Raw genomic sequence first — 140,953 nt, forward strand, 5'->3', positions numbered from 1 at the left:
TCCCCACGCTTTATGATCAGCCCCTTCAAACTTCCAGGTGGTTTGGGAAGAATCTATTATAGTGCCAGGTCTATTGCTCCTTTATAATTAAAGAGATTTCTCCTCCAAGCATTCAAGGGCTCATAACATATATAAAACGGAGCGATAGTGATCTCAGAATGTACAGGAATGGAAATCTCCAACCATTTAAGTTTGTGGATACTGTTAACAGCTCTGGAAACTTTAGCTATCAATAGTGTATCTATCTTAAACTGGCTCTTATGTACTATAGTCACACACACACACATACCATTGGAGCCTGTATTCATAAATACTTCTCACTGACTGATCATCCACATTACACAAAGTCCATAGGCCAAATTCAGTCAGTATATGGTGGCGTTGATTTCACCTGACACGCACGTGCTTGTACCAGTGGTGAATTTGGTCAAAGGGCTTTTCTAAGAACAGTTGAATCTATAAACGAGCCATAAGGCTCAAGAACACCAAAGCCATTACATTTTGTAAAATGCTCATTCTACAGCCTTTCCTAGTGCAAAATGATATGCAGGTTCAGATCCTGCTCCATGTGGGCAGTTACTTGTGTCTGTCCAGAGTGCCCCCGTCTTTTACAGAACGCTATATTGGTGTATGAGTATGCCTGCCTGGGTTCGATAGAAGAATCCGGATCAAGTGTTTGAAAGAAACAAAAGTGAAAATTCTCAGAGTCACAGACATTGTAAGACTCAACCAAAAACTCCCTTTAGCTGAATGTAAGGACCTGATCCTGCAGCCATTCTGCATGCAGGACTCCCCAGGATCACTCCCCAAAATGTGGGTGGGAATGTACGCCAACATTCAGTGGTGTCTCTGGTTCTCCCAGGAAGTCAGCTCTCTTGCTTTCAGAGAAAGCAAAAAGATTCATTATTTTAAATGAAATTAAAGATGAAAGTATTGCCCATAAGGTTCTGTGGAACAGCCTTTGTTCCATTACATTTACATGGCAAGTGTAAAAGCTTATTTTTCCATTTCATTTTTAGTAAAGGCAAAAAGGCCACACTAAGTAAAACTGTTAAAATGATCATTTATTTCATGCATTGCTTAAAAAAGTACATTCTACCTCACTTCAGTGGGCATAACTTTCTGACAAAAAACAGGGTTCTATACCAGCTTTGAGACCAATCATGTCAATTACATTTTATATTAATTTCATTATTGCAAAGTCAAATATACATAATTTAATTAAAATTAACTTATTTAAGCTTTTAACTGAATGCTAGAGTTCCAGTTACTTCAGCAGCAGATTATTTCAAACTATTTAAGTGAAGTCACTGTGTGTTTAAGGTAGTGGCTTCTAAGGGGTTTACACAAGAGAGTGGAGGAAGGCAAGTACAAGCCATGTATATCAATATATATTGTACAGTATTTGTAATTAATCTACATTCAAGTTCAATGTTAACATAAGTATGCAAACATTGTACCTATCTTGCGTAATAACTCTTTCCTACTTACCCTCCATATTTATTAAGTCCCCAACTCAGCAAAAGCAATTAAGTTCGTGCTTAAATTCTTTATTGAATAGGGATGAATTTAAGCAAGTGCTTAAAAGTTAAGCAAATGCTTAGGTGCTTTGCTCACGAACGGCTCAAGGCACCAGCAAAGCAAGCACATGCTTGGGGTGGCACAATTCCAGGGGTGGCATTTCGGCCATTCTTTCAAATTACCAGTATTTAATGCATTGATGTATTAAATGCTAGAAAATAAATGTAAAGTAATGCACTTGTTCAAAGACCATAGCGAGTCAGTGGAAAAGGTAGGAAGAAACAAAACTCAGGAGTCCTGCCTTTCGGCTCCTGCTCTAAAACTGCCTCCCTTCTCAGCAGAAATGTATAATTAGCTTCTAGGTGAGAGATACCTAAATATTTTTTTAAATGCTAAATCTCTGGTTACTAAGTTTAAAATGGGTTAAACAATGCATCTGATGAAGTGAGCTGTAGCTCACGAAAGCTTATGCTCAAATAAATTGGTTAGTCGCTAAGGTGCCACAAGTACTCCTTTTCTTTTTGCAAATACAGACTAGCACGGCTGCTACTCTGAAACCTGAATAATATTTGTGTGTACCGGGACACAGAGTGGCCACCAGGAAACTGTGAAAATGGTAAGGTCTGCAGTTTTTAGAGCTATGGGAACACACACAATTAATTGCTTATATCACCAAGAATGTTTAATCATAACATACTTCTGCCATGCCTCAAAATAACTAAATATTTAATTCAAATATCTACTTGATGTGTTTGACGTTTATAACTACAGGTTTATGTTTTACAATTACACTTTTTTATGCAAGTCCCCATCCTATGTTTGAAAAGTGGTTGGTTGACTTTTAAAATAAAGTTAGTCTGCTAGGATTCTATTATTTAGAACAACTAGAATTATGATTCAAACAACTGATCAGTTCTAAGGATCATTTAATTCACACTTCCAGTTACTTTGCCACAACCTAAAGATGAAGTGAATTTTTTAAAAGCATAATTTGAAACAAGTTAAGTGCACATGTAACACCCTCCTGCACCCAAAAGGAAAAGAACCTCTGAGAATTAAATTTTTTTAGGTATCTTCTTGATCAGAGGAAAATTCTTTTCCCTAAAGAAATGTATGCACCTGTCTCCCCCTGCTGGAGTCAGATCTGGAACTACATTAAGTAGCTTTTAAAAAGAGGAAAAGGTATTGTTTAATTTAGGATTTTGTTTTTCTGTTTTAATGAATTTGTACATTTGAAAGTTTCATCATTTTTATTATAATGTAGATTTTTAATTGCCATGCAACAGGTTCAGCCCTGTCGCAGGGAGACACTAAGGAAATACCAGTTATTATAGTGTTTCCATCATTCAGATTTTTAAATCTGTTTAGCACTGAAGACATTTCAATCTCCCTATTCCTATACATACTTTACCACTATTACATTGGGATTCATGTGTACATTGAGGGCAAGACTCAATGCTGTACTCCAATTGGCAATTTAGTCCTAATCAGGGGAAAAACGGTTACCCATCTTTCTCGTAACTGTTGTTCTTCAAGATGTGTTGCTCATGTCCATTCCATTCTAGGTGTACACATGCCCACGTGCAGGGTCAGAGATTTTTGCCTTAGCAGTACCCATAGGGCAAGCTGTGGTGCCCCCTTGAGTGCTGCGCTCATGTGTCGAGATATCAGCCACTGCCGGCTCACGCCCTCTCAGTTCCTTCTTGCCAACAACTCCAATAGAGGGCAAGAGGGTGGGTGACGGAATGGACATTTTTTTCTTCTTCGAGTGCTTGCTTATATCGATTCCATTCTAGGTGACTCACAAGCAGTATCAATGGAGGTGGGCTCGGAGTTCAGTCTTGCAGCACTGCTCTGCCAAAGCCAGCATAGTCTCGAGCTTGCTGGGTCAGGGCATAATGAGATGTGAACATGTGGACGGATGACCAGGTAGTGGCCCTACAGAGCTCTTGGATCGGTACCTGTGCCAGGAAGGCCACTGACTACGCTTGTGCCCTAGTCAAGTGTGCCATCATGATAGCCGGCAGAGTCCATTTCGCCAGCTCATAGCAGTAGCAGATGCAGGGTGTAATCCAGGACGAAATCCTCTGAGCAGACACTGGGCGACCTTTCATCCTATCTGCGATCGCAGTGAACAACTGCATTGACTTACGGAACGGCTTTGTTCTATCTGTGTAGCCTGCACTCCTCATTTGACACGAGGCTTTGGAAAGATGGGCAAGTATATGTCCTGGCCAGTATGAAACGATTAAATGGCAGAAATGCTGGGTGCGTTTGCAGCTGGACCTTATTCTTGTAGAAGACCATATAGGACAGCTCCAAAGTAAGCTCCCTGATCTCAGACACCCTGTGGGCTGATGTTATCACGATCAGGAATGAGACATTCCAGGAGAGAGGCAGGAGAGAGCAGGAAGCCAGGGGCTCGAAGGGAGGCCCCATGAGCCTCGACAGCATGAGATTCAGGTCCCGGTGGGTGTGGGGAGAGAAGATCCCACATGTGCAGGTACAGATGCTCCAGACCTTTCAAAAACCTTGTCGTCACGTCCTGAGCGAAGATTGACCTGCCTTGGAATGGAGGATGGAAAGCCGAGATAGCAGCCAGGTGGACCTTGATCGATGACAGGGACAAACCTTGGCATTTGAGGTGCAGCAGATAATCCAGGATCTCCTGCAGTGGGGCCTGCTAAGCCCGAATATGCCGTTCCAAGACCCAGCTCATGAACCTTTTCCATTTGGCCAGGGAAGTCGCTCTGGTGGTGGGTTTCCTGCTACCCAGCAAGACCTGCTGGACACGGGCAGAGCATTCCCGTTCGTCCGTGCTTAACCATGCAGTAGCCAAACCGTCAACTGCGGTGCCGGCAGATTCGGGTGCAAAAGGCTGCCATGGTTCTATGAGGGTCTATGACAGCAGATCCGGCCACAGGGGCAGCTGCAGCTGGGCTACCGAAAGGCTCAGTAACGTGCCGAACCAGTGCTGGCGAGGCCACGCAGGAGCTATTGTGATAACTCTTGCCCTGTCTTGCTTGATCTTCACAAGGACCCTGTGACTCAACAGCACTGGTGGGAAGGCACACATCAGTGCCCCAACCATGGAATGAGAAAGGTGTCCAACAGGGAGCCCCTGTCCATCCCCCGGATTGAACAGAACACGTGGCATTTTCTGGTCTGCCTGGACACGAAAAGGTCCACCTGGGGAGTGCCCCACCTCTGTAAGATTATACTGACCACCTCTGGATGAAGCAACCACTTGTGGCGAGAGGAGAAAGTCCTGCTGAGGTGATCTGGAAGGACATTCCTGGTTCCAGGCAGGTGCGTGGCTCTCAGATGAATGGCATACCGCACACAAAAATCCCAAAGGCAGAGAGCTTCTTGACAAAGGGCCAAAGATCTGGCACCACCCAGCCTGTTGTAATACATTGCAGCAGTATTGTCTGTCAGGATCTGCACCACCTTGCCCTTCAGGTGGGGCAAGAATGCCTGGTAGGCCAGGTGAACCGCTCTGAGCTACCTGACATTGATATGGAGGGCCAGATCGTCTTGCAACCAGCAGCCCTGGGTGCTCAGCTCGCCCAGGTGGTCTCCGCAGCCTAGGTCTGAAGCATCAGAGACCAGGGTCCGTGATGGGGATGGAATCACGAAAGAGACTCCCTCCAACACTGATCTGGGGTCCAACCGCCAATCCAGGGATGACTTGATGTGGTCCCGCACCCTGACTACCTCTTAGGGATGTAGACCAATGCCAGCCATGCTCGCAGAGGCTGGAGATGAAGCCAGCCATGACAGACCATGTATGTGCATGTGGCCATGTGGCCCAACAACTGCAGGAAGGTATGAACCGTGATGAGTGCGTGGTTCTTCACATGGGAGATCAGGTCCGACATGGCCTGAAAACACGCCTCTGGAAGGAAGGCTCTGGCTTGCGTGGAGTCGAGAACCGCCCCGATAAACTCTATTCCCTGGACCAGCGTTAAGGTGGATTTTGTCTCGTTTATCAACAGGCCCAGGTCGCAGCTAGAGGAACACACCAGATCGAGGCTTCTCTGCACTTGCTCCCGAGGCCTGCCCTTGATGAGCCAGTTGTCAAGATATGGGAAGACCTGGACCCTTTGGCATCTCAGATAAGCAGCCACTGGTGCCATACATTTTGTGAACACCCTTGGGGTTGATGAGAGGCTAAAGGGCAATGCCGTGAGTTGAAAATGGCGCCCGCCCACTATGAAACAGAGGAAGCATCTGTGACCTAGGAATAAGCAACCTTTAAGTCAAGAGTGGCGTACCAGTCTCCCGGATCCAGGGAGGGGGATGATGGAGACCAGGGAGACCATGCAAAACTTCAACTTTTTGAGAGAGACTTGTTGACGCGACGCAGGTCCAGAATGGGTCTGAGGCCCCCCTTTTGCCTTTGGAATTAGGAAGTAGCAAGGATAGAACCCTTTTCCTTTCATGTCCTGAGGGACCTCCTCCACCACCTCCAGATGCAGGAGGTTCTCAACCTCTTGGACGAGGGGTTACTCATGAGAAGGGTCCCTGAAAAGGGATGGGGAAAGGGGGGGTGGCAGGGAGGGGCAGCCAAAAATTGCAGGGTATAGCCCTGAGAAACTATGTCCAGCACCCAGCGGTCTGAGGTGACCCACAACCAAGCTGAACAGAAGGGACAAAGACAGTCAAGGTGCATTTGGGAAATTGACTGGAGTGTTTGAGCACACCTTCAAAATGAGTACTTCTGGCCCCCGGGATGCTTCGCCAGGCCAGGCTGTGAGGGTAAGTGGGAGGAGAAAGGGCAGTGATGACTAACACTCGTGTCTCTACCCCTTCGCCTGGCAGACCCCTGATGAAGCTGCCAAGGCCTTGGTGATGGGGGCAGCCAGAACTGCTTCTGTGCAGACTGTGGCATAAGCATGCTCAGCAAGCGAAGGGTGGCCCAATTGTCCAACCCATGCAACCTTGTAGCCATCTGTTTGGAGAAGAGACCATTCCCATCAAATGAGAGGTCCTGGATCGAAGTCTACATCTCTTGGGAAAGCCAAGTGGTCTGAAGCCAGGAGCTGTGCCTCATAACCACTGTGATGCGACCACCCTGGCTGCAGAGTCCCACGCCATTTGGAGGGAGCATCTCGCCACCGCGTGCTTTCCTCTACTAGGGTGCCAAATTCTTGGGCCAAACCCTGAGGGAGGAACTCCTTGAACTTATGGAGGGAGTCCCATAAATTAAAATTGTATCTGCCCAAGAGGGCCTGATGGTTCACCACCCAGAATTACAGGCTGGAAGTGGAATAATTTTTTCTCCCCAAATGGTCCAATCTTTTTGAGTTGAGCTGGTATGCCCCTACTTGTGTTTTTTGTTGGCCACAGAAACAACCATCAAGCCTGGAGGTGCCTAGGTATAAAGGTACTTGAACCCTTTGGCAGGGACAAAGTACTTTTTTCAGCCCTTTTGGAGGTGGGAGGGATGGAGGACAGCATTTGCCAGAGAGCCTTGGCAATTTTCAGGACCCCGTCATGCACTGTTAGTGCAACAAATGCTGGGGTAGAGGCTGAGAGGACACTGAACAAAGTGTCTGCCTGCTCAGCCATCTCCTCCACCTCTAGGCCCAAGTTCTCTGCCACCCGTCAAAGCAGGGCCTGGTGTTCTTTAAAATCTTCTGGCGGGCTGACTCTTGAGGGTCCCGCAACTGCCTTCTCTGGGGATGAAGACGAAGACTGTACCACCTGGGGAGGCCCCAGGGCATCGTCTCCCATGGGAGAGGGAGGTTTAGGGGTGGGTACCCCGACCTCTGAGTGCAACTCGTGCACTGAGCCCAGTGCTGCCAACTGTGGCTCCGAGGCGGCAGCAGATGAGCGGTGCAAATGGCGAATTGTCATGACCGGCACACCCCACACGTTCCAATAAGGCTACTGCGCTGGCCATCGACCATGCGGCCAAGGCGGCACGATTGATGTCGACGCAGCCTTGGGACCCCAATTGCGCCAGTGGAGTCTGGGCGAGGGGCTGAACTGCCCTTCCATGCTGAAGGAATCCCCTTCCGGTGACCACAGTGGGGCTGTTAATGCCTGCGTCTGCCTGCTGACCATCGCTGCCAGAGACCGGTGCCTGGAGTGAGATCGGTGCCGGTATCGAGGGGACTAGTGCCTAGGCCGGGGGGGACTGGAGTCGTGACAGGGAGTGAACCCATGGCGACTGAGATCTGCGCTGAGAGGACGACTGGTGGGAGGGAGAATGGTTCTGATAGTACAGAGACCGGCGCCTCCCCTTAGGCAATCCGCCTCAAGACGATGGGGACTGTGATTGCAGTGCTGGTGACCGAGGGCAAGACCCAGAGGAGCTGGGCTGCAACTCCAGAGATCTGTGGTGCAGAGATGGAGAATTCTGCCTTGTCTCAAGGGTTCGGTGGCACTCCACTGGCCCGAGAGGTCTTAGTGGCTGACTTGCCCTCGTTCCTGCAGTGCCGGCAGAGGCCTCTGCTCTCTTGGCACAGAGGGAGATTGGGAAGGGGTTGATGCAGTCAGGAGTTTGGGTCTCCTACTGCTCCCGGGAGTCAGTGATGAATCCTTTAAGGGGCTATGGGCGCTGACAGGGGAGGCACATATACGTGGCTCTGGAGTGACCACGCGGCCCAAATGAGTCCTTTGCTTGAAGTCCCATGGCCCTGCTTGCTCGGTGCCGGGGAGCCGTGCTTCTTTGTTTTCTTTTTGGGCACCAGTGACGGGGAACGGTGCAAGGCAGAGCCCAGTGCCAGGGGTGCGCTGCACACCAAGGCTGAGGTACTAGGCAAGTCTTGGTGGGACGGCTCGGAAGCTGGACAAAGGGCAGCCTCCATAAGGAGGGCACACAAATGAATATCTCGCTCTGAGTCCTGGGTTGAAAATTTTTACGAATATGACACTTGCCCTTCACATGCGATTCCCCCAAGCACTTGAGGCAGCTGCCGTGGGGGTCACTTACAGGCATAGGCCTGTTACAGTCCATGCAGGGCTTAAATCCTGGAGACCAGCAAAGTCCCTGCTGGGACTCTAACTTGTACTTACACTTAACTACTTTACACTAAGGACCATAAACAAACTATTTCCAAGGCCCTAAGGCTCAAAGTCAGAGACAAAACTGCTAGCCCTTGCTATGCAAGGAAAGGCACTACGACTAACCACCACGGGGTAAAAAGGAACCGAGAGCATGTAGGGGGGCGGCACCTGATAGGCTGACGCATGAGCGTGGCACTTAAGGGGGGACACCGCTGGCCCTAAAGATACCGCTAAGGCAAAGGTCTCCAACGACCGCGCACAAGGGCTCGGTCACACCTAGAATGGAACGTACATAAGCAAGCACTCGAATAACTCATTTTGATTGTATTTGGTCACCGCATGCTGTGATATCCCAGGGTGAAATACACCCTCGTGCAAAGTACCAGTGCAAGTTCTTCACCACTTAATCCTCCCGTGGCGACGTCCAGGAAAGCTGCCACTGGAACAGCCCTACACGGCGGGAGGAGATCGGCAATTCCCGTGTGCAGGAGGGAGATAAAGGTGTGTCTGTGCCAGCCCACTGTAGTCGGTGCAGGCCATGGGAGGGGCCAGAAGATCCGTTTCCTTCTATGCAGTAGCCCTAAGTAACTGCACAAGTGACACAGAAATAACCAAAAGCTTCCTATCCCCAGGCTGGGTGTAGCATCAGGGGGATTCCACTTCTCCAGCCCCTTGTTCTTCAACTGCGGAAAGTCCATTAAGTCACAGTTTATGAGGATGAAATTAATTTCATGCCTACTGCCTCTAAGGCACTAGCAAGGTGCATGTTACAATGAACAAACAATTCCCCCCACTTCTCACTCCTGTACAACTGTATAAAGCATGGCCCTCGTTACCATGTTTAGACAAAAGGTTATTTATTGCCCGTATCTCCTTTGGGTGTAGCTTTTGTGCCTTTTTTGGCATTTCACTACAAGTCCTGCTGGCTTTACCTGGGTTATCTTCCAATATGCACACATGGCTTGATTCAAAACCAATTGAAAATGATAGAGGTGTGTTTCTACTTCAGCGAGTATGAGATCAGACCCACATTGCTCCACATGGATCAACTGGTGACAATGTAACGGATACAATAGTGTGGGGGTTTTTGACCTGTGGATTAGTGACCGGGGGTTTTAACTGCTCAACTGCTATTTTATTCTTCTTCCCCGTCTCATTTTTCTGCAGTTCCCTGAAAAACTTCTTGAGTCTAGATAAACTATTTGGCAACATATTCCAAATCTATCATCTCCCAAAATATCTGCATTTCTGCTTCACGCTGTGAAGTGACCATTTTGACCAGTGCTTGTTATTAGTTATCAAGTTATCTTCGTGGGCCGTAGATACATTTAGACCAATATTTTACTCAAAGTCAGTTTTAGGTATTTGACTTTTCTTTTATAAATACAAAATTCAACCTGGTTTGTCGATTCTAACTTTCCAAGTACTCCCAATGCTTCCATATTATCAACTTTAAGTAAATATGCTCTGTGGTTGGATCAGTTTAATGATTTATTTTCTCTTAATACAATCTTTTCTTCTCTGTGTGTTAGGCCTTGGAAGATATTCAACTCAAGATTTCTAAAAGTAAGGGAAGTGACTTTCAGAAGTGCTAAGCACCTAGTAGTTGCTACTTTCAGGAAAATAAGTGCCTAAATATTAGCATAAAAGAATATATCACCCATCTCAGATTCTCCAAACCACCTCCCGCATTTTAAGCGCAATTAAAAGTTACAGTAAATTGTTTTTCCAGGTGCAGTTAACATAACTAAATTAAAGTTTAACATTTTTCTTTTGCTTATTTCATAGAATCATAGAATCTCAGGGTTGGAAGGGACCTCCGGAGGTCATCTAGTCCAAGCCCTGCTCTAAGCAGAACCAATCCCCAACTAAATCATCTGAATTATTTGATACAGTAGGTCTGATTCCTCTTCTCCCATTTCTTTCAACAGTGAAATGTCTTTTGCAGAGTTCAAATTACTGGAATTCTCTGGGAAAGAATTATTGCATCACCTATTTGCATAATGCAGGAGACAAAAAATTAATCCCAAACCATACAAAGTAAAAAGGAATGCTCATCACTGGTGTTAAAAGGCGACAAACCATCTAAACTGAATCAGGCTTTCAGGCAGGAGTCCCATCTTCATACTTATCTTCTAAGTAGCTACCACACTGCTGCTGCTACATAAGCATGAAGTGCTATACCCCAGAAGAGATACTATATTCACATTTAGGACATTTTTAAATTTTATTTGCAACTATTGCAATTACAAAGAATATATCAATGTAAATTTGCATTGAAAATGACAACCCTTTTTAATAAGCAAAGTCACAAATTAGTGAGCAGCTATTTTGGCATTTGAGTGGCTTCCATAGGGTGGAAATTTCCCTGTAGGACAAACTTATATTTGTCACACAATATGTATTATGGTATTGCAGCCTTGTAGCTCTTCAGCACTTAGTAATGGACATACATCTCTCTTTACATGATTGACATTTGTAATCACATTTATACAGCGTACCTTTACTGGTTATATTGGGGTGGGAAACCTATAAGCACTTTGCTTGAGCTGTGCCGAAATACCTGCTACCTTAGCAGCCACGTAGGGTGCCCCACCCCTTAAGTAATCATTTGCTTGGAAAATAAAGTGTGTTCCCATGTTACTGACCCTGTTTAGTCCTGTGACAAGGATAAAAAAGAAAGGGATGCACACAATTACAAATGCAAAGAGTCATCAAATTTTGTCCAGTTTATTGTTAGGAATTCAAAACTGATACAAAACATGCCTCCTTTGCACACTATTTTTCCCTTAAAAGTTTTCTGACAGTGTCAGGTAGATAAGAATTAAGAATGTATTTCAACTTTCAGAGTGAACCTTTTACAAAAGGTATTACATATAAGCTACCAACTTTGTGTAACGTATGGTTCCACACTCATTTTTAGACAGATAGTTTATCAAAAGAATCAGATCCTGCACTGATCTGCTGAAGTATAGGCTTAAAAATGTTTTAAGCCATTAATAACATTTTATGACCTTGTCAAGAAGTGTTTGTAATCTGCATGATAATTCTGGGCAATGAAGAAAAGGCAGTAGAGTCCCAAAAGGCAGCCCCCAAGCCTACATGGAATGTGCCCAGAGGTATGATGCCAACTTGTGATGACCAACATAAGAAAAACAGAAGATTTAAAGCTATGATTTAAGCTGTATCACTGCAAAATATCAAATGAATATCACAGAATTTACCAAGCTTGAAACTTGAGCAGATGTCGTTTCAAACAACAGAGACTTGAGATGTAAATCATACCTAAACGTGTTCCAAAATAAATTCAAGAAAAATTGATTTAAAGATTGCTCCTAGCTAAGAGTACCTTTTATTTTATTGGACCCTAAATTGATCAGACAATACATAGCCCACGCTTTTGGACATTTATAATAAAAAAGATTTTATTTTCAATTGAAATAAATTCACCATCCTGCACTTAATGGCTGTAACAAGCCATAAGCATCTTCCACGTTGTACCAATCATAACACGTTTGTTTGACCTTCACTGAGAAGTTATATAATGCACTCAACACTTGGTAAAGAGAGAAACTAAACTCAGCCTTCTCAATGCTTTTGCACGGTGTTTCTTGTTTATTGTACAGTTCCACAGTCAGACCAAAAGTTTGCAGTGTGTGCAAATGTTGTAGTTAATTAATAGTACTGTTTAATCATCATCTTCTTCCTCCTCCTCTTCTTCCTCAAAGCTATCTTCAAAGCCCTCGCTGTCTTCCTGGTCCTCATCACCCTCTATTGCTGTATCCCATTGTGGGTGATTTTCTGGCACTGGTTTAGCTTCATGAACTTCCAGCTGCACAGAGCGGTTGGGCAGAGAGAGAGAACAAAAAAGGTGATTGAATGAAACAACAAATATAAGAAAAGCATGAAAAATGATCTGCTTCTTATACCACATAAAATTGTAAACAAGTTTGTCTTGAGGAGTCAGTGTGTTAGAATTTCTCATTGACTGTGTGTCTACATTTTGAAAAAGAATATTCTTTACTATCTGATTTATGGGGCAAACCCCCAACGACAAAAGCACACCTGTATATTTAAATACATATACAAACTTATCTGAGACTGGGTGACTTAATAAAACGAAATTGCTGTTTTTGACCACATGCCTGGCATTTCCTGAAAAAAACTGACTGATTCATTATGTTTTTTTTATGTGAAAGAGTCTATATTAGCATTCTATATCAGGCAAGTAATTTACAGTTAAGGATTGTTCAGATTTGAAATCTTAAATCTTAGAACTGTTGAATCTAAAGCTGAAAAACTGTGCTTTCATGCTGCCTCACTTCTGCCTAGCTATGTGCACATTAACGTCTGTTCTAAGTGATTTTCAGCAAGAAATCTACTAGGGTTAAAATATCACCTTCAATGGTTTAACCTGGTCCAAACCCATAAACGAATCCGATCTTAAATAAACCATGTACTGGTAGTTTCCAGGTTTGCCTGGTGCAGGAAACTTCAGTTCTACCTAGAAAACACAATTAATTCCAAATGTTTTTTATTCTGAGCAGACCTTCAAAGGACGTGTGTGAACAACATATAATTGACTTCTACAGTTTAATATACAGTACATATCACAAAATAATAGTGATTGCTTTTTAGTTACTGAAGGGTGCTACTTTGTCCATAAGCCACAACATAGTAAAATACATGCATGAGATACATGCTAATAGCCACAAATGGGTACCGAAGAGAGGGGATATCTAAACACAATAGCTAGAGCAAAGGATTAATTTTATCACTACATCACATTTCTACTATATGTAGTCCTGGAAAAATGACCCTAATTTTTTTTTTTTTTTAAGTTTCATAAAAAAAGTTATTTTGTACTTTTGAAGGTAAAAAAGGATAGTAAAATTAGAGATTAATAGCTAGTCTGTGGAAAGTATTTCATGTACCTTATCACCACTTCTATATCATACTGAAGTTTAATTAGCAATATAGTTAAGTAAAAATGCAGCACTTATTTCTTGTATGCAGAGTGAAAGGATTAAACATTCAAATAGGATATTAATAGGGAGGAATTAATGCAATTTTAAGTGATGAAAGAAATTTTACAATTCTACTTTTAAGAACTTAAAAGCCACTGTCAATAATTGCGACATGACAAGTAAATATTTCTGTGGCAGTGGGAATTTGCTCAGAAGTCCAAGAAAAACAGAAAAGGTAAAGTGCTAAGAGTAAACACAGAGGGAGCTGAACTGCATATAACTGCTTAATAATTTGGATGATTTTTACGCTTATTGCCCATACTGCCAAAGGCAAAACTAGGTAAACAAACTTGAAAAATTTCATCTGCGTAGAAATAGAACGTTTTATTTCCAATAATAAAATAGAATCTAGTTGAAAGAACAAAGTTCTGTGAAATCTGTAGGATGAACTGATGTAAGCAATAAAAAAAGCAAAATACATCATTTTCAGAAATACTTTATAATGACTTAAATCATTATTAAATTAACCCATGTAGTATAACAAAGTAACAGAACACTTACATGCCCTTTTCTGACCTCAGAAATCAGGTCAGCCCTAACACAGTAAACCTCCCACCTTGCTGACTGATATCAAAAACCACCCATATGAAATTAAGTAGTATGTCTTACACTGATTCTTTTCATGTAACAGTTTTATTTTATAACACTATAGCCTATAACAAGAAGAATGTTCCAACTTTTAATTTCTCTACATAAATATAACATTAATAATATTACACTGTGGAATATCAACATCCAAAACCAGCTGCTGAGATTACTAATTCACCAAATCTCTGTTTTACAGAGAAGTTAACAATATTAGCTGTCCTACATTTAAACAGTTTTATTTAAAAGCTATCTATGCACATGAATCCTGCTGGCCATCAGCTTTTCATGCCAGAATCAATCACAGTTCCTCCTTGTCAACCTCACCATTTTCAACCTCAATTCTGAAAGAGAAGAAGCCAGAATAAAACTGCTCAAAGTTATTCCCCTCCACGAAGTTCTTCAGTAATATAAGATCCTGGCCTATCAGTCAGATGAAGACAAACTATATCTAGTCTATCTCTACCTAAGAAAAACAGATTATGGAAACACAGCATTACAGTTCAGAATATGCTATGTAATTATACTATTTTCTGTAAACCACTTCAATGTATTTTAGAAATATTTAAAATTAAGTGTTTGATACTCAAATCTACAAATACTTTACCTCTTCTCTATCTTTGAGCGTACACACATGATATGGCATAGATACTAATGTCTGATCCTTCCGATCGGCAATATACAGCCACCACCATTCTTGTTTTTCCTGTTAAAAAAAATAATAATATGAAAGACTAGAAAGTAGAGGTAACATTTTAAAAGGCCTGGTATACCATAATAATTTATTACAGTGCAGATATATAATATAAGAATAAACTACGTTGTAAGAGTTAAAAACTTACAGTACATACTGCACATTGAAGAGGAAGAGGTTACTTATGCCTGGTCTACACTTAAAAATTACACTGACCTAGTTACATCGCTCAGAACTATTAAAAATTTCAGACCCTGAATACCACAGTCAGGTTGACTTAACCTCTAGGGTAGATAAGAATTCTTCTGTCAACCTAGCCACTGCCACTTGGAGAGGTGGACTAACTACATCGATGGAAAAACCCCTTCCATTGAGGCAGGAAGCAGCTACTCTTTGGTGCTACAGAGGCACAGCTGTGACGCTCTAGTGTAAACATGGAGCATACCCAGCCCACTCAAGAGGCACTATACTGGAAAAAACAGAGGGTAAGATGTATAGTCTTTGTTTAGGTTATAAAACAAAATGGTTAGGAGAAACTAGAATGCCAGTTTCTGTAAGCAACTTCTCTCCTCATTCAACTCATCTTGGTGGTCTGGTAAACAGTCGCAATACAATATCAACAAATTGAAATATCTCTCTCTAGAGGGAGACAGACATATTGTTGCCTTATGGTTAATTAATGTGTTACATGAACGTTGTTTCAATGCTAATAAATGGTTGCTGGAGTGTTTCTACAGCTTTGAAGGAACTTTTCTGGTGGTCCATGCTGAAGGGCAGGGCTTAGAACCTCTAGCAACACTGGACCACCTTCAAATTCCAAAGGTGGGAGATATTTTTTATTAAAAGATGTATAGAATGTGAAATGATGTCCGGACTTCACTGAAATACACTTTCAACCTCAACTAGTATTTTAACTACATTTTTTGCTTGCAAATATTTCAGAAGCCTTTCAGAAGGATTGCACACTAATCAATGAATTAAATTGAAATTTAAGTTACAAAATAACAGTACATTACAAGTTCTTTTACTTTTTAAAGTGACTAATTATAAGACTAGTAAATCACAGAAATCCCACTAAAATACACACATGGGACATATAGCAGGATCTATTTTTTACTACCACCAATAGAAATCTTGGATTCCTATCACACTAGTGAACACTAAGGCTGATTAGCACAAAATCTATTTTGCATTGATCAGCTCAAGGTGAGGAGAACGTGAAATTAACTTGACATATTAATTTTCCATTTTTATGGGATATCAATCTATGGGAAAGCACCTGCATCTCCATTCGGTAGTAGCACAGCTTTGTGTGTTTAATGGGCCAGTCACTGAAGACAGGATATGCAAGAACTTATCCATAAACTGATTTTTAAAGGTTTAGATTTTTTTAAACTTACAGCAACATACTACATTTTTTATTAAGTTTCCTATGTGCATGTTATCACATGTGGATATTGAGCACAGATTGATTTTTCATTTTAATAATTAAAATTCAGTATCAGATTACTATTTTTAAATAATTTTCAATAGTGAAGAAGGATCCTATGCAGAGGAAATTTGCATTTAAGTGTATGAGAGTCAGTGGCAGCTATTCAGCAATGGATAACTAAAGCGTGAGCCAAGTACACACTATGAATTAGCACAGCAGAGATGGGCAAAAATTTTCAGTTAAAATTATTCATTGACAAATGCAGATTTGGGGTCAACCAAAATATTTTGAGAATGTATGCCAATTCTGATTAACTGTTTTCAGTCGAGAAAAAAATCAGGAAATGTCAAAATGGTTCATTTTGACATTTATTAAATGAATGTTTTGATTTTTCACGCTAGATTAATAAGGGCCTTCAGCACCATTCACAAACCTAGGAGAAGGGGGTGAACTGAATAGCCCCGTGGCTAGAGAGCTCTTCTGGGATGTGGAACTCCCAGGTTCAAATCCCCACTCTATTTGATGCAGAACAAGGACTTGAACTTGGATCTCTCACCTGCCAGGAGAGTGCCCTAACCATTGAGCTATGGGGTATTCTAGGATGTCTCATTCTCAATAACTCCTGTTGAAGCTGTCCTACCTTGTAGGAAATACTTTATATACAATGGGCCAGCAAGAGAGAGAATGACTCTATAGGCTTAGGGCACTCACCTGTGAGCAGCGAGAGTTGCATTCCAATCTCTGCTCCAATGAATATTTTAGGTATTACATTGTAATACTGTGTTCAAATATTTATGGAGGTGGCCAATTACCATCCTGACCGTTTACATGTTGTACCTCTTTCCCTTACATTCTAACATACAGTTAAGCAATAGATATAGTTGTTAGGGCATGGATCATGCCTCAAAGTTGGTGTTAAACAATTTTCGACAGTAATGGTAACAGGAAAACAAAAAATCAGGATTCAGAGTAACAGCCGTGTTAGTCTGTATTTGCAAAAAGAAAAGGAGTACTTGTGGCACCTTAGAGACTAACCAATTTATCTGAGCATGAGCTTTCGTGAGCTACAGCTCACTTCATCGATGTAGCTGTAGCTCACGAAAGCTCATGCTCAAATAAATTGGTTAGTCTCTAAGGTGCCACAAGTCCTCCTTTTCTTTTTGTGAAAAAATCAGGAGACATTGATAGTTATAACTTTCACAGAGGTCAACAGATACAACTTGTAATTAAACGTGCAATCCTAATTTAGTATGGTTTGTCACAGAGGGATAATCTTGCAAGAGAGGTGCCACCTTCCCATTCTTTCTAAACCGATTAGTGGTTGGATTCAACAGTGTATGCCTATTTGAACCTGGCAGGCTACTATGCCGTGGGCAAAATGCCTTTTAACAGATGGGTACAAGTGCAGGCATGCCAGGGAACCAGTATGTTCATGGAGCTGGAATATCAGGGCATAATTCTACCTAAAAATGTCAAAGCCACAATCTGTGCAGTTTCTGGATCTATGACTGAGGGAACAGAAGAGATTTATTTATTTAGGAATATGTATCAAGTGAAGATACAGCCCTGGCAAACAAAATTAATTAGCTGCCCAAGAAGTTTGTTAAAGCAGAGTTAAGTTTGCTCAGTGCTGACTCATGGCCTTTTAGAACGTTGCGTTCAATCATGCTCAAACCTCTGAAAACCAGGAAATATAGAATTAAAATATATGCCACTCCCACAATGTCACCTTAACTCTTCCCCTTGAGCTGGCAATAACAACTAGGAATTGTTCAGTAAAGGTAGTGCATAAGTAGCACATGAAGAACTAGGAGGTGTCATTGTTTGCACTAAGCTTCAGATTTGATTTGCAGCATTTATCTGCACCCACTCCAGCTGCATTCACTGTGTCAGATGTAGCTGCACTGAATGGTGGAGGGATTAGTGGGAGTTGGAAGACTTGTAACTGTGATATGAGGAGAAGCATAGCCGCTGACTTCCAGATTTCCTGGGGGTGCTCGACCCCCTGCTCTGTCCGCTCCCCGGAGGATGCCCCATATATAACTGGTGCCTCCCCATGGGGGAGTGGGGAGGAGGAGGAGGCACAAGCAAAAGGGCAGGTCACATGTATGTCCCCCCATGCCCAGTGCCACCAGTCTCCCTGCCCCATGTTACCTTCAGAGTGGGAGGCGCTTTGTCCTCCCACTGCGCCTGCCCTCCCGGCACATTCTGCTGCTCTCCCTGCTCCCCAGGAGCCCAGGCGGGGAGCAGAAGGGAGACCCTTTTAACGCCGGCCCCTCCCGGGCGCTGCTTTGCAGCCCTGCCCAGCAGCTGCTTGAGAGAGTCTGGCTGGGGAGGAGGTTTCTTTCGCTCCCTGCTTGGCTCAGCTACTGGGGACTCCAGCACCCGAGCCCAAGCAGGCAGCAGGAGGCACCTCCCCAGCCATGGTCTCTCAGGCAACGGCCACGCAGGGCTGCAGAGCAGCGTCTCAGTGGCTGGAAGCAGCTGGTTCCACCCCTTCCACTCCCTGCATCTGGGCCATGCGTTGCCCAGGCCTGCCCCCGTTCCTCTCCCAGCATGCCACCAAACAGCTGATGGCGGCACTGCGGGGGACAGGGATGAGCTGATCGGTGGGGCCTGGTGCTGGGGAGGAGGGAGGAGAAGGGGAGGGGCCTGCTGGTGGCTGCTCAGCACCCACTATTTTTCCCCCCCGAGGTGTATGTGTACCTCGAGGGATCAAGTATGCCAATGTTCTGTTCTATAGGTGCATCAGTAGCAGTGCACCAGGATCTTCTCCTCATGGGGATTTTCAGCAGTCCAGTGGCATACATGACTGCGATCTCCTGTGAACAGTGAGTGGGGTAAGTGAAAGCAATGTCTCAGAAGGAATACTCCTGGCAATGGTGAATGGGTGGTAACATTTAGCAACTTTGGGGTGATCTGTGCAGGCTCATGGTTTGAGTTTAGACAGCTTCTGTTCACTACACCTTGCTCTAACCCAAGTTTTGTTTTGTGCTCAGTATCCAGTGCATTCTGTATCCACAGTATTTGTAGCAATTGTAAGAGTAGGGTACTACTATGTGCTATGAATGTGTTGGGGCATCACCTGAAGAGGGCAGAGTTAAGGTTGTGTTATGGAGGTAGTGTGTATCGTTACTCTTCATTTGCTGGTTTTCAGAGATTTGAGCATAGGTAACTTGATGTTCTGAAACGGCACTAGGCATCACTGGGCAACCTTAAGTCTGAATTAAACTTTTTGGGTAGTTAATTTCCTATTTTTATTTAAAATAACTTCTCAGGTTTACAGCTCAGTTTTCCCCATTCCACTGCTGCTGGCTCCTTGGAAATGATTATACAGGAAACAGAAGACACTGTCTGCATATTAGTGACTTCAATGCCCATGAATCATCTCACCTCCCTGCCTATCCAGACAGCCCAGTCCTCCCTCCCCAGCAATGGCGGAGTGGGCATTGACAGGGGCCCCAAAGGTTGAGGAGCTGGGCAGAAGAACAAGAAACAGTGCAGCCACTGACATGGAGTTAGTGGGGGGGTGTATTTTAAAGAGGGGACAGTAATGGTTTTGGACGTATGGGTGTGGGAGGCAGAACTGAAGCCCCCCTACATCCTACACTACACAACTCTGACCATGTTCCTTTCCTCCCTACGCTATCATGCACTGCTCTGACCTCCATTTTCCCCCTAGAAGCAGAAATACTGAGGGGGAAAGGTGACCCTGATGTTCCTTTCCCACTGATGGAGGCAGCAAGAGGATCAAGGGGAGTTCTGGGTTCCTTCCACTGATCAGGATGCAGTAGAGGGAAGGGGAGCCACTGATGGAAGGGGAATTGTTGGGTGATGTGGGGGGAGGGGTGTATCTGTAGGGGAGTATGGTAGGAGTGGAAGAAGGTGCAGATGGCTCCATTTCTTTCCCCTCCATGTATGTCACAGGAGGAGAAGGTGCTATAAAGAAATGTATAATGAACTGTGTTGGACAAATGTATATTAAACGTTAGAGAAGTAGATATATATTTAATAGTGTTATAAGAAAGCGTAAAAGGGAATTTTTCTGCTTTCTGTATGTGACTTCTTGACACAGCTTTCAAAGGTTGGAAAAAAAATCAAAAAGTTGGTTTGTGTCTTATCTACAGCAGATTCTTGATGTGTGGATAACAGGATGAAGTGAACCATACAACGTGTAATTTACTAGCAAGACAGAGTAGGGAGGATAAACACTGAGTGGGCAGAACTAACCAGCAACTCCAAGGCCATAAAAATCAAATAAGTAACAATAAGATAAATGTCATAAGAAATAATGAATACATAAAAACAATGCTTAAAAAATAGATATGAGGTATCAATTGGAGTTTTAGCAGAAGTAAAAAGGTATTAAAATTGGTTTTAAATGAAATATTCATAATTGAGATAGTTTTAATAATTTGTACCTGTGCAATGTTATGAGACAATGTATAAAGGGTGTGTGTTTAATAAATGAGGGTGGAGCAACACAGGACTTATACCAGACTGGATCAGCATAGATCTGATGATGACAGAAAGCCTACCTATGCCCCAGGACTGATCTTTATGTTATCCTGATCAAACTGCTTTATGCTTAATTAATTGTCCTAAATTTTTCTTATTAAAGCTTTAAAATCAGCTAAGCTTAGCAACTGGCGTGGAGAGTGCTTTTAACCCAACAATACCCAATTTTCCCTGATGGTTCTGCTGTGTCCGCACTTTCGAGCTCCTTAAGACCAAACGTTCCCTTTGATAATGATCCCTTATTTGTTAAGGAATCATAGAAAGTTACATTTTTGGAAACCCAGTTCTTTGTTCAAACTCTACTCACTGAAACTGGGTTTTCAAAATTAGTGTTTGGATGATCCCTTACACTAAAGGTTTTGCCTAGGGGTGTGCTGGGCCCTCAGTAGCTGTGCCAGAGCACAGCCCTAGGTGGCAGAGGGGCAGACCCCTTATACTGCACCATCTCAACCCCCTACTGTGGCCTGCACTGCTCTGATACCTCCCTTCACTGCTCCAACCCCGCCCCCGCCCCCCCCGCATATTCCCTAGCTCTTCACCAAATCAGTTGAGAATCTGAAAATGGGAGCTGTGTTACAGTTAACCCCTTGACCAGATGACTCAGTGACTTGCTTCCTTTCATCACATTCAGTCCCATTATTCAGGAAACAGGCAAGGAGCAGGAGTCATGATTACACTGCTGTAACTTCTTACTAGATTCTTTCATCTTCCCTCTAATTAATGCTGATTGCTTTCACAATACTTCTAAAGTAAAAACCAGACTCCCTGGGGATTTTAGAGCACTTGAAAATATTGGCTCTTAACCCAGAAACTTTAGTCTTCAGGCAAAACTTCCAGAAGGAGCCCCTTCAGAATGAAGACAGAGAACAACTAACGTGCACAACACAGATTCTATCAAAACTGCAAAGGGTAAGGCCTGAACTCATAGTATATGCATGTTGCTTAGGTAAATGCTCAGCATGTCATCTTGAGCTACCCAGTTAGAGTGAACAAAGGCTGATTGAAAACCCTGCAGCTTGTAACAAGCTCTAATCTTGCTACACATGCACGTTTCACTCTTTGGCTGGTCAGTATGGCTCCAGCTGACCTGTCTAAATTTAACCTTCAATAACTTCTGAACTATTGCTTCCCAAAAGAGGCAGTGGGGGCCACACACTAACGGAGTTCAATTCTGAGCAGGTGAGATCAGTTTGGGGAGGATTACAGTCAATCAGCCTCACGTGTACAGAGCAAAACCCCTTTAGAATCACCAGGAGATTTTTGTAAACATTTAACTTTAAGGGGGCTTTATCTTAGGGACCCTGTTGCTCAAATAACCCCAAATTGGACCACTAATACTACCCTATATTCCCATAATGTACACTAGATTTCTAGATAATGAGAGACATCATAGGGATTTTAGACTATTTAGGATAGTCACTTACTGTTTGAAAGATGACTATCAACCTTAACTATAGCAGAACTGCTGCTCTGCTATACCACTCTATAGAGAGAATGGGGAATGACAGAAGGGTTATAAGAAGTCACCATCCAAGAAGAGCTCTCTGCAGCAGATCTTGACAGATATGGTTTTGTGACCAAATTATACGCAATAGCTCAGCTGGAGGAGAACAAAAGTTGAATGCAGAAGTTTTATATCATTTCTGCTCAACAGGGACTTGGGAGTTCACATATCGAAGTTTGAGAATCCAGTGAAAAATTCAGTTTTCAAAAAAGCTATACTGGAAGTAACTTTTTTTTAATATATTAAAAATATATATTCTATATAATACATATATATAGAAAAACAAAGTCTCAAGCAAACCAGCAATTTTGCTCTGTATAAATTAGCAATTTTAAAAATTAGAATTTTAACTTTAAAACAATATATAAATTCTAAATTATTAAGTTGTATACTTTGGTTGCATTAATTCCCATTTGTCACAGCTCTAATAAAGTTCACTGTTGCTGACCTCGGGAAAGTAAAGACTGTAAACAGGATGTGTTATCTTTGATTTGGTTTCCAGAAGGGCCCGCTCCTTTCGCTGTATACTTTGCTGTAGTTCTTGCCACTCCTGTTGAAGACAACAAGGATTTAAAGAGTTACTTTAGTCATCTCTTCTCCTATTAAAAATGAAATCCCAGCACATCAAGAACAGCACACAGACAGCATGGTAAATGTGTGTGCTAAGCTTCGTATTGTACAAAAAACAGGCAAGTGCAGACAGGGTTCAAATTCGAAAGCCTGATGCTTAAAAATCAAATGGCAGTGAAATACATGAGACCAGCCAAATGGACACTTCTGAAAATGTGCTCGCTCCTTGTAAAAATCTGCAAAGCCACTACATTATTCTCCTTCAAATCACTCTTCAAAACTTACTTTTTCAATGTCGCCTACAAAATACTCATCAATGGCTAAGCAGTTGGTTGGCCACGACCATTGTTCACTACACTTAATTATCGCACTACTACCTTGTGCTCACCCGGTTTGTTGCATCCAACTGTTTTCTCTTATCTTATACCTAGATTGTAAGATCTCTGGAGAAGAAGCCACTATTTTGTGTGTGAGACCCTAGCACAACAAGCCTCTTGGAGCTAACACAACCCAAATTCACAATAATTCTAACTTACCAAATGTCATATACAAACATACATAAATACATACACACACACACACACACACACACACACTTCTCCCACTGCTATGTGTGTGGGATGCATTGTACAATGCATAATAGTTAGGTGTGTCAAGGATTTAAAATTTAAGGGGAGGTTTTATATTGAAATCTCACAGCATCAAAGTTGATTAACTGTCAAATTAAGTTGAAAAACTTTAGTACATTCTTCCGCTAAAATTGAAGTTTTCATTTCTCTTGTTCTGTAATTTTAACATCTCTCTTTCTTTTCTGTAAGGAAACACTGCACTAAGGGACATGCATCATGGCAACCTCACACTGGAAGAAGACGACTTAATATGACTTTCTCCTGAGAGAGTTGATGCTACTACTTCATCCTTGTGTTGTTCAGCCTGAGGTGGTTGCTAAAGAGATAACATGTTTTCCCCACAACTCCAGAGGCAAAATCACCCTTCACCACAAAGTGAGACTTACAGCTTCATCGTCTTTGTTTTGTTTCTCATCTTGTTCTCTGTCGGAGTCTCTTTCACTTCCATCATCTCTTTCACTTTGAGAGTCTTTGTTAGTTTCTTCTTCATCAGACTCACTTCCTTTATCAGAAAGTTCCTCATCTTCCTCCCTTATTACAACTTCCTAAACAAAAACAAAATGATCTATTACTCCCATGGGCAGCATTCCTGTGCTCCAAGTCTGAAGGCCATGGGCTCTTAAGTCCCACTTGAGGACTAGTGCCTAATATGTGACACTGCAATGCCATGGGGTACTGCATTGTTTCAGATAGGGTTCTTTGAATGAAATGTAAAACACATTTCAAGACCATTTCTGGTTGATATACGGGGGAAATTAACATCCTAAAGTACTAAAAGAGTTGTGATGTCAGAGACAGTGATACTAAAAGACTTAATAGCTGTTATATTTGTCCACTATTTAGGAACTACTGATTTTTAGTTCACTATTGTAAGTCCCCCATTATACACACTTTTCATTACTAAAATGTGAAGTGCTCTAAAAATCCAGTTCTGTATTCACCTTTAAGGGGAGTCAGGGCCCAGTCTACCCATGATGGGTGTAAGGGGAGAAGCCCATCTCAGCCCACCTGTAAGTAATTTATTGCTTAAGTGGCTGGTTGGCATCTAATTGGCTAACAAGCACATGGACCTGATAAAAGGCTACCAGCACTCAGGTGTTCCTAAGGGAGAGGAGCTCCCACAGAACAGAGCAAGAGAACGCCAAGATAAGGAATTTAGGGAGGAACTTCCCACATAGCTGTCGGGGGCCCAGCCTGCAAGGAGCTTTGTGCTGCCTGGAGAAAAGCGGCAGTCAGGAAGGCCATGAAGAGGCCCTGGCTCCATTTAAGGAAACAGGGTTGAAAGTGTCTTGCAGATAAAGTGCCTGAGAGTGGGATGAATTCAGGCAGGACTGAAACTCAGATGAAATGTGTCTTCCAGGTAAGAAGCCTGGGTAAAGGACTTACCTGAATTTATTACATTTTCCATTAATAAGTGATTCCCTCTAAAAAGGACATTGATAATAAAATTAGCAAGGCTTTTATGTGATAACCTAATCAGGAAAATTAAGGCAGGGCACATCCATAGCAAAGCACATGGCCACAAGGGGGCGAGCAGGGACAGCACACGCCTTTCACACAGCGATACATCATTTGAAAGAGAACCATCTCTTCTCCTCCCCCGTATCATCTACAACATTAATGTCACAATCTAATTGAATCTCTTTAAGAATTGGTGTCTCAGTTGTGTTTGTCATTCCCATAGTATTTGGGCTAATTTTTTTATTGTGTTAAACAAAAATGCCTTTTATCCATATGCTCCCAGTTAACTAACAAAGCCAGGAAGAAGCAAATCAAACCAGATCAGAGGGAGAGTTACTCCTTACACACACCTCTAACGTGTTCACAAAAAAAAAAAAAAAGAAAACTTATGAGGGACTTCAATTTGGGAAACACACGCAGGTCTCATACAGTCAGTACTAAAACACCATTAGAATTTCTAAAAGTCAGATAATTTTTTAACACAAAAATTATGGCACCCAACATGAGGTAACTATTGTGAACCTCACTGTGACAGTTAAAGATGAACTAGTCATTGAACTGAAAGTTGGTAGTTGCCTTGGGATCAGTGACTGTTTACCCATATTGAATGTAACCAGATCATGGAGAATAGTCCCAACCAGTAAAATACACACAACATAGTGCTTCAAAAAGGGCTAATTTTCCAAAGTTGAAGAAAAGTTAAGAGTAGAATTGATTGGGAGGAAAAAGGTGAATGAAAACTGGGAGTTCTTTAGTAAGACTTTGGTTAGATGGCCAAAAAGCTACCATTCTACAATCAAGAAAGACTTTGGGTAAAAGTCCATCCTGGTTCAATGAGAAAGCGAAGGCAGCAATTATATATAAAACAAATGCAAAAAAGGGATGTTGATAGCAATTGATATAAATTTAAAAAAAGTTACGGAATTGTAGACACTGATAAGGGAAACTAAAGACATCAAGGGAAAAAATCCAAGGCATGCAGGGCTAAGGACACTAAAAAAAAAATGTCCTTAAGTATATTAGGAACAAAAGAAAAGCTAACAATGGCCCATTACTCGAGAGACATGGTAAAATAGTTAATGATGCAGAAAGGTGGAAGAAATCAATAAATACTTCTGCTCTGTATTTGGAAAGAAGTGGGATGATGTACATTCCAGTCCCCTAGTAACTAAACAGGATGTTATTTAACATTTGCCAAGAATAAATATTCTAAAATCAGAAACCCTGGACAACTTACATCCAATAGTCCTAAAGAAGTTGGCTGTATAGATCTCCGGCTTGTTGACATTAATTTTTAATAAATTTTGGAATACCAGGGAAATTCCAGAAGACTTGAAGAGTGCTAATGTGACAATATTCAGAAGATGGGAAGCAGGATGACCCAGGTAATTATAGGCCAGTTAGTCTGACATCAATCCGGGCAAAATAATGGAAAAGCTGAAATGGGATTCTATTAACAAAGAATTAAAGGATGGGAATGTAATTAGTGATGGTCAACAAGGCTTTATGGAAAACAGGTCTTGTCAAACAAACCTGATTTCATTCTTTAAAATTAAAAGTTTTGTTGATAAAGATAACTGCACAGATGTAATACAGTTAGACTTTTGTAAGGGGGTTGACTTAGTACTGTATGACATGCTGATTAAAAGTGAGCACGATACACTATTAATAAAGTATGTTAAATTGATTAAAACTTGTTAACTAACAGACCTCAAATAGTAATTGCTAATGTGGAATCATCATAGAATGGAGATGCATCTAGTAGAGTTCAACAGGGATCAGTACTAGGCCCAATGCTATTCACTACTTTTATCAATGATCTGGAAGTAAATATAAATTTATAGCTGATAAAATTCAGAGATGACACACACAGTGATGGAGTGATAAATGACAACGACAGGGCAGTCAGAGCGACCTGGATCTCTTGGTAAGCTGGGCCCGTTCAAAACAAAAAGTATTCTAACACAGCCAAATGGAAGGTCGTACACCTAGGAACAAAGAATGTAGCCCAACCTACAAAATGGGGGACTGTATCCTGGAAAACAATACCTCTGAAAAAGATAAGGGTCATAATGGACAAGTGACTCAGCATGAGCTCTCAGTGTGGTGATACAGCAAAAAAGGTGAATGTGATCCTTGGATATATAAACAAGGGAATAGGAAGAGAGATGATTTTACTTCTTTTACTGATGAGAACAACATTGAAATACTGCATCCATTTTTAAAAGTATGTTGAAAAATTGGAGAGGGTGCAAAGAGCCCCAAAAATTATTTGAGAGTTGAAGAAAATACCTTACGCTGAGAAATTTAAGGAGCTCAATCTGTTTAGTTTATCAAAAGAAGATTAAGAGGTGACTTGATTACAGTGTATAAGTACCTCCCAGGGGGAAAATATCAGGTACTAAAGGGCTCTTTAACCTAGCAGAGAAAGGCCTAACAAGGATCAGTGGCTAGAAGTTGAAGCCAGACAAATTCAAAGCAGAAATTAATCAAATTTTTAATAATGAGGGTGATTAACTACTGAAACAAACTACTATGGGAAGTGGTGGGTTCTTCATCTCCTGAAGCCCTCTAATCAAGACCGGATGCCTTTTTAGAAGATATGCTTTAGTCCAGAGGTGGGAAAACTTTTTGGCCTGAGGCCCACATCTGGGCATGGAAATTGTATGGCGGGCCATGAATGATCACAGTTCCCGGCCAATGGGAGCTGCAGGAGTGGTGCTTGGGGCAGGGGCAGGGCAGCGTGCAGAGCCTTCTGGCTGCCCCTACACGTAGGAGCCAGAGTGGGGACGTGCCGCTGCATCTGGGAGCTGCATGGAGCCCCGGCACATGTGGAGCAGGGCAAGCCCCGGACCACACTCCCTGTCGGGAGCTTGAGGGCTGGATTAAACAGTCTGAAGTGCCGGATAGGACTCCCGGGCCGTAGTTTGCCCACCCCTGCTTTAGTCAAACACAAGTTCCTGGCACTCAATATAGGGATAACTGGGTGAAATTTAATGGCCTGTGATATATACAGGAGGTCAGACTAGGTGATTTAACAGTCCCTTCTGGCTTTGAAATCTTTCAATGAAATACCCCATTAGCTTGCTTTTGCTTCTGCTGCTTTGGCTGCGGCAATGGAGGAGGAGCAGGTTTCTTTTTCAAAGGTTTCTTTTTCTTTGATTTTGAAGCCTTCTTGGTTCCTTTATTCTTTTGCTGCCATCCTTTGTTCTTAACTTTGTTGGCATCTCCTTGCTGTAAGGAAACATGGTGGTTAAATAGTAGGCAGATTAAATTACACTAAATATTTTAACTTGAGGCAGCCATCTTCACATGCTTCAAATGTTTTAAGATATGATCCTACCTTAAAAGCTAAGTTCTACTGGATATTTGTATAGGTCTTTGTGAAAAAAAAAAATCTATCACAAGTACATGAAAGAGTCACTCAATCTGAATGAAGGTTCATTTTCTCAAATAGGAAGTAGAGGCACTGTAACATAGTCTAATTCTCAACTTACCCCATCCTCCGTAGGTTGCTCTTCTGCTGCGCAGGTGGACTGTTCCTTTTCAAACACTTCCTGATTAGGGAGGAAATGAAGTCTTAATCTTTGTCTGTGCCAACCGGCACTGATGCTTAGAAAATTACACTCTCACTTAGATATTAAAGTAAATTTAACTAGACTAAATCTGAGGGGTTTTGTCCATTACTGAGAATTCTCTTTTCAGTGACAAACATAAGACACTAATTGACAAGTATGAAAAAGATTAAGCAAAATTTCAATCCTTTGTACAGGATTTTACCAATACTAGCATAGTTCATCTATTAAAAAAATTCTCAGAATAATTACAGTGGTCCCTTGTGCTGAAAGATTTACAGTAAAAACTATGTTATCCAGCCCTGTACCAACAGGCAAGCTCTATAAATCAGCATTTCTGATCTTCATTGAAAGCCCAGTTTATAGTCCGATTGGCATAGGGCTGGCAGGCTCCCTACCTAGCTCTGTGTGGCTCCCCAGAAGTAGCAACATGTCCCTGCTGTTCCTAGGCGGAGGCATGGCTAGGCAGTTCTGTGCACTACCCCTGCCCTGTCCCGCGCGCTGGATCTGCAGCTCTTTGGCCAGGAACCGCAGCCAATGGGAGATGCGGGGGCAGCGCCTACAGGTAGAGGTAGCATGCAGAGTCGCCTAGCTGCACCTCCACCTAGGAGCAGCAGGGATGTCGCCACTCGTGGGGAGCCACCCGAGGTAAGCGCCGCCTGGATATGGCACCCCACACCCCAACCCTCTGCTCTGAGCCCCCCCTGCACCCAAACTCCATCTCTCTTAGTTAACCAGAATTTTTCACTTACCAGCATCCCCCACACCCCCAATATGCAAGATTACAAAGCTTTTACTGTACTTATGCTGTACAGTGTGAAAATTCTGTATCACAAAAGCAAGCAGTAGTAGTAAAATGCAAATTCTACCCCAGTTACAAGAATATTAAGAAACAGAAACTCAATATCTAGCCTGTCATTCATGGATCCAGGAGCACAAATCAAGCCAGAAATATCAATGTTTACATTAGTAAAACAATACACTTTATCTGCCTCCCTCTAGAAGCTCAGAAGTGTCTGTAGGTGGAAAAGTATTTTTCATTTTTTACTTACACAGAAAGATACTAGTTATCTGGCACAAAACAAATGCAGACATATAATTTGCAATAGCAAATTGTCCTATATTAAGAGGGCAAATGCGATTTACTGGCAATATCATGAACACACAGACTGCATGAAAAAATTGGGAGTTGCCAACAAACATTCAAATTTTGGACAAAGATATCTGTTCACTTTTTCAACCATGATAAGTTTAAACATACCATTAAACCTGCTTCAAGAGTTTTTTTGGACACAGCAGCCATGGTAAAAGTGACTGAATTTTACATTCCAGTGCATTGGTATTGCCAAGGTTATGGTGCATAGCAAATTCATTTAAGTCACTGTACTGGTACATATTGTATTTGCCTAAACATACAACTATCCAAAACACTATTCACCAGTGAGATTCAATCTCCTCAATTTTATTTCATACATATATAATACAATTACACAAAGTTATGTTAAACATTATTAAGGTTGTAAAGTCAAGCACTCAGAAGTTAGGAAATGCCAGCATTAAAACTGTCAGTACAACCTAAATTCAGCCCCCTTAAGAGCGTGTATGATACCACCTTCAGTTTCATGATCACACACCACTGGGTTTTACAGGACCCTTGCCTCGCCTCATTCAGAGCACAAAATGGACTTAAGAACATCTATTCAATATTGTGTATTATCCTCATTATTCAATGTGTGGCCCTAGGCTTTATTTACTACACACAATTTGAACCCTGTTCTAAAGACAGAATTATTAATTTCCTCAAGGGATTTTCAATGGAGCTCATCATTACAGTATGTGCGCTTCAAACATTACTTAATTTATCTTGACAAAACCCCTATGAAGTGAGAGTATGGTTTTACCCCCATTTTATAGATGAAAGGCTGAGCTACAGAGAGATTAAGGTCAAAAGCATCCACTAATTTTGGGTGCCCAGTTGAGATATGAAGGACCTGGGTTTTCAGACTACATAGCATTGTATAGCACTTAACACAGTCAAGCACAGCTCTCACTAATTTAAATTGGAGTTGAGAGTACTCAGCTCTTCTGCTAATCAGGCCCCAAGGTATCATGCTGGGTGACAGAAAATGAGGAAAGCACAATTAATGACCACCCTGTAAGAAGTATGGTTTAAGTGACATGCCCAGCATCACACAGGAACTCCATGGCACAGTCAGGGGTAGAATCCTATTCTTCAGGGCATCATTCGAGTTCCTTAACCATGAGACCCTCCCTTCCCTTTCTGCAAAGCCTTGCCTTATTCACTACACACCTTCCTGCTTCTGCTGAGGCAGGGGTCTTACAGACAGTAGCCTCCTTTACTACACAACCTTGATTCATCCCCAGAACACTGTGCACTGAATAGGGCAGGAGTCCTGTGGGAAAAAATAGTACGTGACCATGAAATGTATGACTACCATAATCCGCACAATGAAGCTGAATTAAGGTTGCACAGGTAATTACAATTAATTTATGCTGAACCATCTGTTCCACCTTGCATTTGGCTGTGGCGCTGGGAGTACCTTTCCCAGGTCTGAAGAAGAGCGCTGTGTGGCTCAAAAGCTTGACTCTCCCCAACAGAAGTTGATCTAATAAAAGATATGACCTCACCCACCTTGTCTTTCCCATACCCTGGGATCGACATGGCTACAACTACGCTGCATATAAAGTTCCACAAAGTCATAAGCAATTGAAAACAGGGTCTTATAATGGGAAGTACCAGGCAACCTTAACAAAAAGCAGTGCTGCTGCATATCATAAATAGTATATTAGGCACTACGTACTGTAGCTGCCCAGACATAGTATGTTCAAAATCCCTGCTTTAAACGCGAAAACTAAACTAAATCTTAATTATGGAGCCATGACTGGCATCTCCATGCCTTATTTTGCATTCTTGGAAGATGTCTGCCCCATACTCTATTTTTTTACTGCTTTATCAACATTTTACACATGCCTTGTAAAATTCTAGATGGGACTACTGTAATATGTGCTATACTGTACTTGTGAAAGAGCGGGATGTGTGTGCACAAAACTGTAGATTATTTTCTATCGTGCCCTGAAGACATCTAACCTTGCCCCAGGCAATACTATTGAACTGTATTGCAGATAGCCGCCCTGCCCAGGAAAGGTGCTTACTGAAAGACCATCAGGTAGAAGACATTACAGAGCAATCTGAAGGCATCAACTTTGATGGTTTCTCAACTGCTAGCCCAATTGCCCAAAACAATGCATTTTCTACACAGAAGTGCCCTTTACATCTGCAGCCTATCAGCTTGGTCACATGGCAAAAGGAGAGACTGAAGGATGGAGAAGGACAGGCCACCTTGACAGACAAGCTGGACATGCAGAGGAATGAGATGACAGGAAGTGCTCTATCTAGCATTGTCTGAAAAGCAGACAAACTTCCAACTCTCAGAATGTGAGAGATCAGACTGCAGCAGGAGCATCTCAGGATTGTTTTCTAAGATCTGTACTCTTTAAAGAATTCAGGAATTAAAGTAATTATGGTTTAAAAAAATCATTTGCTAAGCTAATGTTCCTTGCTTTTGTGTCACATTGTCTGCAATGAAGTTAAACTAGAAGTCCTGGGTGACCACACCTAAATGAAACTGAGGGAGTATGCATAAGCAACTGGGGTTTGTGGAAATCTGAGGTACTGGGATAGGAGTCTTGGGCAGCTGGACTGCATTGTCAAGGCATAGCTGGACTGCATAGTCCCACATCCCAAGGAAGGGCTCAGACAAGGGATTCAGATGCCCCAGAAACTATGGGCTAGAAACAGTGACTAGATGCTACTCAGACACAGTAGTTGGGTCCACTCATAACAGACTGATGTCCATACAGTGTAACAGGCCAGGCTGTGACAGTGCTACTCTTGAAAGCTAACTATAAATTACAGGGGATGCAGAATACAGCAGCCAGACCGCTTAGTGGCGTTAGTTGTAGACAGCACATTCAACCAATCCTTTATATATTGCTGCATCTTTTAATTCACTTCTGGGTACAGTTGAAGGTGTTGATACCAATCTTTAATATTTGACATATTCTGGGTCCTGGCTATATCAGAGACTGCTCTCTTATCATGCACTGCAGCAAACAGTTGTGATCAGATCACGTATTCCAATGGTTCAAAGATATAAACATTTAGGTGCTACCAGCAAGGCATATTCAGTGGAGGACTCTAAAGTTTGCTCCTCTGTTGGTCTGAGGATGCCAAGGTGTTTTAGGTTTGAGGCACAATGCAAAGCTCCATTTATGCTGGATTTTGACTGAAGGGCGGAGTCATGCATGTTTACACTCTGGGGCTTGTCAGGTGGACAATTCCTTTAGTTTCAGGGGGCTCGGGGTTTAAACCTGGAAACAACGTTAAGGATATTTTTAAAAAACTGAAAAAATTTCAAACATCACGCAATCCAGATGTTTAGACTTTGAAATATAGCATCAACCACTGCTACCCCTTCACCAACTACAGTTTATCTTCTTTAAGGTATTCTATAAAGGTGATAATATTTAGCTATACAAGTTATAGATTATTTCCTTTTATGTCCCTATATGTATAATTTGGCATCCTATTTGCCTCCTTCACTGCACATGTACTAGACCAAAGATCAGAGAGGTTTCTTTAAGGATTCTTAAGGCTATGTCTACACTAGAGACCTTACAGTGGCACAGCTTGTTCGTGTAGCTACTCTATGCCAATGGGAGAGAACTCTCACGTGGACATAATTAAAGCACCTCCAATGAGCAGCGGTAGCTACGTCAGAGGGAGAAGCTCTTCCGCCAACATAGCACTATGCACACTACCACTTATGACGGGGACACTTATATCACTATGGGGAGGTCTTTTCCCACATCCCTGAGTAACGCAAGTTTTGCCAACAAAAGCGATAGCATAGGCATGGCCTACAGCTATTTCTACACTACAATCTTAAGTTGACTTATGTTGGGTCGACTTACAGCCACTTCATTAACCACCATGGTGGCTGATGTCCACACTATCCTCCTTCGGTCACTGGTGCCTCACCAGGAGCACTTCCACCGACTAAAGAGGGGCAGTGTGGGGGACTAAGAGCCAGGGCTCTCAGCTCTGCGCAGCTCCCCATTGGGAGCTCGGTTGTCCTCCAGGACATCTCGCCTCTGTGCTCCCAGCCAGACATTTGGGGGGGGGGGGGCAGGGGCGCGTGGCGCAAGGTTTCTCTCCTTCCTGCTCCCAAAGAGGAGCTTGGGGGAGAGCCGCCCAGGGCTTCTTGCCTACGATGGGGAGATCTGTCTGGAAGTCTGGTCAGCTGCCGTGCTCCCAGCAGGGAGCCGGGACCCTGGAGGACAGCAGGGCTGCCAGCGGGGAGCCCAGGTGGCAGCCCAAGCCAGGAGCCTGGGTGGCAGCCCAGCTTGAAGCAGAGACCGGGCAACAGCCAGGCTGGGGGGGCTGGCTTTCATGTTAATTTCACGGCTCAGGAACCATGAAATTGACAAGAACACCACCATACACAAAGATAAACTTCAACTTATCTTTTAAAAGATGCATCTTTGCTACTTGATTTATCTATTAAAGTAACTTAAGTGTTCTAACTACTTAATTCAGATGACAGGCATTACCACTGGAATTTTTGATGAACTACTGCAAAGGCTATTTGTCAACATATCAGGAGTAAAATTATTCCATAACATTTCCGGTGCAGGCTATTTCCTTTGGGTATGGACTAGTGTAGTGAATAGAGTGACCTGTGAGATTTCAACATGAAACAAAAGTTTTGAGGGAGAGAGCGTTAACATTTTGACAATGGAAGAGCTTGATTCAAGAATGGTGTTTTTAGAATCATAGACTTTAAAGTCAGAAGGGACCATTATGATCGTCTAGTCTGACCTCCTGCACAACGCAGGCCATGGAATCTCACCCACCAACTCCTGTAACAAACCCCTAACTTATGTCTGAGCTACTGAAGTCCTCAAATCGTGGTTTAAAGACTTCAAGGTGCAGCAAATCTTCCAGCAAGTGACCCGTGCCCCATGCAGAGGAAGGCGACAAGCCCTGGGGGAAAATTCCTTCCCGACCCCAAATATGGCGATCAGCTAAACCCTGAGCATATGGGCAAGACTCACCAGCCACACACCCTGGAAAGAATTCTCTGTAGTAACTCAGATCCCACCCCATCTAACATCCCATCACAGGCCATTGGGCATATCTACTGCTAGTAGATCAATTAATTGCCCAAATTAGGCTATCCCATCATATCATCTCCTCCATAAACTTATTAAGCTTTGTCTTGAAGCCAGATAGGTCTTTTGCCCCCACTGCTTCCCTAGGAAGGCTGTTCCAGAACTTCACTCCTCTGATGGTTAGAAACCTTCATCTAATTTCAAGTCTAAACTTCCTGATGGCCAGTTTATATCCATTTGTTCTTGTGTCCACTTTGGTACTGAGCTTAAATAATTCTTCCTCCAAAGTATTTATCCCTCTCATATATTTATAGATAGCAATCATATCTCCTCTCAGCCTTCTTTTAGTTAGGTTAAACAAGCCAAGCTCATTGATTCTCCTTTTATAAGATGGGTTTTCCTCTCCTCGGATCATCCTAGTAGCCCTTCTCTGTACCTGTTCCAGTTTGAATTCATCCTCCTTAAACATGGGAGACCAGAACTACACACAATATTCCAGTTGAGGTCTCACCAGTGCCTTGTATAACGGTACTAACACCTCCTTATCTCTACTGAAAATACCACTCCTGATGCATCCTAAGACCACATTAGCTTTTTCCATGGCCACATCACATTGGCGGCTCATAGTCATCCTGTGATCAACCAATCCATTACCACAAAATTATCAAGAAACTAGCTCCTAACGAAACATTCTAGGTTATCACAATGCATTTGCAATTCATCCAAAGTTGTAAATACTTTGACTACTTACTGCCATTGTTTGCCTTGTTAATGTTACCAAAACAGTGACTAGCGATCCCACTGTAATATTGTTGCTGTCTTCATCATCCAAAACTAAGGTCAAAGAAAAGTGATACTTCCAGTTAACCTTTGTTTCTTAATCAGTTTCATATTTATTTTTTAAATTAAGCATTACTCAGTGACAAATAAAAGTGTGAGCGTAATCACAAGTCTCCCAGAGAAGATGTAACAGAAAATAATCTGAAAATATTTGCAAGAATAAAGACTTTCATCTGCATCTTTAAACAGTCTCTATTACCTAGAATACATTAACAGAATGAGGAGCAATAAACTGCATAAAACTACATGAAGTAAACATTGAGGTTGTGATTTAACTTGTAGGAAAGTTAGGGTATTCAAAGTTATGGCTGCTGTGGGAATCATAACTATGTAGCATTGTATATTAAAACATAAAACTTTCATATTATAAAATACCACATATGAGCAAGGGGACTAAGTTACAGTTGTTCTAGGAACCATAACTATAATTTTCCTGATCTTTCAATGATTAATATCTCAATTTCAAAGGTGCATTAAGAGTCATGCACTTAATTCCTTTTCAAAAAGACAGGTTTCAGAGTAGCAGGCGTGTTAGTCTGTATTCGCAAAAAGAAAAGGAGTACTAGTGGCACCTTAGAGACTAACAAATCTATTTGAGCATAAGCTTTCGTGAGCTACAGCTCACTTCATCGGATGCATTCAGTGGAAAATACAGTGGGGAGATTTATATACATAGAGAACATGAAACAATGGGTGTTACCATATACACTGTAACGAGAGTGATCACATAAGGTGAGCTACTACCAGCAGGAGAGCGGGGTGGGAGGGAACCTTTTGTAGTGATAATCAAAGTGGGCCATTTCCAGCAGTTGACAAGAACGTCTGAGGAAAAGTGGGGGTTGGGGGAGGGAGGGAACAAACATGGGGAAATAGTTTTACTTTGTGTAATGACACATCCACTCCCAGTCTTTATTCAAGCTTAAGTTAATTGTATCCAGTTTGCAAATTAATTCCAATTCAGCAGTCTCTCGTTGGAGTCTGTTTTTTGAAGTTTTTTTGTTGAAGAATTGCCACTTTTAGGTCTGTAATCGAGTGACCAAAGAGATTGAAGTGTTCTCTGACTTTCAAAATGCAAACAGATGGAGATCGTACCAAAAGGACTGAAGGTAAAAAATCCATTACAATCTACCTACCACACAGACTATGCTGACAGCTTGTGCCACACGCTCTCAAAGAAACTGCGGAACCGCCTGATCAACATCCTCTACAGCAAACAGGGAAAAATTAAGAATGAACTCTCAAAACTGGATACTCTCATAAAAAACCAACCTTCCACACAAACTTCCTCATGGCTTGACTTTACAAAAACTAGACAAGCCATTTACAACACATACTCTGCTTCTCTACAAAAGAAAAAGGACACTAAACTATCTAAACTACTACATGCCACAAGGGGCCACAACAGTGGTTCCCTCAACCCATCCAGCAATATTGTTAATCTATCCAACTATACTCTTAGCCCAGCAGAAGAATCGGTCCTATCTCGGGGCCTCTCCTTCTGCCCCTCCACCCCCACGAACATGATACAATTCTGTGGTGACCTAGAATCCTATTTTCGAGGTCTCCGACTCAAGGAATATTTCCAACACATCTCTGAACAACATACTAACCCATAGAGACGTTCCTACCAAGACTACAAAAAGAAGGATTCTGGGTGGACTCCTCCTGAAGGTCGAAACAGACTGGACTTCTACATAGAGTGCTTCCGCCGACGTGCACGGGCTGAAATTGTGGAAAAGCAGCATCACTTGCCCCACAACCTCAGCCGTGCAGAACACAATGCCATCCACAGCCTCAGAGACAAATCTGACATCATAATCAAAAAGGCTGATAAAGGAGGTGCTGTTGTCATCATGAATAGGTCAGAATATGAACAAGAGGCTGCTAGGCAGCTCTCCAACACCACTTTCTACAAGCCATTACCCTCTGACTCCACCGAGGGTTACCAAAAGAAACTACACCATTTGCTCAAGAAACTCCCTGAAAAAGCACAAGAACAAATCCGTACAGACACACTCCTGGAACCCCGACCTGGGGTATTCTATCTGCTACTCAAGATCCATAAACCTAGAAATCCTGGACGCCCCATTATCTCAGGCATTGGCACCCTGACAGCAGGATTGTCTGGCTATATAGACTCCCTCCTCAGGCCCTATGCTACCAGCACTCCCAGCTATCCTCAAGACACCACTGACTTCCTGAGGAAACTACAATCCATCGGTGATCTTCCTGAAAACACCACCCTGGCCACTCTGGATGCAGAAGCCCTCTACACTAACATTCCACACAAAGATGGACTACAAGCTGTCAGGAACACTATCCCTGATAATGTCACGGCAAACCTGGTGGCTGAACTTTGTGACTTTGTCCTCACCCATAACTATTTCACATTTGGGGACAATGTATACCTTCAAATCAGCGGCACTGCTATGGGTACCCACATGGCCCCACAGTATGCCAACATTTTTATGGCTGACTTATAACGCTTCCTCAGCTCTCATCCCCTAATGTCCCTACTCCACTTGCGCTACATTGATGACATCATCATCTGGACCCATGGAAAAGAAGCCCTTGAGGAATTCCACCATGATTTCAACAATTTCCATCCCACCATCAGCCTCAACCTGGACCAGTCCACACAAGAGATCCACTTCCTGGACACTACGTGCTAATAAGCGATGGTCACATAAACACCACCCTATACCGGAAACCTACTGACTGCTATGCCTACCTACATGGCTCCAGCTTTCATCCAGACCCCACCACACGATCCATTGTCTACAGCCAAGCTCTACGATACAACCGCATTTGCTCCAACCCCTCAGACAAACACCTATAAGATCTCTATCAAGCATTCTTACAACTACAATACCCACCTGCTGAAGAGAAGAAACAGATTGACAGAGCCAGAAGAGTACCCAGAAGTCACCTACTACAAGACAGGCCCAACAAAGAAAATAACAGAACGCCACTAGCCATCACCTTCAGCCCCCAACTAAAACCTCTCCAACGCATCATCAAGGATCTACAACCTATCCTGAAGGACGACACATAGCTCTCACAGATCTTGGGAGACAGGCCAGTCCTTGCTTACAGACAGCCCCCCAACCTGAAGCAAATACTCACCAGCAACCACACACCACACAACAGAATCACTAACCTAGGAACCTATCCTTGCAACAAAGTCCGATGCCAACTGTGTCCACATATCTATTCAGGGGACACCATCATAGGGCCTAATCTCATCAGCCACACTATCAGAGGCTCGTTCACCTGCACATCTACCAATGTGATATATGTCATCATGTGCCAGCAATGCCCCTCGGCCATGTACATTGGTCAAACTGGACAGTCTCTAAGTAAAAGAATAAATGGACACAAATCAGACGTCAAGAATTATAACATTCATAAACCAGTCGGAGAACACTTCAATCTCTCTGGTCACTCGATTACAGACCTAAAAGTGGCAATTCTTCAACAAAAAACTTCAAAAACAGACTCCAACGAGAGACTGCTGAATTGGAATTAATTTGCAAACTGGATACAATTAACTTAAGCTTGAATAAAGACTGGGAGTGGATGTGTCATTACACAAAGTAAAACTATTTCCCCATGTTTATTCCCTCCCTTCCCCACCCCCCACTCTTCCTCAGATGTTCTTGTCAACTGCTGGAAATAGCCCACCTTGATTATCACTACAAAAGGTTCCCCCCCACACCCCGCTCTCCTGCTGGTAATAGCTCACCTTACGTGATCACTCTCATTACAGTGTGTATGGTAACACCCATTGTTTCATGTTCTCTGTGTATATAAATCTCCTCACTGTATTTTCCACTGAATGCATCTGATGAAGTGAGCTGTAGCTCACGAAAGCTTATGCTCAAATAAATTTGTTAGGCTCTAAGGTGCCACTAGTACTCCTTTTCTTTTTTCAAAAAGAGGGAGAAAAAATAAAGGAACAGCAATGAATAGTTTGACTAGAATATTGATCAGAAGACCTGTAGTACGGTCAGTGGACTTATGGGTTCATATCTTAGAATGCAGTAATGTTGAATATTCAGTCTACTGACTGAAAACTACTACATTTTTATTCTGGTATGAAAAATAAAAGTATTCCTCAAAGTTCTTCACACGTCCTTCACCTATAATTAGAAGTAGAAACAGTCAATCTGGGGAGGAGCAAAAAGGTTAAATCCTCCTTGGCACAACTTCTTAAATATCTGTATTTGTCAAATGCAAAATGTGCGCAGGGGAGGGGTAGCTTGCCAGAACATGAGGGGGTACAAGTTTGTCAAGGACTCTCTGACAATTATGAACACAACTAAACAACAGCACTCTGTGTCCACTAACCATTGGTAAAAGTAAGATACTGATTTGAAAGTGCATGTCATATTGTTTTTACTTATTTTTACATTTTGAAACTTAAGGTCACCAGATACATATGCCTTACCGAGGACCATGTATATGCCAAATCCAACACTAGGCTAGCTGAACAAAACGTGTCAGATTTTGGAAAACACAAACTTTGAAAGACCATTCTATGCAACTACAAATATATGTTTGTACTACCAAATATTTCATTCAGACCTTTACTAACATTAAATCTCAGCTTATCTGTGAGGAAGGTGACCAATGATCAGTTCGCCTTCCACTGAAAGGCAGCCTAAAGGCAACCGTTTAACAGCACAACAACTTCAGAGAGCAAGCGAAGGAGAGTGACATATACAATTGAAACTGTAGTGAATTTTTGCCAAGTACTACGTGGTTATCCCAAGCAGAATACACTCATCACACAAGGTTAACATACCTTCCCTCTCACAAAAATACCCTCAACTGTTTAATGACCTGGGTCTCGATTTAATGTCTCAAATAAAAAACTGATAGTTTGATATTCGGGCTAAGCACAAGCATGAAATCTTTGGCCACCCTTTTCTTTAATGTTACAAGGCAAAGGATACAAAGGTTTAAAAATAAAGAGCCACTTTAACCATTATTATACACTGCTCTCACAATGCTAAATCAAACAATTAAATGCTACATCAGTCCCTCTAGATGAAACTGCTGATGGCCTGGAAAACGCAAGATGCTTTAATGTACTTTGTTTTCCTCAAACTATAAAACTGAAGTGCAAGACCATGTCATTCAGGAAAGTCTGCCATTTTCCAGGTTACATAAGTAATGTAAGGAATTGGTGTTCAGAGTCCTCACTGATTACTGCCAGCAGACTATCAAATTGTCAAGAGGGATGACATATACAGCAATGAAATGACCTCCCATCTTACCTTGTGGCTTTATATCTATGGTGATATGTGGAAAACTACCTAATACAGCCATAACTTCATCATATTTTTCATCTTCAAGGAAGTGCAGTAAGTTGCGGCGATCAGTTCCTTTCAAACTCACCATGTCTTGGATACTTTTGATTTTGAACTTGGTTAAAAAAAGAAAAAAGAAAAATATTACAAAAGAACATTCCACAAAACTAAACTCTAGTTAATGTAATCACTTGTGTATTCCAGCAGTACTGACACAAGCAAACTGTTTATTTGATTCATTCCCACTAAAAGGATTACAAACCTTGAAATGAAGTAGAAATTGAATTTGTGTTCCATTAACTATTACATTTTCTTATTCTGATACTCCTCCATAATCATATCTAAAATGTACCTTCTTCAGAAATAGGTTCAGGAACTAGGCAATCAACTCAACATAGGTCTGGTATTTCAGCTATACTCTCACAAAAAACTGTAGATTACACTTTAGTAAGATCAGACTGTGCCCTCCAATAAAGTAAGCAAGATGTTGTGTTTTGTCCAGTATACCTATCCCATGCTTAACCATACCACAGATCATAACTCCTATTACCTCTGGTGAATAGTCACTTCTTTTTATTTATAAAGCAAACAGTGATACCGTTTAAGGAACATAAAGCACAAGGACTCATGAGGTATTGCATTCCTGAGCAAATGCTTTTTATTCTGTGAACTATTAATAAGCTTGCTTAGTGAGAGACAGAGGTAGGTTAAAGGAGATAATGGAAAGATAAAAATGACTGAGTCTCATCTGTAGCTTTATACCTTTTTATGATTGGAAACTCGCCTAAGATTGTCCTCTTCAATGTGAGGGAGCTGCAGAAGGGGAGACTTGAACTGCTGAAGCCCTTGGACAGCCATCTGGGAAAGCTTCATACAGTTTTCCAAAGATCCCAATGATGGAGCACGGAACTCCCTTTCTTGGGGAGAATGAATTTTACAAGATGATTTTTTACGTTTTCCCAGTATACTCTGGACATGTATAATACACTACATGTTTGATCAAAATATTTTGATCAGCCTAGCAACTTCAAAAGTTCATAAGGAAAGATGTACCTTACAGTATAAAGAAAATGTCACCATTTTCACATAGTTACCATTTGAGCCTACTATTGATGGCCATCTTGCTATAAAACTTATTACAGTATAGTTTAGCAAACAATTTAGTGCCTGTTAATTTTCTTTCTTCAGGTTGTGCCAAACTAGTCAAAGGGCTGTGTGAGAGGATGATTTCTTTCCTAACCATTATAGGTTGGTCAAGACATCAAGGAGAGAGGTGGGGTAGCCTGCCTACTGATTACAATCAAACAGCTTTCAGTTTGAATATTTAATAAAAGGATTAAGCAGCAGGATTACAAATTTCTGTGATAACAGAAACTAGTTTGCTTTAGAATATTTTTGCATAATCCCTCCAGAGAGAGGGTAGCATTTTAAAAATAATTAACTGAAACATTAATTTGGGGAGGTTATTGCTATTCTTTTAAAAACAACCTGGAAAAATATGCTTATAAATATACAACAACTCTATATACACATACCTTGTGAAGCTTAATAAGGGCCCTAACCATAGTTGGGTGGAGGTGCACAAAGGAACTGGTTATGCTTTACCAGTGTTTTTTAAGCCACAAATAAAAAAAGAAAATGCTTGTAATGTTACAAATACTTATATATGATTCTTCTCTTGCAGAGTATTTTTAATACTTATATTAGAAGGAGAGGACAGAGCACTTCTAACTGAAATGCTGACTAGACCTTAGAGTCACCAAAGGGGTGAGATCAGATATTGAGGGTGCATCTCAGGACTTGTTATTTTCCGAAGATCTGTAATTCTACTATTGAATGGCAATATCACAGTGCATTGGAGATATGGGGTCATCAAGGAATAAAGTCACAAGACAGTGTAGCGGAGGGTTCTAACACAGAAAGAGAGGGTATTCAGTGCTTTGGTACACTTACACTTGGAGCTAGGTGTGATTCCCAGCTCACATAGATGTAGCTCTGCTTGAGCTAGCACACTAAAAATAGCAGTGCAGCCAGAGTAGCATGGATGGTGGCTCAAGCAAGTCGCCCAAACATAACCTACCTGGACCCCACTGGTATGTACTAAGGGTGGCTAGCCTGGGCTGCCACTCACCGCTGCCCGTATTACCACACGCTAGCTCAATAGGAGATAATGCAATTACGTCTGCTTCCTAGCTCCAACTGTAGACACACCCTTACAGTGCAAATAGGGAAGTATGGAAGGTATAACTCTTCAGAAAGAGAACATAAGGCAGAGGTCCGTCAGAGTAATCTGCTGACAGGCCAAAAGACCATTGGTCTATGCTGACCATCCACAGGCACAGCTGCCCGCAGCTCCCAGTAGCTGTGGTTCCCAGCCAATGGGAGCTGTGGGAAGCTACAGGCCGCAGGGACATGCCGGCCACCTGCTTCCTGCAGCTCCCATTGGCCGGGAACAGTGAAATATCTAACTGTACAATAGCAATGTTTTCCCATAAGCTCAGCAACTCCTTTAAGGACAGGTCCAATAAAGAGTGAGATTTTCTAGTTCAAATACAAAATATTAAGATTTCTTCCTTACCTTCACGGCTACGCGCCATTATTATTAACTGGCAGATTACGTTTATCATTTCCTGAAGTAAAGCAGGACACTTTTTCAGGATAAATTGCTGATCTGCAAGACGAATGATTTGATAAAACCCTCAGATTCTCTGCTTACTCACTGTTTTCTCTAACTGTGTGCACCCCACCTCTGTCCACTGTTATTTATAAAGTCACCTACTCAGTCACACCCCCTATTTCTTTTTCTTCTCTTCTCTCCATGCTATTGTTTAACATATATGTATTTTAAACCATAATGGGTCTGAATCTGCCAGATGCTGGTCACACTCAACTCCCATCGCCTTCCAACAATTCAGAAGTATTTACATAAGAAGTCTCACAAAGGTTACACATTTCAATAAAAGTCAGACAACAACAACATTTAGAATGTAATTTTAAAAACTTTTAAAAAAAAAATTACTCTTAAACGTTACCTACTAAGGAAAAAAAATAGGCTTATGCTCTTTTTGACTCTTTCACGTCAAGGCCTGAAAGGTTTTTAATCAAAGTTTTTTCTACTTGTACTTTACAACAGAAATTAAATCATCATCAAGTTGGAAGAAACTATTGAGAACTAGAGAAATTATGACATCACAAGAATCAGTAGACTGAAAATGGAGCAACTGAGAGGGAAAGGGATTTTTAGTCAGACTATTTAAAAAAGATGTTTAGTTACACATATAGTAACTGTCAGCATAGGCTACAGAAAGTCTAGGGGAAATCTGAGGGTACGTTTACACTGATAAAACCCCACAGAACCGAGCCTCAGAGCCTAGGTCAGTTGACTTGGGCTCACAGGGCTCCAGCTGTGGGGCTAAAAATGTGCAGCGTAGCGGTTCAGGGTTGGGCTGGAGCTGGGGCTCTAAGACCCCACAACGGAGGAAGGTCTCAGAGCCTGGGTTCCAGCCCAACCCTGAACAGCTATGCTACAACTTTATAGCCTGTCAGCCTGAGCCTTGCAAGCCCAAGTCAGCTGACCTGGGCCAGCCAGAGGTCTTTTTATCATCGTGTGGACACACACTCAAAGACTATGTGGTCCAGGTAAAAATGCCAGAAGCGTCTGAATATCCAAGGTATGAAATATTTCTTCAGCCTTGGAAGAATGAGGCTTCAGAAAGAACACTGGGAGATGAATAGTCAAGTTGAAGTAGACATGGTTTATTTTGAAACAGTTATCACATAGCATATAGATTACTGTGTGTGACACATACTGCCACCCCATAAAATACCTTTTGGGGACCATATTGTAAGTTTATATTTCTGTGGGCAGATATTGTATGCAACTCAGGGGTGGGGAGGGTTGCCACAGCTCCACCAAGAGATAAAAACAGTGAAGAGTGATTAAGGTAAAACACTTAGGTTGTAAATCTCAATAATAAGATACCACCCTATGGGGAGCGTTGCATAAACTGGTTCAAACTAGGTTTTCCAGAGACCAAAAAACTAAAAGGATTTTTGATATAAAAAAAGCTGGGTTTAAACTGACTCAGGGCCTTCTTTCTTATCCAGCAAACGGACAGGCCCTTCTGTCCAAGGCCTTCTACCCTTGTGGAAGGATTGGAAGGACTTCGGCCTAGTAGGGCCATGGTGGGTGGCCTCTGGTAAACTTTTAGCATGCATATAGGAACTTTTAGTGTTTTTTGTATGTTTTCTCTATAATGCTTTTACCTTAAGAATAAAGGTGCCTGCTTAGAAAAAGCAGTGTGGTAATGTTTAACTGCTAGCAATACAACATTGATAGCCCTCAAAGAGAAAGCAAAGCATGAGCAGACTGGCTTGCTGGGGATATCACAGTGCAAGGCAGGTGGCTGTGCAGCTCCCAGTCAGACGGGAGAGAGATGCAGCTCTCCACCTGAAGAGACGTGACAGCTGGAAAGCCTAAAACATTAAAACAGATGCCTCAAGAGGGACCAAGAAGGGGGTGGGGGTCAAAGGTGCAGTTAACCCTGAAACTGACAATGTGCAAAAACTGTCTAATTGGACTGAAACAAGTAAATTTACGAACAATGCAACATGTGATGTCTTTATTCCTAAAGAGCCTAAGAGGAGAATCATAATTACCTTCTTCAAGCGTCTCAGGAATTTTCATCCTGGCAAGATGAGCCAGTAAGAGAACTCTAGCCTTCAAGCTGTAAGGGCAGGTAAGCGGAGGCTCATTCTTCTTTAAATTAATGCTACCAAGTTCTCTGATTAGCTACAGGAAACAGAACAATTACAAATACAAATGGCTATTTTAGTACCAAAATGATAAACATAGCACAAGGAAAACAGCTTGTATCAATATACAGACCTTATATAAAAATTTAAACTTAATATTTCAAATAGGTTTCATCTTGATAAACTTAAGAAACTGTTCTATGTCAAGATGAAGATTGCAGAAGAGCAGCTATTTGATTTATAGCCCAGTTCCAAAACCGAACTATACCTTAAATGCCTCGTTTCCAAAAATGAGAATATTTGTTTTTACATTAGCAAAGAAGAAACTGGGATGACGAAACTGATCATAAGCTTGAATTTATTTTTAATTTTGTTGACTAATGTTGAGTGATAAGTTTTGTTGCTAGGGTTTATTCCAATCAGCTACTTTTATAAGGTTTTAATATTAAACTTTCTGTAAACTGGTGACAATTTCATCTTAACACCTTTCACCCAGACAAGACCATGCCGGCTTCCTCAAATTTAGATAAATCGATAGATAGATGGGAGATGGTCTCTGGGGTATGCAAAACACTTTTTTAAAATTACTGATTTAAGAGGGACTTTTCCAAATTGATGCTACTTACAGACAACCTAATTTGAACGTGACTGCACAAGCTGCATGGTTCCAAGATAATATCTTTCAGAGACCCAGAGGGGAAAGAAGGGTTAGTCACTCCACAAGATTTGAAGTCTGAGAAGGAAGCTTTATATTGGCTCTGAGATGGTGGTTCAGACATTAGATAATAATTTGATTTCAGTATTAAGATGTTTAACCAGATTTGAGTTATAGATTTGATTGTCTTTGATAAAATTCTTTAGTTGGCATTTGTAATCAAAGGGATAACCAACTTCTTAAACTATTCCTTCGAATTTATAAGGATTGATTATTTTTAGTATTAATTTGATATAACTAATTTAATGACTTAACTCCAATCCAATATGGACTAACTTGTTTGATCTGTTGATCCTGATTTGTTGTAATGCTTCATTTTCAGTTTAGTTTAATATTAATAGGAGCTTAGCTTTGGTGATATTGCTTGATTTTATTTTTCTTTAAGTGTTTTATTAAATGTACTTGTCGTTCAATAAGCAACGTGGGTCCAGAACCTTTGAGGACCTGGGTGGATACCATCCAGTCAGTCAATCTAAAAGTCTAACCAACTCCCCCTTTTAAGTCTGTGGTTCTCACAATAGTGAAGCATCTTTCAGGATTAACTAACCTGAGGTATCTGAATGTTATCTGTTGGTCTGCTTGTAGCATCTTTGTTATACTGAGGGTCAAATTCAGAGGCTCCTGCTAAAACCATTATAAGCCCTGCAAAGATAATTGGGGACAAAGTACAGCAAAGTAAACACAAAGTTCTAGAATTTCACTTCCTGAAATTAAGATCCCACTAGGCCAGATAAGTGACTTTTCAGCATCCTCACGCAGAAAACTCCCAGCTATTTCAATCCCTCCATATCAATGGCAAGTCCCTACTCTGAGTAAGATATTCAGTAGACCCAGTACTGCCTCTAATATTACAGCTGCCTCTGGCGTAACGCCTGACAAAAATCAGTCAAAGTAGCTCTGGGCCACAAGATGGGCTTTCCATGTGATACCACATCTAGCAGGATATGCTGATATTTTTAAAAGAAGTAGACTTGTCACATGGTTGTGGCCCTAAAGGCAGCAGAAGTCCCTGGTCCCATCCTCCTGACAGCAGCTGAAGCTGCTGTGCAGAGAGTCTTCTAATGTGCTTATGCACACTTCCCCTCACATTAACTGAAGTGGCTGGGGCTATCTCTTTGCACCCCCCAAAGTGGCAAAAGGGTGGTGTACAAAAGGAGGGTGGTGGGGGGGAAGATTGTTTTCGCTTGACATTTTCTGTTCAAGCTTTAGCAAGGGTTTCCGAGTTCAACTGCACACACAGAAACCAACCCGAATTGATGGCTCCAGTCTTGTGGAGGTTGGCCCGGCTCCTCAGTCTGGGCTTTGCAGCCTAGTGCAGGGATCATGCCACCACTCTGATTTGGACTGGCCAAACCTGAGAGGTGCTGTACCTCATGTTCCTGGTTGCAATGCCAGGAATGCGGATACAGGCCCAGCCATGCAAGATAAGCACCATCACAGTGTGTGAATGGGCTGGGAGGGGAGCCTCGCTCTCTAGCCCTCTTCCCCCTGGTCTCCTCTCCTCACTGGGCTGGGATTAGGGTTGCAGTGCCAGGCCAGTGGGTGCTGCTTCAGGTGGCCGGTGCCCCCCTCAACAGTTTGGTATACTGCACCCACTGAATTGGGAGGCTACATCTGCCCTTGGCTCAAGAAGTAGGTTTCAAAAATTTATAACACAGGCATGACGTTCTGTAAAGCTACACTGCCTATCCTTCAAATTGGGAGTCAGCTCTGTACTGGGATGCATCTGTTTGAAGCCAAGATAAAGTGACTAGATTAGTTTTTTTCAAGTGTCTCTGGGAACCTTTAATTCTAAAACAAATATTGTTAAGTACTAGATTTTTTAAATGATTAAATTAGATGAACCCTTTGCAGTAAAAAGTAGTTCTACAAACTAATTCCTTACACATGGAAAGCAGGAATTCCTTCAATGAAGCCACGAAGATTTAGCCATCCTTCCTTGAAAATGTCCTTTCAATCCTAATTTCCCACATTAGAGAGTTAACTATACTTTGGAGGAAAAAACAAATTTCTTCTGCTACAGGGCATGGTAAATTCCACCTAATGACCACACCTAAATAGTTGGAGGTCAATTTCCATCTCTATTCTGGATGATCCATTTGTCTTCAAGGTGGGCCAAACCTGTGGACCTTATTACTCAAAGTAAGGAAATTTTCAGGTAAACAGATACATTTTCATATTATTCTTTGCGCTAAGGTCTACAGAACTGTTAAAATGGGATTTAGATAGTGTCTCTCCAGGATGCACACAGTAGGATCAGCCTTTAAATGTGGATATCCCAAATGAGGTAGATTATATATAAATATCTTCTTCATACTTTAGTGCCCGGGGAAGACGTCTGCCAAATGAAAGGAAATGGCTTTGGCTAAAGATTGGAAGCTCAATATGCAGAATTAGATGAATTTATGTATTGATGGTCATATGGCCATCTAACTGATCTCAACATGATTAATCTCAGAGTGTTAGTGCTCCTAAGGACTGTACTTTGATGCTTAACCAAAGGAGAAATATTTCTTGAATTTACTTAGGAAATGAATGCTGACAATGGTGAGGACTACCTGTCGGAATTGAAGTACATTGGAGATATCTTCTGACTTCAAACACACACTCAGCTAACTGAAGACTGCAGCCATCAGAACGCCTACTCTACTGGATAGGAAATATGACACCTCCTGCAGTGGCTCGATCTGGGTATTGCTCTAAGGAGCAGAAGGAGGTTCTACCGTTTTCCTCTGTGATCTTGTGGAATGTGATTGATGCCTTCAGGAAGCACCTAGTGTTGGGATTTGTACATAGCTTCCTTTTTCTGAACAACATGGGAACATTACACAAGAGACTTCACCTTTTTACCCACAATAAAGCCCTCCTGGAGGGAACTTATCGGTATGTTCACGGGTTTAACATGGTAGTTAAACTATGTACCAGCTAGAAGAATAAATTCTTTTTGCTGCTTTCTCTCTGAAGTGCATGAAAGCAACAGTCACTTCATCCAAGTATTCATTTTAAACCTGTCTGGTCCCAGATGAAGGATTAGATTTGCAATTTCAGATCTCTGTGAGATAGATATCTGAAGATCCAATGCTAGGTTAAATCAGACCTGAGAACTAAAATCTCTTCAGATAGAAAGACTGAAACAGTATCACTGCTACTCTCTCATTTCTAGCTTTTGTACTGTTCTGGGGAGCAGTGGAAAAGGGGAATAGACACATAGCTGGGACCTTGTCCAACTTTATGGGAGCTCATTCACCACCTCATATCTCAGGTCCTGACACAAAGAGAGGGCACAGTGCACTTTATTAGCTGTTTCCAGATTCAAAGAGGTCTATCATCAGCTTAACTAACTGACTTACAATGAGCGAGACATTTCTGGGTGTAGGAACCATACTGCTAATCTGACGTCCACCGTGTATATCTTGGTGTTCATCTCCCCCTAGATGGGCAGTACACATAGAGATAGGAAACTTTGCTCCATTCAGGACAAGAGAATTTCTCTGAGGGGTAGGGTCCATTGTATTCTACTCATTTATGAAACCCTGTCATAACCAGAATAGATCAGTTATCCATGAAAGGAGCAGTCCTGCGAGACCTCAATAAATCACTGTGTTCCAGCTCATGGATGCTGTGCTTTCTTTCTGGTACCCATTCCCTAAACTGAATTGGAAATCTCTCTTTAAAATAAAAATCTGACTCTACATTCAACAGTTGTGGGAGTAGACAAACAACTGGAGCTAGATCTCTGCCAACAGATGATACAGGGTAAGATGTAGATGATGCCTGGAATTACTGGATAGGTAGCATATGAACTCTAGATCATTGAAGCATGCCTGTCTGAGATGAGAATTGCCAACAGGCTTCAATAAGAATTGAATTTGTGTTTATTAAACCACTTGTTAACAGAAGATGAAGATGGCCATATTGGAGAACATTCTCCTGAGATGAGGTCTTGTACCTCAGACAGTATTCTTCCTCAGCCCAAGCCTATGATTGTCTTCCCTCGCAGAGAGAGAAAGACAGACTGTCTAGATTACAAGATACCCCAGGAACTGTATTACTCAGTGTATTTACTTCAGCTTTCTCTCTGTACAGAACCCTGAGCAGAACTCTGTCCAGGAAGACTGAACTTCCATCTTCCCTAAAGCCAATATTAGTACTACCATGATGCTGCAAAGCATATTGATTCATGTAAGATCAAACGATAGCAACTGAAGTCAGGGAAATAAAAAGGCTGTCATTCATCTACAAAACATAAGAATTGTCTGACAATGGTAAAATAGAAATGCTGTGAAGACAATCTTCCTTTAGGAACTTATTTAGATGTTTCAGACAGGGCCTTGCACTGCTTGTCCGATCCTCTAAAGCTAAAAATAGGATGGGGAGCATCAGCTTCAGTCTGAAGTAGATGGAGGATTTCCATTATGAAATAGCCTTTCCAGGGTTTGAAGAGACAGCGAATGGAACAAAAGCTGTTCCTGTCATTCCAGCTCCAATGGATACTCCTCTGGACATTGGGTGCTCCCTTCCCAGGATGTGAGAGATGGGAATATAGAGCTGGATCTTGTCTAGGGCAATTGCACACCTCCTAAGTGTAGTTTCATACTACTTAATACACTCTTGCCTGAAAGAGTCTTCAATTCTTTGTTTAAAATATATTTTACTATTTGAATCTATAATTGTTCTGGATTGCTACTGTTCCTTCCTTAAGGAACAAGAATTCACTTTGTGGGGTGGGGAGGTATACAACTAGAGCAATCAGCACAAGCCTACGACCGGGTCTTTTTCTGCATTTATCCACATTTTGTATTCTGTACAGGTGAGCAGGGGAAACTGGGCACTGAGGATTGTCCACTCTGCTGCACTCCATGAAAGTGAGAAGGAAAAGGGGCTGATATTATTCATTCATTTATTTCCCCTTATTTTTCCCCATGGGGACTCTGCTCTGCTCCGTCGGGGCCACAGCCTTCCCCACACCTTGTGCATCTAGTGTCACAGGCCTGCGGCAGTGCAAAGAGCCCTCTGCAGCTTTGCTGTCACAGCACTTCTCTCTCACTCTTGTGACAGCGGGGCTGCAGAGGGCTATCTGAGTTGCCGCGAGGCCAGCGACACCCAATCCCTACAGGAACAAGGTGGGGGGGTAGGTGTCCTCCACTCAAGCCAACTGTTACCACTGGATTTTTTGTTGTTGATTTTAGTGTGTCAGCTGAAATCAATGTTTACCAATTTCTGTTAATTTAAGTCAAATCTTGCCAAGCCTAATGACATGGGATCTGCATGGGACAGATAAGTCCGTGCTTCCCGCGGAGATCTCAGATATGAGTAGGGTGAAAAAGGAGACAAAGACCCTTTTTTTCCATCTCTGGTTTGTCTTGGCCTACCTTTCTCCCTGCAGCCTACAGGAGTACGAGCTGCTACAAATACCTCTGAAGGGGAAGCAGAGCTGAGGGGACAATCCCTCAAAAGGCAAATGCAGCCATAGCACATGGCTGGACATTACACAGACATGTTACTGAGCTGAATTATTAGTCTACAACAGTGGTTTTCAACCTTTTTCCCCCAATTTGTGGACCCCTAAACATTTCAAATGAATGGTGCGGACCCCTTTGAAAACCTTAGGCAGTCTGCGGACCCCCAGGGGTCTGCAGACACTAGGTTGAAAACCACTGGTCTACAATTTTTAATACAAAATTTGGAATTTCCTTCAGAAAAGCACTGCAACAGGGAAGCCTGGCTGAGCCAGCAGCCACTGTAGAACCAGAAAAACTGGAGGGAACTTCAGGAGATGAGGCATTCCCCTTCTGCCAGTGACTGTAAAGTCTGATTCTGCCCCTAACCTGCAAGCAGCCTGAAGTACCTATTGTAGTGGATCTGTGGACCTTAGCATGAAGGAAAGCAACTCTGTTAATTTAAAACACCTAGTCATAAAGTATCCTCCTTCCCCACAGTGATGATCAACTCATCTCTTCCCTTAGTCCCTTAATCCTCAAGAAAGGGGAGAGAAAAACGTTTTAATTACTAAGAAGATGCATAGGCAGCACTGTAGGACACATGCACAAACAAACAGAGTGGGCTCACAAAATTCGGTTCAGTAGTAACAAACATTTAGTACTACATTTGCTTTATAGTTTTCAAAACACTTTACTAAAAGATGCATAAGTATCAGTATACCCTCTACAGATGGGGGGAGAGAACTCAGGCAGAGAAAAGGCTAGTTTGCCACCATAGTGAGTTCAAGTTTCTTGTCCTCAACTTCAAGGCCCTTCACAACTCTGTCTTTTCTTCTTTATTCAGTTGAGTCTATTTTGACCCACATGCCATCCTCTCCACCTATGATGCTGATTTCACCCCATTTAGGACGGTCCTCTGGGTAGAGTGCTAACACAGGACTCAAGAAAGCTAGGTTCAATTCCCTGCTCTGCCATAGACATTTTTGTGTGACCTTGGGTGAGCTGGCCTCTCTGTGCCTCAATTTCCCCTCTATAAATGAGGATAGTAGTTCCTCTCTGCTTCATGGGTATATTGTGAAATACTATTGCATTGGAGCACCTCACAATCTAATGTAATAGTAAACAGATAATGATAAACTTTAGTAGAGCCCCTGTCAGATTGATTTAGATAGAAAATTGTGCTCACCACCTCTGCCTGACAACGGTCCCTCGGCCTGTGCCGCTTCCAGCGGCTCCCGTTGTCCTGGAGCAGCAAACCGTGGCTATTGGGAGCCGCGATCGGCTGAACCTGCAGATGCAGCAGGTAAACAAACCGGCCCGCCAAGGGCTTTCCCTGCACAAGCGGCGCAACAAGTTTAGGAACCACTGGCCTAGATGATTGAGATACTGTCCCTAGTTTTGTGAGTCTGGAGGCTTGGTCCTCTCAGGGAAGGGTTCTCTGCTCTATTTTCCCAGTTAGCCTGACAGAATAAGTTTTTCCTTTCTGCCTTTGGTATATGTTGTATGGTGTATCTGTTCCTCTAGGCTTTTTTTCAGGGCATGGGTTAAGCAGGGAGAGTTTAGTTTCTCTCTATTGTATTGCTAGGACGTTTGTCTTTTGACATATCACAGAGTATAGAAAAATATATCATAACTTACTCAAAAATTTCCTTTCTTCGAGCAGGACAGACTGCAGATCCATTATAATGCATCTTACCCCAGCTTGCAGCTCCTTAGAGGCAGAACCAGACTTGTCAATTACGACAGGCAGGGAATAGCCACACCCCTGAAGACCTACCCAGTTTGAGATGCTTCCGAAGCTGCTATTTCCTTTAAAAACTTTAATTCACAGGTTATTAGGTAGAACAAGAAATTCAGATAAAAACTTCCTACTGCTGAGTATCCTCACATTTCTCCCTGACCGTACAGGGTTTCCCCCATTTCTTGTAGCACAGAGGGAGAGTGGCCTCCATGTTCTAAGATAATAGGATATCAATGAAAAGGGAATCTGAAAAGAGAACTGCTCCTGTGCTATAGAAATAAGTGTAACTCTGGAAAAGTTCACTCTTGAGATGATCTCTAATGGGTGGAGTTCACTGCAAGTTAGCTCATGTGTGCTAACTCAAGCTAACTGCACTTGAGCTAGCCTAGCTCCAGTGAAAGCAACCACACTTCAAAACAACACTCGAGTTACATCACACAGTGACTGGATTAGCAGAGTGGGTTAGATGATGAGTTGTAATTCAAGCCGTTGTACCTTCACTGTATTACTAGCTTGATCTTAAAGCACCATTTAACTCAAGCTAGAGATGTGTGTGTGTGGACAGGAGCCAAGTTAGGGGTAATACTCAAGCTAACTGTGCTGTGAAAACACACCTTTAATAGGCTCCTTAAACTTTACAGAGGTTCAGAGATGGCCAGAGGAAGCCCTCACATAGGGAAGCCCTGTTATCTAGTTAAATGCCAAAGTGAGCAAGGCAATGGCACATAAGGGCTGATTAACATCTTGCTAAAGAGTGCAGAGGAAATGGTCAGAAGAAAGCGGTCGGCCCAGAGGCCCCCTACAGCCTGCTTATTACTCCATGTCTGATATTTACAGAATTATTCTCTCTCATTCATCTACAGCTGGAGGAGAGTGAAAAAGCAGTGGGACGTGGCCAACCCATGGCGTGAGCAGGGTTCAGTTAACGAAGGCACTTTTGTGCTCTTCCTTGAAATCTTCTATTTCTCTGGTTGCCTGTGAGGTATTCCTGCCAGACAACCTTCCACAGCCGCTACCGGAGTATCAAAAGGGGTGTTTCCAGCAATCTTGTTGCAGAGCCCCCAAGGCTAAACAACACCTCAGTAAGTCTTAGAATCCAGGAAGTCAAATATTAAGAATAAAGAGGATCCCATTTTAATCATTTTCTTTTCTGGTTGCTCTAGCAGATCTGGTAAACCCTTCAGCCATTGTAGACAGGTGATTCTAGACCTAACCAGCTCTTCAAGGGCGCAGTAACTATCACCCTGCTTTGATTGACGGGTCCGATTCTGCCTCCAAGGGGTTAGACCCATTGTGAGAGTTCTGCAGACTTTACTTCTAAAGATTTTTTTTTTTTTTAAACTTAGTATGAGTAGATAGAAAATTAGGCATACGATATACATTGAATGAACAAGTCATCTGAAAAGGACATTCCATGTTTTGGCATGAAGCAAGGTGTAAGGCTTTCAGAGCAGATATTTACAATGACAGAAACTTTAGCTAGGATATTATGTCTGGTGCCTCCAATTCTACATTTAACTCTTTGGTAATGTAAATGTTTAAAAATACTCTGGGTCCCCAGAATTCTAGTATTTGGAATTTTTCCAACAGTAAGCTTATGAGTGACAGCATGTTTACAGCAGGAATAAAGAGGGCATGCAGACCTAGGTTACAATCCTGATTGGCAGTGGCTCAATGTATAACCATGGACAAGTCAGCTTCTGTGCCTCCATTTAACCAACCTTACAATGGGGTTATATTAATCACCCCATATAAGCAATGAGGTATTCAAATGAAGAATGAGTCCCCAAGGAGTTTAAAAGGCAACTTTGTACCTTTAACCAACTTCACCTAGTTTTTTCAGATACCTTTTTTACTTACGTTTCAGATCCATATTTCGCGTTTTATAAACAAAATATGTATAGATTTGAGTTGTGCGTATGAGAATCTGATCTCCACTGTAGCGTATTGATCGGTACCACCAAGAACCCTAAGAAATTCAATAAGGATATACTGTGTCAAGGATTAATCTTTTAATTATAAACTATCAAATACTAGAATACATTAAAACACAACTAAACTGCTTTTCAATTCAGGATTTATTCAGAACCAACCTCCAATATTCATATCAATACAAAAAAAAAATTAAATTCACCCTACAGAGTCTGAATTTGTCTTTTTAACATAGCTGTGATGGAACAATGCCAGTTCAATTTCAGTTTTGTAAAGATCACCTTTTACCAACTCTAAGACTAAAGGTCATTCTAACATTTTAAAAGTTACCAAAAATATCCCCCTGAAGTGTTTATAAACCAAAAGGTTAAAGGATTGTGTTAGCTCATGTCAACCAGAAGGTGAAATTGACTAGAAACTATTTTCAATTTGTTCCTCAAGAAATCTGTAACAGTATAAATTTATGTATAAAATAATTCTGAAAACTTATTTTTATCTAATGTATTAGCATCACAGCTGAGCTTTGCTAGCCTAGGAGATTGACAGCCACACCTCCCTTTCCTCCACATTTGGGGGACTTCCAAATGTAAACAGCTTCAGCTTTTATGTTTTTTTAATTTTTCTAGCTCTTTTTCTTGCAGAGACAGCCTTGAAAACAAACTGATACAAACCAATCACTAGAGTTGAAAGCTAGTCACCTAAGTTTCCTAAAGACCACAGGTTACTCTCAGTCCCTCCACACACATTTACAGTGCATGTTCTTGACTGTGTCCTTTACTTTGGCTTCTGCAGAACAGAGTTTTTAAACAAGTCAATTAAGGTCTTTGATGGGCCAAGAGAGCTTTACAATGATGTCAGTAGAATACGAATGGTCAAAATGGGTTACGCTCAACAGTCTGACGAATCTGTACACAGAGATTCATAGAATCATAGAATATCAGGGTTGGAAAGGACCTCAGGAGGTCATCTAGTCCAATCCCCTACTCAAACTTTTAGATTCATAAAGGTCCCACTGAACCTTTGAAACTGGTGCAAATGTTTACAGTACTTTTAAACAAAAATAGTTCAAATATGCAGCATGAACGCTGTTTCTAGTGTGACCAGATTCTCAAAGGGGAATAAAACAGAATATTACTTGTTCTAAGGGAGGAGTGTTTATGTGATTTTGACAGATAGGGGAAAGAGAAAATGGTGCCCAATCCTCCAGATAGGGGAAAGAGAAAATGGTGCCCAATCCTCCCTTTTATGTTTTCTATGCTTTTGCCTTCTTTTTTTTTCCCCCTACTTTCACCTATCCTCCCATCTCCTCTCTCTATACCCAAGTCTTCTCCCCTCCCTAAATCCCACCTCCCTATAACCAATATGGTCTCATTGTTTCCTTGTACACCCCATCTATCTCCAACTATTGTCTCTTGTTTTATATTTAGATTGTAAACTTTCTGGAGTGGGGACAGTCCCTTGGTCTGTGTCTGTACAGCACCTAGCACAATCAGGTCCTGGTTCTTGACTGAGGCTCCTAGGTACTACGGTAATACAAATAATAAAAATAATCACCACGTGTATTCATTCTACCACATACACTCACTTCTTTGTACTCCTCACTTGCTCACTTTCCCCTACCTCCTACATCCTGCCACAATCTATTGCTGCTCTGTTGGGCAGATAAAGGTCAGCAGAAGCATGGTCTCTCCCCAGCCCTTTCTCTGGTTCAGTAGCCACCTGCCACCAGCAGCGGTGGAGTTGAGCTGCCTGTAAGCTGGCCATGTGCAATAGTATCCAGAGTCTCAAAATTCCATATGAAACTCTATGCATGGAGAAAGGAGAACACAAAGGGAGTTTTCACAGAGAGTGTGCAAGGAAGAGAGAGACCACGCTTTCACACAAAACTGAAGGTTGAAATAAAATTGTTACTACACAAAAATGAATAAAAATTAAAAATTATAGAACAAAGTTATCAAGCGAAAACTGACCATCAACTTGTTCCATCCCTGGAGGAAGTAATTCTAGTGGCCTTAGTTCAACATTGAGGCTCAGCAACAACCCTGAATTAACTTCAAAAGCCATAGATGAAAGGTATTCCCCAATTGTGAGGAATAAGGAGAGAAGCTATGCAGCAGAATATATACACTGTTGTAAACGTTCAGGATAGTCAATGTTTTTTCTTAAAGTCCCAGCTCTTGGAGTCATGAGAATCTCTTTCATTTTAAAAGTTTTTATCCCTCAGAATTTCAGAGAAAAGCCTGACAAAATGAATCCTGAAAAGTCAAATACCAAGAGGCAGATGAAAAGAATCCAATAATTTTTTAACATTTCATGTTTCAGCTAATATTCTGAGCACCTGACTCATGACTTCTGACTGAGGCTGACAATACTGTGTATACATAAAAATGCATGACAAAGGGATGGGCAAATTCTGCAAACAATTGGTCATGAATTTCAACAGAATTAAGCACCATGGCATAGCATCTTTTTTCATGAGAGCTTTTCTGCAAGTGCACTTTAAATGGAAGCAAACACAGTTACTAGACTGTACACAAAGATGTCTTAGGAGTAAGACTTGAGCTCCTCATTCCCCCCATTCATAAAAATAAAGATTCTTTTCCCTTTAGTTTAGGTAATACTTACCACAACAACTGGAAGAATAACCATAAATGCTAGTCCATATACCAGCAAAACCTAAAAAGAAACATATTTGATGTACACAAGTCTATTACTAACTATATTTCAAACAAGAAGTTGTGTTACATACATATGCATTAATTAGCTAAATTTATCGCTCTAGGAGCCATCTTGAAATTTATGATTTTGAAGGCTACAACTAAATGGATCAGAAGCAAGATCTCATTCAGAAATTTTCACCAATTAAATATAGTAAGTGTTTTGTATGAGTAAGTTCTTTAAAATGCCCATCTGTTGTCTTGGGTGGGTTGTTTTAATTATCCAAAAGTTGTCTGCTAAGTAGTGATTTTAAGGAAAGACATCTAGTTATTCTATTCTTGAGCAAGCAAGTAAGGGTCAGCACTAACGTCTAGCAATGTAATGTAACAGAAAGGATTTTTAAACTGTGGGTGCAGAATTGCTAGGGTACAGTAAGTTGTATAGAAAGAAATTATATCTCTGTATAAAGACCAATAAGTTGAAGTCATGTGTATATTTGATTCTGTGCTTGCATAAATTGCCTAGGAAGGTTGTGGAATCCGCATCATTGGAGATTTTTAAGAATAGATTAGACAAACATCTGTCAGGCATGGTCTAGATCAGTGGTTCTCAAACTTTTGTACTGGAGACCCCTTTCACATAGCAAGCCTCTGACCCCCCCCTCTTATAAATGAAAAACACTTAATATATTTACACCATTATAAATGCTAGAGGCAAAGCAGGGTTTGGGGTGGAGGCTGGCAGCTCGCGACCCCCCATGTAATAACCGCGCGACCCCAAGGGGTCCCAACCCCCAGTTTGAGAACCCCTGGTCTAGATAATACTTAGTCCTGCCATTAGTGAAGAGGACTGGACTAGATGACCTCTCAAGGTCCCTTCCAGTCCTATGACTATGATTTAAGCTATTCTATGCAATAGCAAAGGTACACTTATAGAAGGTATAATGACTAGGCTACCACATCAACATCATTTCTGCATGTGTTAGTACCCTGCTCCCAAAAAGATTACATTTAAGCTATTTTATCACTTCTTATTCTGAAATTTTCTCCATGGAAACAGAGAACAATGATACACTCTAAATGAGTGATAGGCTTGGAAGTAGAAACATCTGATCAATCAATACCTACTCACATGCATAAAGTTAAGTATGGGCTTAACATATTTGCAGGATTAATGCCCGAGGCTGTGTCATGGAATATTACATAAAGTTACGTTAACTCACCAAGAGAGAATTTTTCTGATCCACAATCCAAGCTGGCAATGCAATACCAAAGCTTGTAGCTGGAGAGAATAAGAGAAAACAAACCTGTTACAAAATGGCAAGGGATTCTTTTAAAATCACATGGACTTTCAAGTGGGGGGGGGGGGGGGAAGAGGGGGAGCTTTTATCCATGTCAGTATTTAAACAACAAAATTCTAAAATTCAGTAAACTAAAAAAAGGTTTTGGAAATATGTCTACTCAAGGATGCAGAGAACGGATAAGAGTTTCTGAAGCTCTGAAAATTTCACCAAAACTATTTTGGCTCAATAACTATATGCAAGATGTACAAATATATCGAAAGAGAACAGGTGAATACAAAGATGTAACAATTTAATACAGTTGTCCAGATTTGCAATGCTTCCACTGGTACAAACACATACAGTACAGTAAATACCTTGATGGGGAAAAAATGGTTAGCTACCTTTCTATAATCGTTCTGCAAGATGTGCTGCACATGTCTATTCCAGTATAGGTACGTGTGCTCTGTGCACAGTTGTCAGAACATTTTCCCTCAGTGATACTTGTCGAGGCAGTTTGAGTGCCCTACGCCATCGTACACCACTGTGTGCAGGTGTAAGAGGGCAGAGTTGTCCCCAACCCCACCTCAGGTCCTTCTTACCAGATAGACTCCAGTAGAGAAGGGAAGGAGGGTGGATCATGGAATGGACATTTACAACACATTTCGAAGAATAGTTATGGAAAGGTAGGCAACCACTTCTTCAAGTGATTACACATCTACTCCACTGTAAGTGACTCACTAACAGAACAACTTGGAGGTGGGCTTGGGATCTACTTCAATAGAGATTGGAGAACAACACTTCCAAAAGTGGCGCATCTCTTGAACGGAAGTGCTATAGCATAATGAGAAGCAAACGTGTGCACTGATGACCAAGATGCCACTTTGCAAATGTCCAGAATAAGTACTTTAGTCAGAAAAACCGGTGATGCTGCATGCATTTTAGTTGAATGGGACAACACCTAGCTGGTGGAGTCACATTAGCCAACTTGTAGCATAAACGAACGCACAAAGAAGTCCAGGATGAAATCATTTGAGCAGAGACTGGCTGGTCCTTCAATGCAGTTTTGTTTATGGTCACAATTTGTTAGTGAATACCTAAACAACTTAGTACAGGTCCACGTAGAAAGCTAAAGCTCCCATCACATCTAACAAATGAATTGTCTCCTCATCTCTGTAAGAGTGAGGCTTTGGAAAGAAAGTGAGTAAATAAATTTCCTGGTTAATGTGAAAATTAGACACCATCTTTGGCAGGAACTTAGGGCAAGAGTAGAGGTAAACTTTATCCTTATGAAAAGCTGTACAGGGAGGCTCGGATACCCAGGCTCTCAACTCATCCACTCTCCTTACCGAGGTAATCACAATTAAAAATGCCACCTCTGTAGACAGGAGGAAGGAAAGCTACAAGAGGTCCAAAAGATGGCCCCCATTAATTTTGCTGACACCAAGTTCAGATCCCATGAAGGAATAGGATCACGTACTGTGAGTATAATCTGTCCAAGACCCTTTAGAAACCTAATGGTGATGGGGCTAGGGAAAACTGATCTACTGTCCGCTAAGGGGCAGAAAACTGACAGAGGTACATCTGATACAGGTAACTGCTGAAGTTTATGTTTTAGGTGTAAAAGGTAATCTAATATGTGACTGATGGGAGCGTGTTCCAGAGGGACATCCTTCTGTTGGGACCAGATGTACTACTCAGAAGTACTTCCTGAACATACATAGAGCAAGCCTTTTCTAACAATGTTAACCATAAAGCATCCACCTGTCAAGTGGAGGGCTTGCAGGCTGGGGTCGAGCAGGTGCCTATGGCCCTATGAATCATGTCTGGGTCCAACAGGAGAAAGAGTGGAGGTCTGAGTGACAAGGGTAGCAGAATCGAATACCAGTGTTGCTGAGGCCATGCAGGCGCTATGAGGTGAGCATGGTCTTGCTTGATTTTGGACAAAACTCTGGGCAGTAATTGAATCAGAGGGAAGGCATACAGGATGGAGATCTTTCAGGACAGCAGGAATGTATCTGACAATGAGTCTTGCCGAGACCTCCCTGGGAACACAACTGATGGCATTTCCTATTGGCCTTTGTTGCTAAAAGGTCCACTTGGGGAGTCCCCCATAGCTGGAAGATGGATCTGGCCATGTTGGGACTCAGCAACCATTAATGGCCAATGGAGAAGGATGTGCTCATCTTATCTGACAATGTATTCTGCACCCCCTAGAAGGTAAGCAGCTCTGAGGTGAATCCAATTAGCTATGCAAAAGTTGCACAGGAATAGCTGAGGAAAATTCACTCCTCCCTGCCTCTTTACATCAAACCAGTCGCTGTGCTGTCACATAAAACTAGCAGATTTTTTTCCCCTTGATATGTGGAAGGAAATCTGAACAGGTTAGACCAACAGCTTGCAATTCCCTGATATTTATGAGAGTCTTTAGATCTTTGAAGATTTACAGATCTCATGTGCCCCCACCCTCCCACACCCAGGGATAATGCGCCTGTGACTAAAGTGAGCGTTGCTTGTGGGGAGTGAAGGGGGCCACCATACAGACTTTCTTAGGGTCCATTCACCAATCCAGAGACAAAACTAACATTGGTAGTCAAACCACTGTGTCTAAATGATGGCAACTCGGGGCATACACTGAAGCAAGCCATCCTTGCAGCTTGCTGAGGTGCAGTCCAATGTGCTGCACTGCACAGGCACACACTGCCATGTGTCCCAGGAATCTGAGGCAGCTGCACACTATGGTCAGAGGATGTGCCTTCAATTCTAGAACTAAGCCCCATAGTGTTTTCAACCGCAATTGCGGTAAACAAGACTTGACCTTCATAGAGTGTAAGATCACCCTAATACATTCTATTCTCTGTACTGGTTTCAGGATTGATTTGTCCCAGTTTACTAGGAGCTCCAGCACACTGAATGTGCACAGGATGATGGATACACTGGACAGCATGTGAGTCTGGAACCAGCATTTGACCAGCCAATCATCCAGGTACAGGAACATGTGGACCCCTACTTTTTGATGATGAGTCACTTACTGACTCTACAGGTTTAGCTGGTGATAAAGAACATGATGCAACACCAGTGCCAGCTCTGTGTCTTTGGTGAGGGAGCTGCCCAAGCAACTTCTAGCTGCTCGGGACTGATTCTGATCCTTAACACCAGAGAACGTTGCCTGTGGTGCTGATGCTCTCAGTGCACCCTTAAGGAAACTGACTGAGGTGGGTGAAGAGACATCCTAGCAGGAGGATATGGCCCTGGGACCCACCCTTATCTATGCCATTGCCTCCTAGGAGGCAGCCACTACTGGGACTGCTGTGAGATCTGTGACCTCCAAATCTCTGACAGAGGTTATGCATCCCACCTAGACAGGGACACAAGATCACGACACAGAGTCCTCTGATAGTGGGGGAGCAGAGCCCGTTGGAACTGGAGATAGGTGGTCAGATCCCAGAGATGGTGGTATCAGGAATATCATTGCTGGCTTTTTCCTCAATTGCATTGGCTTCTGAAGTACCGAAAGCTGAATGGTAATGATACTGCATGCTGCTGACGAGGCGGTGTAAGAACCAAGGAATTGGTACTGACTGGATACCTTCCTGCACTCCTAGGGACACAGGTACCAAGAGGTTAAGCAGTTCTATTGGGGCTGCATATGCCTCTGGTGTCACTGATACCAGTACTGATCTGTGACCACAGTGCGTTTGTAAGGATACTTCAGTGCTGGGCTTCGATGGACCTGGCACAGGTTCCGGAGTCAACAATCCATTCTTTTTAGATGAGAAGTGCTCTAGAGAGTGCCTCCCTTCAGAGTCTCCCTACAGTCCTTGCCTCTAGCTGACCACCTCCATATCCCACCCAGTCCACTAACACCACCCACCACTCACACATTAAACCCAATAACTGAAATTAGACTAAAATACTGCTGCCCACAAGAGACTAGACTACTAAGCACCACAGGCAGAGACTAGGAGCGACTATAGGACACCAGTGGAGTGGCAGGGAAATGATCAAGTGAGATATATCTAGATAACCCTGGCAAGTGACCCACACACTGCACAATCAGGCGTAAACCTCCTCAAGATCACTGCCAATCTGACCTGGGGGAAATTTCCTTCCGAACCCCACATAGAGCAATCAGCTAGACCCTGAGCACATGAGCAAGAACCGGCCAGCCAAGCACCTGAGAGACAGAATGCTTGGAGCGACCTCAAGAGCCCTGGCCCACTCAATCCAATGTCCCATCTCCAGCTGTGACCATCCCTGATGTTTCAGAGGAAGAAGATAAAAAAAGCTGAATACATTGAGGGGGAGGAGAGGAATCCCGTCCTTAGTCTAGCATGTGGCTGGCTGAAACCCTGAAGCATGAGCTTTTAGGAACATAAGAAACTGGAACTGAGCCCTGCTCCCTACCATCACAAACAACCCCATCATACAACTACACTCAAATTTGTTCAGCTCTCTTTCAAAGCTGATTAAGTTGTTTGTCCCCACAACTCCTACTGGGTGGCTGTTCCAGAACCCTGAACTTGGTATTACTGAATCTCATCCCATTTCTGTAACTCCAGTCACATCCCTTCTTCTCAACCTTTTTTTGCTAGACTAAAACAAGCCAAGCTCTTCTAGTCTTCTCACATAAGATAGACCCTCCATTCCCCAGGTCATCATAGTAGTTCTTCTCTGCACTTGTTCCCGTTTAAATTAATCTTTCTTCAGCATGGGTGATGAGAATTGTACACAGTATTCCAAATAAGGTCTTCACCAGTCCCTTGCACAATGGCATTAATATTTCTCCATTTCTACTGGAAATGCCTCACCTGATGCACCCTAGGATTTCATTTGCTTTTTTCACAGCCACATCACATTGGTGGCTCAGCCATCATGTGATTGACCCACACCTCCAGATCTCTCTTGTCTGTTGCTTCCAACTGATGCACCTCCATCTTGTAGGAGAAATTATTATTAGACCCTAAGTGTACATTTTTATCTACTTCCTCTGAAGCATCAGGGACAGCTACGACTGGAGATGGGACACTGGGAAGGGTGGGCTAGGGCTCTGAAGTAACACTGAGCCTTCTCTCTCTCCGGTGCTTGGGCTGCACCTCGCTCACATACTCAGAGCCTAACTAACTGCCATATGTGGGATGGGAAAAGAATTTCTCCCCCCAGTTTGTAGCAGAAATTCTTATTATTAGACCTTAAGTGCATTTATTCTCCAATCTATACCTGGGAAGTTAAAGTCTCCCATTATGGCACAATTCCCAAAAATATTTTTCTCTAATAATATTAAAGAGATCTCTATCCATATCCAAGTCTGATCCTGGGGTCTATAGCAGACCCCTAACACTATCCTAATAGAGCCTCTTTTACAATCTTTCCCCTTGAATACTTTCAGTGTTAGAATCATAGACTATCAAGGTTGGAAGGGACCGCAGGAGGTCATCTAGTCCAACTCCCTGCTCAAAGCAGGACCAACCCCAACTAAATCATCCCAGCCAGGGCTTTGTCATAGAATCATAGAATATCAGGGTTGGAAGGGACCCCTGAAGGTCATCTAGTCCAACCCCCTGCTCGAAGCAGGACCAATTCCCAGTTAAATCATCCCAGCCAGGGCTTTGTCAAGCCTGACCTTAAAAACCTCCAAGGAAGGAGATTCCACCACCTCCCTAGGCAACGCATTCCAGTGTTTTACCACCCTCTTAGTGAAAAAGTTTTTCCTAATATCCAATCTAAACCTCCCCCACTGCAACTTGAGACCATTACTCCTCGTTCTGTCATCTGCTACCATTGAGAACAGTCTAGAGCCATCCTCTTTGGAACCCCCTTTCAGGTAGTTGAAAGCAGCTATCAAATCCCCCCTCATTCTTCTCTTCTGCAGGCTAAACAATCCCAGCTCCCTCAGCCTCTCCTCATAAGTCATGTGTTCTAGACCCCTAATCATTTTTGTTGCCCTTCGCTGGACTCTCTCCAATTTATCCACATCCTTCTTGTAGTGTGGGGCCCAAAACTGGACACAGTACTCCAGATGAGGCCTCACCAATGTCGAATAGAGTGGGACGATCACGTCCCTCGATCTGCTCGCTATGCCCCTACTTATACATCCCAAAATGCCATTGGCCTTCTTGGCAACAAGGGCACACTGCTGACTCATATCCAGCTTCTCGTCCACTGTCACCCCTAGGTCCTTTTCCGCAGAACTGCTGCCTAGCCATTCGGTCCCTCGTCTGTAGCGGTGCATTGGATTCTTCCGTCCTAAGTGCAGGACCCTGCACTTATCCTTATTGAACCTCATCAGATTTCTTTTGGCCCAATCCTCCAATTTGTCTAGGTCCGTCTGTATCCTATCCCTCCCCTCCAGCGTATCTACTACTCCTCCCAGTTTAGTATCGTCCGCAAATTTGCTGAGAGTGCAATCCACACCATCCTCCAGATCATTAATGAAGATATTGAACAAAACCGGCCCCAGGACCGACCCCTGGGGCACTCCACTTGACACCGGCTGCCAACTAGACATGGAGCCATTGATCACTACCCGTTGAGCCCGACAATCTAGCCAGCTTTCTACCCACCTTATAGTGCATTCATCCAGCCCATACTTCCTTAACTTGCTGACAAGAATACTGTGGGAGACCGTGTCAAAAGCTTTGCTAAAGTCAAGAAACAATACATCCACTGCTTTCCCTTCATCCACAGAACCAGTAATCTCATGATAAAAGGCGATTAGATTAGTCAGGCATGACCTTCCCTTGGTGAATCCATGCTGGCTGTTCCTGATCACTTTCCTCTCATGCAAGTACTTCAAGATTGATTCTTTGAGGACCTGCTCCATGATTTTTCCAGGGACTGAGGTGAGGCTGACTGGCCTGTAGTTCCCAGGATCCTCCTCCTTCCCTTTTTTAAAGATTGGCACTACATTAGCCTTTTTCCAGTCATCCGGGACTTCCCCGGTTCGCCACGAGTTTTCAAAGATAATGGCCAATGGCTCTGCAATCACAGCCGCCAATTCCTTCAGCACTCTCGGATGCAACTCGTCCGGCCCCTCAAGCCTGACCTTAAAAAACTCTAAGGAAGGAGATTCCACCACCTCTCTAGGTAACCCATTCCAGTGCTTCACCACCCACCTAGTGAAAAAGTTTTTCCCAATATTCAACCTAAAACTCTCCCACTGCAACTTGAGACCATTACTCCTTGTTCTGTCATCTGCTACCACTGAGAACAGTCTAGATCCATCCTCTTTAAAACCCCTTTCAGATAGCTGAAAGCAGCTATCAAATCCCACCTCATTCTTCTCTTCTGCAGACTAAATAATCCCAGTTCCCTCAGCCTCTCCTCATAAGTCATGTGCTCCAGCCCCCTAATCATTTTTGTTGCCCTCTGCTGGACGCTTTCCAATTTTTCCACATCCTTCTTGTAGTGTGGGGCCCAAAGCTAGACACAGTACTTCAGATGAGGCCTCACCAACGCTGAATAGAGGAGAATGATCACGTCCCTCAATCTGCTGGCAATGCCCCTACTTATACAGCCCAAATTGCCGTTAGCCTTCTTGGCAACAAGGACACACTGACTCATATCCAGCTTCTCGGCCACTGGAACCCTTAGGTCCTTTTCTGCAGAACTGCTGTCGAGACATTCGGTCCCTAGTCTGTAGCAGTGCATGGGATTCTTCCATCCTAAGTGCAGGACTCTGTACTTGTCCCTGTTGAACCTTAACAGATTTCCTATGGCCCAGTCCTCTTATTTGTCTAGGTCCCTCTGTATCTGATCCCTATCCTCCAGTGTATCTACCACTCCTCCCAGTTTAGTGTCATCTGCAAACTTGCTGAGGGTGCAGTCCACACCATCCTCCAGATCATTAATGAAGATATTGAACAAAACCGGCCCCAGGACTGACCCTTGGGGCACTCCGCTTGATACCGGCTGCCAACTAGACATGGAGCCATTGATCACAACCCGTTGAGCCCGACTATCTAGCCAGCTTTCTATTCACCTTGTAGTCCATTCATCCAGCCCATAGTACTTTAACTTGCTGGCAAGAATACTGTGGGAGACTGTATCAAAAGCTTTGGTAAAGTTGAGGAATAACCCATCCACTGCTTTTCCCTCATCCACAGAGGGAGTTATCTCATCATAAAAGGCAATTAGATTAGTCAGGCATGACTTGCCCTTGGTGAATCTATGCTGACTGTTCCTGATCACTTTCCTCTCCTCTAAGTGCTTCAAAACTGATTCCTTGAGGACCTGCTCCATGATTTTTCCAGGGACTGAGGTGCAGCTGACTGGCCTGTAGTTCCACAGATCCTCTTTCTTCCCTTTTTTAAAGATGGACACTACATTAGCCTTTTTCCAGTCATCCAGGACCTCCACCGATCGCCATGATTTTTCAAAGGTAATGGCCAATGGCTCTGCAATCACACCTGCCAATTCCTTTAGCACTCTCGGATGCAGCGCATCCAGCCCCATGGACTTGTGGTCATCCAGCTTTTCTAAATAGTCCTGAACCACTTCTTTCCCCACAGAGGGCTGGTTACCTCCTCCCCATGCTGTGCTGCCCCGTGCAGTAGTCTGGGAGCAGACCTTGTTTGTGAAGACAGAGGCAAAAAAGCATTGTTGGTAGTGACCAATAGATTGCTATGCTGGTTTTGATAGTGAGGGATGTAGCTTCTACACATTCAGCTATTTTTTTTTTGCCAATGTTTCCTCAAACATCCTCACACCTCGACATTTGGATACAGAGGTGATCTGATATGATTGATTGCTATGCATGAGTGTAACACAGCTTCCTTGTAGTCACTGAGTAAGGAGATATTGCTCATTACCGCTCACATAAAGTGTCTCACCAGGACATAACCCAAGACGTCCCACTTCAAGTGAGAATCATACCCCTAGATGACAAGCCACTTGCTTGCCACTAAACACATTTTACTTTTTAAATATAGGAAAATCTTTTGGTGTGAATGGCTATAACTGAGAATGAAATTTATGTGTAGCATTTCCTCACGTGGCTGGCTTACAATGAAGATGCTTTGCTTTTGCTCTTTTGGCACCTGAAATCTTTGGAGTTTGACAGTTACTCTGTGCAGGCTGCAACAGGTAATCCTCATACTCTTGGTCAAACCTTCCCATGGTGGCAAAAGGCTTCAGACAGGTTCAAGGGCCAGGCACGAACGTGCAACTCAAAGCCTCATGAACTGGCAGAGCAACTACTGGCTGTTTGTGGCAGCAAAGCAGATCTCACTCTGAGGATCCTAAAAAGCTGCCTATAGCACCTTCTGGACTTTGCTCAATGCTTACAAGGCTTCTTTGCTGCCACTGTAGGGGACAAAGGAGCCTGCTCAACAGGTGCTGTACTGGAAAAACAAGACAGTTAGAAACTCACTGTTTTAGTGATTCCTTGGCTCAGGGGAGGAGCTAGAAGCTTAAATGAATTTGCTATTGAACAAAAAGGAATAAAAATGTTTTACAACAAAGTGGCCAGGAGAAGCTGACCCACCAGTCTGTTTAACCACCAGAGGCAGTAATCCTGCTGGCCTGAGTAGAAGGGCAGGACTTACTCCTGAAGTCTCCAGCAACAACATTGCATTCCACAAGTGGGAAACATTACACTTAGCCATGACTGAGGGGAAAAGCTGGGCAATAGGGAAAAAAAAAAAATCCAACAACAAGGTTTGTTAGTTCTCACCTGTAACTTTGCATTTAACCAAAAATAGAAATTTTCATTTAAATGTTTCCAAACCAGCCTCAACTCGCCTCATGTAGACATGCATTATAATATTGGCTCTCAAACTATAGTATATCGACCACAAGTGGTCTGCGGCAATCTGGCTGGTCACATGGTATTAGCCCTACTTTTTTTTTAGCTGCCAAATAACATTAGATCCTCATCAATCCCGCACCATCAGATACATAAGGCAGAAGCCAAACAGTGCCAATCACCACACTGCTGGGCTTGATTTTCCCAGGTCTTTTATATTCAGATTTAATCATGCCACTTCAGTGATTATTGTGCTATGGAACATGCCTCTGCTCAGCCTCTCCATCTCTTGCTGCGTTGCCAATGAAATGCTAGTCTAGGTAGCTTATCAGGGATTCCTAAAAGATATCCCAAATATGTCCATCTCTTCTTCTTTTCTACTTGCATTGTTGTATGTAGTTGTGCCCATTCTAGGAACTCTTCATTACCTATTCTAGAAGTTCATTTTACTTTGAATAGTCTATGCAGACACCTGCATTGAAAGCTCTTCAGTTTGTCCTGGATGGACTCATTTTTCCCTAGGACTCTGTTCCATATATAAGGATGCTTAGGATGTTGCTTCTAAAGATCTTAAGTTGGGTCTTTTTGCTAATCACACTGGAGTTCCATACGGTATTGAGATTTTGAAATACAGCATTTTCTTTAGCTATTCTGGACTTTACATCAAACATGCACTATGGTGAATGACCTCACCCAGATAAATAAATTTATTAACAGCTTCTCAAGGCTTCACCTTCCAAGTAGATAAAATCATCAGCAGGTAAATTATCAGTAAATCAAAAATTGAAGTTATGAACGTTAAGACCTCTGTCTTTTATTGCATATCTTCAAACTGATTTATTTATAAGACAGACGTCTTCTGCAAAGTCTAAGTCTCCAAGCTCATGATATATCCACACAATATCCATTTCCATACCTTCCCAAAATAAAATCAGTAGCGATTTATAACAGGATGGCTGGCCCACTAAAGGAAACTGAGCGCAGCTCTCCTATTCCAGCTCAGGTACTCCCTGTTTGGGCTAATTAAGAGAGCGGAGCAGCATCTGGGAAGCTACAAGAGACTTAAGAGTGAGTTAAAAGGGTCAGAGCAGACTGGTTTGGTCAGGAAGAGAGGTTCCTGGGAGACGGCTGAAAGCACAAGAGCAGCAAAGGGTTTGCTGGCTGAGAAAACCAGGGCTAGAGGGCTGAAGGCAGAAAGGAGAAGCAGAGGGAGATGCCTGCTGCCTCTAAGCTGGAGCAGAGGGCTGAAGGGAGGGAGCAGCCAAGGGGCTTATACACTAGCATCTCATTGCCATGAAGCTGGGTCCCCACAGGAACCAGGAGAGGTCCCTGTGGAAATGCTATGAGCTCCCACTGGGAAGAGCAGGGTTGTGCCCCAGAAGGAAGGCCTGGGTTGGCTGTCCTGGTGGAGGGACAGAGGACAACTGAAAGAGTCCAGGTCTGGTGGAAGACAGCAAGATGGTGAGAACAGAGCCGGGTTTTTAAAGATTGCATGCATGGAGCTGATGTGGACTATGTTGTAGGACTTTTGGTCTGGGACTCTTGCAGTGTGGCTCGGTTAATAAACCATGATGTACTGGAGGACAGGTTGTATTGGATTTACTATGAATTCAAGAGGGAAACTGAGGTGAGGGGCCACTCACAGGGCTTCAGTCTTCAGTAGCAATGCCTTGTGATCTACTAGAGTCATTTTGGAGGAGTCCTGACGTCTTCCTCTCTAGTGAGAGGAGTCTTTGATGGCATCTGCAGCCAATTACCCACGTAGCTGCAATGCCAGCATTAAATTAGACCTGGTCTGGGCTTCCCTAGCAGTCACATTCCAGACTGTACAAAGTATTTGGAAATGTGGAAAGTGTGGCATCTTAGGTTTTGGAAGCACACTATACATGATGGAATGTCATTACTGTTGGAGCCTGGTGCGACGGGAGGAACAGGTTAAAAAGTGCTCAGAAGCAGAGGCAAAGGGTGGTGGACAGGTTGCAGGAGAGGGGTATCTGTGCACTAACCACAAGGTCGCCCAGTCCTCTGAGCCCCCATCACACCTGGGAAGAGAGTTGTAACATACTCACCTTTTGTGGGATAAGGTAAATTTTGGGGGGGGGGGTCTTTTTATTGTTTTGCTGACCTTGTTCACCTATCCCCATTGTAACATATACTGTACTTCCAAGTACGACAGTTATTGTTAGTGTGGGAAATCTTAACTGAAAGTTTCCTGACGTTTTCATATTTCTATTGCACTTTAAATTTGTATTAAAAGGTTTTTGTTCTGGAAATTATCGTAGTACTCTTAATGCTACAATGCAAAGTGTGACCAGTTCTAATATTACTTTGAGCACCTCATGTAGGGCCGGATTGTCACCTTTACTCATGTTATGAAGTAGCACCTTAATGTCAACGTGGCAGAATCTGACCCTTAAGACTCTACTGTCAGGACATTCATTCCCACTGACCTCAATGGGAGTTCTATAACAAAGTGCTGGCGGTATAGAGCCATAACAGTGTACAGGCATGAATTTTTGGAATAACATTGTCCAACTTAATGGAAGACCTCCTTTCATACATTTAAAGATTACAGAAAGCTGTTTACTTCATTATAAGCTACAATGTCTCTTTAGCAGAACCTCATGTTATAAATAAACTTTTGAAAACAGGTTACTGACTAAAAACTGAAAATGTTTTTGAAATGTTTATAAGACAACTAAAAAGATTATATTTTTTGTTTGCACCTCATTCCCTCTATTTTGTTAATTAGTGGTAATTCTCTCTGGATACTTACTGAAATTAGCAAGCTGTCTGAAACAAAGTTCTAACAACAATTCTAAATTAGCAAAGCCTCTCTGGGTTCCTCATCTATCCTAGAACCCTTATTCCTAAAATTTTACATTTTGAGAACTGACAAGTTCCTTCAGCCAAATTAAAAAATGTATTTTACATACACTCAGAAATGAGTCTGACTCAACGGGACTGAGATACTACACAGATTGTGGCACCACAGCTACAGTAAAAATCATATCACTTATCATTATTACCTTGTGGCCCATCTGGGTTGCCAAATTCTTCCCAATTTTTTCGAGATTCTTCATCAGTTAAACTAATTTTAAAGAAAAGTTAGCAAGTTAGTAGAAAGTACAGTAAGTTTCTCCGCATCATTAATAATACAGATTTAAAAAAAAAAAGTGGTATCAAGCCCCATTAAGTATATTTGAGAGCTGGTTTGGTTTGATGGCCTAAAAGTAGCAGAATGTATGACAAAGGAGAAGACAGGAATCTGAATTCTAAGCTTAATCTTCAGCTCCTCACACCTGGAAAGGCACAGAATTCTGTAGTACTGTCTTCAGTTACTTAGGAGACAGAGGGGAAAGTATAAGCTTTAAAAGCTATACATCAATACATGCTGGCCAAAATAAAGGTAGGTTCAACACTCAAAGCCAGAGAAGATTCATAACAATGCAAAGTAGGTATTGGTGACATTACATGTACTTTAAAACAAAAACTTTTTGAAGAAACTAGCCCCATTAAATTAATGCAGAATGTGACATTTTATACCAAGAGCACAGAGTCTGCATTTGCTGCCTAAGGGTTTCCAGGCAGAGCTTAAGTGTTGGTTTGACTTATGAAATTAGATGAGGGACCTGGCTACCTAAAAGGCAGTATCCAGGAGATACTACCCTAACTGGGAAGAGCAGAGGCACTCAAACCAACAGTCCACAGCTTTGGTAGAACACGATTTAAGTACCAAGACACTGGAGGTTCTCTCTGATGGTAGGGAAACATTCATGATACCCTTAAGGAACCTGAACACCATGGGTTGAGAGAAGAGGTTTGTTCTTAAAATCATGGTGAGCAGACATTGCCAAATGAACCTTAAAGGAGACTAAGGCTGAACCCTGAGACCTAAGGGGTAACAGATACTTTAGAAACAACAGGACTTCCACTTGAGAGAGTCTTTACTATCACTCCAAATGGTAAATCATTTCCATTTCTGTCTACAAGTACAGCTAATCCAGAAAAGGGTTCTTTTCTGCAAAAAAGTTTGATGAAAATGAAACCTTTTAATTGATTGTCCACATAAAATTTCAATTTTACACTGAAAACTCAAATACCTCAGGCAAAAGTGTGAGCTGTAGTGTGCTCCTCATGTTTCCCATCCTCTTCTATTGGTTGGGACCCCAACTGGACTACGCCTCCCACAGTGGACTACAGCTAGGGATTCTCTCATGCACAGCTTCCTCTAAGAGGTGAGACTGTGTTGCACTATGGCAGATGTAGTCCAGATGGAGATCCTAGCCCCTAGAGGAGAATGGACACATGAGGAGCAAATTACAACTTCCAGTTTTGGCTGAAGTATTTGTTTTCAACTGAAATATTTTGACAAAAATATCAAAATTTTCAAATGAAAAACACACACACTTTTCAGGAAAAAAAATGTGTTAAGTCAAAAACAGTTTCAATGGAAATGTTTTGACCAGCCCTATTTGTAACACTTCAAGGCAGAACTCTTTCTAAAACGCAAAATAATGGCCTGAATCCTCTATGTATAGAAGCAGTCCATGCTAACTAGTAAACTAATCTCCTCCATGCTGCTGGAGGGAGAATCTCTGAGTTTGGACGTAGGACTTTCCGTTTCTGCTGAGATAGGTGGTCTGGAGACAGAGGCAGCAGTAATGAGAGTTTCCTGGCCACCTGCAGATGATGTACCGGTGCAGGCCTAGTCACACAGATACTATCAAGTTGCTGGCTCTGTCGAACCTCAACTTCCTTATAACCCTGGGTATCAAGGTGATGGGAGAGAAGACGTAAAAGGGGTTTGGCTCCAGGCCAGCAGGAATTTATCATGAGACCTCTTATCTGTGTGCGCAAAACTGAGGGTAACTTCTGCGTGCCCTCAGAGCTGGACTCTGAAGGCAGTGCAGCCACAGTGCTTCCTGCAGCCCAGGGAGGTACTTGGAGGAGGGTCTGATCTCCCCACCTTCCGCCCCAGAGCGGCCGGGCAGGAGAAGACGAAGTCCTGTCCCCTCCCAGCCTGGCTGGGACTAGCAGCTAGGAACCCCTGGTTGGGGCACTCCCAGCAGCATGGGGGAGATCAGATCCACCTCCAGGAACCTTCTCCGTCTGCAAGAATCTCCGTGGCTGCTGCCCTCAGAGTCCAGCTCTAAAGGCAGCATAATTGCAGAGCTTCCTGCAACTAGAGAGGTACCTGGAGGTGAGTCTTATCTCCCCCCAAGAGTGGCCATGCAGGGGAAGAGAAAGTCCCATCCCTCCCCGGCCTGGCAGACTAGCAGTTGGAGCCTGGTGAATAGTAAGAGCCCCCAGCTGGATTGCCCCATTCCTGCCCCTCTTCCTCCCCTCAAATAGCTGGATTGCATGGGGGAGGTCTAATTTCACAGTTGTGAATTTGATAGGGCCATACTAATGAGCAAAAGATGCAACAGAGTTCAAGGAAGCTTGCAGGCCTAGGAGTCTTAAGAACTGTGTGGTTTGTACTGCGTGTTTGAGGATTATCAAGGAGTCTTATTTTTAGAAATCTCTTCTGGGAGAAAGGCCCCGACTTGTGGAATCTAGGATTGCTCCAGTGAAGGTGATTCATCTGTCCAATCTACACAGTTTTTTCTCTCAGCTGATTAGCAGAGACTGCAAGAGATTGCACATGTAATGTCAGCAGGATCTCTCTTCTGTGATATAAGTGGCTATCAGGAGCCAGATAACTGAACGTGCCCTGGCACCTGAGATATGCAGCTACTAATAATAGAGACTTTGTGAAGAACTCTCAGGGCTGTAGATAATCCTAATGGAAGGACTCTGAAATGGTAATGACGACCTGTGCCCACGTGGAACCTGAGAAACTTGAGGTGTGTGCATTTGATTGCCACAAGAAAGTAGTAGGATTCTTTTAAAAGCCACCTGCCAATCCCCCTGAATAAGTAAGGAATGATGTCTCCTGGGGTGAGCACCCTGAACTTGAATGTTTTGATCAATTTCTTGACACTTCCCTCTTTGGCTCTCTTTTGTAGGAGGGGACTCACTTCCTTTTAGCAGGACTTTCTTACAAGATCGGACCCTCAAGAGAGGGAGGAGGGGGATGAAAGCAATGTGGTTTGGTGCAGAATTGAATAGAGTAACCTATTGGATTGTGTCTGGTACCCAACAATATAAAGTAACCTGCACCAGACAATGTAAAAACAGGAGAGAGAAGGGAGGGAGGATTGGAGCAGTAACACATTTCATCACGCAGCTCTTGACCATCCCATCAAAACTGCTGCTTGGAACCTGATGTCCCAGGCTGAGCTGATGTATAACAAGGTATCCAACTCCTATTCTGTTATGACAGTTTGCTAACAGCCACTTTGGAAGAAGGCAATCATTGCCCCCTTGAGGCTGTATCTGCTACCGTTGCAGAGACGTTGACCGCTATTGGCGATGACATGACAGGTAGGAAGCTCTCCTTAGGATAGAGGTCATGGACCGAATCATGCCCAAGGACATGGCAGCAAATTTTGTGGTAATCTTTTCCAGTGTCATCAGTCCTGCCACTGAAGAAGCCCATGCCTTTGAAAGGAAGGTCTTTAATATTTTCCTGGGATTCAGGAGGCTTGCAGATCTTAACCCAAGGTACCTTCTTAAATTGTTTGCCCAGGCACCTAGTCTGCATTCTTCCCTTTCTGAAGGGGTAGAGTGAGAAGCTTTGTTACCTCTGGCTGCCTCCTTTGCTGTGGAACCATCATGGTATTAGCTCCAGGGTGGTGGAGTAGAAACTGATGCCTCTCACTTGGCACCCGGCACCTCCCGTGAGCTCCCTTGGGTGCTAGTAGAAAGGAAAAAAGGAGAGAGCAAAATATCCTTGATCAGATTTAGGACACTTGAAATGATAGGGATGGCCTGCTTCTCTTTAGTTTGTAGTCGGAAAATATCAAAGAAGGGATCAGGTTACTCCAATGCCAACACATCCACTTGATACTGGAAGGTACTAGACATTCTCTCCAAAGGCAATTGGAATTGCCTCTGATTATCAGGTGGAGAAAATTATGAGGTGTCAATCTGATCCTCCGTGAGATACCATTTGTACATTCTTTGACAGGAGCTTTGTACCATCCCTCAGAGTGGGGGTCTCATCCCACTCATATGATAGAAGCAATTCCTCTTGTGGATCCAGTGGTGCTGAATTTGGCAGCAACTGAAAAATGAACACCAGTAGAGGCAGGGGTGTCAAGCAAAGAAAGGATACTATAAAGGGCTTTGATGCTAGTGTTAATCAAAGTGCTGAGTTCAGCACGAGGTTAGGCTTGGCAACTTCCAGTAGGGAGTCCTGATTGTATGGCCACAAGAGGAGCTGGAGAAGGCCCTGAACAAGAGCCCTCCAGACTTCTGCATTTAGGAAAAGAAAGGTGACGAGGCTCTATTGAACAAGGTAGTGGACCTTCCAGGTTCAATTTCAAAGGGATCCCATCTTCCTCAGAACATTCTGGACGGAAACCAGTCAGTAACTGTTGAGTCAAACTGCATACAGAGGCATAGCCTCGACGGAAGACCCCTCCTCAGGCATGGAGATACTGATGACGTTACCAGCGTCTGCACAGGTGAATTATCCAGATTTACAAGTGACAAAACATCTGGCTTCAAAGAAGCATTGAAGGGCAGGTGATGTTAGTGCAGGTCAAGAATCTCTAGGGCCCCCATGTTGTCAGATGCAGATAGGAGGAGGAATGATGATGATGATAATGCTTATGGCTGTCTAGTGAGGCCAAATGTTCTCCTTTCTCTCACGTTGAGGGATTGCAGAAGAGACCTGCAAAAGTGGAGCCAGAGTACAGATACCACATAGAGCCCAAATATTGGTGTCCAGCGAGTAGTCTGGGCATCATCCATGATGTTTTTGATGCCACTTTTGGCTTAGCTGACTCAATACAGAGAGTGGCACTGATCCCTGGATGAGAAATTGCATCCTTGGATGTACCTTAGAGGACCTTGACATGGAGGCTGGTATACTCCCTACCAAGAGACTTTCCAGAGTAATAGGTTAAAGGCTTTGAGAAGCCAAGTACATCTCAGCTTCGGATGTCTCTCCCTTCTCATATAAAGAGTGGCACATTGCATAATGACACAGAGAGGTGCTCATCCATGCATAAGAGCTCAAATATGTCTCCAGAATTATTGAAGAGCAGGAAGTGCAGTTCTTGATGCACTTACAGGGCTCAGGATACACCAAACAGGCAGCTACACACACCATGCTATTCTATTCTACACTAACACAAACTATTTGCAAATATTAAAAGAACTAGACTACAAAAATCTCTCCCATGGACACAAAGGCGCATTCCATTTAGTTCTCTGCTACACAGAAGGCACTGGGGCAGTTGGAGGTGCACCTCCTTAAACAGAGTGGAGTGTTAACATCAACTTCATGCAAGATCATTCATGCACCCCCAACAGCTACAGCTTTCCAAGGCAGTTCTGCAGCTCAGTGACAGGTTCCTCTGACCTGAAAAAAACTAATTTTAAAATAAAAGTTGTGTGTGTTTGAAACTCATGTACATAAGTGACTTAAAAAAAAAAAAAAGAAAAGAAAAGAGCCACATTAGGGTGCAGAGGTTCAGCTATATAAATACATCTGGAGACCCATCCATTTGAAACTCACATTGCACATAATTCAGCACAAAAACTAAGTTAATGGTTGAGAAATTAAATGCACACGTCAAGATTTTTAAGGTTATGGTTCCCACACAACAATAACTCAGTCACACTGCACAATTTATATTAAGACAAATACAAATTATGTATGTGCAAGGGGTATGACAGTCATTCTGGAAAATAAAACTATCTTGACATGTGTTTAAATTCTCAGCCACAAAGTTCCATTAATTTAGTATCACACAGACACTGAGTTTAAGGAAGTTAATCCTAGCTGTCCAAACAATACCAGATAAACTGAGCAAAAACAAAACAGACTCGTTTTAAAAAGCAGCCACTCAAAATCCACAGCTTTGGCAGCACACTGAATACAGATAAAGCAGGACATTTTATAACCCCCCTCTGCCAGACTACTCACTGGATACCAATTTTTTGGGCACCATCTGGTATCTATGCTCTGGCTCCACCATGAACATATGGTTATGTACTCTAGCTGTGCTTAATTTACAGATTTCAAATGTGATTTGAAACAGTGATTTAAAACAAGATATTACTGAATCTGTAACAGGCCACCTGGCTAGCCACTGTCACTTAGAAAGTTTACCACTGGAACAAGGAACAACTTTCCTCAAAATACCCTATTAAACATCTAGAATTTTGACAAAAATCAACATTTAAGTAAAGCATTTAACACGGAAACTTGTCTTCTTCTCTATCCTATATCAGGCTCTTAAAGTAGGATCAATCCTCTTAGCATCTGAGTGCATTTAAGTAGTGCATTAAACAACGTGACTAACATCTGTCACGCGTTTGTTCTCTTGTCCTTTCTCCAGAGGTAGAGGTGCATGAAGTGTCCATTTCAATTTTTTTTTAAATGCACATACCGTGTGCTTATATTAGAGAAATCAAGAACAAAGGAACATGCTTTGCACTTCGGTCAGAGGGTGATGAGATTTGTGATGGTCTTTAGTTCCTGTGTGAGCTCATTCCATAGTTTTGGGCTGGCCCCAGCAAACGCTCTGTCTCCTGTTCTACAACAAAACCTGCTCTAAGGATCACTTCTGATACACAATTCATCTTAAATAGTCATTTTACCATATATAAAACATTTAGGACGCTTCTTTTTAACCTTTATTTAAAGGCCACTTTGTTAGGCTTAATTTTATCTCTCTCATGAAGACCGCCCAAGGATGGTCCTTGGATTGTCTTCAAGAGAGAGAAAATTAAGCCTATCTTAAGATTCAGTGTTCGAATAATGTTAGAATACACACTTCAATTTTGGAAATATTTCCTTTATTAAAACAGAATGTAGACTACATCCTTTGGTGGTGGTCTACCAAGGCTTCATTACACATCATATCAAAAACCATAAAGGTGTTAGCTGAGGAACGACTAGAAGCGATGCAGTGGAGAAAAAAGGATTTAGCGAGAGTCACTTAAAAACTACTGGGATAATTTGAGAAGGCCATTAAATCAGAGATATAAGCCAGCATGAAGTTCAATGGTCTGGAGAACAAGCCAGGCAAGAAGACACTAGAGGTAAAGAAAGTGGTGAGGGAGTGTTCCAAAGGAAATGAGTCAGAGGTCAAAATGAGATGTCTCCATTAGTGGATGAAAGCAGAAGAATTGAAACAATGTCTCTCTCTCTCTTTGGTCATATCTATCTTTATTGCCAGATGAAAATGAACAGAAACAGTACATTGATGCTTCAAAACCAAAACTTGGATATCAAATAATTACCCTTTTATGGCAATTCTGAAATTTAGTTTAAAGCAAGACTACTTATTTTGTTCAACACAATCTTTAACTTTACATAATAGAAAGTATCTCACCATATCAACTATGTGAAGTCGAAATTTAATCAAAATTAAGATGTTAGAGCATATTGCTAGAAACAATTCAGTTGGATAGTAAATGAGTCAGCTGTCAAACTGAAAAGCAGCTGACCTTTATTATGTATTTAATTGAATTAGTATTCATAGATGATATCAAAGTCAGTCTCTGCTAATATCCTACAGTTATATTTTGATTTCCCTCCCACCCACCGATCCCAATCTCCTATTCTATGAAATAGCCAGGAACTTACGCTGCATAAGCCTTTGCAATCCTCATGAACATAACCTCATCTCCTCCTTTATCTGGATGGTATTTTAGCGACAGTGCACGGTATTGTTTTCTAATTTCCATTACAGTTGCTCCCTTAAAAGAAAAGCTTCATGTTAGTATTGTATTACCAAACACATTACACCAAAGACGCCTATTCTACCATGTTTGTACTCTAACACGTTTCTCTTTGATTGGCTCAGAAAAATACTGCAATCAGCATAAGAACAGGGAGTTCTATTCAAACAACTTTCATGATCATACTGAAACATACATTCAAAGCATTTCCATTTTATAAAAACCAAATATCATTAAACCTGCAGAATTAAAACTCTGTGTTGCAATTTAACACAGAAAATTTTTGGAAGACAGAGTTGAAAGGAGCTGTCTGAGTGATCTTGCTCATCCACCAAAACAAAACCAAAGAAAGCAGGATTTTCTTCAACTGATATAAATCTAGCATTCATCTGAACATATCTTGTGATCAGGACACACTTATCTGCGCTTACCTCAAGATTTCCTGTCTCTGAAGAGTAAGTTTAACAGATCCATACAATGGGTACGTACCTCAGCTTGGATGTAGAGCCAGACCTGTCAGTCACTGGAAATAGTGGAATGCCCACCCCCACACACCCCGAAATTCCCTCTAGTTTAGCTAGCTTTCATTGCCAGGAACTCATATATTGTGTTAACTATATTTTGAGGACAATGTACAGTATCTCCTGCCACAAAGCATGGTAAATTCCAGTAATGATGACAAACCCAAATTCCTGGATGATTATTTTCATCTCTGTTCTGTATGATCCATTTCTTTCCACGGCATGTCAGATCTGTGAACCTTATTACTCAAAATAAAATAAGTTTTCAGGTAAGGACAAATATTTTCCAATTCTACTTCAAGCTAAGGTCCACAGACCCATTACAAGGGGATCATCATACGAGTCTACTTACAGGATGGCAAGCAGGATCATTCTTAATTGTTGGACATCCAAAATGCATAACATCCTATATCATGTGTACACACACACACACACACACACACACTCACTAAGAGAACATTAGGGTTGCAAAGTCAAAACTTGGGGAAAATGAGCAGAAGCGTCTGATTACTAGAGCACAAGATCCTGGAAGTAGAACTGAAGATTCCTAAGTCTTAGGATTCCTCTGTCAACAAATATCGGTCAAATCCACTCGCAAAGTGCCCCATCCCCCTCTAGTGCTGGTGGCTGATGATCACTTATTACTGCTATCCCGTCAGTTCTAGTAGCAGAGACCTATGTGGTGGGGCTAAAGGTTCCAACTCTACTGATCACACATGAGGGTGTCAACATCATGACACATGATGAAGTCAGTTTTTTCCGTTTGCTTTTTCAAAAATTTAGGAAATTGCATATAAACTACATTAAAAGAACATTACGGTTGTAAAGTCAAGTACTCAAAAGTTAGGACGTGCCAGAATTAAGGTTACCTGTGCTATCAGCAGCACACAACATTGACTTTCAATAAGTGAGATATTTCTGGGTGCAGCTGCCACTCTGCCAATCTTCCCCCTTAAGGGGTAGTGCACATATCTATATGTAAGGTACTTTTATGGCACCTCCTTTATCACGGTATCTGAGCACCTCAATTTTTAAATGTATATATCCTCAACATCCCTGTGAGGACAGAGTACAATTATCCCCATTTTACTGAGGGCAAATTGAGGCACAGACAGGCTAAGTGACTTGCTCAAAGTCACTTAGGAAGTCTGTGGCAGAGAAGGGAATTGAACTCATGTCTCCAAGTCCTAAGCAAGTGCCCTAACCAATGGATAATCTCTCCTCTCTCACAAAGAGATAGGAAACCTTGCTCCACCCAGAACCGGAAATTTTCTTTCTGGAATAGGGCTACTCATGTTCTTCGCACTTATTTAAAAACCTTCCCAGACATACTGATTGTCATGACTAGTGCATGTCTGTTATTCATGGAGGAAATAGTGCTCCACTACCTCAGTGAACCATTGTATTCTAGCAGATAGATGCTATGCTATCTATTTCTGGTATTCATTTCCTGAACTGAAACAGGGAGATCACTTTAAAAAACAAAATCTGATTCTCTTTATTTACCAGTTGAGGGAGCAGAGAATATACAACTGGAGTTAGATCTCTGCCAATGGATCAGATACAGTAAGATGTAAAGGGAATGCCCAGAATTACTGTATAAGTATCACATGAATTCTGGATCATTGAAGTATGCCAATGTGGGACATCGGCATTCCCAATAAGGTACAACAAGAATTGTATTTTTGTTTCTGTGACACTGCTTGTTTCCATTATAGCCATCTTCATCTTCTATTAACATTCATCTGAGATAAGATCTTCTTGTACCTGATTGTATTCTTCCTCAACAGAGGTCTGAGATCAACTTTCCTGGCACCATGTGTCTGTCTTGAATCCAAAACACTCCAGGAACCATATTATTTTGTGTATTTCCTTCAACTTTGCCACTGTACAGAACCTTGATGAGAAGAACATTTTCCAGGAAGAGATAAGTGAATTTCCTTCTTACCTAAAGCCAATATTGTTGCCCACCATGATCTTGAAAGAGACCCTGGGAACACAAGTCAGGTCAAAAGTCAGGTTGACCAAAGTTGAGAAAAGAAAAATGGTGCCATCCATCTGAAAAATGTAAGAACTGTCTGTAGGCTTGTAAAAAGGAAGATTTCCTTCTTACGTGTGAATTTTCTTTTTAATACTTATGGCCAACAGTCTGTACTGTGGAGCTTTCCCTTCTCCCTAGAGGCAGAGCAAAGAGTGATGGCCAGCCTGGGACTAGGACTGCCCATCTGTGGAAAATCCCAGTACTATAGCTTCCCAAAACTAAAAAATACTAACTGAATATACTAACAGATTTAGCAAAACAGACAAACATTCCTCTATGCAAACATGTATTTTCCATTCTCATCTGGGAAAACAGAGTAGATAGTCCAGCAGCCACTGTAGTCAACCTTGCTTTAGGGTCCACGCTTTATTTTGTATGTCAAGATCATACATTAAGAATCCACCTGATGACACTATTGCTTTTAAGCATGTTGAAAGACCAACATTTCATCCCACCCTCACCATACCTCTTGCATAATCAGTAAGATTATGTAAGAAATGTGGTGAGGGGTGGGATGAAATGGGGCATAAAAAAATCAAAGCAGAAGAGTTCTAATATATGAAAAACATGTATTTAATATTTGCAATATAAATCAATAATACATATGTGAATAATAAGGGTATAAGAGGAGGCTTGGTGGTATAGCACAGACCTTAATTTTTATTCGATACAGTGACCCCATTTTAATGTGAAAAATATTCAAATTAGAAACGTATTCAACAAATTATAATAATTTTAGCATAATTATTAGTGTTCTCTCATTCAAACTACAACTGAGCATCCCAATATGAGTAATACATGTCACTTCTTGTCACTGCTGTTTTCATCTGCAAATGCTAATGCTGATTTTGTCAGGAAATTGCAACACATACCACACCTCCTTGGCATCCACAGATTATGGTACATGCTGGTTTGTCGCTGCTGCAGCCACATCTCAGATTTACCAGGTGAATCACCCGCACAAGAGCACTTTATTAACTTTAGAGTATCTGGGACCAAGCACAACATTGTCTGGTAGAGTTTTTGAAAATAGACTTGGAACTGTCATCACATATCCATCCATACTGCAGCGGATCAAGCAGTGGTGCGTCTGGGACCAAAGCACTTTTCCCACATATATGCCTGAAGATGTGTTCATTTTACATTTCCTATAAATGTTTCAGCTGGTGGTGATAAGGAACTGAGTTTTGGTCTTCATGTGGTACCTTTGCCAATTTTTGCTGCCCATGATGCATTGATGTCACCACAGAGAGAGGCAGTATCCAACTCACAAGATCTTCAACACAGTGCCTTTACTGGGACCAAAACAGGAAACTGTTGTATCACAGCCTGAAAGTACATGAGCAGCTAACAGTCCTGGTACAATGTTCTGGTGTTCCTCTGAAGTAGCACAAATGTCTGTTACAGCTCTCTCTTTAACTGGTCCATATTCACTAAAGATGCGAGGCCCTGTTCAAGGTAATGGTGCAAGAGTAAGACAAATACATCAGCATCATCTGATAATACTGATATTTCCACCAGTTTCTCTTTTGCAATCACCACAATTTGTTGTACAAAGATGTTGTCAGCTTCCTCATGTGAGGTGGCTGTATCTCCCCTGTTGATTACCACACCTCGTTGGTTTATTTTAATTGGAGTGTTGTCTCTACCTTTGATTAAAGTGCAAGCTAATAATGTGTGCGTCACTAGTGAAACTTCTGGTCTTAAATGAGTTTTGTACAAATTATGTCATCAATTGTTTCTGAATTTCAGTAACCATCAAGACAACTTTCTGTGGAGGTAGCTGTGTACTTCTAGTGAACTGATGCGCTCTGCTTGCTTCTGTAGCTCTGCTACATCTTGTGCCACTCTTTGCGCTGAAGTTTTTGTACCTGTCAACGACAAGGTATACATGACCTGTTGCAAGCTTGTGTTCAACGCAGACTCTGAAATGGATCACAGAGTCCTTGATGATACTACTTGCTAACCTGTACTACCCAAAGAACTGCAGAACCACCAATGACTGTGCAGGTGTCTTGTGAATATGTCTTACTGACCCCTCTGTCTGCAGCTGCTTCTTTAGGTAGACTTAGCCATGGCAATCTTCAGGTCACCAGAGTCCGTGAACATTGACATTGGTAAAGGATCCAAATCATATGACAAAATATTCTTGATGTCAACCCCTCATGAACTTGCCTGTAGGTCTATCACTCTTTAATAGATAAGCTTAGCGTCGAATACCTTTGTTGGAAACAACCTGTACATGCTTTGTCACTACTCGTGTCTCTACTATCCTTAGTAGTGTGTCAGAGAAACATATGGGAGAGCTACATTCAAAATTCTTGCATTTCGCGAATTCCAAGTGTGTGCATTTACACTGACTGATGGTGGTGCCACTCTATCACGGACAACGTTTAGTCTTGCCTCTGGGTGTTTAGTGGGTGCTCAGGTCTAGCTTCTTACTGATGGCTTCTCTGTTCATTGCAGAAATCCTTGACTTCATTTCTTCTTTGGGGATCTTTTGTATTTGGACCTTGTGTACTGTATTTCTGTGACACTCTGGTTTCAGAGTGATCCTAGTGATGCAACCATGCCTTTTGTCTAGATTCAGGGGGAGGAGGGAGCATACCAACATGCTATACTGCTAATACAGACTTAATTAGCTAGGAGGTACATTTGTTATGTTCCTTATACAAAATATTAGTGTGAAATTTCATTAAAAAAAAAAGTATCTAGGTAGGTGGGTTAAGGGTGTATGATTGTTGCAGAGCCCTAGAGGAGCAGAGGTCTGCACAGAGAACGGCTGACACCCTGTCTCCTGGCAACTGATGGCCTGGGTCCCCTCTCTGCAAAGGTGCCAACTGAAGAGAACAAAGAGATCAGGTGGTCTCTGGCCCAGGAAAGAGACAAAGGCCAGAGGAGGGCATGGAAAGTTTCAGTTTAGAGCTGGCTGGGGAAAGAGAGGAAGGCCCAGACCCGGGGTCTGGCCTCCCTGGCCTCAAGATGGACCTGACTGAGGTGTCCTTTTTCTTGTACATACAAGCTCTGTTTTGGACTGTGTTCCTGTCGTCTAATAAACCTCCTGTTTTACTGTCTGGATGAGAGTCACATCTGACTGCGAAGTTGGAGTGCAGGGCCCTCTGGCTTCCCCAAGAGTCCCGCCGGTGCGGACTTGTTGTGGGAAGCGCACAGCGTAAAGAGGGGATGCTGAATGCTCCGAGGTCAGCCCCAGGAAGGCCGAAGCTGTGTAAGCTTCTTGCCCTGGAGACAATATGCTCACAGAGAGGAGGCCCCCCCAGAGTCCTGACTGGCTTCGTATGGACTAGTTCCAGAGAATTGCCTGGTGACTCCGTGACAGCTGGTAATAAGTGCTAATATTTCAAAATGCTCAACAGTGACAAGATATCATCAGGTAGTTTATTTGAATTTAGGATCTTGAACATTCAGAATGCACGCAACAAAAACAAAAAAAAACCCCACAACACAACCCTCCACACACAATGAACGCTAAAACAAGGTACTGCTAAAAATTTGCATTTGGCTATCAGAGAGAACCAATGGCTTCAATTCTGAAACTAGTTAATCTCTGGAAATGGACCAGACCATCAGATATGTAGGACATTAGAAAGAAAGCTCACAGGTAAGAAGGAAATTTTCTTCTCACCAGCCCCTCCTTCCTATATCTTGCAACCTGTACTGTGAGATGTGCAAAGCATTACTCACCTTTAGGGTACGAGGAGGATTCAAACTTTATACATGGAAGACTGACCCCAGATTACTGCTGTGGCAGCACATTCTGAAGTACCTTTCCCCCACCCCTCAAAAGCTATATTCAAAGAAGAAAGGACATTAACCATGATGACTATGTAGCTGCCTTTCAAATTTCTTCATATGAAGCACAAGACTCTTCTGCCCAAGAGGTAGTTGAACCCTCAGAATGGGCAGTAATGTTACCTGGTGGATTCACTCCAGTTTTTTTCTCCTTTTGACTGACGAGTGATAAGATGAAGACAGCTGTGGGTTTCGGATTAAATCTATCTGAAGTGCACAGAAACACAAGTTGTCCTAACATCCAGTGTATGCCATTCAATCTCTTTTGAAAGCATAGGACTAGGAGGCAAAGCAGAGGCTAAAACAAGCTGGCACCAGTGGTGATCTCAAGTCTCACCAGCTCTGACATCAGATTCACCTGCTGGAATCTCAAAGGGATGAGCCCACCATTTGAGGGACGAAGTGATTGACCTAAGAAGGGTGATTCTCCAATCTCGATTGGTTGCAATTTCTTGCTACTATGGTAAGAGGAAATTTTGGAGCATTCTCAGATAAAATCTGGCCCATTGAAAGGCATCCACACATGAAATTAGCATACTGAGGAATTGCGTCAGGATTTTTTGTGATATCTGATGACACATGGTGAAGTAAGGAGAGGATCTTCTGTCGTATCTCCTCTGAAGTGAACACCTTTGTGTCCAGGATCACTTCTGAATGCAGAAGTTGCTGAGATGGTTGGAGGGGAGACTCACTGGAGATTATATTCACCAGAAAACGACAGTCTTGTAACAATGTTAATCTCCTCTAGAGCTCAAAAAGCCATCTGAAAGAACAAGGACCAGAAGATATGATCTAAGTAAGGATGAATGTCTTTGCCCCACACAAGCTGTCAGGAATCAGGCCTGCAGCTGATCCTTCTACCAGCAACTTATGAGCACAGCTAACCTGTAGTACGCTGCCTGATTGATGGGAAGCGTCAGCAGATCAGTTCTTAAGCCCAGCAGCAGCTACTCAAAGCATTGGCCCACAACTACATTAGTTCCTGTGCCTATTTGTTGCCAGCCTTGCTCCTCCTTATTCCAGCATCAGCCCCTGCACTTCTCCCATCCTGCCTCACTCCAGGTAACCCGGCTCTGAACCTCAGTTCCGATTCCTGACTTCTGTCTTCAGCTCTAATCCTCGACTCTGGCCTCTGACCCTGGAATCCTATTTCTAGCTTCCAACTCTTGCTCAATGCACTGGGCAAGACAGGCCACATCCCCATCTCTAACATCCACCAAGAACAGCGAAGACCACCAGGATCTTTGTGAAGACTCGTGGGGTAATCACTTGCCTGAATGAGAGATCTCTCTATTGAAATGCTTCCCACTGTAACAGAAATTTAGAAATTTTCAGCAGCTCTCCCTAAATGGCATATGTAGGCAGACCTCCCTGAGGTCTAATGCAATCAAGAAATCCCAGGGTAAGAGTCATGATGATAAACTTTAGTGTTTCCATCAATTTGTTGAGGGACTTGAGCTCTAATATGGCTCATTTCCCCCATCCTTCTTTGGGAACATAGAGAATATTGAGTAGACTCCACCAAAATCTGTCTCATTGATACCAGCTCTACAGCTCCACTGCATAGAAGGTTTTTGATCAGATTCTTTGATCTGGGGGAAGGCTATGAACTTGTCTCTGGGGGACTTGATTGCATAACATTGTGATGGCATAACCCTGTAGAACCATCTAGTACTCACTTATCTAACTAACCCTCGATGGCATAACCCTGTAAAACTGTCTAGTACTCCCTTATCTCCCATGTGTGTTCAAATTTCTGAAGCCTCTCCCCCAAATAAGACATCTTCTTGGACATGGGGCTCTTAAACCAGAAATCAACGAGCAGTCTTGAGGATCGTCTCGTATAGTCCTATTTTAAATTTCTCTATCTATCTCTTCCAGATCCGTGGATCTCTTATTGGCTAGTAACTGTGAAAGGAAGATGGTAACAAGAGGCAGGAGGTGATGAAACAGAAGAGAGTTTCCTCTCACTAGCGTCTGCTACTGCTTAGTCCACATCCTCATGAAACAACTTGCCCCCATGTACTTGATTGAGCTCACAAGGTGTTTTATTTGTGTTTCTGCTTTCCAGACACTAAACCAAGTGTGTCTTCATGACACCACATTAGCGGCTCTCTCCATGGTCTCTAATTTAAGGGAGATCCAGAAAACTGCTAGCAAGACCTTGTTCAAGCTCGTTTTCAGTTTTTTTATCTTGAGTCAGGCCTCGTTGGATCATACAGTCTATCCAGGCTAGAATCACCCTGACAAAACAAGAGTCTGCTGCAGATGCCCAAAGGCCTCTAAGTTCTTTCTTAGAAATGACTGGATTTTTTCAGTCTGTTGGCTCTCATGGTAAACTCTCCCTCCCATTCCTTCAGAGAATCTTTGACCAAAGTGGCAGCTGCTACATCTACCTTTGACCAAATGTTTATGAGAACACCTCGATGTGTCTTTTGGGGTGCTTGTCTTTGTTAGGAAACGCCCACCCAAGCCTTGATTACTTCTTCAAATACCAGGTACAGTGGAACAATTCTCTCTTTGCTTTAGCTGGAAAATATTTCTAAGAGGCTTTCTTGGATTACTCTGGAATTGGTGGCTCCTCAAAAGTCTCAGGCAGCATTTCCAGAGTGGCGAGCACCTTCCATAACACATGATTAAATACCTGTGGAGGGAAAGCCTCTCTTGCAAGTCATCCTCTAATTCTGTTCAGTCTGAGCCAGGTAATTCCCCTTCTTCCAAGGGGATCAAGATGGATGAGGAGAAGAAAGAATTTCACATCTCCCTCTCATTCTCCAATCTCTTCACTTTTTTGATCTTATGAACCTTAAACTTTTCTCTCTCTTTTTTTTTTTTAATATACTGGTGATGAGCTAGAGGAGGAAGAGTCCCTCTTCTTTGATTTTCCCTTTTATGTAAGTGCCACAGTCCCTGCAAAAGCACCTTCCTTATTGCTTGTAATGGGAGACTCAATGACAGAGTCTGAACTAAGGAGCATTTTGAACCCGCAGACTTCCTTTTTCTTTTCTTGCCTTTTCTGGCAAACGTAGCCACAGGTATTCACCCTGAGGTTCCCTTCAGGCCACAATAATTTTTTTGGGTTGAGGGTAGGATGGCTAAGGCAACGTCACATTTTACCCCTTTTCCAAAGAGTCCTGCCATCTCCCGGGTAGAGGCAGGGAGGTTTGGGAGGGGGGCAGATAGAAAAAAATCTCTTCCTCCTTCCAAAGTTGTTTCCTTTGTCGAAAGATGCTTCATTGGCATGTAACCTGCCTATCCATCCCAGACTGAAGTGCAATCACTTCATTATTTCAGAGGGCAATACTGAGGTTGAGAGGGGTGGTAATCCCCATGGAGCTATTAGTGGGGAAGAAGATGAATGGTCACTTGCCCACCCCTCTCCCAACAGTCTGCACTGTGGACAGGAAGAGTTAAACAGATCATCTGCTTAATCACAGGCAGTTGCAGCTCTTCCCCACAGAAGGCTCTGGGTTAGGAGATCTGCCTGTGCTGCCTACTGCATACTAACTCCATAGCCCAATTTTCTGGCTTGGCATAGATCTGGCCCTCACATTGGCTGAGCGGCTTAGGCCCCATGACTGGAGGGCTACATAAGGACCTGGCCCACCCCTGCACCTTCAGGTCGCCGTTTAGTGTGGCTGTAGGATCTTCTTTGCAGCTGGACAATCCGGTCCTAATACTCCTGAACAGGAAAAAGACAGACTTGAGAACATTTGTGACCCTCTCTTTCCCTACCTGCCACAGCCCATGAAAGATGGGGAAAACAAATCTGCTCTGGCAGTAACTCACTCTGCAGGACATGGTCTGAGGTGAACCTGGTTCAGAAACCCCCAGCAAACAGAGCATTTAAAAAAAAAAAAGTTTTAGGAGTCTCCAATTAAAAAAAATCTGAATGTGACTATGTCCTATCCTGATAGGCATTGCTATAAAGAGAAGACCACTAGGTCTCCAGTCTTCCCAGAAATAGAGGAAAAAAACTCGGGTTCTCTACAGAAGAGTGGTCTTGGCCACAGGCTAACTGTCAATCTTTGTTCTGACTCCAACCAGCAGGTAGAGGGGTGAATGCCTCACAATACAGACTGTCTGTCAGAGACAGAGGTTGAAAATGGGAATGCTTTGAAGTTGAATCTCCTTTAGGAACCTATTTAGATGTTTCAGGCAGGACTCTGCTTTGTTTGTCCCTGATTTTCTCAGGCTAGAAATAGGATGGGGAACAGGTTGTAATACTCTGATCTGAAGTAGTTGATGGATGATTTCATTCATGTCATGGCCTTTCCAGGATTGATGAAGTTGGGAATGGGACAAAGCTGTTCCTGTAATTCTAGCACAGCTTCACTGGGTACTCCCTCTGGACAACGTATAGTGACCTCATTTGGTCAAAGATATAGGTAACTCTTTTGCTGAAAAAGCCTGGCACCAATTGGAGATCTAACACCAGACAGCGCTGGTTGGGAGACCTGCATCTGAGGCCACGGAGGGCAGTTATTCACCCTGCACTTGTTTTAGCTTCCACATGTAAAGGGGTAAAACAGAAGAAACACTTCAGACTCCTTAAATTTGCCAAATGACCTGTATTCTTTTCTACAGTATCTAGCAGGACTGCGAGTTGACTTTTCTGATTACTTTGAATACCCTGTTTTCCGTAAGTTTCCCACTGTATCACTAGGATAGCTGGAAACTGATTTTCCAGAGCATCTGATCCCATGGATCAAAGTCCCATATACCTGCATGAAACAGATTCAAATCCCAATGTCTTTTTCACCCCACAGGGAGAAGCCCTTAGGCTGTGAGATTTTTATGTTGAGGGGAACCAAACGTGCAACACTTGTCTCTCCATATTTGCATTGCTTGTGAAAGCCTGGGGAGACTCTTTGGTATCAGATCACAGTTCATATTTATTTTTGTTGTTCTGATGCCACTTGAGAAAGTGTGCGCCCAAAGGAGAGCTCGGACATGAAAGCCTGCCTGCATCTGGCTGCCTGTGAAGGCCACTCTTTCTAGTGAAAATCTCCCCCCACTTAGAAACAATGAGTTCCTGACCACCAGGGAAAATAGCAACATTCTTCCTTCAATAGCAATACCAGGCAGACACTGCAGGGATTCCATCTCACTGACATGGGCAGTAAGAAGGAATTGAGGGATGGTTGGATCCGCACCACTCTTTATGCCCTCAGGTGGGGGGTGAAGATGCATAAGGACATCTAAAATGCAGGTGAGACCCCCCCAATGGACACAGTGGTCAAAAAAAATCTGAATTCTGCATGCATGGGGCATATGCACACCATAAGTGGAATCCATGTGAACAATTACTCAAAGATGAACTGGAAGGAACTTCAGCAGGCGGCGCATTCCCCTGCTGCCAGTGATGGCCATGTTTGGTTCTGCCCCCAAACAACAAACAGGCTGAAGTACCCATTGTAACAGTTCTGTGGAGCTTAGAACAAAGGAGGAAGTGCCTCAACAGCAGTTTTACATAAATGGCACAATTTACCTTACATTAAGAAGAAAAACTAGAACACAGCAAGTAGATGTGAACCCATATGAAGTAGGGATTGTTTATACAGCTTATCCCACCCACATCACCTAAACTGCTCCACAAGTCTAATGTGCATAAAGGGCTTTTGTGCAACGTTGCACCTCAGACTAACTTCTCTTGGTAGGTCTACTATGTTGTCAATATGTATGACTGTCCGCAGCCCATAAGGATATTCTCTCCGGCACAGTCCACGCAAGTCTGGTTTTTGCTCTGAAATTTTTTCAGACAACGCTTAGCTACGATCACGTGAGTCATTCAAAACAGATTAAAACTGAAATCTTCATCTCAATATACTGTATAAGAGACTTGAAGGACTTTGGTATTATAGTTACAAATTAAAAAATACATACTAGCAATGTTCAGAAGATAAAAGTTAACTGCATCTTGAGGCATGCTTTCAACCCTCACGGATGCTCTCACTAGTATTTCCTTTGGCTTAGTTTTACATATAAAGCAAGTCCTAAGCATGCCATATTAAAGTAATGTGTATTACCCAACAAGGGCACTATTACTTACTGGGTCCAAATGTAAGACTTCATAAGGGTTGTATTCTTGATATTCTCTGTCTGTTTTTGAAACTTTGTATGCAAGAAACAGAAACAGCGCCCATCCAGCAAGAAGAATTGCTTTCCTGTTTAGAAAGAATATGAAGGGTAAAATAAAATACACACAATCCTCCTTACTTCTAACATAACACTGTACAGGTAATTTGTGAGGCTAATTTATATAAAAAAAACTTAAGGACCCCACATTAAATAATGAGATCCAAAAAACCAGTTTTAGAACAAATACCCTTGGTGATAAAATGGTTTCGTCTGTTGAATGACTGGGCTTTTTTATTGCTGTTTACATAGACAAGCAAAACAGTGAGTTTCTACACTTCCACACCCTCTACCTCCACAAATCAAAAAATCTCCTTCAACAAACAGAACAGACTAACAAACAAGAAAGTCTCTGTTCCTCATTTACATAGAATATTTTGCACCTAATAATGGATGCAAGTTCTGCTTTTTAAAAAAAAAGCAAAATACAGAAAAAAGGAATAAAACTGAACAGCTGGGAAGTGAAAGGGAAGAGAGAGGAGGAGATGTGAGAAAGCGTAACAAATAGTGGGGGATAAAAACACAGGCATTACATTTAAGTGAGCAAAACATTTGAACATCTTTCTATGTATTGTATTTAACTGGACATCAATAGTATTGGTATTTTGAGGAAAGGGACAACAGAATTCTGCTCCATTATTGATAAGATCCAGGAGAAATTGTTGATTACTGTTGGGGTCTACTAGGTTAACTGAACAGGAATTTAAGAAGCTGTAACATGAGTGGCTTCTCTCTGAATTTCAAGCCCTATTAGATATTAATAATTAACAAATTTTCATTATGCAATTGTAGCAGATTCTAATAGTCCCTTTCTTTAAAAGGTTATGAAACCTATTACTTTATTATAGAACTAGTTCCAGATGCTTTAATTAAAACTTTAAATTTATGTAAAAAAAATACAAAATACAGTAGTAATTTAAATGAGAAGTTACCCAAATGAAATATACTTACTTTATTGTAGGAATTATGTTTTGTTGTGGTTTTAATAACCGCAAACGATACCACAGACATCTTCCATATACTTTTCTTATATTTTTTAATCGAATTTGCTCTGCAAAAAAAATTTAAATGGCTAGTTAAAATTTAATTAGAATTTACATCAAATGCAAAGTGACAAGTGAGCTGTTATCTTGGGGTTTGCAGTGCAATTCCAGTTTGAGACTTGAAAGAGCTTCATAATCAAAAAAAGCAGTGAGTGAATTACAGATTTGTTTCCTAGGCATTTAAATGGTACCAAATTTGTAAGTAACGGTTTAACTTGGATTGCTCTACACTACCTACTACAGGAATCAATTCTCTTTTTTCTGTGTATCTTGAAACAAGAATCACTGCTGAAACAAAGTCAGGAGATGTAGCTTGTCTATTCCATGCCCTACTAGTCTCACATGTGCAGTTTTAAAGCTAGTTAACTCCAGCAAATGATCTCCCCCTTTGATATCAGCTGCAGTATGCAGGGGCAGAAAAAGAAGATAGCATATGAAATGGATCTTGGAATACAACTGGGGAGTGTGAATTGGGGACATTTTTTGAGCAAGGCACTGGAAGAACTAAAAACCTTCAAATACTGTTACCCTCTTCCTCTTTGTAACACCCACTTTGAGAGTTTATTTTTAGTTAGACTGTAGCTCTTTGGGGGCAGAGACGTATCTACCTAAATGTAGAACCCTGCATGGATACAAAATTTGTATCCGCATCTGATCCGCAAACATAGTCTGTGGTTATAAAGCAGATTTCTGCAGATTTGCAGGACTCTACCTATATGTTTGAACAGCATCTCATACGAGGTCCCAGTTCTGACAGGATGTTTGGCAAATATAATAAATAGCAAAGAACGAGGAGGCTAGCCACCGAGAGGTTTCTTCCCCAAACATTTCGAAGTGGGTGGGGCAAATCTATAGTACAAAATTTCCCCAAGAGTGGGAGCAATCTGTCTATATTTAAAGAGCTTTAATTATATTTTGGTATTACCTGGGATCAAGCTAGTGGTGAGAGAGAGGTTTCAGGAAAAGAAGTACACTGTGATGGAAAGTGAAGACAGTTTATGAACCCTATAATGGATTTGATGGGAAGAGAATCCCACCAATTGTGAGAAGCATAACTTATATGGCTGTATAGACCTTCTATAGGATTAATTTTATATTATAAATGGGCTTCTTGATTAGTTTTAAAGTAACTTTTCTCTATCATGATGTAGATTTCATAAGAAACTAAAATTGCTTTATCTGCAAGAATAAGAGCATTTGTCTACACTTAGATTAGCAGAGAAGAAAGTGGAGATGATGAAATGTCATGTTTTAATTAATTTTATTTTTGCTAATAAATTAATATAGTGACTGGTTTTGTTAAGGTAAAGTTTTTCCTATTAGTTATTTTTATAAGGGTTTGATCTGAATTTTCCCTAAACTATTGACACAGTATCATCTTAAGACTTTTCATCCAAATAAGACCATGTCAGCCTCCTCAAAAGAGGTTTTACGTGTCTGGATTTCTGATTTTTGCAGGATCACAGACCAAGAGTCACTGTGATATGGAAAACGTGTTTGTTTGTTTTTAATTTCTGGCTTAGAGGGACTTTTCCAACATTGATGCTTGTTAACAATGGTCTCACATCTGACTGGCCCAAAAGCCTTGGATGGAACAAGCAAAATTCATCAATCATATGAATCAAAAGGTAACACAGAGAATCCTTGCCTTTTGATCAACAAGAAAACTGAAGACTGAAGCTCCAGAATTTCCAAGAGTGATCACCTTGGGGAGAGGAAGCCTCAACATCCACAAGCCATTCCAGACTCTAACCAGTCTCTCCCTGCACCAGAGGCAGCCCACTAGTGGGAAACATTGTGCCAGCAGAACATCACTGTATTAATTGCCATTCCAACTCCTACTCTACAAGCGTCCAGCAGGCTGCACGCAAATGCTGAAAAGTTCATGAACTCCTTGTGAAAACAAGTGTCTTATTTTTCCAGTTTCTATATTTTACTCGGGGTTGTTTTGTTTTTTTATTAACTGGGAGATGTACCAGTCTTTTTATTTTTAGGGTGTGAAAGTAAGTGTAGCTGTGTGCACACATCTGGTATGAGCATCCATACAACAAGCCCAGGGAAGGCATCTGAAAGGAGTTCCTCAGGTTTAAACGGCCCTAAATACTGTCTCAAAGACACTCATTAGAGTATGTTCTGTGTTTAAAGGTCCCGAGAGACTTGAGATTATCGTCTCTAATTTCTGGTAGATAGGAAGTTTAACAGAACTCTTGATAGACAAATGTTGAAGTCCATATTGTAATATCTCCTTTGAGGGATATGGAGGAGAGGAAAGTGTCAGACTTTAATTCCTATGTGGTGGCTACGAAGGAAGTTTTAATACTGGTTTCAGTATTAAGATATTTAATCGGCTTCAAATTATAGATTTGATTGACTATGGTAAAATTCTTTAGTTAGGATTTATACCCAAATGGACAGCCATGTTCTTATACACCTTAAAATGTACAATGATTAATTATTTTTGGTATTAATTTAATGATGTAACTCCAATCCATTACTGAGATTAACTTGTGTGATATGATCTGAATTTGATCTGATAGTTTTATTTTTAGTTTATCATCTTAACTTTGATATGTTTTCTAGATTTTGTTTTAATAAAAGTGTTGGCACCCACTGTGGAGGCAACATACTCCACCACTCACTACCTCTTATTTCCCCCGGTTCAGTAAAGGTATCCTCCCCTCCACAGCATAACAAAAAATCCCTACACTGTCTCACTCATGATATACTGCAGTCCTCAGTATTTCCATACTGTTTTTCAGCTTGTAATAGCTTCAGCTTTGTAAATTCTGCACAGTGCAAGAAAGAAGTCCGGCATACAGAGCTGGACAAGTGGGAGCCCTTCTTGAGGGAGAAAAGTGGTGCAGGAGATTGACAGCTGTCAGAGCTATGCTTCAGGTTGCTAAGCAAGGACCATGTGATGATTTGTCCCATCATTTCATGGCTACTCAAAGCCTGTAAGAAACATTTCACAATCTCCTGTGTAGCAGGTGTAAGTTTACATGAGAATATTTCTCCTTGATGCTACACTAGTTTTGTGAGGGCAATAGAACTCAATTATCTACACAGAGTTTCATGAGTACCTGGCCAAAAAAAACAAACAAAAAACCCCCACACTGTTAGTATGCAAAGAATGGCTCTCCTTATCCCTACGCACTTTGGCATTGTGAAACATTGTGAAAGCATCAGCACAGGGGTGCCAAGTATTCACTTTTGTGCGCAAAGGTTTTCTGACAATAGCGTCCTAAGCCTAATCACATCAAGACACCCTGCAACATTTCCACGGAAGGTTTTTTGAGGGGTTCATGTCATCTGATTCAAGTACTGCACTGCCTGTGAGCCCATTTCTATAAGGCAACCTTTTCTCCTCTCTTGGCAGTTATAAAGTCAACCAGATCCCTGCAAGTCACTTTTCTCTACAACGCTTGCACTGTAGCTTTGCTTCCTGGAGTTCTAAAGGAAACATCCTACTGTAACAACCCCCAGATGGATCTGACAAGACAAAAGAAGGTCTCCACAGATCAGAAGGGCTGCAGAGGGAGACATCTTTTTTTGCCACGACCTGGGTCTCGAGAAGGCTCCTCCAACGGCCATATAAACAGACTATGATGCAGAGGTACAGAAGGCTATGTGGATGCCTAAGTCTACCTCAAGGAAGTCGTTGGTAAAAGGTACTGCAACTCAAACACACAACTCAGATTACAGCTCTATCTACTACAGCAACCAACAGAACTAATCAATTATGCCAGTCCATCCTTGACTAGCAGACCCCCCCTTAACCCACTTGAAGGAGACCTCACACCCTCCCTGTGTGAACAGACACAAAGGCCCTCAAGAGCCAACACATTCCTATGAAGGAGCTGTCTCTATGGAACACCTCATTACCACCTGCTGTACCAAAAGTACTTTCCCAATCCTTTTGAAGTCTAAGGCAAACAAAGCCTTTGTCACATGGTAACACAGCTAAAGGCCAATCCTAGATATGGGCCAGACACTGTCCCTAACTGCTCAAGGCATCCCTCTCTCCCACTTTTATGAGTGTCTGCAGGGTGTAGAAGAGAGGAGAAAGCCAATGGTGAAGTGACCCATCACTGGCATCAGAAACTGTTCCCGATTCACTGTCATGGTATATACCAAGTTCTTAATCTCTTTATCTTCTGAGGAACCCCTTGACTAATGGACTCTTACTTTCTGAAGTAAACTTTACATGAACCATACATTACCTTGCAGCATATTGGAAGCTAACAATTCACACATGGATTTACTAGTTATGAAATAGCTTAGCATCTTCTGGTAAAGCTGTTTCATGCCAAACTGAAAAAATAATTACCTTCTTTCATTGTTTACTTTATATTTATGCCCAGCAGTCACTCCCAGATGCCTACAAACAGCAGACTTGAACGCACAGTCAATGAGAACGGCTGGGGTTTATGTTGTATCCCTCAGCTACTCTGGGACTTGGCCAGATATGCTTCTACAGATTCTTTTCCATCCCAATATTGCTTAAAGGGATGGCAGATTGAGATAAATCCTGAATGGCTGAGGTCAGTTTGGGCATGATTAGAGGCTTAATTTGAGCCCATGGTGTGCACACACACAAAAATCTTAAAACAAGGTGATTTTGTAGACAACTTGGTTTTAGGGTTGGGGGGGGCAGAGAGAGGAGGTTGGTTGTTTTAATGGTGTCTCTCTCTCAGAGAACCCTTACCCAAATGATGCCAAATTTTGACCACTAGTCTTATCTCCACAGTCCTATGAAGCACAGCAAATTTCAAGATAATTCAGGAAAGTAAGTGGAGTTTAGAGCCCTTAGGACAGCCATATTTTAAAACATCAAGCAATGCTCAAACTATAGCAGAGCAGCAGCGTGGCTATGGAAGTGGCCATTGAACGTGCTACTGTATCAGAAGCATCTAATGCAGCCTGTAGCGACATCTGGGAGACTAACTATCCTTCAGATATAATGAATTTAAGCTCTTCACTATGTTCTTGTGGGAGAATCTCTATAAATCGTGACAAAAATGGGAAAAAGGTTTAGAAAACCTGATCTGTGAGGAAAGATTAAAAAAACTGGGCATGTTTAGTCTTAAGAAAAGACCACCGAAGGAGGGACCTACGCTAAGAGCTGTAATAAAGCAGATGGTGATCAACTGTTCTCCCTGTCTACTGAAAGTAGGACAAATAGTAATGGGGTTAATCTTTAGCAAGGGAGATTTAAGTTAGATATTTGGAAAATATTTAACTAGAAGGGTAGTTAAGCCCTGGAACATGCTTCAGAGGGAGGTTGTGTAATCCCCAGCAATGGAGAATTTAAGATCAGGTTGGACAACACCAGTCAAGGATGGTGTAAGTGTATTTGGTCCTGCCTCAGCATAGGAGGGCTAGATTATATGACCTCTTGAGGTCCCTTTCCAGCCCTACATGTCCAGGATTCTATGATAAATAGGGATGGATAGCAGGGCAGGTGAAAGAGGTTGAGGGCTCATAAGAAAGCTATGGCACCCCCAGCTCTGCCACTTCCCCCAAGTGCCCTGCAGCCTCAGCTCTGCCAGCACCCCACACAACCCCCTGCAGCCTCCAGCTCTGCCAGTGCACTGCAATTATCCGAAACTCCCAGCTCTGCCAACCTTCCTGCACACAGCTATTCTCCTGTACCATAGTTTTCCTTTGCTCCAGCCATTGGATTCATGTCAGATTATAAAAGGGTGAAGTAACAGCAACAGAAACATCTGCACACCAGGGAGCGAAGACTTCTGGGAGATGCATTCCCTGCTTGTGGTGGGAAGGCCCACTTACAGCTTGGAGTGGGGAACGCACACACTGAATGGGTTGAGGCATGATGTGCTGGAGCAGGGTGAGTGTGGCCCAGCTGACGGGGGTGGCTAGCTCAGTACACAAATTGCAGGACGTGATATGTACAACTGCCTAAATAACCAACTCCTAACGTATCTTCTCCTGTTAAAAGAAACTAATAAATTCAATGGCAAAACACATTATCAGAGTTGCTGCTTGGTGGTACATCACCACCTTGCAGAATACCGAATTGAGCAAAACTTAAGCTTCTAAAAACCAGGACATGCACAGTTAAGGTTGCCCATGCAACTTTAACTCTACTGTCTTTCAGCAATGTGTCATATGCCCTATTAACACACATACCTTTATTCTGCCAACTCCACAGTTGCTTAAACATGCAAGCTCTTCACCTTGTTTTACAACCCCTGCAAGATTTCACTTAACACTACTAAATAGCAAAAAGGAATAAACACAGTTGCCCACACCATGTCCCCTCTGTTCCATGGAACTGGCAGTAGCCAATGGCAATTATTTGGATACACTCCAGGTACAAGTCAGTGTATTGGCTGTTAAGTGCTCCTACACTAATAGGTGGAGACAGTAGTTGGGCCTGCTTGGTAAAGGTGTGTTAGTAATATGAGGCCATGTGTGGGTTTTATTGTGATATGTGACAGAGCTGTGATTATGATTGAGGATAGCTATAATTTCACACACACACCCGATGCATGTGAACAAAGGGAAGAGCTGCATGTGTACCTTCAGGATGCAGAATGCATCACTTCAGTGAAGAATTGTGTACATTATGTAACAGGGTGTGACAGATATGGCAATTTCCTGCAATATCCTTGCAAAACCTTAAACATAATCCAGTAAGTATCTTTAGAGTTTATTGTATTAATTAAAAGGTTACATATTACTGTAGGCTGGGACTGCATGTAACCTCCCTAAGAGGGAGATGGGATGTGAACCCTGGGAAGCATATGAACTTCAAAGGACTGTACTGAACAACAGGCCAGGAGAGAATAGATATTCGGGACAAACAGTATCAAGTATTTACCTGAGGAATCTCTAGAGAATGCAAATTCCCACCTCCAGTTATGCAAAACTCCTCCTTTTGAAGCTATGCCCTGAGGAAGGGACCATTGTTTATTGATTACTTGTTCCCAGACCCTGAAGATCAAAGGCCCAAACTGTATAGAAGAAAAACTAACCTATGCATGGGTGTGCTTGTTCTGAATTAAAGCTGTTAAGAACTTGTAACCACAGAAAAAACCCTTTGTGGGGTTTTGAAGGCCTGACTCCTGCGAGAGCCCTCCTGGAGCTGAGGAGAGGAAAGGCGTGCTTTCTGGTAAGTTTATTAGCATGAGTGTAGGTTGTTTTCAACTTAAGAATATGTGCTTGTTTAGGCCTGGTCTGCACTAAAACATTAAATCAGCTTAACTACATTCAGGGGTGTGAAAAATCCACATGCCTGAGTGACATAGTTAAGCCAACCTCGCCCCCCAGCATAAACAGAGCCAGGTAGATGGAACAATTATTCCATCAACCTAGATACCCCTCTCAGGGAGGTGGATTACCTACACCAACAGGAAAACCCCTCCCTTCCGGGTAGGTAGTGTCTACACAAGGTGTTCTCAAACTTCATTGCACCACGACCTCCTTCTGACAACAAAGACTACTGTATGACCCGAGGAGGGGGGGCCAAAGTTGAAGTCTGCCCAAGCCCCACTGCCCCAGGCAGGAAGGCCAAAGCCCAAGGGCTTCAGCCCAAGATAGGGGGCCTATGACCTAAGCGCTGACACCCAAGGCTGAAGCTGTCGGGTTCAGGCTTCAGCCCTGAGCCCCAACAAGTCTAACGCCAGCCCAGTTTGAGAACCACTGGTCAACACTGAAGGGCTAGAACAGCACAGCTGTAGCATTTTAAGTATAGACATCTGCTTAGAAAAGGCTGTGTGATAAACAGTAATTGCTCACGGTTCTGTAAGTTATCATAGGTGCCAACTCTGTGGGTACTCCAGGAAAAAATTTAGTGGGTGCTTAGCACCCACCAGCTCCCCGCCCCCCCCATCCAGTGTCTCCCATTCACTGGTGGCCTCGCCGATCAGCTCCTCCCCCCATCCCTCCCAGCACATCCCTCCCACCACAATCAGCTGTTTCACAGAGTGCAGGAGGCGTTGGAAGGGAATGGGGAGGAAATGTGAGAGGCAGGGTGGGGGCTTGGGTGAAGGGGTGGGGCGGGGACTTGAGCACCCCTGGGGCCCGGAGGAAGCCAGCGCCTGTGCTGTTTATAGCCTGTGAGGAAAAAGCAAAGCACAGACACTGGCCTGTTTAGACAGCCTGATTTACTGGGACCACCACAAATGTAGTCAGGGAACTATGCAGCCTGGAAAAACCCTGGTCGGGGGGACGGGGACGGGACACAATGACAGACACAGGCTCTGTCCAGGAGAGGTGACATATGGGAGCCAAAAGCCTAAAAGTGGGTGCCCTTGGTGGACCAGGGAGGGAAAAATACATGTGCAGTTTCCCTGAATTGTGACACATGAGTTTTATAATAAAGTGTATTGTCAGTAGCAAGAGGGGATATGAGAGCAGTCCACGCATTTATTATCTGCGATGCACTCCAGGTAAAGTGCATGTGTTTGAAATCAGGTGTAGCTGCACAGAACTGTGGAGGCAGAAGTTATCTCTGCTTGGTTGAGGTGTGTGAGAGATCTGTGGATTAATTTAAGGTGTGAATACTGTGATTGTGATATGAAGAGCTAGGTATTCTCCTCAATTTTCCTATGGGGAAACAAAGTAAGTGACCTGTGTGACAGTTTGGGGAATATGTCTGTGTCCAGTCACGAATTCCATTTGGTTTTATGCTATTTGTACTTATAACAATGATAGTGAATTAAATCATAATCTGGTAGTAGTAAACTGACATGTAGCAAGGTAATATGCTGGAAAGACAAGACAAGGCCACCAAGGAACATTGAATCAACAATGAATAGTTCTACTCTGTTGGTGTTCTGTGTCTGAAAAGTGCCTGGCACAACAGGGTCCTGGTCCCTGTCTAGGGCCCCTCGGCACTACAGTAATACAGAAATACAAACAAACAGCACTGCCTTCTGACAGAACCATTAACTCTGGGGGGAGGGATAGCTCAGTGGTTTGAGCCTTGGCCTGCTAAACCCAGGGTTGTGAGTTCAATCCTTGAGGGGGCCATTTAGGGATTGGGGCAAAAATTTGGGGATTGGTCCTGCTTTGAGCAGGGGGTTGGACTAGATGACCTCCTGAGGTCCCTTCCAACCCTGATATTCTATGATTCTAGGAATCCTCTATGCCCAGAAACCCACACGTTCCTTTCTTTAAAAAGTCTGAGTTCCTTGCTTTAAAATTGTCACATGGTCCCCAAAAGACCGAACTATAAACCAGAATGCTTGCAGGGATGGGAGAGCATGCATTAGCTACTGGGGAGGCTTAGGAGTATCAACACTGGCCTCAGGGCCCTGTGTTCATGATGGGTTCTGCAGCCAAATGAGGGACGCCAGACAGGGAGTCTGCACCCTGAGAGTGTGCCTGGGTGGCCAGGACTAGAGAATGTCTGGATGCTGCTCAAACCTAGTTGGTTTGGAAGTATATGGGATCCAAAAGTTGGATCCAATACAATACTCGTGATAGTCCACTTGGGGGACTCAAGCCAGAGCTCTAACAATTTGCACAAGGCCACAACGGAAGTCTGAATGCATCAGTTCCTTCTCCAGGCAGTACATTTATGCCTCCTTCAAATTCTTCATTTTATGTAAGAGGAGTTCTTATTGGTCATGATCATGTCAAAATGCCACATCACGTACTTAAGTCTAAATATCTCTTCTTCCACATTACTGATTACTTCACCTAGTTTTGAATACTTGAACCAACCAGATTCAGGGTTGGTCTACACTGGCAAGTTATGTCAATGAAACTAATGTTGACAAGGGGAAAAAAAACCTAACAAAAGCAAAGTCGCCAAAGTGTGTCTACATTTGCTCCCACGGTCAACAGATTGCGTCCACATTTGTCGACAGTGAGAGCAATGGACTCTGGGTATGTATCCCACAGTGCCTGGCAACAACATCCGTCACTAGGCATTGTGGGAATATGGAAACAGAGCACAGCGCATCCTGGGATGTGCAAAATGTACCGTCATGAACCACTCTGTCCGCCACCCCTCCAATGGTTTCTGGCTTTCTTTTGCGCCGTTTTTCCAACTGTCATTCTTTTGTAGCGCACGCCAGCATCTGCGGTGAGAGAGGATGGATCCCGCACTTCTCTCTTATGTGCTGTTAGCTGTCATGAGGACATCACGCATGGCAGCACAGTTACTCGCAGAGTTACTCACAAAGTTAGCAGAGGATGAATCGCAGGCACCCAAGTGTAATATGGACAGCAGCAACTTATCAGTGCTTTGTGCATTCACAGAGCAGCTGCATACAGTACCTTGCAGTGTGTACGCTATCACTGTTTTGTCGCCAAAAGCCATTTTTATCGCCAAAAGCCTTTTTTGGCAACAAACCTTGCAAGTGTAGACAAGCCCACAGTATTTTTTTTATTTTAAGATTGAATTCTCATGCCCATCAGATGTTTATTAGATTATAAAACACTGCGATGAGTAATTTTCTGTGCAAAGGAAGTTTTAAATAAAGGAGATAATTTCATTACAGCATTCTTCCTTAGCACCAATCTTCAAATGAATAAATGCTTAACTGGTAGTGCAGGCACACAAATCCTTTTATGTTTTAGCAGGAATGAAAGTATCACCCTATCTTCAAGAACTACTCCTAATATACATGTAAGAATTAAAAGAATCCCTTTTCAGCAAGCAAATTTAAAGTAGTTATGCTTTAAAGCCTCTGAAGGAAAAGCTGTAGACACTAATTAAAAGTGCTAATTTTGTGCAACTCTTAGCATGAGGTGTCAGTTTTTGGAAGAAGAGGTGGGAAGAATGATCATTTTCAGCTATGTGACCCCCCCCCCCATCTGTCTAGAACTCTCCCTTTATCCCTCCAAATCATCCATTTTTAAATTCCACCATAAGCCTCAGTTTTCACTTTATTAGCTCTGATCCTCACTGAATACTTATTTGTGATAACTACATGAGCTATACTTTGTGTTAAAAGGAGCTATTAATGTAGTAATGCCATTTTAAGTTACTTCAGAGAGATTCAAGCAGCACAGACTTCTTGAAATTTACAATGGAAGTTTTGCTTGCAGACCCCCTTTCTGAGGATCTGATCTCTCTGCTTTGTGCTCAGAAGTTTCTACCTTCCATCGAGAGATAGTGACAAGTGGCTGATACTGAAATGGTTTCTAACATAGGTCAGGGGGTGGTCCTCATAATGCAATAAGCCATTTTGCTCCTCTACACACTATGCATCTCCTTCATTTGACATTAGCGTCTGCCAACCCACACTGAGACAAGAATTTAAAACCTACTCTTGAATATGCATTTCTTCTACAGAAACTTAAAATGTTCTAAATAAGTCATATTTTAACCTACTCTTACAAATAGAAAACATTACAACACCTGAAATAAACAAAAAACCTCTAGTTTTCAGTTTGCTTTGTGCCTTTGACAGCACAGCACATTTAGTCCATTTTGCGGTCTGGCACACTAGAATCTCATGGCTTGTGCAATGCCCTGAGGAAGCACACCACCACATTCTTCTCCAGGCCTTGACAAAAAGGTGGTTAACAGGAGGAGCGGCAAAGCCAATCTGAGTTTGGGGAAAGGTAAGTGTCTCTTTTCCCAGACTCTTACACAACTTGGGGAGGAAGACTGGCACAGCCCCCTTTCAACTCTGGACACTTCAAGGGTGCCTGGAAGTAATTCATGGGGCAGTCCATGGGTCCCCTTCATCTTCACCATTCAGAACCTTCCACAGGCTCAGATAGAACCCTGGCTGCTTTAAGCTCTTTTGCAGGACATGGGAAAAGCAGAAGAGGCTATGTGCCAGGAAAACAAAGGTAAGTGACCCTTCCACCCCACACCCCTTTGTGGGACTGTGGAGAATAAGGTAACAGCAGTGGCATAGGCCAACCTCCTTGAAAGGGGGTGGGACAAGAAAGGTGAAGTACAACTATAGCAGAAAGCAGCTCTATCCTGTGCCCAAGAGCCCCTCCAAGTAACCAGGTTGCTCAGAGTGCCACTGAACTGCACCAGGATCAGGATTGGTCTGCAGACAGATACTAATGCACGTACATAGATGTGGCCAGTGCTCCCATACATGCTTTCCTGATGCAGTGCTCATGCATGCTCCCCTTTCTGTGTGAGCGCATGCCCGGTATTTTAAAACCGGAGGCTTTGTAGTGTAAACATACTCACAAAAACATTATGTACATCAGACTGGCAAATCCCAATCACCTGCTCAGTACTGAGCAACATAAAGCACTTCCTAGACCAGCATTTCTCACCACAGGCTTTTCTTGTGGCCACAGCCTCCTCAGTGGTGATTGAGGGCAGGGGCGTGGCGGGGAGCACCTTGTGTTTCTATTCTGTTTAGGTCTAGTAAAGAATACAGACAACTGTACATTATTTTTATGATTGAGTCTGCATAAAGCCCTACATAAATAAATTATACTGATTTGGACATGTATATGTGCATATTTATTTGTTTTTCCTAACGTATTTTAGGAAAAAGCATCAGAGCAGCCACCAGCAAGAGTTGGTGGCCACACTCTGAGGCCACCAAAGTTTTTGTTGTGAGAACCCCGGAACACAGTGTTTTCTCTGCAGCTCTTCTCAAATGGGAGCACAAGATCAGATCAGGGAATTTAATGCAGGTTTTCCACATGAAGACAGAGCAATGTATACACCTTTTCTAATAAGAACTAACAGTTTTATTTAAAATTTTTGATGTTGGTAGCCCCTGAACTATCAGTGCTATGAGCCATTTTTCACCAGTGGATTAACAAAAAATATGTAAAACTTGCAAAATCTAAGTTTCCTGAATTCCTGATAGCAGGTGTCCCCATTTTCTGCTCCTGTTTGCCCCCATCCAACACTTATGCACAGAGACACATAAATGAGGGTGGTAAAATAAAGATGGCATTCATCTGTTTATTTGGAAGCAACACGGTCCAGTGGATGGGGCACAGATTGAGGAATTAGATCCAAGTTTTTTTCTCCACCGCTAATTTACAGTATGGTCTTGAATAAGGTTTTAACCTTAACCTTGTGCACCTCAGTTCCACATCACTAAGGGGATAATACTCATCTACTTCACTAGTGCTTTGAGACCTACAGAAAAAAATGCTATATAAAGAAAGTTACTGGTAAGTAACCTAACAACACTCAAAGAAACTCTGCATATTTCAATTTTTGGGCTGGGACCAACGGAAGAAGCCGAAGCAGTGGCACTTTCTGTGCACTTTTATAACCTCTGCCGTCTCTTGACACCAGACATTAGGAGCTCTTATGGCGGCACTGTCAAAGGAGGGTGAGGCTTTCCACTAGGTTGGGAACCTCAGCAACACACGGTGGTGCAACAAACAACTGGGAGTATTTAGAGGCCCTTATGAGAAGAATCTATTGTCTTTTTATGTTCCCCTAGCTACACATCACTGAAATGCCCCCAAAATCCACCATTTTGCAGTATCGCAACCAGAAGAAATGGACTATTACGTCCCAGTTCAAACATGGAGCTAGATCACAAGAGGTGGTTGGGTTTATTTTTTTTTTTCATGCATATAACAGCACTGTGAAAGGTTTAATACATATTTCATACCCTAAAAATATCTATAGATGTTGGTTTCACTAGTGATTCAATTCACTCTGGCTCTTGAGGAAAACTTTGTGACTACATTTGACTGAGGAACAAATTCATAAAAATAAGCGAGTGCACATATGTCCATAAACTGTTCATATGTGGATGTATCTAAAACACTTTGCAAGGAATTCTATGACAAAGTTGTCCAGTTGTACATTCATTATCCAATTTATGCAAGTACATTTATATTGATTTTTAAGTGGAAAAGAAATAAGCAATTACAGATCAACTTCAGTTCTTCCACTCTGATCAGCAACAGACATCCCCTATGACTGACAGACTCCCTTCTCTCATGTACTATGTTTTCTCCTCCTTCAAGTCTCTCTTCTGCTTACATTCAGCTCTCCACTGGAGAGGGTACAATGTTTCCAGGCACTTGAACTGTTGTCCCATGTATTGTTTTGTCCAAGTTAGCCTCTAAGCTTCAGAACAGAGACCTTATTCTTTCCACATAACCTTATACATTTTTGTGATGTGCTAAGATTTAGCCATGGGTATTTTTAGTAAGTCGTGGACAGGTCACAGGCAATAAACAAAAATTCACAGCCGTGACCTGTTCATACTTTTACTATAAATACTTCTGACTAAATCTTAGCTGCTCCTGGAGCCCCACTGCTTGAGCGGGCGGGTGGGAGGGAGGGGCATGACCACTGGCCCCTTCTCCAACAGCAGGAGCTGACTGTCCCCGGCCACCTGCTGCACCAAGGCCCCCCAGGACCACTACTCCAAAGGCCTCCAGGCCAGCCCCCGGGCAGGGCCAGCCACACCGGGCCACTGCTGCTTGGCCAGCCCCCGGGGCCAACTGCTCAGGTGGTCTTGGGATCAGCCACACCGGCTGCTGCAGCTACAGAAGTCATGGAGGTCTCAGAAAGCCACGGAATCTGTGACTTCTGTGAGCTCCACAGACTCTCAACCTTAGCTATGTATGCTTATGGCACTCTAACCAAGTTTAAAATTGCATTGATAGCAGGCTCTAATATCACAAACCAGAGCATACAAACATCTGCCTACCTGTTCTCTAACAGTCTACATAATCATGTTGTGTTTCACTTTGATACCTAGGTGAGCACTGTCAGTCTTACATCACTTCAGTAAGAGACACGGCAGCATTGTGGGACAGCCAGTATACTAGTCAACAACTAGGTTTATTCACCTCTTGCTCTTTACCTCCTTCCTGGATTTTGAGACTTAACTCCTATCTAACCCTGCAACCAAACTGTTTGAGAATAAATCCAGTAATATCAATGGACTTTGAGGGATGTTTATCCATCCCTTCAAGCTCTTTTGGTTCTATCTTTATACTTGCCTGTAAAAAGATAGGTGGAAAAGTTGATTAAAATTGGCTTTCAGAGTTTTCGGGAGTTGCACTACACTCAAATTTGTAGTTACCTCCTTATTTTATAGATCACTTTTGATACCATTACGACTACTTGGAGTAATTTATTTTCTTGTTGACCTTTGTTCACAACAATCTTAAAAGTAATTTCTGCCACAGTTCTCTTGCTGGATGCCCAAGAACAGATAACCCAGTATGTTTAACAAAAAAGATGCATTTGCCTATTATAAAATACAAGTTGAAGGCAAGGAATTAAATACAAAACCAGATAGTTTACCCTTTAAAACAGCCTCAGGAACATCACAATAAGCAAGAAGAGTGCCTCTTTTATAGTATCATTCCTTCAAACCAGTTACCTGCATGTTTAGTTGTTTTCTGATACACTGTCCTTTCATTTTAGCTGAGACTACCAGAGCAATGAAAGTAATATAAACAGAAATAACTGCCTTCCCCAGTGTTGGTTGTAATTGTATTTCACAGGGCTTTTTCCAAAATGTCTTGGAAACCCACACTTGCTCTTGGTGAGGTCAGAGACTGGAATAGTCTAACCATCACAGATAATCTATAAAGCAATAAGAACTAAAATCTTAAATTAAAGCAAGATTTAACAGGAAGCTGATGAGATACTGTATTAATTCTATTCTTGTATATCTACTGGTTCCTGTGCACCCCTCAAGGCATAAAAGGTAGTAAACACTTGATGTTGGTCAGGATGTATCCTCTTCATTTAGGTTTATAAATATATAAAATAAAAGCATCTCAAATTATCACTTTATCCTGTGTTTAATTTAAGAGAGGGACAAGTCACTTTCATGCCAATAATACTCTGAGTGGCCTTTCAAATATTTGTACACCGCTCATTAGAAATTGCAGAAACACTATTTCATAGCAATTTTAACCACTTGCACTTGATTCACATTGTTTTAAATGTTTTTCTAAATGGGTAGGCAGAACAACAACAATGGCTTGGGCCCTATGTCATTCTATTCTTGCGTTCACACTGTAACAAAAAGGAATTTGTGTTTTCATCTCATTCTACAAACATTTACTAAAATGCCTTAAGTTTATTTGTTATGGAAAATATTCCTCTACAGAGGGGACACAGATGCTGATACAGATGTTAAAGTCTAGGTGCTTATAAGGGACTCCGTGATAGACTGCAGTGGAAATGAGTTTTTACTTTATCTTCTTAAAGCATACTCCTTAGCTCAGCCTTCTGCATATTGTACTGAAAACTAAAATGGATTGTCATTCTGGTTTTAAGAGTGAAGAGCCAAGGTTAAGCAATCAGCACTTCATTTTAAAACCACATGATGATGAAAAGTAAGTCTACACGATAATTTATTCTTAAAGTCCAACATTATTATAGTTTACAGATTACATGTAGTTGACACCAATTCAAGTTGTCACATGCAAACATTCAGACACAAAGCTATCTGAGGAACACTAGTCTTTTTGACGTACAGATGTGTGCACTAGAAATGTGGCAGAATCAGTGCATTCAGCACACTAACTTTAAACAAGCACAATACCCTTAACAACTGAAAGTATACAATGAAGCAAAAAAAAAAAAAATGCATAGAAAAACTGAAAAGGAGGAATTGTGGCACCTTAGAGACTAACCAATTTATTTGAGCATGAGCTTTCGTGAGCTACAGCTCACTTCATCAGATGCATACCGTGGAAACTGCAGCAGACTTTATATATACACAGAGAATATGAAACAATACCTCCTCCCACCCCACTGTCCTGCTGGTAATAGCTTATCTAAAGTGAGCATCAGGTTAGGCCATTTCCAGCACAAATCCAGGTTTTCTCACCCTCCACCCCCCCCCACAAATTCACAGTGAATTCAAATTCAAAGTGAATTTGTGTGGGGGGGGGGTGGAGGGTGAGAAAACCTGGATTTGTGCTGGAAATGGCCTAACCTGATGCTCACTTTAGATAAGCTATTACCAGCAGGACAGTGGGGTGGGAGGAGGTATTGTTTCATATTCTCTGTGTATATATAAAGTCTGCTGCAGTTTCCACGGTATGCATCTGATGAAGTGAGCTGTAGCTCACGAAAGCTCATGCTCAAATAAATTGGTTAGTCTCTAAGGTGCCACAATTCCTCCTTTTCTTTTTGCGAATACAGACTAACACGGCTGTTACTCTGAAACCTGTCATAGAAAAACTGGTGGACTACTATTTGTACAGTACTCCAACTGGCTTTTTTCTTAGCCACAAGAACTTTTTGGCTTATGTAGAACACAAACTATGACATGATTTGGAGTTCATTACTTAATCACTACCAAGTCACTTACACAGACTAGGAGTGTATCTACACACAGGAATTTTCAACTGCACTTGGACATTACCAAACACATTCCTCCATTCCCTCCCTCTCCAAATAACCAGTATGGAGTGCTGTTGTCCTATTAGTGTGGAGAAGGGTCAACTGAGTTTACCACCTCTTTTAACAATATGCGATCAATTACTCCCAATATTGTTTTGTCAAAAAAATAGATGTTGAAAGCAGCAGGCTCTCCCCACAATGCCAGCTAAGGGGAAAATCAGTGAGAAACAGTGCTTGACACTCAACTATGTTTGACAATTCTTGTGTAGATCCAGCCTACAGTTCAACTGACAAGGGCCTGAGAAATTCACTCACCAGTGGGAAGCTTAAGGCATTGATTTCTGAAGAACTGAAGCTCTCATTTTGAGAAAGAGTCAGTTCCTAGCCATGCTGGTTGTGCAATGTTGTCTTTCTGAGTCAGCAGACATTTCCAGTGCTTCTGCTGCTGCTTATATAGCTTTGCCAAGCTGCAGCAGAGTAACATAAATAAGGGTGACACTATGGCAGCTGCCCACAATGTTCTGAAGAGTAACTGAGAAATTCACCAACAATCATGTCAGTTTCATGCAACTGCTGTTTGGAAAAAAAATAAGAAGAGACCCAGGTACTGGATCTAATCAAACTTGAGAAGGACTCAAAATAAAAGCCACAGCTGAGGCTTAGGGATGAATACAGTAAAGAGACATCTTCTCTCCCTCATACATCACTTGTTGCAACAACAGTCAAAAGAGACAGCTCCTTCTCCCTTCTAGCAGCAAGATAAATAGAACACCTACTAGCCAAAGACAAAAGATGAATCCTTTAAATGGGGTCTACAGACAGCATCCTCCTTAACAACTGAGGCTGGTAAAGGCCCTAGGCTTGTCATCAAGACAGATATTGCTTGCAAATCCTCCCACCTTCATCTTTCTACTAGCCAGAGGTAAACAAGAGTTAGGGTATGTCTACAATGCAAATGAAGGTATGACTATAGTACAGGTAGCATACCCGTATTAATTTTAATCTAGCTAGCATATGTAACAATGACAATGTAGACATGACAGGTTTCAGAGTAGCAGCTGTGTTAGTCTGTATCCATAAAAAGAAGAGTACTTGTGGCACCTTAGAGACTAACAAATTTATTTGAGCATAAGCTTTCGTGAGCTACAGCTCACTTCATCGGATGCTTACAGTGGAAAATATAGTGGGGAGATTTCATATACACAGAGAACATGAAACAATGGGTGTTACCACACAGACTGTAACAAGAGTGATCAGGAAAGGTGAGCTATTACCAGCAGGAGGGGGGAGTAGGGCAATGGACCTTTTGTAGTGATAATCAAGGTGGGCCATTTCCAGCAGTTTACAAGAACAGTATAACTGCTGGAAATGGCTCACCTTGATTATCACTACAAAAGGTCCATTCCCCCCCCTCCAGCTCTCCTGCTGGTAATATCTCACCTTTCCTGATCACTCTTGTTACAGTCTGTATGGTAACACCCATTGTTTCATGTTCTCTGTATATATGAAATCTCCCCACTATATTTTACACTGTATGCATCCGATGAAGTGAGCTGTAGCTCACAAAAAGCTTATGCTCAAATAAATCTGTTAGTCTCTAAGGTGCCACAAGTACTCCTTTTCTTTTTAATGTAGACACAGTGGGCTTCAGCACAGGCTAGCAACCAGAGTATGTACCCAGACTCCCTAGAGGGTTTGCTCTCTGGTTGCTCCTCATCTACACTGCTATTTTAACACTGGCATACTTGCTTGTGCTAGAATCATGCCTTCACTTTGCAGTACAGACATGCCCTTAGGAGCAGAGGCTTATTTGTTCAGCATTCCTTTCATCAGTAAGGCTTCCCTTTAATTGGAAAAAAAAAAAGAATAATTTAAAATACTGTTAAAAGAAACACATGGCTTTAATTTATTTTGAACACTAAACAGATACAGTAAATCCCCAATTTTCCTGCTACAAGACACACAAACATTCATGATAAAAGACCAGTAACGTCACCTATTTGTATTATGTGAGTATTACCTATTATATCTTATCTCATATACAACAACTGTACAAAGGGCTAGGGAAATTCAATACTCTTTCTCTCATTCTGATTTCCTTATCTCACAGTCAAAAACACCCTATTTTTCTACAGCTCATACTGTCAGAATGCAAAATCCTGAACTGCTCTCTCCTGCTAAGGATGGAGAACAACAGGGGAATAGCTCTATAAAAACAGACAAGGGACTCAAGGGAACCACACACATCTATTAGGCTGTGGAAGAGCAGCCTCCCAAAGGATGCAGAGAAAGCCCTATCCACCTGGGACATTTAAAGGTCACCTGCAAAGGGGGGGACAGACAAAACTCTGTGCTTGTGCCCTTTTCACTCCATGAGGCGTAAATGCAGCAGGAGAGGGCTGTCTCCTTGCTGCACCTCGCCGCCCACCCCCCACGAGTATTTTGCGTTACGAAGTCAGGTCAGCAGCCCGGAAAGGCTCCAGGAAAGCAGCGAACGGAGGATTTCGCAAGCGCGCGGCCGCTGAGCAGCGCAGAGCCGGAGTTCTCGGACAGAGGGTTTGAAGCGCTGGAGTTTTTGCTTCTTTACATGACACCCAACCGACTCCAGCCACTAACGGTTCTCAGGGAAAGTCTCGGACAAGGGTTCAGCAGCCCCCGACGCTTCGGTTCCGGGGCACGAGGCCGCCCCGCGCCGCCCCCCAACACGGCACGGCAGGGACGGGGCCACGGGCAGGGGTCTGCCCAGCCGCAAAGCACCCAGCGGGGAAGGGGTTTCGCGCTCGCCCCGACTCGCTCACCACCACCCCGCCCCGGGAAAGGTCCGCTCCATCTCCCCCCCCCCCCCCCCAGATTCCCCGACGGCGGCGGGGACGCGGGGCACCTGGGATCCCTCCCCCAGCCCGGGCAGAGCGGCGGGCAGAGGTCCGCGGCCAGGCCCGGCGGGGGGCGGCTCACCGGCGTGCTGGTCCCGGGGCCACAGGTAGTAGGTGGCGGGGATGACGATGAGCCCCACGAAGCTGGTGAGGAAGTAGAAGAAGGTGTTGCCGCTGTCGTCGTACTGGAACTGCTGCCCCGCCATGGCCGCTCATCCACGCCGCCCTCCCCCCGCCGCCGGGGCACGCACGGCCGGCCCGCACCGCGCTGGCTCACGCGAGCCGAGCCAGCATCCGGGATCCGGCGAGAATGAAGGCCGCCCCGCCCCGCTCAAGCACCACAGCAAGACGTGTCACTGTGCAGCCACCATAGCCATTGTGACGTCAGACGCTGCGCCTGGATTGGCTGATCCACTTCCCCCGCCCGCTGGCGGCGGCGACGGCTGCTGTGACATCGTAAGGGGGGAGGGCGCGCGCGTGGAATAATGGCTTGGGTAGGAGGCCTGTTGAAGAAGGGAGAAAGGCTGTGTGGCGCGCGCAAGCCTCGGGGGCGGGTTCGGGAGGGGACGCGTCTGTGACTGGATCCCTAAGCCCACAGGGAGCGAGGGACGCGTGCGCGTGCGGAGCGTGTCTGCAGCTGGGAGCCGAAAAGGCGCGTTGTTGATTGGCTGAGGCCAGGTGTGGGGGAGGGCCTGTCTCTGGCCGGGCCCGGGGCGCGAGGGGGAGCTAGTTCTGGCTCTAGCCTGGCCTGGCCTAGGGTGGGGTCTGTGGTTGGGCTGAGCCCCAGTGCACGGGGCTGTGTCTGGTTAGGCTCAAGGTTTGGGGTTCTGCACAGGCCCAGGCCAGGCCACTGTGACTTACCAGCAAGCTGCTCTGCAGCCACAGCTAGCGGGTAGCGAGGACAGCTAGTGAGTCAGGAGAAGATCTCGCCCTGTCCTGGCTGCTCTTCTTCCCCCTACCTGCCGCCTTCCCGTTCCCGGGATGGATCGCGCGGTATTTTTGTTTGGGGGGAGGGGGATGTTTTTCATGATTTCTGGAATCAAACTCACAAAGTTTTTCCTTTGTTAAAAATGTCTCTCCTCTCTAGTGACACTGAAGCTGGAAGGTGCCCTCAGTCAAAAGCCCATTATTTCTCTATGCCTAGGGCCTTACCAAATTTTGTAGCCATGAAAAACGCATTACGGACCATGAAATCTGGTTTTCCCCTGTGAAATGTGGTCTTTTGTATGCTTTTACCCTATACTATACAGATTTCACAGGGGAGATCAGCGTTTCTTCAATTGGGGGACCTCACCCAGAAGGGATTTGCGGGGACGTTGCAGTATTGTCACCCTCACTTCTGCGCTGCCTTCAGAGCCAGGTGGCCAGAGAGCAGTTGCTATTGGCCAGGCAGCCACCTCTGAAGGCAGTGCCCCAGCAGCAGCAGCGCAGAAGTAAGGGTGGCTGTACCATACTGTGCCGCCTTACTTCTGCGCTGCCTTTAGAGCTGGGTGGCTTTTGACTGAGGGCCCAGCTCTGCAGGCAACAGTGCAGAAGTAAGGGAGGCAATACCATACCATGAGGGCTCTGCCCTCAGAGCAAGGCTCCTGGTAAGCAGCCGCTGCTTTCCAGCTGCCCAGCTCTGAAGGCACTGCTGCCACCAGCAGCAGCACAGAAGTAAAGGTAGCATTACCTCAAACCCCCCCCCCCCACAATAAGCTTGTGACACCCCACCCCCAACAACTCCTTTTTGGGTCAGGACTCCTATAATTACAACATCATGAAATTTCACTTTTAAATAGCTGAAAATATGATTTTTAAAATCCTATGACTGTGAAATTGACCAAAATGGACCTGAATTTGGTAGGGCCCTACCTATGCCCTTTGCAGGAAGTAGTGAGGTATTTTTAAATAAATTATTAATTATTATTATTATTATATCTTTATCTAAATAATATTTTCATTCAGGATTTTATATATAATAGCCCAGAAGTTTAACTCTGTAGAATGTATTTCCAAATTGCAAAAATACCTCTCTTTATTTGTGTCTAAATTTAAAATAGAGATTTCACAATGGTAGCAATTTGTGACTGGAGTGCCCCCATCCTTGTGTCCCTAGTTTCCGTTTGCCAGAATAGTCTTTTAGCATTTCCATAGGGACTGAGACTAGATCACTCCCAGAGAAGATGGCAACTCTCTGACTCGGGAGCTGGAGACTATGGCTGCATCCACGCTGCACTCTCATTGGTGGTGGCATGTAGGGTACATGTGAAAGGGTCTGGCAGGAGGAAGCAGCGGGGAAGGGCTCCAACAGCAGAACACTATACTATTAAAATGGCAGTGTAGATGGGAGACGCTACTTGAGTGTGTAGAGAGCCATGTAGGGTAAATATCCTAAGGTTCTGCATGTCTTTACTTGCCTGAACAGTGCCTCACCATCTACACTGCTATTTATACCTGTGCTAGGGGGACATGCAGTGTCTATACTTTACACACCACTGTAAGAACTGTGCAGGGTAGGTGGGAAGCAGGAGGAAGACTGAGAATGTAAGAAAGTATATGGAAACACAGAGGGAGATGGGAGGGGAAATACAGAGGCAGGTGAGGAATAGGAGACCAGAAGAGCACAGAGAGTAACTGTAAGAAGGACAAAAAGAAAAGGAGTACTTGTGGCACCTTAGAGACTAACTCATTTATTTGAGCATAAGCTTTCGTGAGCTACAGCTCACTTCATCGGATGCATGCCAGGAGACTGAATGAAGCAAGGAAGAGATGGGGAAGGGTAAATAGTTCTCTGAGGTGTTGGTAAAGGCTCACGATTGTGTTTGTGTGTTTAACATTTAATTTTTAACCTGAAAATGATCATGCTGAAATTGAGGATGGGAGGCTTCCCCTAAAGGCTTGAAGTTGGACAGAATATAAAAGGGGTTTGTGCTGTCATAATATTTAAGCCAAATCTTATGATTATGTGCAGTTTGACTCATTTTTAAGTGTTTGAATTGATGACACTGCTCATTCACATGTGACTAACCTAGAAGATTCCTCAAGAACAAACTGCTCTACCGAGCTCCTCTGGTAAGGACATGTGTCACTTCCCTGCTGCTGACAGGAGCAATGATGACATCACAAATTAGGGATGACAAGAGGGGTGATGTCATAAGGGGAGGGATTTATCATTTCATTTTAGCAGCAGGAAAGGAGTGACATCACAAAGGAAGCTGCTTATATCACAGCATGAGGGAGAATCTTGATATGGCATGATATCTCAGGGCTTGTCTACACTGGCAATTTACAGCGCTGCAACTTTCTTGCTCACGGGTGTGAAAAAACACCCCCCTGAGCGCAGCAAGTTTCAGCACTGTAAAGCACCAGTGTAGACTGTGCATCAGCGCTGGGAACCGCGCCCCTCGTGGAGATAGTTTTTCTAGAGCGCTGGGAGAGCTCTCTCCCAGTGCTTTGCCACAACCACGCAAGCCACGTTAAAGCGCTGCCACGGCAGCTTTAGCATTGACAGTGTAGACTAGCCCCCAGAAACAAAGGGTTGGAGGATGCTGTGGTAGAATGTCACAGCAGCAGTGAGAGGCAGTTCAGAGAAGGACGAAAGTCTCAGCTCAGGTTTCAGAATGGTAGCCGTGTTAGTCTGTATCAGAGTACTTGTGCCACAAGTACTCCTCGGTTTTTTTGCCGTCTCAGCTCAGTTGCTCCAGGGCTGGGTTCTCACACTGCAGTTTATTAAATTAAACAATGATGGCTTTTTTACTTTTCCTGTGATTCTTTGTAATCATCCCCATCTATTCTGCAAAATTTTGCACTTAGATTTTGTCAACCTTTGTGACATTCCTTTCCATCCCTTCTCTTTTCTGGCCTTCTTCTCAAGCTACTGGTACTCCAGGCTTTTGTGACTGGTATTCCTCTCTATCACACCCTACCCAGTGTTGACAATTCTTGCAATAATTACCATGGACTGAATACATGAGAATCTCAGCTTTCGTTTGAAGGGAAAAAAATACCTTTGTAACCCTCACAGTTGTGCAGAAAAGGCTGACAATGTTACCCTAATGGAGAAGGCTCAGAAATCAGAAAGGGGGGGGTAGGAGAAAGAACTCCAGATAATTTTTAAACTCATTATTTTTAAGCCAGTCTCATGATTTTAGAGCCCAGCTTGTGATTTTTTGAACATTGGTTGTTGACAAGACTGCTTGTGTTATATAGAAGAGGCAGTGTGGGCTAGTGGATAAAACTTAGGACTCTGGAGACCCTGAGTTCTAGTCCCAACGTAGTCCCTGGCCTCCTGGGTGACCAGGGGCAAGTCAGTTGCCTGCTCTGTGCTCAGTTTCCCCATCTGTAAAATCGGGATAATGTTACTAATTACCTTTGTAAAGTGCTTTGAGATCTACTGATGAAAAACAGTATATGAGAACATTGGTTGGTTACAGTGGTGCCTGGGGCAACTGAATGGGTTGGCAGTCAGGGAAGTTTCTAGGGCAGCTGCAGCTGGCATTATGTTCTCACTTTGTTGCTACCTCCGTTCTTCCTGCCAGTTTATTCTGATTGTGAAGCAGGAGAGATCAACAGGTACCATCTTTGGCAGCAGGGACGAGGAATTCCTGCTGTCCATTTCCTGCTGTCCATTTTGCTGGACATGTGACATCACAGGGATGCATGTCACAGGGCTGTGAGATGTGTCCAGTGAAATGCCCAGCACTTGCATACTGTTACTTCAGGCCTGTTTAGTTGGACCCCCTGCCCTTAAAGACTTCTTCAGACCTTTTTAGTTGGACTCCTCCCACTCTTAAATAGATTAGGTTTTTGAACAGTATCCAAGCTCTTCCTCATACATTAATAAAGAGTCTTGATATTGCTACCACTGTCCACCTGTGTGGCTGTATGCATTCATAACCAGCAGCAGAACTCATGCTTACCCTTTGCTGAGGTCTGGTAGTGGGAAAGCAAAAGAGCCAATGCTGGCCTCTTCTCCCAGCTGCTGCCTGGCTGAAGACCAGTTAGAGCAGGCGTGGGCAAACTTTTTGGCCTGAGGGCCACATCTGGGTATGGAAATTGTATGGCGGACCATGAATGCTCACAAAATTAGGGGTCGGAGTGCGGGGTGAGGGAGGTGGTCAGGGTTCCAGCTGGGGGTGCAGGCTCTGGGGTGGGGCTGCTGATGAGGGGTTTGGGGTACAGGAGAGTGCTCCAGGCTGGGACCGAGGGGTTCAGAGGGCGGAAGGGGGATCAGGGCTGGAGCAGGGGGATGGGGCACGGGAGGAGGTCGGGTGTAGGCTCCGGGTGGCGCTTATCTCAAGCAGCTCCCGGAAGCAGTGGCATGTCTGCCCTCCAGCTCCTACACGGAGACATGGCACCAGCCAGGTGGCTCTGTGTGCTCCCCATCCGCAGGCCCCACCCCTGCAGCTCCCATTGGCCGCTGTTCCCAGCCAATGGGATCTGCAGAGACGGCACTTGCAGTGGGGGCAGTGTGCGGAGCCCCCTGGCTGCCCCTATGTGTAGGAGCTAGAGTGGGGACATGCCGCTGCTTCCAGGAGCCATGGCACATGCAGAGTGGGGCAAGCCCCCCGACAGAAGCTCGAGGGCCAGATTAAAAGGTCTGGTGGGCTGGAGGGAGCCCTTGGGCCATAGTTTGCCTACCCCTGAGTTAGTGTGAAGGAGAAAACAGCCTAGCTACCTGCAGAAAAGGCACCATCTTGGTCCCTATGAGGGAAGAGGAGATGTTACAGGAGAACAAAGGAACGCCCCACTGGATAGACATGTCTATACTAGAGAAGTTTGGTGTGCTTACCACTCTTTGGTCTCAGCATGCCTTTAATACCCTTTGCACCAACACACAAACTGCTCCGCCCCATGGCATACAGGCGGTCACACCACCAGTAATTACTATGTAGTCCTCCACCACAGCAGTGTATTTGAGAGTGTGTATTGCTGTTGCAATTGTTCTAATGGTGCAAATAGTCCTCCCACTACCATTCCACAGTGAACTGGTCACTTATCAAGTGGCTAGTCTGGTTTCCTTTTTGCACTCCACTGCATAGGGATACGTTGGCCAGAAGCCATTTACCTACACAAATAGTGGTGCATGCTCATTTGAACACTGTTTTCACACGGATCAACATCTACTGCAATACAGTTGCTTCACCAGCATGTCTCAGAAGACACTGTCCTAGAAACTGCCTGCCAGCAGGCTCGAGGCCAATGTGTGGGCACTGGTATTTATCTTGGGAAAGGAGAAGAGGAAGGACCTGCTGAGCTCAGTCATACGCGGTACCTTGGTGTGTGACCAGGTGACTGTGTGGCAGAGATGGGTGTCAGCAGAAGTGGTAAGCAGTGTCATGGAAAGATAAAGGAACTATATATTAAGGTTCAGTATATTAAGCCATTGGACTATTGGTCAAGCTCTGAGATCAAAATGTGCCCATTTTATAAACAGCTGGATCAGATTCTCAGGACTTGCCGTTCCACCCAGCCTGCTGTGTTACTAAATAGTATGGGAGCACCTAATAGTTTAATTATGATGGGTGTGGAGGAGGAGAAAAATAATAGCTCAGTGGACCAGAGGGATGAGGAACCAGACCTGGAGATGCCCAACAGAGTGACAAGATCTCAGAATCTCTTTGGGGAGGACCCAAAATTCTATCATGGCAGCAAAGGTGGTAGTTGAACTGGTTCAACAGGAGGAGTAATCTATATAATAAGATTCCAGGAAAGTCACTGGGTGTCACTCTAGCCTAAACTGTCTGTTGAGTCACAATGAAGCAATGGAAACAGCTACAAGCATAGTTGAGAGCTCTTTTTGTTCAGAATATCACTATGTTGAATCATCATTGGGTTTTGTGGCCTGTTGCCATCCGATTTTTAATTTCTCAGCCATTTTGACTTTGCAAATTACACCTGTGTGGTGTAAAGCATGTATCTATGTCATGTCAAGAGTCTTAGACCAGTGGTTCTCAACTTTTCCAGACTACTGTACTTGTAGGAGTCTGATATGTCTTGCGTACCTCCAAGGTTCACCTCACTTAAAAACTACTTGCTTACAAACTCAGACATAAAAATACAAAAGTGTCACAGCACAATATTATTGAAAAATTGCTTACTTTCTCATTTTTACCATATAATTATAAAATAAATCAATTGGAATATAAATATTGTACTTACATTTCAGTGTATAGAGCAGTATAAACAAGTCATTGTATGAAATCTTAGTTTGTACTGACTTTGCTAGTGCTTTTTATATAGCCTGTTGTAAACCTAGACAAATATCTAGATGAGTTGATGTACCCCCTGGAAGACCTCTGCATATCCCCGGGGGACACGTACCCGTGGTTGAGAACGACTGTCCTAGACCATTGTAATAAGAGGTAATGAAACACCATCTTTACAGCTAATGTTCATCCACCAATTTCATTGGTTGTATGAGGGAAACAGCACAGATGGTGAATAACTTGGCCCAACTGCCGTACACACAGATCTCCCAGCACAATCCTCCTTAGACACAGATCAACGCAACCACCCAAACAACAACAAAACCAGCATACACAATAGCTCCAACCTCACACAGCTGCTCTCCACAGCACATATTCCTCATTTGCCACCTTCACAAATCAGCATAATTCTCCCAACACAACCCACACAGAGATAATACAGCTAGCACACACAGTAACCCCAAACATCACTCTAAAGCCTAGAATGTCTGTTGAGCCAGTGCGAAGTGATGGAAATAGCTGCAAGCATGGTTGTGGATTCTTTTTATTTACAGTACTGTACCACCAGGTTCAATCATCACTAGGATTCATGGTCTGTTACTGTCCAATTTTAAGTTCTCAGCCATTTTCAGCTTTTTTGCACATGACCTTTCGAATTACACCTGTGCAAAAGTACAGGCTACTAACTAGGAGAGAAGGAACACCTCTACAGTGACACAGAGTGGGTACATAAATACAAGGTGTACGTAAAGTGACAGATGGGAGTGGATTTTGCTGGCTTAGGAGTTGCGGGAAGAGGTTACAAATAGTGGGATGGAAATGACAATCTAACAGATACCCCTATTATTGAGAGGATACACTGTAACACTTCTTGAGGCATCCAGGGCTGTGAGTCACCTTCTTACCACCTTCTTCCAGCATGAGGGAGTCTTGCCTGTGTCAGCTGGGCGTTAGCTCCCTAACGCAACCAGCCTGTCAGCTACTCAAGCACTCTCTTCTGGACTAATCAGCCCTGCCAATTGATAATACATGCACCTCCACCCTCAAGTCCTTTCAAAGTGTCCCTCTGTGGTATCCAGCCCCTGATCCCTGGATACCCACAGAAATCCCAGATGCTCCATTCCAAAAGGAATACTGTACTGCAGTTTACCTGTTTTCCTTTAGTCCATGGCTCCTTTGTCACATACAGCATTTGAGGTTGATTATAGTTAACCAAAAGGATATTTATTTTAAGAAACAGCAGACATTCAAATAGACACAAGTGTGAGTGTTAGAAGCAAACAGTTATACAAAACAAAATCATAAAATGCAAACTAGAGCCTATAGTTATTAATAGTTACCTTTCCTATCTAATAAAGTAGATTATCACCCCAAAGTTAAGTCTTTTGCAGAGTTTGCTAGCCCCAAGGGGCCAGGAGGCCATCATTCATGAAGCATTCCCACTGTTTCAAGATATGTCTCAATGAATGGATCCAGGATGTCTTTCTCCAGCCTGCGATATACTGAATCAGTCTTTTGTATTCACAGGCAGGGTGATCCCCTCAATGTCATCACTCCTTTTCACTGCTAAGTGGTTTTGATGTTTATAGTTTGTCTTTGATGGTTTTCCATTTACTTTTCTGGGTTGGTGCAAAGGTAGACAACTGAGCAATACATTACATAATCAGCTAGCCAAAGAGGGATGACAGCTCCCTCCATCTTGAGATGAGCCATCATCAAAACATATGATTCCTTGGTGACCCACTTGCACTCTAAGACCATAGGGGCATAATTTTCAATATAGTTACATTATTCCATAAATATTAGCTGTACACACATCTCACAATGATTATGAGTATCCATAAGTTACAAGCTTTCAGTAGGGGCCTCACATGCTACCCTTTATGGATAAATACCATAAAGTGATGTATTAGGTATAGTGAGTTTGCCAGGTCTGTGACAGGAATTGTTTTTAAAGAACAGTAACCCCTTTGCCAGTTGGCACCAATGGGCCTCTGTGTCACACACACTCAGCTTTTATGCCACTACATTTAACTTCTATGATCTAATGACCACCTTCAAAAATAACTACAAGAAAGTGCTACTGAATCCTGCAACAGCCAGAGTTTTCAAAGGTTGTAAATGACCAGCAGATGGCAATAAAACAATATAAAATTTAAAGCTTACAATCTCATGCCACTGCTAAATAAGTCAAATAATAGGAAGATGATGGATTTCAAACAACTGGCCAGCTCTATAATGATTCTAGTTTCAAAAACCTAGTAATACATCATCTAAACCTATTGAATCTGGGTTAATGTACCTACTATACCTGGGTTAGTGCAAGTGCACTGAATAAAAAGGAAGAACTTTAACATTCGTTTTATATTTAGGTAAGGAGAAGAGAAGAAACCCCAACAGATTTGTATGACATGTTTATTATTGAAATGGAAATTACTGATAGAATAGTTCTTTGTAGAAGCTTCAGAAGCACCTGTAACCAGTAATAAACTACAGCTAGTGGAAGGACTGTAGAGATAGTCCAGTATATATAATCAGGGATCTGCCTCAGGCAATCAGTGATTTTCAGTGGCAGTGCAAAATATGGTCTTTGTTCTGCACCTTCATCAGGACTCAGTGGCACCTGTATTATGCAATCAGCAGTACATAAGAGCCTTTGTATTTGGTCTATTTTAGAAATGTCTCTGTGTGCATGTCTAGTGACATGGGATGATCAATAAAAAAGAGTCTTGGTCATCAAGCATTCCATGGGATTAACTCAAAATTTTGGAAGAAAAACACCTTGATGAAGGGAAATGTACTGTCCCATAGGGGGAATGTGTCTCAGACCAGTTCCAGTTAAAGAGGTGTTCACATCACTAAGAACATCACCATATTAATTCAGAGTAACAGCCGTGTTAGTCTGTATTCGCAAAAAGAAAAGGAGTACTTGTGGCACCTTAGAGACTAACCAATTTATTTGAGCATCCAATGAAGTGAGCTGTAGCTCATGAAAGCTTATGCTCAAATAAATTGGTTAGTCTCTAAGGTGCCACAAGTCCTCCTTTTCTTTTTACCATATTAATTGACACCATTGCTGGCATTTTTAGCAAAGAAGCCATGGATTAAATGGTGATCAAGACTGAACTAGAGTTGTGCCCTCATTGGCCTGTCTCTCTAGAGTTTGCACAGGAGTACCACATTCATAGCATCACTCCCGCCTCCACCAGTACTCTGCAGATACCCCTGTGCTTTGGCTACAGCTAGAGGTGAAGCCAATGTGGGAAGGAAAAGGGACTGGAGCTCTCCTTGGCCCAGTTCCCTGCAGGCTGGTGAAATTTCCATGGGTTGACAGGGTGATTCAGCCAGTCCTACTGCCAATGGGAGAGGGGGTAGCAAAACAGCACAGTGGAAGTGGGGAAACAGAAATTCCATTACATAGTCCCCATAGCCTGTAGAAACTCCTCAGTTCAAATGTGTGGTTACATACAACAGGAAATTAGGAGTGTTCCTAAGTAGAGAGATTGGCAAAGTCAAGAAAGCAGCTGCTCTGTGCAGCATGCTCCCCTACTAACTTGCTAGCAACTAAGGTTGCATCTGCAGAGGGGGACAGTGGGCACCCACAGTATGGGATCCAATGACAATAACGTTCCTGGTCTTGGGTGAACTATGCTGCCAGGAGGAAGGGAGAGACCTGGCAGGAGGAAGGGAGAGACCTAGGAGGGGCCAACACACCTAATGATTGTTCCAGAATCTGCAGACTTTAGGGCGGGATGCTCTGTATATGTTTCAATTTGCCAGGTAACTCCTATCCCTACCTCTCAGGACTGCCACAAACCACACTCTTCCTGAGGGATAGAATCCCTCTAAATCTCCAAACTGAAACTCAAGGGGCAAATTCATCGCAGGTGTAACTCGATCAAAGTCCTCCAAGTTACATCAAGAATGAATCTGGTCTGAATTTGAGTACTTTCCCACTTCCAGTAGTTTTCTTCTGTGGGATGGGAGAATTTAGTCCAGTGTTCCTTTAATTGATATTTTTTTCATTGGCCTCGGCTGAAAGTACTGGTAGTATCACGTTCCCCTGGGAGTTTAGAATGATGTGTCTCTCTTTGCCTTTTGTTTGTTCGGGATTTTTAGTTTGGTTTTTTTTGGTCAATCAAGTGAGGTCTTTCTCCAGCTTCATCAGACATTGGCGGGGGGAAACTAACTCTCCTTCTCCCCTTTCCTTCTCAGCCACAAAGAGAGCAGCTTCCCCAGAGAATGAGTTTAATACCCCAGTAAGGGTTGTGCACTTGAAGAGGTGGATTTGCTGAAGTGTTTTAAAAGAGTTGGGACAGAGCAGTAATATTGTAAACAACAACAGTAGAAGCTGGAGAGGCCACTGCTGCTTCTCTAGAAATTAACAAGTGTTGTGGTTAAATCCAGCAACTGGGACTCAAGCGTATTATGAGGATAGGCACAACAAAGATGCAGTAAGTGGATTATCTGAAAAGCCTTTTTTCTCAGTTTCTCTTATTTCTTTAAATTAATAATTTTAAGCCATCGTTTTTAATCTGGTCTAAAACTATTAAATAGTATAATCTTTAAAAGTGGGCATTAAATTGTACGTTACTGATAAATACTGGGCATTCAAAGTCCCTCTAACAATATCTGTTTTGATGATTGACCCTATGAATTGGGGAAGACATAACTGACTCAGTCACTAAGATCCCTATTGGTTAAAATATTTTCCAAGCTGATTATAAGGTTTAGAACTCAAATGGTCTTTGTACAGAGACTCACAAAATAACTTTTTTTTTAAAAGGTTATCACCCAATTCCTTTTACCTCCAATTTAGTATTAGAGGTATTGTTTACTCCACTGCCACGCCAAAAGTGCTAGGGAATCATGATGTTATGGTCCACTCGACGGTATTGATCCAAAACACCACAGCTTAGAATAAGATAACAGTACAGTGTTTACAGGCATTCCTGTAGTTGTTGTTTTTTAAACAAGTGTTCTCTCATGCATTTTATTTACTTCTCAGTTGGCCCCGTTCTATAGTCCTTAATCAGGCAAAACTTTCAGTGACATCAATGTCTGATTGATATCAGTGGGAGTTTTGCCTGAGAAAAGACTGTAGGACTGGGAACATTATGTCATTCATAAGAGCTTGTATTATGTATGCGGTTGTCCGAAGGGTTTTAACATGTTTTGTTAATGACTTACAGTTATATTACAATTCTCTTATTTATCTATCCTCTCTATTTTTACTAACAGCATCAATCTGCTTTATACACAAAGGGCAAAGGCTTTGTGCCTGAATGTAAAGTTATTGTGGAGTCTGAAGGGGAACTGAGGAAAAATATTTATTTAAAAGCTAAATTCAACAAATATTAAAGTGGACTTACAGCCAAAATAGTGACTGTAAAAATGGCATCTTCTGCTCAGCAGATCTGCCCCCTGCATGTAGTCAGTCATCTCTGTGACAAAAATAAGTATTTACTCCCAAGCAGCAAAGTTATGAGAGAGTGGGTTGGATTTTTTTTGTTTTTGTTTTTTTAAACAGAATGACTTTTCAGAGGAGAGCCACATTTTAAATTCATACATCAAGAGAGAAAGAAGCAGGAAAACTATTCCAGAACTTTTAACAGATCTCCTGACCTTTTGTCCCCTACCACAATTCAATCTTTCCCCTTTTTATGTCCTTGCAGGGAGGTATTCTGTATTTCTCTCTGCCCACACTGAGTTCCACCCCTTTCCTCCTGCACTAATTTTTGCTGAAGCTGGTGAGGAGATGGCACTACTCCTCCCCCAAGATCTGACATATACTGTTCCTGCAGTTCCATTTCACCTTCACATGTTGCTCCACCAGACCTTTGGATCCCCTAAACCTTTAGCAAATTTGCTTTCACAATTTAGATAATATGAAACCCTCTTTTGTAAGACACTCCACTGTAGAGCCAACAAGAGCTCTCAAACTGAGTTGATTTACCATGGCAGCAGTTCAGACTATTATACTCCCAGTGTAGAACCAGAGCAGTAGCAACAGGATTTATTCGTGAGGAATCAATATCTTTACAGAGTTAGAGACAGACTACAAAAAACAAAGCAGCAATGGTTTATAGCTACCTACATAGAGAGACACCAGGGTCAGCAGTGAAATGCATACACAGGGAATCAGGAATAGGACTGATGACCTTTAGTGCCAGAACATAATATTCTGTTCAGTGAACTAATGGAGCAGCTGTTGTACTTCAGCCCATAGATGATAAAAACTTGAGCAAATTGTATACATTCCATCCAGCAGGGGGGAGTGGTATACAAACCCAGGTAGTTCATTACAAACCAGCTGACAGCTCCAGAGAATAATTATTACTATACTCTCCGCCTTTGTGCAGTGGCCATATTTTGATTCAATCCACTTCAGTGAACAAAATACAGCTTTGGCCCAATCCTGCAGTCCTGCTACATGCAAAACTTTCATTGAACTTAGTGGGAGTTACGTGGGCTGAATCATTTCTATATTCTGTGGGACAGTTTTTTAAAGCTATTCCCCTCCCTTTCACCCAATTTGAAAGTGCTTTCTTTTTTAAATCCCAAAATGACTCAAATATATCATTGTGAGGTTCCATATTTATTTTATTTTGATTTCCAGATCAGATATGCTCAGTTTACAAGTAAGCAGATGTTTTTTCCTAACTGCCAGTCCTGCAAACTCCTCCTGGCATCTGAAAATCAAGCTGTGTTCTCCCTGACTCATGAATCAGCACCAGTTTATTCTGTAGGCCAAATTCTGAGGCTGTACAGGTAGCTGAGGGCGCAGTTTGAGCCTGTAGAATCTTTATGATTACTCATCACAGAGTCACACTGCACTTTGTAACATATTTCTGCAACCACAGCCTTTTAAAACATGGACCATCATGGAGAATCACTACTCAGTTGAGGTGAGACCATCTGATGCAAACATTTATACAATGACATTATAATACTTTCAGTATTATTCTTTAAGCCATTCCTTATGCAGCCTGACATTGATTTGCCTTTTTTAACCACCACTGCACAGTGAGCAGAGACCTGCATAGAGATCTCCTGAGTGGCTACACTCCTGAGTAGCGGAAATTACTCCTTCGATTGTGTAATGCTGTGCATGTGACAACACTGAGTGAAAAAAAGTCAACTTCCAAAATATTTTTGCACTCCTAAAACTTAAAATAGATTAAACAGATTTAAAAAAAAACAAACAAAAAAACCCCCTAACATTCTCTCCCTGCCTCAGCCTTAAAAATAAATAAATTATTACTAGGCTGAGACCTTGTATGACAGTTTGCATCATAGTGAATTTTTACCCCTGAGCTATAAACTCCTAAACACAGTTTATAATGGAAATGCTGACAGACCCTTAACCATAGTGGCATTGAAGGGCACTGCTATAATTTTAATAAAGCTGTCAGATTAAGTGACTGCATGGTTTTGCAGCATGATAGTAATACGAGTTCTTAACTGTCAATTAGTTAACTGGCTAATAAAAGAGTCTAGTTTATAGGATTTTACTAATGAATATAATGCTTTGTTTCTGGGCAAAACATATGCTTTGGATATATAATTAGAAAAAGCCCCCCCTCTGTCCCTCATCGAGAGAGCATGTGCAGCTGAATAAAAGGGCTTATTATACCTGTGAGGGGTCAAAGTCTGTGGATCTGTAGCTTATGGTATTATGACAGATTACAAAATCACTCTATTATGTTAGTCAATCTGTTTCCAAACGCAAACTAGCAGGGAGCTGTGCACTAGAAACTCAAAAATAAGACTCCCATTGGCTTTTTTCCTAAAGTCTTATGATAGGTCAGCTGTTAGTGACATCACCTCTGTCAGATCACATGTCAGAACCTTTAGTGTATGACTTCTGTCTTTATTATTCCAGAACCTCTTCACTGACAATCAATCCGTGCTTTCTGTTGCAAAGAGCTTCTAGTAAGAGCTGAAACAAATTTGAATCCATGGGTAGCCATCACTTGTGCTAATGAAAGAAAAAAGCAGAGCACTTATGCTCCATCTGACCTCTCTCAGGCTTTCGCCTTAAAAAAAAAAAGTTTTTAAGTAGAGAGGAGGAGAGCAGCTAAGCAGCAACAGCTGAAAGGTAAAGTTTTGAGTTCAGCTTTAGTGTATTTGTTGGTTTAGGGAGAAATATTAATGCATACTATGGATAAAGAGATTTCACACATGATAAAGAGCCTCAGAAATATTTGACTTTACCTAATCTTTATGGAAAATGATTGTACTGAAAAGTATTGTTCAGTCAGTACAGCATAGAACACCATAGTAACAAGGGGGAAGTCTTCTTGTACTTGAGTTCTGTGGCAATTACCTTCACTAAGGGCTCAAGTTTCTCCTTGTGATCTGAACATTTCTGAGATCCAAATCCTGATTCCATTGAAATAAATGAGTTTTACCACTGACTTAATCCAAGTTCCATTGGGACTGATTCCCATTTACAGTAAGGCCCTTTTCCACCACTCTGACAGCATAGAGGAGCCTCAAGTGCCTATAAAGTCCCCTTTATCAGAGTGATGTAAAAGGGCCTTTGGGTAAATAAGAACTGGGCACATTGTCTTGCAAAAATGAGAACATTGTCCCTGCTGCAATGCGGGTTTGGATGGCGACCTGACATCCCAGTCATTACATTTATTAGAGATGGGGGGAAAACCTGAAGAACAAATGTTTATTTTTGCTATTTTTTTTTGTTGAAATATCAGATTTTTAAAACCATTTTCAACCAGCTCTGATATTTACATATTTAAGGCAAGATTCTGGCTGGCCCCTATACGGTAGTGTGATGGGTGTGAGGACCCCACCCCTTATTTGGCAAGGAGCCAGTCCTCTCTCCATGACATCTACTGCTGACATCCAAACTCCTACTGGGGGGCATGCAACAAAGTGCACAGATCCTATCCCTAAACCAGCAGAGGAAAAGCTAACTCTTCTGCCCCAGGAGTGGCAGCAGCTGTTTGTAACCATTACAAAAGACAGCCAGGAGGGATCATGTGACAGCAGCCTAGCAGCAGTGCTTACTGTAAGAGGCGCTGTTTTTCTTACATTTGGAGAGATCTGCAGGGAGTAGGATGCTCCTACAGTCCAAAGTCACAGAGGACTAAGCATAGAGGACTACAAGGAATGGGTTACTTGTGAAACCAGGAAAAAATGCTTATGTTCATCTTTTACTCCGTTGTAGTAAACCAGACTTTGAGAGGACGAATGTTGTTTGGAACCTGGGAGGTGTGAATTCCCCAGAGAAGTAGAGGGCAAGCTCAGGCCTGGATGGGCAGATGCTGGGATGGGTAGACCTGCCTTCCCTCCAGCACAGGGGCCAGGCACAGGTGCACTCCAACCTATAGAATTTAACAGAGGTTGCATGTTGGGGAAGGGGGACGTGGGGTAGGGTGACCAGATGTCCCGATTTTATAGGGACAGTCCCAATTTTTGGTTTTTTTTCTTATATAGGCGCCTATTACCCTCTACCCCGTCCCGATTTTTCACATCTGCTGTCTGGTCACCCTGGCGTGGGGACACATGCCTGGTGCCCCACCCCCCAATTTCTCAGGATGCCTCTTGCGAGGATACCCAGCAGCGAGGGGGCAGCATCTCCCCCTGGCGGCGGCACTCACCATGTGTCCATGGAGCACAGGGAGGGAGGATGCAGTAGGGCAGCTGGCTGAGCCCCCTGTTTCCCCACTACATGGGGCTGCTTCTCCCTCCCTGCTACTGGAGTCCAGAGCTTCCCACTGCCTGCTTTACAGACCGCCCGCTGAGGTGAGTCAGGAGGTGGAGGCAGAGGCAACGCTTGGGGTGGTCACATGCCCCCCCCCTTTAATTGTGCCCCTCCACCATCCACTGTTTCGTGTCACCTCTGGAATATAATAGGGATTAAGTCAATAGAGTTCTACAGAAACTGCTCCCTAACCCTTGCGAATTGCATAGAGATGAACTGGTTCTTATAACCGTCCCATTGAATTGTATAATAAGGATATAATTCTCTATTACATAGCTATAGGCTGGTCCATAATACCTAAAGAAAAGCTCTTTTCTTTTAAATTCTATAAGAATTCTCATAGACTTGAAACCCAGACGAGCCCATCAAGATCAAGTCTGACCTGCTGCAGGCTGCAGGCCACAGAACCTCACCCACCCATTCCTGCAATAGGCCCATAGCTAGTTCTGGCTGAGTTACTGAAGTCCACAAATCTTGATTTAAAGCTTTCAAATTACAGAGAATCTGCCATTTACTCTAGTTCAAACCAGCAAGTGACCCGGTCCCCACACTGCAGAGGAAGACCTTCCAACCACTCCAGGATCTCTGCCAATCTGACAAGGAGGAAAATTCCTTCTCAATCCCAAATATGGTGATCAATTAGACCCTGAGCATGTGGGCAAGACCCACCAGCCAGAGGCCCAGGAAAGAATTCTTTGTAGTGTTCTGTCCCCATCTAGTGTCCCATCGTCAGTTGCTGGAGATATTTCCTAATAGCAGGTTTCAGAGTAACAGCCGTGTTAGTCTGTATTCGCAAAAAGAAAAGGAGTACTTGTGGCACCTTAGAGACTAACCAATTTATTTGAGCATGAGCTTTCGTGAGCTACAGCTCACTTCATCGGATGCATACCGTGGAAACTGCAGAAGACATTATATACACAGAGACCATGAAACAATACCTCCTCCCACCCCACTCTCCTGCTGGTAATAGCTTATCTAAAGTGATCATCAAGTTGGGCCATTTCCAGGTGAGAAAACCTGGATTTGTGCTGGAAATGGCCCAACTTGATGATCACTTTAGATAAGCTATTACCAGCAGGAGAGTGGGGTGGGAGGAGGTATTGTTTCATGGTCTCTGTGTATATAATGTCTTCTGCAGTTTCCACGGTATGCATCCGATGAAGTGAGCTGTAGCTCACGAAAGCTCATGCTCAAATAAATTGGTTAGTCTCTAAGGTGCCACAAGTACTCCTTTTCTTTTTCCTAATAGCAGTCGCGAATGGGCCATATGCCATTTTAGGGTACCTCACTGCACCATCCCCTCCATAAACATATCAACCACAGTCTTGAAACAAGTTAGTTTTTTTGCCCCCAATAATCCCACTAGAAGGCTGTTCCAGAACTTCATTCCTGTGATGGTTAGAAATCTTCATCTAATTTCAAGCCTAAACTTGTTGAAGATCAGTTCACAACCATTTGTTCTTGGGCCAGCATTGGTCCTTCACTTAAATAACTCCTCTCCTTCCTTGGTGTTTGTACCTGTACTGTATTTATAGAGAGCAATAATATTTCCCCTCAGCCTTTGTTTCCTTAAGCTAAACAAGCCAAGCTCCTTGAGTTTCCTCTCATGAAGTAGATTCCCCGTTTCTCTGATCATCCTAGTAGCCCTTCTCTGCACCAGTTCCACTTTGAATTCAGTTTTCTTAAACATGGAAGACCAGAATTGCACATAATATTCCAAATGAGGTCTCACTAGTGCCTTGTATAATGGAAATAACACTTCCCTATCTCTACTGGAAATACCTTGACTGATACATCCTAGGATTGCATTAGCCTTTTTCATGGTTGCATCACATTGGCAGCTCACAGTCATCCTGTGATTGACCATACGCTCAGGTCTTTCTCCTCCTGTGTCACTTCCAAATGAAATATCCCCAATTTATATTAAAAATTCCTGTTGTTAGTCCCAAGGTCCATGACCTTGCACTTTGTACTATTAAATTTCATCCCATTTCTATTACTTCAGTTTTCAAGGTCATCCAGATCTTCTTGTCTAATATTCTGGTTCTCCTCCAGATTAGCAATACTTCTCAACTGTGTCTCATTTGCAAATTTTATTAGCACACTCACACTTTTTGTGCCAAGGGCATTAATGAAAATGTTTAAATCAGAGTGGTCCCAAAACCAATCCCTGAGGAACTCCACTAGTAACCTGCCTCCAGCCTGACGGTTCATCTTTCAGCATGAACCTTGTTGGTCTACCCACATATTAATTCTAGTATTAATCCCCATCTGCTCCAATTTAATTTATAATTTCCCATGTTGAACTGTATCCAATGCTTTGCCGAAATCCAAGTAGATTAGATCTACTGCATTTTCTTTGTCTAGTAAAGCAGTTATCTCAAATAAAGAGATCAAGTTGGTCTGGCATGAACTATGTTTTGTAAAACCATGTTGTATTTTATCCCAAGTACCGTTGGCCTCTATGTCCTTAACTACTCTATCTTTCAAAATTTGTTCTAAGACCTTGCATACAACTGAGGTCAAATTAACAGGCTTGTAGTTTCCCGAATCACCTTTTTCCCCATTTCTTAAATATGAGTATTATATTTGCAACTCTCCAGTCATAGGGTACAATGCCTGAGTTTATGGATTCATTAAAAATCCTTGCTATTGGGCTTGCAATTTCATGTGCCAGTTCCTTTTAATATTCTTGGATGGAGAGTATCTGGTCCCATTAAGCTCCTTGAGTTTGGCTTACACCTCAGATATGGTAATTTCCATATCCTCGTTTCTATCAGCGACCCCACCACTGTCCCCAAGCTCCTCATTACTCTGATTAATAACTGAGGCAAAGTATTTGTTTAGGCCATTTGTTTAGGTTATCTTTAATGTCCAACCCATCCTCAGTGCTTAGCAGTCCCACTTCTTCTTTCCTTGTTTTCTTTTTATTTATAGGGCTATAGAATCTTTTTCTATTGGTTTTAATTTCCTTTGCAAGGTCCAGCTCTGCTTGGCTTTTGGCAGTTCTCACGTTATCCCCTATGCTTTCTGACATCCAAGACAGGGGTGCTGGAACAATTTTTATAGTGGGGATTCTGAGAGCCGTTGAACCAAACTGTAAACCTTGTAGATGATGGAAACCATTTCAAGCCAGGGGGTGCTGTAGTACCCCCTGCACTGCTAGTTCCAGCACCTATGCTCCAAGAGGTAGCTTTCCTTGCTGACCCACCCCTTCTTCCATTCCTGCCAACAAACTAGTCACTGTACAGAGTGGTACTGGGCTAGGTTGTAACACTTGTTTTGGGCAAAGCCTCTCTGCGTTGGAGAAAGACAGCTCAGTCAGAGACCTTGTAAAGGAACTGCTGATCTCAGGCCAGAGAGCCTGCAAGCTCCTATGACTCCCTCAAAGAGAGGTTTGAAATTAACAGAAGTCAGCAAGGGCTGATTGTTTAGGTAGGTACATCCAAAGGACTGAGAAAATGCAGGAGATTACACACCTTTTTAGGTTTCGTATCTGGGACACCTGTGAGGAAGGAGATACTGAATCCAGTCTGTAGTGAAAGGTTCAATGTTACTTTTACTGACCTGAGAGGTTAAGGATGATCTAAAGGCATCATGTCGGAGGAGAGAACAAGCTAGAAGACCATGCTGAGAGGTACTGCAGTGCAGTGACTAGGATGATACTGTGGAATTCAGGAGAACTCTGTTCCATTCCTAGTTCTCACCTGCTACGTGGTCTTGTGCAAGTTTTCACAGCTATCCCCATGCATTTGCCCTGCAGCAAGGAGTGGAGTCTTGCCCCCAGGCATTGCTGAAATGCCTCTGATCAGCCACAATGAAAATTAAAGTAATCAAAGCTGTTTTACTTCTGCCATCCTGTTAATGTAAAGATGATGTAAAGAGCAGCCAGAAGAAGCCATTTGTAGTAAATAACGAGAAATGATGTTGGTCCAACAAAACCTAGCAATTAGGCTACAGATTCCTGAGAAGCGTCTACTGGCACCTGACATGTATGCAGACTCCTGTATACACGCCTGTAACATGACTTTGATCATGTCACTTCATCTCTCTGTGCTTTGGTTTCCCCTCCCACCACTTACTTGCCTGTCTTTTTTATTTAGACAGTAAGCTCTCTGAGGCAGGAACTGTCGCTTACTGTGTGCTTGTACCACATGGAACACAATGCAACTCTGACCTCAGCTGAAGCCTCTAGCTAATACCATAATAAAACTACAAGGAACAATAATAACGTTAGTCCTGCCTTTCTCAGAGTCACTCAACTACAATAAAAAATAACCCTCAAGGTAGGAAAACTCTTTTCTTCCCAGATCTGAATCCCTTGGTTCAGGTCAGGAGGAAAGAATTAAGTGGTTTTTTTTTTGTTTGTTTGTGTCATTTTGTTTTAAGTAGACACCAAAGTTTTACCATTATAATAATAACTGGTGTTTCTCATTTATAAGGAGAGAATTGCATCTTGGACTGAATAAACACTAAAACCAAAGGCTGAGTGTTTATAGCTAACTGAAATTTCACATCTAAAAAGAATGAGAAGTCCTTGTGGCATCTTAGAGACGAACAAATTTATTTGGGCATAAGCTTTCGTGCACTAGAACCCACTTCATCGGATGCATGGAGTGGAAAATACAGTAGCAGGTATATTTTATACATAGTACCAGGCAACCGCTACTGTATTTTCCAGTCCATGCATCTGATGAAGTGGGTTCTAGCCCATGAAAGCTTATGCCCAAATAAATTTGTTCATCTGTAAGGTGCCACAAGGACTCCTCGTTGTTTTTGCTGATACAGACTAACATGGCTACCACTATGAAACCTGGCAAAGAGTCCTGTGGCACCTTCTAGACGAACAGACGTGTTGGAGCATAAGCTTTCGTGGGTGAATACCCACTTCGTCAGATGCATCCAATACGTCGGTTCGTCTATAAGGTGCCACAGGACTCTTTGCCACTTTTACAGATCCAGACTAACACAACTACCCCTCTGATATTCTGAAACCTGACATCCAAAAAGATAATGTTAAGTATTTAGAAAGGGTTCACCTATATCTTTTTTCCGATTAAGACTTTTTTACTAAAGCTCCATCTAAGGTATTATCCAGGGTGTCTCACTCCTCTGCTTTCTTTGGTAATTAGGTTTCAGAGTAACAGCCGTGTTAGTCTGTATTCGCAAAAAGAAAAGGAGTACTTGTGGCACCTTAGAGACTAACCAATTTATTTGAGCATGAGCTTTCGTGAGCTACAGCTCACTTCATCAGATGCATACCGTGGAAACTGCAGCAGACTTTATATATACACAGAGAATATGAAACAATACCTCCTCCCACCCCACTGTCCTGCTGGTAATAGCTTATCTAAAGTAATCTTCAGGTTAGGCCATTTCCAGCACAAATCCAGGTTTTCTCACCCTCCACCCCCCACACAAATTCACTCTCCTGCTGGTAATAGCCCATCCAAAGTGACAACTCTTTACACAATGTGCATGATAATGAAGTTAGGCCATTTCCTGCACAGAGTTGTCACTTTGGATGGGCTATCACCAGCAGGAGAGTGAATTTGTGTGGGGGGGTGGAGGGTGAGAAAACCTGGATTTGTGCTGGAAATGGCCTAACCTGAAGATTACTTTAGATAAGCTATTACCAGCAGGACAGTGGGGTGGGAGGAGGTATTGTTTCATATTCTCTGTGTATATATAAAGTCTGCTGCAGTTTCCACGGTATGCATCTGATGAAGTGAGCTGTAGCTCACGAAAGCTCATGCTCAAATAAATTGGTTAGTCTCTAAGGTGCCACAAGTACTCCTTTTCTTTTTGGTAATTAGCATGGTAATGTTTACCTTAGTTGTGGACTAGCCTCTTTGTTCAAAGGTATTCACAGTTTTTGAAACAGTTCATCCAATTTCTTCTTGGAACCTATAGCAGCCATGATGAGACAAGCATCTCTTTAAACATATAGATCAAATTCAGACTTGGTGCTGCTTACAATGGGCAACAATTTGGCCCATAAACTGTGATGTATTTAACTAGGAGCCTGGGAGTTCATGACTTTTATATGTTTCAACAAAAGGCATTGAAAAGAGCTTTTGATATGGTTATTAGTGGAAGAGATCAAAAGTTTCTCCTTTTAGTTAATCCTTTTCATGTTTTCACTGTATAAATATTAAAAAATATTACCCTGCAGCTGTTCAGGCACCTCAGTTTGAGAAATGTCTGTTTATGTTGTGTATATACTTGTCCCCCTGCCCAAGATAGAGCTGGTTCTTCTCAAAATATGCAAATGTTACCCCTTTATCTAGCTATCTAGATTTTGGTCTTATACACACTGCACATCAAAGGTTATCCATCCAGAGTTCCGAGTGCTCGACGGACATTTAAATACACAAAACCAGGAAATACAAAGTAAAGATTAACCAAAGCAGAACCACTTCTTTGTACCATACAAACCTGGATCCCCAGTCATATGACCAACACAACTTAAATCCTCCATTGCACTTTCCTGCTAAATAGAAATCCCACTCTGAGTGGCCTCAGCCCTCCACCAAGGCCCACTCCAACAGATGGGCTCTGCAGCATGCCCAGAAAGTCAGCAAATTCAGGCTACTTTTGACCTTGGGGAGGCAGAATACTCCAAACTCCTTTAGAGAGGCATACTGCACTTGATACAGGCTGAGCAATCTTAATATTGTGCTAAAATCACTAAAAAGACAGAGCAAGCCATGGCTTACGGCCCAATCCTGCATTGACGTCAATATGATCCCAGGGGATCCAGGCTAGCAGTTTCTGTTACAGGATCATGCCTTCTGATGATGCCCCAAGCCAGAGGCAGCCTCATCAGGCGGAATGAACCACATTGGGAGTGGACAACTCAGGAATTTCTATCTTGACTCTGCCATTGACTTACTAGGGGGCTGAGGCAAGTCCCTCCACATCTCTGCCTCGGTTTTCCTATCTGTAAAATGAAAGTTATGGGCCATCACCATCACATGCCACTATTAATGGTTTGAGAGGACCTTGCTGGTGTAAACTGCAGTTGGTGAGGGAAAGGGGAGGAAGGTTGTATAGGCACAAAGCTTTCATAGTGTCCCTCAGACTTGTGGAAGAACCATGAGGGGCCAACACAGCTCTAAAAGTAGACCAAGGAGGGTGTAGGTAGAGCAGCCAGAAAGCCTATTGATGCCATATCTCCCTGAGAACATGACCCTTTACTAGTTTGCTCTCAGTTAGTTCACACCTTATGTGGAGCCCAAATTACCTCCTCCCCCAACCCCCCCCCCCCGGCCCCCGGATTTGGTTTTATCAACACAGCAATTAACAATAAGGTGAAGTTCAGCTTTAACAGTCTCCCCAGGCTTGGCTGCTTGTAGGTTTACTCCCACTGAGTAGCTCAACCTAAATCCTAGCTCCTCAGGACAACTCCCTCCACCTCCCTTATATCCAAATGGAATAATGACCCACCCGCATCAGTGAGTCAGTAGAACCCATTTAACATTTGCCAGCTGAATCAACATCTGCTAATAGGATGGGACGTTTCAGGCAATCACCACCTTCCTGTTATACTGCTCTAGAGTGGGAGAAGTACTCTGGGGGAGAATTCAACCTCCTGCCAAAAGGCAGAGTTAGAAACCGCTTCTACTTCCATAGGGTTCTATGGACTTTGCTGGTGTAGGAGGGTATGCTTTACACTTCTCCCTGCAGCAGCTTTGATTAGTTTGTCCCAGTACAGTACTTCCTTTCCTAGTTCAGTGGGCTTTTTACAGACCTGGTTAGTGTTTGTGCAGTGCTTTGAACACACAGAAGGACTGTAAGTGCTAGGCATTATCACTGCAGGCACTGTTTTTGAAATTTGCCCCTGAAATTAGCTTTACATCTAAGAAATAACAAAATATAGGTCCCAGTGTCCATTCATATGCTCTGACCCTTCCTGTTTTTTAAATGTGGCAAGCCAAAGGGCCCATAAAATATTTTCTCATTAAAACAAGATCGATTGTTGAGCTACCAGTGTCATTTAATTAGTCATTTTTCACAAGAGACTCATATGCTTGGAATTTCCCCTCTTTTGTTCCTCCCTTCTTGCAGCATATATCTTTTTTCCATTGATGAGTAACAAGGGCTCTCTTAGCTTTTTGTCAAATAGAGTTTGAAATTTTCCCAATTTTTTCCAAATCCTGAAAGCCAGTAAATTATATTATTTTTGCACATAGAGTTCTCTCATTTGTCACCTTGCTGCTGCCCACTACTGCTCTTCACTACAACACCTGAAAAGTAATATGCTTTGAAATTTTTTTTAAAAAATGTACTTGGGGGGAAAAGTGTTAGGATTGTAGACAATCTTCACAAAACCTGTACTCCTTACAGCTGTTGCTATATACCTATTTGTGTTAACCTTCAGCTGATGTCATATTAGAATGGATTCTAAAGTTTCCACGGTGAAGAATATGTTTTATGATTTCATACAAAGTTCTAATACTGAAAGAATACAGCTTAATCTTCACTTTGATTATGTACATGATTCTACAGTTCATTCATGCAATAGTCTGATCTGTTTAGAGTCAGTCTCTTTTTTATACAGTTCAAACACTGAATTATTTTTTTATAAAAAAAGAGAACAAGGAACAAGATTGCTTTGCCTGACTTCAATACCTTTGTCTTATAAATGTACAGGATAGTCAGTTCAGGCACTGAAGAAATAAGACACAGACAGTTTCATAACAGATTTTTCCAAATGATTGATTACCTGAGAATTTTGCCTACAAATTTTTAGACAGAGCTGCAGCTGAAGATCATAAATCTCAGGGGGGGGTTAGTAAAGCTAACATTCACAGCTATAATACCAGTTAGGGTGACCAGATGACAAGAACAAAATATCGGGACACATGGGGGGGGACAACCACAGGCTCACTCCCACACCAGGGCCAGCTCTAGGTTTTTTGCCACCCCAAGCAAAACAAAACCAAAAAAAAGCCGGAGTGCCGCCAAAGCAGAAAAAAAAAAATCAAAAAAGCTGGAGTGCCGCCGAAGCGAAATATCGGGACAAATGGCGTCCCGACCACACATCGGTCGGGACGCGGGACGAACAGCGAAATATTGGGACGTCTGGTCACCCTAATACCAGTACCGAATGCTGCTCTGAGTCATATTGTGATACCTGATTGTCCACAAATTATTACCTTTGTTACATCTGTGCAATGCTGTTGCCTTCATTTGAACTGCATGTGTATCAATGAGAGGGCGTCATTGGTACATTGTGCACATGGCCCTGCACAATAGCAACTTGGTTAACAATTTTGTTGAGAATGCACAAGCCAGAAGGGAGTTCAGTTCACTTTGTTGGAGGTGCGTTAGTTCTGCAGAGTTGACCAGGAGTAAAAGGTTAAAATCTTACTTATTTGTAATTAAAGTGAGCAGATCTCACTTGGAATACGCTGAGCAAGCACACCTTCGGAGTCACCAGGCGTTACACAGTCGCTTTTATTAAATCTGCCAGGAAAAATGATGAGGTATAACGAAGAAAACTGGACACAGGAAACCATTCTCCAGCTCCACCTTCACCACCGTCTACCCTATCACTGCAGTACACAATCACACTCCCTAACAAGTCAGGTATATATGGAGCATTGGTTACTAAACACAACCTCTGGTTACAGACTTCTTTGAAGATGTGAAATGCTCTATGTGCTAAATAATATCACTATTCACACAACATTATTTCAGTCTTTGCCCAAGGAAGTTATGACTATTATTATTATTTATATTATGGTAGTGCCTAGGAGCCTCAGTCATAGACCAGGTCCCCATTCTACTAGGTGTGTACAAACAAAGAACAAAAAGACAGTCTCAGCCCCATACTGCTTACAATCTGGCCCCAATACTGCTACACAGAAGTGTGATGGGAGTATTGCCATTGACTTCAGTGGGAGCAGGCTCAAGCCCCATGAGAGCAGCCATGCCAAAAAAAGAAAGTGTGACGGGACTGAAATTCATTGTGCTATGCTGCATCCAAATTACATAGCTAGGCCAGATGCATCCAAAGAGAGAAAAATTAAATTATCAGCCCTGCTGCATGGTCTTCACTGGTGTAGAGCAAAAGTCAGTGAACCCCTTCCTAGCAGTGAACCCCTCCCTTTGAAAAGCATTGTACGAAGCTCTGCAATCGGTCTCCTTACCTAACTCATTTTAGCTCCATATCTAAACAGCCCAAAGGAACTACATTGGCCATCATTAGTATTTTCCCAGCCTAATCTTACAACATCTATTTTTGGCGGGTAGCTTTGCTGAATTAGTGACGTTCAACATGCGGCATATTTGATATGGGGAAAGAAAAAAACCATGTTCGGATTTGTTGTTCCGTTTGAGCCTTTGGTAAGCAGCGTGGAGAAAATGGCATTGAATATTACAGTTACT

The 140,953-nt window shown here is 42.7% G+C and overlaps 1 protein-coding gene across 3 annotated transcripts; it reads right to left on the bottom strand.

The window, feature by feature from the left end:
- Positions 1–10,998: 10,998 nt before the first annotated feature.
- Positions 10,999–113,968, bottom strand: SEC63 (SEC63 protein translocation regulator). Of its 3 annotated transcripts, XM_077812897.1 has the most exons (22): positions 113,721–113,854; positions 112,511–112,608; positions 93,417–93,516; positions 92,380–92,494; positions 79,861–79,973; positions 72,179–72,240; positions 59,348–59,406; positions 58,093–58,143; positions 55,396–55,504; positions 46,901–46,995; positions 45,543–45,675; positions 43,462–43,554; positions 41,646–41,800; positions 40,851–40,998; positions 35,480–35,562; positions 28,456–28,515; positions 28,034–28,192; positions 23,884–24,042; positions 22,747–22,848; positions 14,758–14,856; positions 12,938–13,042; positions 10,999–12,370 (listed from the first exon to the last, which is right to left on the bottom strand). In XM_077812897.1, exons 2-22 carry the CDS (start codon positions 112,551–112,553, stop codon positions 12,227–12,229), a joined length of 2,187 nt encoding a protein of 728 aa, XP_077669023.1. In that variant the 5' UTR covers positions 112,554–112,608; positions 113,721–113,854; the 3' UTR covers positions 10,999–12,226. The 3 variants fall into 3 exon arrangements, with proteins under 3 accessions (XP_077669023.1, XP_077669022.1, XP_077669024.1); XM_077812896.1 differs by lacking the exon at positions 112,511–112,608 and having other exon boundaries at positions 113,721–113,967; XM_077812898.1 differs by lacking the exons at positions 35,480–35,562; positions 40,851–40,998; positions 112,511–112,608 and having other exon boundaries at positions 113,721–113,968.
- Positions 113,969–140,953: the final 26,985 nt, after the last annotated feature.

Source organism: Eretmochelys imbricata, chromosome 3 (genome assembly GCF_965152235.1).
Source record: "Eretmochelys imbricata isolate rEreImb1 chromosome 3, rEreImb1.hap1, whole genome shotgun sequence".
NCBI lineage: Eukaryota > Metazoa > Chordata > Testudines > Cheloniidae > Eretmochelys > Eretmochelys imbricata.

Excerpts from the sequence above, each read along its gene's own strand:
- SEC63 (XM_077812896.1), bottom strand. The coding sequence starts at position 113,844 with ATGGCGGGGCAGCAGTTCCAGTACGACGACAGCGGCAACACCTTCTTC. Across the intron at positions 55,505-58,092 it reads TTATTCTTCCAGTTGTTGTG|GGTTCTTGGTGGTACCGATC; the intron begins GTAAGTATTACC and ends TGAATTTCTTAG. Across the intron at positions 22,849-23,883 it reads AAAACAAAGACGATGAAGCT|GAGTGGCAAGAACTACAGCA; the intron begins GTAAGTCTCACT and ends TGTCTTCAACAG.